The following is a 137,340-nucleotide window of genomic DNA, read 5'->3' as shown; positions in this document are numbered from 1 at the left end:
AAATTCCTGGTCAAAGGCGCTAGAAGACGAAATGGTGGCACAACTAAAGAATAAAACATGGGAAGTGGTCGAAAGACCGAAATTACGAAAAGTTATTGGGAATAGATTCGTGCTTCGAACTAAAGATGACGGGAAACAGAAAGTACGATTAGTAGCGAAGGGTTTTGCACAACGACCAGGTGAAGACTTTCATGATACGTTTTCTCCAGTCGCTCGTTCAACATCTATAAGACTACTTGCGGCACTGGCAGCAAAAATGGATTTGGAGATCCATCAGATGGATGTCATTACAGCATACCTAAATGGAGAGCTCGAAGAGAGTGTCTTCATGGAAATTCCCGATTATCTTATACCATTCCTGAACAAAGTTGTTTCATCAAAACCAGTGGGAAAAACTTCAACAATATTGTGTGGAAAAGTTAAAGAAACAGCGCAGCATTGGTTAAAGGCGATTAAATCAAGTAAGTCACCTGTATGTTTATTAAAGAAAGCTCTTTATGGACTCCGTCAGTCTGGGCTATCATGGTACATGAAATTGACAAAGAAACTACAGAATATGGGTCTAAGTGCAGTACAACAGGATCCTTGTGTATTCACTAAGCGTGAAGGTAACGACATTGTTTTGATGACAATATATGTAGATGATTTACTAATAGCGTCCAATAATAAGTTTCGTATAAAAGAAATAAAGGCTGCACTTGCGAATGATTTCGAAATGAAGGATTTGGGAATAGTAAGTAATTGTCTTGGCATCGAGTTTCATCAAAATTTAAGCGAGCATCAAGTTTTTCTTTCACAAGAGAAGTATGCAAAAAGCATCATTGAAAAGTTCAATATGAAAGACTGTAAACCAGTGAAGACTCCCATAGAATTGAACATTAAGTTAACGAAACCAACAAAAATTGATGAAGGTGTTATGAAGATGTATCCCTATCAAAGCTTGATAGGAGCATTAATGTACTTAGCTGTTACAACTCGACCTGATATTGCGTTTGCTGTAAACTTTCTTAGCCAGTTCAATTCAAATTATAACGTGGAACATTGGAAAGCAGCAAAACGAATTCTAAGATACCTTAAAGGTACAAGCAACTATGGTCTATTGTATGAGAAAAACAATGAAGAATTGTATGGTCTGGTTGACGCTGATTGGGGCGCTGACTTAAACGATAGACGTTCATATTCAGGGTATGCGTTCATTATATCAGGAGCAGCGATATGTTGGGAAGCTCGAAAGCAACGTACAGTAGCGCTTTCAAGCACTGAATCAGAATATATGGCCATATCTGAGGCCACAAAAGAAGCGTTATATCTAAAGGCAATCCTTGATGATGTTGGCATTACAAGTAAGACAATTGAAATCTTTAATGATAATCAAAGCGCTCAAAAATTAACGGAAAGCTTCAGGTATCATCCACGGACAAAGCACATTGATATTCGTTATCACTTTATTCGCAGCAAGGTTAACGACGGCACTGTTAAAATCAAATATATGCCAACAGAAGAAATGCCCGCAGACGTCCTTACCAAAGGACTCACTACAGAAAAGCATGTTAATTGCTTACGGAAATTAGGAATGAAATATTAAAGTCATATTTTATACATAATAAAAGCACTTTAAGAGGGGGTGTTGTTATGTAAAGTACTTTTTAAATATTAATTGCCTGGCAACTCTGGCCTGTCATTATTCTATATTCCTTTTGTAATTATTATTCATTATTCATTTTTAGTATAGTTAATAAAGCGAAGTAAAGAACATGTTAAAAATACATCGGACCGTGTTTCACTTTTGCTAAAAATATATAATAGGTTATGGGCCCAGCACGCTTCCACTGCGAAGTAAAAAGCACGTGCACATAAAAAGTAGATTTAATACGTGTATAAAAATGTCGGGAACGGTGATTCGAGTTGAACCGCTTAACGCGGAAAACTACGATACATGGAAATTACAAATGAAAGCTATTCTCATAAAAAACGATTTATGGTCATATGTCGAAGGTACTGCGTCGTGTCCAACGGGCGAAGGCGGCTGCAAAATGGATCAGCTTTGATCAGAAAGCGTGTGCTGATATAATGTTATCAGTAAGTGCATCAGAATTAAGATTAATTGCAGAATGCACAAATTCAAACGAAATGTGGATGAAACTACAAGCCACATATTCATCAAAAGGGCCTGCGCGCAAGGCGACGTTGCTGAAAAAGGTTGCACTTTCGCGCATGAAGGAGGGTGAAAAGGTTAGAGAGCACCTCAACGATTTTTTTGAAGCCGTGGCAAAATTAAAGGAAATTGACGTCACCATCGGGGATGAGCTTCTGGCCATACTGCTCCTATATAGCCTACCCGATTCTTTTAATACTTTCAGGTGCGCGTTAGAAACGCGCGACGAGCTGCCAAAGCCAGACATACTTCGAGTGAAAATATTAGAAGAAGCTGAATCGCAAAGGACAAAAGAAGACAGACATAGTGATGAAAACTCTCTATACATAAATCGAAATAAAAGCCGAAACGCAAAACAAAACAAACAATACAGTGATTCTAAACGAAACAAACAATGTTTTAATTGTGGCAAAATCGGACATTTTGCACGTGAATGTAAAAATAAAGCAAAAGCTGAAAATAACACGCAATTGAAAAATTCGGAAAAATCTGTAAACAATAATTTTAGCTATCATGTTGAAGATGCATTTATTAGCTCAATAAAAGAAAATTATTGGTGCCTAGATAGTGGATGTACTGCCCATTTAAGTCCAAACCGTGAATATTTTACAGACTTTCAAAAATCGAATAAAGTGCTTAACTTAGCAAACGACAACACAACAAATATAAACGGCGTCGGTAAAATGAAAATAACTGTAGACGTATACGGTCGTGATAATAACATTGATCTTAAAGAAGTTCTATATGTCGAGGACTTGCGTACAAGTCTACTTTCTGTATGAAAAATAGTAGACAGCGGATATGAAGTGCATTTTCGCCCTTCAGATGCAATCGTATTGGACAAATATCAGAAGGTTATAACTCGAGCGAAAAGATGTGGAAATCTTTTTATTGTTGAAAATAAAAATCATTTTGCACAAGTTGCTGAAGAAAAATGTGACATTGAAAAGTGGCACCAGAAAATGGGCCATATAAATGAAAACGATCTTAAAAAATTGGCTAGTAATAACCTAGTACACGGATTAAAATTAAATCCTAAACAAAAACTTCCGACTTGCGAAATTTGTATTAGTGAAAAACAAATACAAAAACCATTTCCTAAGAGTAAAGAAACTAGAACAAGTGACTTATTAGAGATCGTGCATAGTGATGTGTGCGGACCAATGAGAACAGCATCAAATTCGGATGCAAAATATTTCGTAACATTTATTGATGACAAATCACGCTATTGTCAAGTATATTTTATAAAACAAAAATCCGATGTATTAAATGTATTTAAGCAATACAAAAGAGCAGTAGAAACATTTACGGGTAAACGAATTAAGGCTTTACAATCAGACAATGGTAGAGAATACGTTAATTCTGAATTTAATTTATTCTTGAGGAAATTTGGTATACAAAGACGCTTAACTGCTCCATATACGCCGGAGCAAAATGGTATTGCTGAACGTAAAAACAGAATTCTAGTTGAAATGGCCCGTTGCATGATGAAACAAGCTGAAGTTCCGCCAAATTTTTGGGCAGAGGCCATAAATACAGCGTGCTATATTCGGAATAGGTGTCCTACAAAAGCATTGAACGGTGTAGTACCGCACAAGTTGTGGACTGGTAAAATGCCAACTATTGTACATTTTCAAGTATTTGGCTCTAAAGCATATGTCCTAAAAAAGGATAAGACTAGAGATAAATTCGATTCTAAGTCAGAACCTTACATGTTTTGTTGGATATTCAAACGAAGCAAAAGCCTATCGGCTATGGTCACCTACAAAACGAAATATAACAATAAGTCGTGATGTCGTGTTCGTAAACAAAAATATCTATCATAATAAATACGAAAACATTTATATTAACAATGAAAACGACTGCCAAACAAATGATTATATCGATATTGCGTTCGAAAATTGTGAAAATCAGAAACTGTCGGTCAATCCGAAAATTGTAGAAAATACAGATACGCGAGAAGAAAACTCCATTCGTAGGAGAGGTCGTCCGAGACTTATTCGCACAAATTCACGCGGTAGGCCTCGAAAAGAATATTACACGTCAAATCGGAATGGTGAAGAATCATCCAACGAAGACGAAAATACAAGTTCAGTAAGAAAAATTGCTGATAAAAACCATTCAGATGATGAACCTGACAACAACGTTTTTGAAGATTGTGAAATGGCGTTTCTCACTACATATCAAACTCCAGTAACGATTTTGGAGGCACTTGAAAGCGATGAAACAAATTCTTGGTCAAAAGCGCTAGAAGACGAAATGGTGGCACAACTAAAGAATAAAACATGGGAAGTTGTCGAAAGACCGAAATCACGAAAAGTTATTGGGAATAGATTCGTGCTTCGAACTAAAGATGACGGAAAACAGAAAGTACGATTAGTAGCGAAGGGTTTTGCACAACGACCAGGTGAAGACTTTCATGATACGTTTTCTCCAGTCGCTCGTTCAACATCTATAAGACTACTTGCGGCACTGGCAGCAAAAATGGATTTGGAGATCCATCAGATGGATGTCATTACAGCATATCTAAATGGAGAGCTCGAAGAGAGTGTCTTCATGGAAATTCCCGATTATCTTATACCATTCCTGAACAAAGTTGTTTCATCAAAACCAGTGGGAAAAACTTCAACAATATTGTGTGGAAAAGTTAAAGAAACAGCGCAGCATTGGTTAAAGGCGATTAAATCAAGTAAGTCACCTGTATGTTTATTAAAGAAAGCTCTTTATGGACTCCGTCAGTCTGGGCTATCATGGTACATGAAATTGACAAAGAAACTACAGAATATGGGTCTAAGTGCAGTACAACAGGATCCTTGTGTATTCACTAAGCGAGAAGGCAACGACATTGTTTTGATGACAATATATGTAGATGATTTACTAATAGCGTCCAATAATAAGTTTCGTATAAAAGAAATAAAGGCTGCACTTGCGAATGATTTCGAAATGAAGGATTTGGGAATAGTAAGTAATTGTCTTGGCATCGAGTTTCATCAAAATTTAAGCGATCATCAAGTTTTTCTTTCACAAGAGAAGTATGCAAAAAGCATCATTGAAAAGTTCAATATGAAAGACTGTAAACCAGTGAAGACTCCCATAGAATTGAACATTAAGTTAACGAAACCAACAAAAATTGATGAAGGTGTTATGAAGATGTATCCTTATCAAAGCTTGATAGGAGCATTAATGTACTTAGCTGTTACAACTCGACCTGATATTGCGTTTGCTGTAAACTTTCTTAGCCAGTTCAATTCAAATTATAACGTGGAACATTGGAAAGCAGCAAAACGAATTCTAAGATACCTTAAAGGTACAAGCAACTATGGTCTATTGTATGAGAAAAACAATGAAGAATTGTATGGTTTGGTTGACGCTGATTGGGGCGCTGACTTAAACGATAGACGTTCATATTCAGGGTATGCGTTCATTATATCAGGAGCAGCGATATGTTGGGAAGCTCGAAAGCAACGTACAGTAGCGCTTTCAAGCACTGAATCAGAATATATGGCCATATCTGAAAAAAGAAGCGTTATATCTAAAGGCAATCCTTGATGATGTTGGCATTACAAGTAAGACAATTGAAATCTTTAATGATAATCAAAGCGCTCAAAAATTAACGGAAAGCTTCAGGTATCATCCACGGACAAAGCACATTGATATTCGTTATCACTTTATTCGCAGCAAGGTTAACGACGGCACTGTTAAAATCAAATATATGCCAACAGAAGAAATGCCCGCAGACGTCCTTACCAAAGGACTCACTACAGAAAAGCATGTTAATTGCCTACGGAAATTAGGAATGAAATATTAAAGTCATATTTTATACATAATAAAAGCACTTTAAGAGGGGGTGTTGTTATGTAAAGTACTGTTTAAATATTAATTGCCTGGCAACTCTGCCCTGTCATTATTCTATATTCCTTTTGTAATTATTATTCATTTTTAGTATAGTTAATAAAGCGAAGTAAAGAACATGTTAAAAATACATCGGACCGTGTTTCACTTTTGCTAAAAATATATAATACCATCTTTTTCTTGTCTCCATATAGAACTTTAGTATGGTCTTGTAAATTATGACACATTATATTAATTAGTATAATAAATAATATTGCAATTGTTAATATTTTAGATCATTGTATTCGGATAACTTTTATTTTCATTGGTATAAGTGCTTGATATAATATCATAATTTATGTTACTATGTTTCCGGCTCCAATAGTGGGTGTGTAATATCAAATTGGCGTTAAGAAGTTACTGCAGCTATTAAAACCAACTAAAATCGGTTATGGCTTATACAGACAGTAAAAGCGATTGTGCTAGAGCTTTCAGCTGAAAATCAAACCTCCACTACAACTACTAACGATCCTTTACCAAATTTCATTTTTATAAATTTATTTATAAACATTTGTTTCATATTTATTTTATTGAATATTTGCAATTGTTCATTCAATTATATTAAACAGTCTGAGAATCGAGGACTGAATCCTTCAAATAATCGACATTTTAAATTACCAAAAAAAAACTTAAATAACCATTTGGAAGAACAAGTAACAACACAGTTACCTATACGATATGTGTTAGCAATTCATATGTAGATATGGGTCCATCACACTTTTTATACTGCTGGAAATATTAAATTTGTAAAACCGGTATTTATGAAAATCTCTATCAACCTCTTTTATAAGTTACGATGTGCAATCATCACGAATACAGTAAATAAAGAACTTAGGTGCGAACGAATTCATAACTTATAAGGTGGGTTTCCATATACGCAACAGTTCATAAGTTCATATCCAGTAAAATTTGTCAATCCATAAGTGTGCAGAGTAACCCAATGATGGAAAATGGAATGGTAGTCAGTTTTTGCATAATCACAGTCCTGTAATCGTGTAATTGTCCTGCTTCAGTACACGAATTCTGCCGCGTAGATCAAAACAACTTCATAAGTAACTAATATATCCGTTAAATAAACAGTTTCCGTTAAACAGATTTAAACACAGTCCGGATATTTAATTTTCTAAAAAATAATTGTTTATAAAGTGAAATTAGGTTTTTAAAATTTTACTGACATTATGTGCTCATAATCCAAAATGTGCAACATGTAAGCACATCCAAACACCTTCCAATCTATAATATTAATTGCACTTCTTAGTTAAAATAACAACAGTAAATTATACGATCTCCTTAAGTTGATAGCACCATTGTAAAAGTTGTATGAATTTTATGCAAATTACGCTTCCACCAAGTGTTCTTCACTATTGGTTCCAATAAACAAATAGTGACGAATGCCCAGAAGTCTTCTTCTAACACAGTTTTCTTCTTAAAAATTAACACAGGATACTTAGCACAAGCTAAATTGGCAAATCATCAACTAATTTCAATAACAGACGATTTTTAAATGAACACCCAAATCCATCTTCCAAGCAATATAAACTTGGAGTTCTTCTGAGTCAATACATTGTAGAAAAACGGACCTAAGTCTTCGCATCTTATTTTATTCCAAATCTGAAGTACTAGCAGTCTTTTAATTTTAATTTCATATTTCAATTGCTTCCATTTGTTGTGCTTCTAATATAACCGGAAATGAAAATGATTTCATATTCAAATCACCCAAAATCACATGGCGTGGAATTTGTGATTTGTGATTCATTGTGGTACATCATTGTTGCAGCATTAAAATCGTATTGCCTTTACCTTAAAAATAATGAGAGTATAAAAACAAAATAAAAAAAAAACATTTAATAATGTGAACCTCTACATGTGGCCAAAGTTGTGGGTACTTTCATATTGCACAGTCCTAACCCCATTATAATTCCTGGTCTGGAAATGATTTGCATACCAATCAGAATGTAGCGCCATTCGAAATAGCACTCGTAGAATTAAACAAACCTGAAACGCTCCGGGAGTAGTCTAAAATTTGAATAAAATTAGAGTCGAAAGTGATTTAAAAGCCTGACTTTATTAAATATAAATTTTACCTCTTCATTAGATAATAGATAGTGTTACGTTCCACACAGTTATGTAGCTATAGTATTGTTCACATTCATAATCATAGATTATAACACCAGTCTATTTGGAATTATATAACCGAATGATTATCCATAGTCATTACAAATAAAAAATCACAAGAAATTTCTAGAAGTGGGCGTCCATAAACACAATACATTAAGAGAAAGTGTTAGTCAGGTTGTGCAGGGGAATGTGTATTTCAATTCTGTAGTCGCAAGAACGCACATGGACAGGATTCGGAATGTATTCACAATGTATTACGAAATTTCATATTATTAGAGTAACGATGAGGTGCTCTTGCCCAAAATAAAATGAAAGCATGTCGCCATGTTAATCCTTTAAAACCTTCCCATGGGTTGTGTTTGTGTGCAAGGTACTTATCTGATAAAAAATAGATAAATAGATAAAATAATAAGTTGCTTATTGGAAATCCAATATATGTGTATATATAGGTATATATGACATTTGGTATATGGTATATGATATTATGTGTATATGGCATAAGTCATATATACCTTTATATCTTTTAAGTAAGTAACTTACATTTTAGTCTCTCACCAATTGGTTATATTGGATGTCAGGTAGTAGTGATATCAGAATTAGAGTTCTTAATGGATATGTGACAATGATAGACGTATTTATATATGTCAATGAAGACATTAATAAAATAAAAATAATATTAACAGAAACTAATAATTTAAAAATTTAATAAGACATAAGCAAAAAAAGAAAACAAAATAAAAGTAACCAAAAAAAAATATAGAAAATTAAAAAAACATAGAAAATTAAAAAAAAAATTGAAAACATTAAAAAAAAATTAAAAAAATGTGAAAAAAAAATGTTTAGTCCTTATCGGAGTGAGACATCGATTCAGAAGAATTGGAATCGATCTCTAATTTCTTTACATTTGCATCATATTGATACAATTTCACATGCATGATATTATTTTTTACAATTATTCTTTTACATTTTGAGTTTCCACAAGAGCACCTCCTTTTTACCAGAAACGATAATTTTTTTAATATGTTGGCAATCCTTATCATATTGTTCTTAGTGTAACGGCCATATCGACTGCGAGTAAAATAAAGAACGCACTTTCCATAATTGCCTGCATATGTTAAAAAAAATGAAATCTATTTAATAAAATTCTTCAATCCATTTTAATTAACAAGTTACCCTGCCAAGTTATCCCATTTGGACGTATATGACGTCTACGTAGTGCGTCCCTCAGATCCCATTCTCGCACTTTCGAGGAAATATTATAAAGCTTTATATAGTACTTTCTGCCTCTGCCCTTGCGATCCTTGTTCTTACTCTTATGGTAACGAATCGTATGAGCTTTCTTTGTTTTTCTATGCCTTTTTCTCTTTTGGTATTCATGCTCATCTTCTTTAAGGTCAGTATCGATTTCTTTGAAATTAATTTCTTTGCCTGATTTAGTTAAATATTTTTTTATCATGTGTAGACATGGTGTTTTGTTCATTCGTTTTTCAGACAGCAGTTCCCAAAAAATACCACTAGGACGTGGTAAGCGTTGAGGAACTCGTATTATCTGTGTACGGGTTACAATTATATCAACTCCAATATCATAGGGCTTAAAAAGGATTGGAGATATTTCTTCGATAACTTGCATGTCGGACACAACGGTGACGATAATTGTTTTTGATGTGACCATACCACACTCAAGCAGTAGTCCAATATTTAGGTCGGTATAACCGTTTCCACGTCCAATACAGTAACCCTCGCGAGATACGACAACTGATCCAATTATTACCATATCTAGTTCAATTTTATTTTCCAATGTAATATCCGTATGATATTTGGGAGAATATTCCAAACGCAACGCATCCTTTAATGTTAAGTTCTTTTTATCGGATGGCAACACGATTTTCTCAAGAATAGTGGTTTCCGATTTAGAGGGCAAATATAAATTTTTTTTAGCTTTTAACACTTCCACCTTAGCATGGCGTAAGCTCTTTTCTACTTCAACGTAAATATTCTTGGCCTTTTTGAATTCATAAGTAGAAGTTAAAATTTTAGACGCTTTTTTATTAGAATGGAAATCCGGTACTCTATTGTATATTCTAGTGATTTCCGGACCAAAACTGTTTTTCTCAAGTTTCTTCCACATTTTTAGGCGGTATTGCCGCTTACTAATTAGCAATTTTGCATCGCGTTTAATTTTCTTATATTTTTCTTTTGACATTTTTAAGGCGATTCTTGGAACAAATGAAATATATTCAAATTTCCTTAGTGGTTTTTTGTCAAAACTGCCTTTTTTAAGTTAAGTCTGTTACACTAACACTAACGGCAAAAGTTAAAATTTTGTAGTTAAATGCAAAAACAAACGATTATTTTCTAATGGGATATAATATATCCCCCGAAAACTCAATTACTTTTCTGAATGCAATCTTCGCTAATAAACTTTTAATTGAGTTTCTTAAACTATATATCTTAAAAATCATTGGCTACGTCATTAAGTTTTTGAAAGGTTTGAAATTTGATCTCACATTACGTTTACATTACCTTAATTGACCTAACTTATGTATGTGCAGCAATTTTATATAATATCCATACGAAAATAACCCTAGTGAAATTTGGTAATTGTAAGTGTGAACATAGATAGCGTGAGTAAATAAGAGCGCAAAACAGCATCAACGTACCAAAAATTTCACATCCAGCTAAACCAAATGGGAGATTTTTTAGGATTTTTTGCACTGCACACATTTAGCTATTTATCAACACGTATCGACACATCACTACATTATTGGCACAACTTAGAATTTCCCTCATTTAGAACACAACTTAGCCTAACTCGCAGACGACCTAAAAACTGTAAAAAGAGAATAATAAATAAATCATTTTACACACTCTCATTTGCACTGAAATGTTTTCAATTAGAGACAAATGTGTCGAAAACATAATCCGTAACCAAGAAAAAGAATCCCAAGAAGAGGAATTATTTCAAAATTTTAGACCGTAAGCGAGTTTGAGTATATTGAGGTAAAGTAAATTGAAATTTCCTAGAGATTTTTTTGCACTGCCCTACTCGAAATTCTGGTAAATACCAACATTCGCTGCCATACCCACATTATTTACTATTTCCCTCAATTTACCATCAATTTATTCGAACTCGCACACGGCCTGAAACTGAGTTATTGATTCAATAAAATTAGTGAAATTAAAGTTTAAACATTTTACAAATAAAATTTTTCAAATAACTTAAATTATTTAATTGGCCATAATAACCACTTTTGTATATCAAGCGCGGTTGGTGCTCCTTTAACTTGAGTTCTCTAACGGAGACACGATGTACTTATATACCTGTTTGCTTTAACTGCCATATTCAACACCTTTTTCGCTTCATGTCAATTTGCTTAATGAAATCAATGTCGTGTTTTGATTCGTACAAATTCGTACTGTTCGTGGTTGATTCGGATGCAATAGTTCTCGCCAACTCGCACAGGACCAAAAATCTTATGAAAAACTTTTGCTTTAAAAACTTCCATTGTTGATTCATCATTATACGATATCGTTCATGCTTGTGCACCATACAGACGGTTGACTTTTTGGTAAAAGTTCCTGTTTCACACACTACTATTTATCGTACGATTGGTTTCATCGAGAGAGACTTTGGAAACCAAAGATATCTTCTATAGCAGTTTCAATGAAGTGAGAGATATACCACAATTATCTGTCGTAAGGTAAAAATATATCCCCATTGCCGCCATTATCACTATCGAGAGCAAAGGATTCGTTTATTGGTTAGAGAGTTGAACGGTGAAGAATTCGACTGTCTCGTGTAATTTTAGCTTATTGGGCTTCAAATTTTTTATCCAACATATCAGTACCAATTATTACAAATTTTAACTTTACGAATGGACTTATTGCTCTGTGAAAATTCTTTTTCTATAGCGGAACATTAGATTTAAAATATTTTTAATGGTACCTAATCCAGTGTTTGATGCAGTGCTCACATATTGAAAAAGAATTTATTTCCTGATATCAATTAAAAAAAATAAGAAACTCATATTTCTGCGACTTACAGTTAACCTACTTTCGTAATTAACTTCGGAAGTATTCAGCTTTGATGTTTCTCATACAAAATCCACACAGTAATGTGATGTTCGCTAAACAAATTTGATATTAAAAATTGGTTTAAGTATTGCATAGAATTTCTGTTTGAGCGAAACAATGGTCACATCTTATAGATCAAACCAGCCAAAGAGACGTACAGACATAAAACTCAATAATAAAGATATAGAAAACTATTTTTAATGATAAGTGATGCAATTTATCGGTGGTTCGAAGAACTAAAGATTAGAGATATGGACAGCTTTATAAGGAAGAATTGAATTCCTTCTTTGCTATGCAAATATATGTATACGTACATACATTTTTTCCGACAGGCTGCCCTACTTAGCACTATCTAATCTCAGAGTAATTACTAACCGCACGTGGCGGTATGCAGATCTTAGATCAGTCATTGAATAATCATGAAGCTTATGAGGAATACACAAATTAGTCTGTGAGATGGGTGCGACTCTGCAGAAACCCCCCAGCTATCAAAGAGTAAAAGTGCCCAGATGTACTGCCTCGGAAAAGGCTCAACATAATAACAAATATTAATTACCAAATAGAAAAAGGTGTTCTTGAAAAATATTATATTTATTATAATTAATTACAAAATGTAAAATTGGAGAATATTATAATATTTTATTTACACTTACTATTATCAGACATCATTAACATTTATTTTGTATAGCACATTATGTATGAAACAATATACAAAATAGTTAAGAGAATAAAATATCAGGATTTAGTTAAAATTCTTTTACATATTGAATTAAGTATCTGTATATTAAAATAATATATATTTATTATAAATGAATAAAATCATTATATATCTATAAATATATTAAAGACAACAATAAATCAATAAAATTTAATAGTTTTTACTAAAAATTACGTGGCGCCAATTTTGTTTTAAAATTATAATCCATAAAACCATAACTTTATTTCCATATTTTCCTTTAATTTTTATATCAATAGAAGTAATATAAAAAGTTTCATAATAACTTAATTATTTATTAAGTGAAAAACAATAAATTGAAAGAAATGTTTGTCTTATTAGTTATCGCATTATTTATAAAATTTAAATTTGCAGTCCACATTATTGTGGATCATTGTGATGCAATAAGAAAATCCGATTACTTCATGCTGATTACTTTGTAAATTAGTATTTACAATAGCTGCGTTTAAGCAAACAATGATTTAGGTTATTTTTGCTGAAACGATACGGATCACGTATGAAAATAATTGACAACGCATGCTGTGTTTGCTTACTACATTTTTTTGTGATTTGTGTGAATAATTTTGGAGCTAAATGAATAAGTGAGCAAATTTTGAATATAAAAAATCTGAAAAATAGAAAAAAATAAAATAAAATCTGTTGAAATGTCTGAACTATTAAATGTAAGTTTTTATCACGTTTATTTATTTTTCAATCACGTTAAATACCAATTACCGAATTATCGAACTAGGGGAATAGCTAGATATACTTCTAATATATGTATTAAAATAAGTTTTCAGTTATTCTAGTATTAGTAGTAGTAGTTCAATAGCTTTGTTTTTGAAATCAATTGTGTGACTAATTGGTTAATGACTATATTCAATAATAAAAATAAAAAATTTAAAGGTCCATCCACACTAAAGCGAATTCTTGCGAACGAACGAACATTCGCAAAAGTTCGTGGTACCTGCAAAAATTCGTTCGTTCGCAACATTTTGAATATTAAACATCTTAAATAGGCTATATTTATTTCCATTATGTCGAAATTACACATTTTTGTTGAAGTTTAAACATACTGTTGTGTCGACGAGTGTTTTATTGAAATTTGAAAACATAATCAATACTTTCTTTATCATTTTTATAAAAAATTAAAAAAAAAATTAGTATGTGCATACAATAATTAGTAAACATATGTTGGTGAAATAAATCAACTATAATCTTTCATATACAGTCAAACTTCCGTAACTCGAAGTCCAATTTTGCAAAGAAAAGGTTCGACTTATGGAAACTTCGAGTTAGAGAGATTTTTTATATTTTTTATGAAAGAAACTAGAAATACATTTTAAGATATTTATTTATTTGCAATCAAATAAAACACAGAAGTTAAGGTAAATTAAAATAATCAGAAATTAGGGTTAGGGACTTTAATTTTTTTCTTATTTTCAGTCAAAAGATTTTTTACCTTATTCATACTCTTAATGTGATCATCAGTTGTAGTATCATTCGTTTGTACAAATTCAGAATTTTGAATGAGTCATTCATTCTTGGAACGCTGATGAACAATTATATCCACCGAACCCTCATCATCACTTTCCGTTGCGCTTAGAATTGGATCCAGTAATTTAGAGCTGTAGTGCTCAAAAATATTCATCTGTAGGAAAACTTGACGTACAAATTTCGTTGTCAGGCTTTAAACCACGCTGCCAGCGACAGGCATTTGCACAAAGAAGCAACATAAGAAAAGAAAAATTAAACATTTGATTTGGAAAAAAGGACTTTTCCTAACACCAAAACGGATTAATATTTAAAACAAAAATTCAACTTATAGAATGCACTTTGCCACATTTCTATTGGCACGTGACAATATTTTTATTCGAGTTATAGAGAAATTCAAGTTATAGAAGTTCGAGTTATGGAAGCAGGATTATATGTAAATTGCTCTCTAAACCCTGGGTGCACTGTTTTTATTCGAGTTATAGAAAATTCCAGTTATAGAAGTTCGAGTTAAGAAAGTTTAACTGTATTTTTTATTGAAAATTTTATTTATATGAATATTATGAGATATGTTTAAAAATGCAAATCACAAACATATTTACAACCGTGTGTGAGTTCGAGTAAATTGAGGTGAAGGAAATTGAAATATCTTAGGGATTTTATGCACTGCACTTATGTAAATATTTATTTATTTAGTGCACTTATTTATTATTTTTATTTAAAAGTTTTCAAAGTTATTTATTTATTTCTTAAACATCTTATAAAACTTTCATAATGATAACATATCTAATTTAACTAATTTTTATCTAATTTACCCTACTCAAAATTCTGGTAATCACCAACATTCGTTACCATACGGACATAATTTACTATTTCCCTCAATTTATCATCAATTTACTCGAACTCGCACACGGCCTACGTATATATATCATTAATATTTTTTGGTATTTAAAAGTTTACATCTTTCATATTTAAAAAAATCTATCAATAATAATAATATTTTGTTTTTTACTTATGAATTTTAATAAGTAAGTATTATATATATTAAAATATTTAAATCAATTACCTGAATTTTTGGTTATTCAATTATTTTTAATAAAACTTCAACTCTAGTTGATAAAAATGTGTGGATACCATTTCGTAACCGCTGTACTTAATTTGTGTGTGGAACTTATATATTTGCCGTGACTGCGGTTCTTGTTTGAGTTTTTGTTTTTGTTTGATTAGTTCTCTCGTGGAATTTGACAGCGTTGGTTGTGTTGTGGGTGATAGTCGAAGAGTCGAGGCGCTAAAATTAATTGTCAAAATTAGTAATAGTTAACAGAAGTGAGTAAATTAATGAAAGAAAGTTGCCAAGTTTTGTTTGATTGAAGTAAATTACGCAAAAAAGTGAAAGTTTCGATAATTAACTATAAACTGTGGACACTACTTTGAAACATAAAAATTCTTCCTATTTGTAATTTTGCTATTGTAACGGCTTAACAAAACTTTTTTGATTTGTTGTTGTTGTTTTTGTTGTTTTTGTTGTTTCTGTGTCAATTTCAATGTCTTTCATGAGTTCTTCTTTTCAAGTTTGTTTATAAACGCGTACGCCACTCGTACCGCCCGCCGCAGTTCTTTGCTTCCACATCGAGTGCCGTGTCTTGTGCATTGTGCATTGTGCGTGCTGTGTGTCAAATCTAAAAATCAAAACAAAAATTAAAAACAAAAAAAAATCAAAACGAATTTTTGACAATATTTTTGCTTGCGGGTTTTGTTGTACGTTCGTTGGTCAACCATGGATTCCGTTAGTGCGAATTTCGAAGAGCTGCGTCAGAACGAAATCACTGCTGTACCTCGCTATGGACTCAAATTAAAATTCGATCACGTTTGGCCGGAGAAGCGCAATCAGAACATTCGACCATCCATGAAACAAACTTGGCCACTTATGCCGCTGGTCTGGAGGTAAGTTTTGTTTGTGTCATTTTCGGTTAATCCAAAATGGGTTGAGGTTGTGTTCGGACACTGGAGATAAGAAACTTTTTAACCAAACGAGTTGATAAATTTGTTTGAAATTCTTAAAATTCCCTTGCCACAATGGATTTGGAATTTAACAACTTAATCCTTTTAAAATTGTTGTCCCTTAACATTGCTTTCTCCACTGACGTCATCACTTGTGTGTGGATGACTACAGTTCTGCATTAAAAATCAAATTTCAATTGAATTGGAATATAATTGTCCAATTTTTTCTACACCTAAATGATGTCAGTTTGAATTTAAGTACATTTTTCTTCTCCTACGGTTAGGTACTTTCAGGAAGAGGTAAATATGTATATATTCTTCATTCATTAGAAGAATCAGGAAGCAACCATTTTACTTTGTTCCAGCTATTCCCTAATAGATAGCTACAAAATCTCTAGCTGGGATACAAATTTTCATAAATCATTACTATTAATGATATCAGAAATATTAGAAGATTTGATATAGAAGATTTTCACTCAGGCATGGCATATCATATGTTTTATCATCAATATGATATATATCATATGATGAATATGGCATATGGTAGTTTAATTAATGAACAAATGAAGAAGTAAAATCGGTGCACCAACGCCATTTTTTCTGTTGTTATTGTAGTAGTATTGTTATTGTAGCCCGCAAGGATCTATAAAGCAGATCATATCAAAGGAATTATAAAGATGTTAGGGTTAGGATGTTAGCACTTCCAAAAAAAACTACACACTATTTCTGATCACGTATTTTGGTAAAACTGATTTTTTAATATCGTTTTTGTTACATTAAATGTTGGGAAAAACGAGCAACACTTGTGGCTTTGGGTCTTATACCTTGTGGTTTCACATCTATTATATATTACCTATATTATGTTAGATTAGCGTGTGGAGTTTTGTTAGAGGGTGTTAATGATATATGAAACTGCAACTGTTCCCAATGAAACAGTACTATTACTGTAGTAGATCTGTTGAACTGGCACAAATAAATGTTTTTTCACTTGTCTGAAAAAAGTCAGAATTCTAAGTGGAGTCGGACTTATGTGTTATCATGATCAGAAAGTTACAATAGTTAAAGAACACTAAATGTAGCCTGGTATTTCTATTACTAAAAACTAAAAGATCCACTAAAAAATAGTTTTCTTCTTATCAAAATTAAATGCGATACTGATATAGTCTTTGTAGCTAATCAACTTTAGTATTTTGAAAATAAAGTGACTTTTTTATAGCCATTTAATAGTTTACTTTTATCTTAATTATATAAACTCTTATAATTGGATCATTATTGTTGTTGTTGTAGAAGTCTGACTTGACATCCTAGTCGCATTGATTTTTTTAATTATGAAACTCGAAAAGAAGTGGTTAGTTTGACTTAAGTTGTCGATATGAATAAGTAGTTTCTAATAGTGAATATTATCGTTATTCGAACCCATTGTATATAGCTCACCTGCTGTTGTTGTGTCAATTTATTACTGGTTTTTAACGACAAATTTTAATATTGAACACCAGACAATATTAATATCCATGTTTCTAGACAGATACTATAAAGTACTGTACTACTTTGTAATTGAAATCATCTTATAACACGGAAAGACATAGCAAAAAAAGTTTATAACAAAAAAGTAAGCTTCATTTATAATTACGAATTATTTCCATCACTAGTTTTTACCATATATATATATAAACATAATATTATTGCTTTAAAGTATGTAGAGATAAAGTTCACTTAAATAAAAGCTAATCGAATTTGGCCAGGATTGAATTCGTTAAGTGTGCTGAAATCAAAAATATTAGACTTAAGATTAGGTTGAATTAATATGGGAACCACTCTAAGTGATTAACTCACGTAGAGTTAATAGTCAATCCATTGTGATACCACTACTTAACCTAAGACCTTAACTGTTAGTTAATTATTTCAGGGTCCTAATAAAGCACAGGATGTTCTTAATCTTAACGGTGGATATTACTGTTAGTGAAATTAAGACATAATTGACGAAGAAGTTTATTTTGCTTGTGGCTAAAATAGGAAAGTTGCATAAGATGTATTCCACTATGTTTTCTTTAGATATTCCATTAATATTATTATTATTATTGACATATTCAGATATAACATTTATAAGCTTAGTCTCAACACAATAGATTTCCAATTACTACGATCGCGTGCTATTGCTCTTAACTCACTAAATGATTTGCTCGTTTTTCTTTACTGATGGTTCTCCATGTTGTTCTCCATCTTGTCCTCAGCCGTCTGCGATTTCTTCTTCCCTGCGAATTCCACACGAGTGCAGCATGAACAATTTCGGTGTTGGCTTGCGGGGAGTATGCTCCAGCGAAATGTATTTCTGAATTATTTCCTTATCAATTGACTGTTGGTTAGTTTCTGTCATGAGGTGTTCAATGCTAATAGTTCGCGGCCACCATATTCTTAAAATCTGACGCAGACATCTATTTACAAACGTTTGCAACTTATGAGTGTTATCTGTAGTCACCAAGTAGCAAGTCTCAGATTCATACAGCAAAACAGATTTGACACAGGCGTTGAAAATTTGGATTTTTGTTTTAAGATGGATATTAGAAGATTTCCAAATATTTTTAAGATTGGCGAAAGCCTCCTTGGCTTAACGACTCCGTTTAGAAACATTAATTAAGGCTCCACCATCCGTTATGACGGTACCATACTACCAAGCAGTGACGACGCGTGCCCTATTTGGAAGGGTGTGCGGCTCTTCTTTAATGTTTTTTTTACATGTACCACTTAAATTAAAATATATGAGATGTTTTATTAATAATAACCATATTATATTAGGCAACAATATATTCGCAATATTATATTAACAATTCATTAACAAAATAACATATTAAACAAATTAAATTAATAATTTATATATAAATTTAATATTATATCAATATGGAAGAAACAAAACATTTCACATAATTCTCGTAACATCAAACCAACTTTTTTCAAACAAAAGAGTTTGTACTTAGAAACATACATGTTTGTGCAGTGATCAAACAAAATCGAAACCACTTGCAATGTGCGCACAAGTACCCCGCACCATAAGAACAGAAATTCGTGGGTGCTGCTGTTAAAAGGGGAGAGACGAAATGTGATAGAAATGTATGGTGAGATGAGCTGCAAACTTCAGCAGCTCATGCAACTACTTTGGCAAATCATAATGTTGGATTCGTATGCATGCAGTTGATATTCGAATAGAACAGAAAATTACTCTCATACAATTCTCACTATATAAATCTCTATCTCTGATATTACGAACGGGAGCACACGCACATTATTTTGTTCATATGCAACGTATGAATGTGCTGCCAACTTCTTTGCACACAAAGGGGAGAGACGAAATAAAATAGAAATGTTCTGTGATTTGAGCTGCAAATATATGAGCACACCTAACAAGTATAGCAGCAAAGAGTATATATACTCTATGATAGCAGCTAACAGAAGCAAATTGATTGAGTTTTCATAGACAATTATATTTAATTGTTTTTGCTAAAACTTTAAAAAATATATATGTATATGGAAATGTAATAATTAATAATAATTCTTGATGTGAAGATACCTAATAAATTTATATACCTATGTTCTTTGACATTTTGCAAATTATGTTAGGGTGTTCACCGCACACCTCCGCACCTTAGAGCAATCGTCACTGCTACCAAGGTATTCAAATTGAGTGATATCTTCAATGTTTATACCATTTATATCAAATTGAGTGTTATGATTAGAGTTGGTGCGCATGGATTTGGTCTTCCTTTAATATAGGGAGAATTATTTTAATTTGATAAGAACTTATCGGTCAGAATTTCTAATACTTGTTTACGATATAAGTATCTTGTTTTTTGTTGTTAACATTAGTTTTGCACTTTTATTTCAACAAGATTTGACAGCCACAGTAAGTTTGTTTGTAACCAGTGTCATTCTATCACCTTTACCAAAAGTGAAACTTAGCGGAAGAGTTTGCAATTTATGACTCTGTTGTAAATCTACACGCTTTTGATTCTAGGTATTTAATATCGATCAGTATATACCGTAACTAGCTACCGTGCAAAGGCACCTTGCATATATACTTTAGATATTTTTTTCCTTTTGTCCAATAATCTATTATGAATAGATTCCATTTTATTGTGTCTATACTTTTATATGGGTTGTTGCGGCGAGATTGTTTAACTTAGAGTTTTTATATTTAGGACGTGTGTGAGTTAGGCTAAGTTGATGCTAAACCAAATGGGAGATTTTTTGGGATTTTTTGCACTGCACACATTTAGCCATTTATCAACACGTATCGACACATCACTACATTATCGACACATTTTAGAATTTCCCTCATTTAGAACGCAACTTAGCCTAATTCGCACACGACCTTAGTAGGCTTAATTATTGGAAGTACAGTTTAGACATAGACGTCCTATAAACATATTTTTTTGATTATATGAAAGTAACTGATATTCAGGGATATCAGTCGGGTGAAGAATATCTCTGAAGCTAAATTCTTTTGTCAAAAAGGCACATCTATAATTGACAAATGTTCCCTGTGGATAACTTTTTGCGGTAATAATATTTATCAAATTTTTTTTTTTGTTATATATTTGTGTCAATTTAACTCTGTTTGACTGAATACCTCTTTTAGCGTTACTGTAATAACATTGAACAAAGAATAATTATTTATTTTTATTTATTGTCAGTTATATTTTTCTATAATTGCTAGTATTTACAATTAATTGATCTTCAATTACTTACATTTTTACGTTAATTAATATATAAATCTTTATTGTTTATATTTTTTCGTACAGTATCTGTTTTTCCAGTATATCCGTATCTAATAAATAGAAATAAGTTTCCACATTAAATACAAAATTTATAACTTAACTATAACTAAACTAGCTTAACTTGAGTTTGAGACTTAAATTAAGTTTCTTTATGGATTTATCTGGCAAATTGCTTGTTCTTAGTGTCATAACACATAAAATTTGTAAGTGACCTATAAATACAATACTTAAATCAATAAATAGATTAACTATACTAGCGAAAGTCCAAAAACCTAAAAAAAATGTTTATTCCCCTAACAACGCTATAAAATACAATAAAAAAAAAGCAGTACCAAAAATAAAGAAAGCCAATAAAGGACTCATAAAGACATAATATGTATTGAAATAAACAAGGACAAAAATAACTCATTCCAATGGGAAAGTGAACCTACCACACGCAAGAGTTGCTTAGCGTATTTCGTCAACCGTCAAGTCACCACCGAATCAGCACCGAAACACCACCCACAGCCACCCCAGCAAACGTACCAAAAATAGCAATAAAATGTATAGAGGAAACAAGTCGTAGTCGTCGTCGTCAGTCTGTCCGACGCTATGTAGTCCATGGAACTAACATTGCCAAGCAATGTGAAGCCTTTTTTCTGTACCGTCGGTCATGTGCGTGTGTCACTTGGAATACGCGCGCTTCTGAACCAGAATATTTGCCTTAGATTTGTGTAATGCTCTATGGCATCATAGCTTTTATATAAAATTTTTTTGTATATAAATTAATAATATATGTTAGTATATAAACGGGTACATATTAATTTACTTGTTACTCGTCTTGAAAAAAAATTTGCGTGTTTAACGTGCTCTGTACATATACAAAATTCCTGTTTTTATTTCGTTTTCCACTACAAATCAATTTTTTTACAGTGTATTCAAACTACACTAAACACACAAAAAAAAAAAACAAAAAAAATGAAATGAAATAAAATTTAATTATGCAGCGCACAACACTGTTTACTTTTTATGAAAACTTATGAAGTCAATTTTAAAATATTAACAGAGCGAAATTCAATTTAAGTAACATTCAAAAGTCATTTACCTCATGGGGAAAATCAATGAACCAATCCATTACTTTGTTGTGCAAGTACGCCCTCCGCCTTATATCCTTGATTTTCAGTTGCTTCACAGTTGCTTTACAGTTGCACTTGCGATTATTGCATTTTCCTTTATGCAACCTGCAGCTGCAACTGCAACTGCAGCTGCTCTAGCTTAAATATTTAAAAAGCATTTTTCAAAAATCAAAAACTTTTTCACCAGCCAAGCCCACAGAGGAGTCGCTTAGAAAAAAAGGATTTCCACCAACAACGAACGGTACACAGCAACTGAATACCGACTAAGAGGACACATTCCGCGCACAAACATACGTTCGTCGTCAGTAAAAAATGGTATCAAAAGCTGTTGCTCCAGTTCCACTCGCCTCTATCCCTTTCCATAAAACAGTGCAACAAATGCCTTACACTTCCCATTGAAAGTCTTTAATGTAAAAATTTTCGAGTTCAATAATTTTCTATAATTGCACAGGTTACCTTAAATGGCAAGCGCTTAAGGCCCTAGTATACTAAGGCGAAGGACAATACGTGTATACTCCTGCATGTATCGAATATGTACCTAATTGATTTTTATTTATATTGACATTTACCTATTATTAAATTATTTCGTATAAATAAATAAATTTTGAGTATTCGCACAATATTCCATAGTTAAAGGGCGCTATAATGCACAGTTTTTTATGCTGTTCAGTGTTTGAGAGTAGCGACATTCGGAGTTTTTTGATATAGCCACACGCAATATCTACCATAAGTGCATAGTGTGTACTGGATGCACACAGTTAACCACAATGAGGTTGAACTCAATCAATTGTGATCTCAGTCAATTTGCTTATACTCGTACTGATTTGTTATTCATAAAGAAGGTCCATAGGTTTATAGGTAATAATTTATTTGATTCGGGAAATTTAGAATGCCATATCCCTCCTTTCCATAGTAGTGTCAGTTTTTGAGTTCCACTAGATATATGACGACGATCCTAGGCATCCTAGGATTCTAGCATCTTCGTTTTTCAGCTAAACTAAGTTAATTTAGTTCATTCGATCAGTTAAAATTTTTTTTCTGTTTTGCATTAAATGGAGTCGTATGGTGTCAATGGTGGCATGAATATTGGCTACCAATGCTTCAAGAGTTGCTGGTTTGTCGGCATAAACCAATGACTTAACATAGTCCCATAAAATGTTATAGAGAAATGTTAAATCACTCGAACGAAACGGACAGTTAGCAGGACCACTTCTGAAAATAAATTGATTATTAAGCGTGGTGTATGGCAAATTGCGCTGTCGTGTTGGAACCAAATACCAAATGTCGTCGAAATGATTAAATTTTAGATAAAGAAATTCAGTCAGCATGGCTTGACTACGCACGCCATTTACTGTAACGGCAGCTCTAAGCTCTTTCCTCATTTTGAAATAAATACCATAAAGACCGATGATACCGCCAGCGTGTAAATCGCACCAAAATTTCAATTTCAATGGATGTATAATATCGGTGATTCGTTAAAGGTTTGAGGATTATCTTCACTCCATATACGCCAATTTTGCTTATTGATATGGACATTTAACCAGAAATGAGCTTCATCACTAAACACAATTCTTCGATAAAGCTGTTCATCTTTGGCCAGTTTCAAATGAGCGCAATCATCAAAAGTGCGACGTAAACAATGGTCTTTTTATTCCATTTTGGTACGAGCTGTATTTTATAGACGCATAAGCCAAGATCCTTACGTAAAATTTTCCATGTAATCGAAGAACAAAGGTCAACAAATTGAGAACGATGACGAATCGACATTTCGGCGTCTTCTGTAACACTTCGTACTATAGCCGCAATATTCTCTTCAGTACGCATATTTCTTTTCTTGTTAATGGTTTCAAATCGAGCAGAATAAAATTAGTTCGAAAACGATTAATAACTGTACGAATTACTTGCTCACTAGGTCGATTATGTTGACCGTAAAATAGACGAAGTGCTCTATGAACTTCGAGAACAGATTTATTTTTTTCAAAGTAAATTTCTATAATTTGGAAACGTTCTAGCGTTAAACAACACTAGATTCATGATGAATTTCCAAACCTTGCTGAATAGAAATGTCAACACAGTTTGACACTCTCAGCTGTCAAACCATAGTTATCGATACCGATAGTTCTCATGCAGCTATATAATACCCGATATAATATGACGGTCCCAGAAGAAGTAAATCGGTTAAGTATAAGCTTAGGTTAATTCTTATTATTCTCTTAGTTTTTGAACTAGAATATTAGGTGTACCGGTATGAAATGAGCGTTTTTTGGTGAAAATAAAACACTAATTATTAATAGGAAAGTAAAAAACATTTTATTCAAAGTATTGGCCATTGCTTTCTACACATTTTGACCACCTTTCTGGCAATTTGTGGATACAACGCCAAAAAAATTGTTCGTGTTTTAAAGCAAACCAATCAGACACCCAATTTTTGACCTCCTCGTAGGAATCAAAGTGCTGCTCAGCTAATGCGTGTCCCATCGATGAAAACAAATGGTAGTCGGAAGGAGCCAAGTCTGGTGAATACGGCGGGTGGGGTAGCAGCTTCCAGCCAAGTGTTTTGATTGCATCCTGAACCCGTTTTGCTTTGTGTGCAGGTGCATTGCCATGGAGCAGAATTACCTTGCCGTGTCTTCTGGCCCATTCTGGTCGTTTCTCGATCAATGCATGGTTCAAATTTATCATTTGTTGTTCATAGCGACCAGCATTGACGGTTTCACCAGATTTTAGGAGCTCGTGGTACACCACACCTTTCTGGTCCCACCAAACACACAGCATTGTTTTCTTGCCGAATCGATCTGGTTTTGCAGTCGATGTTGATGGTTGTCCCGGATTAACCCATGATTATTTCCGTTTAGGATTCTTAAAATAAATTTTTCATCGCCAGTAACAATCCGATGCAATACTGATTTTCTTTCGTGTCTTTGAAGCAAAATTTCACAAGTGTTTTTTCGGTTTTACATCTGTCTTTCATTCAATTCATGTAGCACCCATTTTCCACACTTTTGGATCTTTCCCATAGCTTTTAAACGGTCAGAAATTATTTGTTGTGCAACATTTAACATTTCTGCCATTTGCTTTTGACCCAAAGTGTCATCTCCATCCAATATGGTACTTTAGTATCCCAATTAACACAGTCGCGATAGATATTTCCGCGATAGCTTTCTCCAACCGTCTTCGTTAGAAATAATTTCCTGAGAAAAACTTTTGGAAAACGTTAGCTATCAATTTATATCGAACTCATGATGCTTTTCATTAATATTGAATTTGTGATACCGCTTGAATATTATAATGATATTTTATAATGATATTATAATCATTTTTTTTGTGAGGAAACTAATCGTATACTTAAAATATTTGTGACAAAATTTGAAAACTATCGCTTAGTCGTTCTACTTTTTCAATAGTTTCGATAGAAACAATCATAATAAAAATTTTCGTATACGACCAAATGACTAGAAAAGGCGAAGTCCCTTTGTTTAAAACCAAACTTTATTTCAGTTTTTGACTTAGATTAGTTTCTCACACGACTTTGATCTATTTTCTCACGACGGAAATTATTTTCTCCGTTTTTGGACATAAAACATAAATTATTCTCCTAGCTTAAGGTCTTGTATTTGGTTAAGAAGCTGCAAATGACGATTGAGAGATAAAGTCGCTTTGTATAAAACATAAACTATACTATTCGTTTTATGAATCAGTTTTGTCTAGAAAGAGATCAGATGTGTTTAGTTCGTTTCTGCTTATCCTTTAAGTTTTTCAACAAGGTTGTTAGCTTGAGAAAATGTTTCTATGAATAGTTACAATTTAATAAAAGTGGGTTTTGCTAAGGTTTTGCAAAACTATATGCAAACTAGTATTATACAAAACTCTTAAAAACTAACACTGACTTTGGAGCAGGAATCTTAACGGTGCTGCTATAAAATGGATGTTATTAAAATCCATCCATGTGGATGCCAATTGTCCATGAAAAACAATAAAAATCTAATTACATTAGATTTGTGGGAGATAATGACCAAAATTATGTTAGCTTAATGATGTCATGTCAGCGTAGAAATACTAGAATTAACGTCCGCATGACACTGGAGAAAGCGACATGGAAACGTAAGATTAGGTAAGCTAAAGCTGATCACGACTTGTGATGTCAAATGATGATGATGATGATTTGATTTTTCGGGTAAAAATGATGATATTGAATTCATAAAAGTGTTACAGTCACGCTAGGAGATTCATTGAGTACCAACAAATGTTATCGTTCACAAAAACTAGAATGAACTATAGAACTAGAGAAGTTGTGTGACCAGTAGAAGTAGAAGATCAAATGAGTTACATTTAACTGAATAGAGCTTTTCTTATCATAAAATTATGCTGTTAATTAATAGTTTCCAACATCTGTTGAAATGTTACAGTAATCTGTAAATATAATATTTTTTTTTTGCATTTAGACCTATTTTAGAAATGCTGGACTACTTTTTAATATACGTAAACTAGTTCTATGAAATTCGACATCTGCTTTAATCTATTAACATTTGTAAATATTTTTCTTATCAGTATAACTATATAGAATTTTTGTAGAGCTTACTACTGGTTTGATTTGGTATAAATGAAGAAACAAAAACTATTATATTTTAAAATCATTTAGAGGCTAAAAATGCATTCTCGGCAAATAAAATAAATACATTAAAAAGACATTACACTTGAAAAACTTAATGTGAACAAAACTTTGATAAGAAATTAGAACAGCAACTATGTAGTGACGTCCTCATGCAATATTAAGCACAGTTTAACAATATAATTTTTTAGAACTAGTGTAGATATCATATATGTATGTACGAATATACGTGCATATTTCTATATTATTATTGTTGTTATATCCACTCGGAGTCATAAGTGTACAAGCAGGCATTACAAAAAGCTTTGCTTCAAAATTTTTACCGAAGAAGAACTCAATATACTTTAGTGCTTGTTTTTTTATACAAGCACTTTTTTAAAAAGGTCAATTCCGAATGTATGTTGGTTGTAACATACAACCAAATGTTAAAATCAACCGGAAGTCTTCAGTGAAACACGAAGACCAAACAAGCGTCATCTCTATCAAAACAATACGAGTACTCACACATCTCGTCTAACAGTCTAACAACCGACTACTTGATAATTGAAAAAATTGAATTGATGGGTCATTCGCCGTACTGATTTCAGTCCCGATTTGGTACACAATGACTTCTGACGACCTTCTAGTTCCCGGAAGTATTTTTTCATTAGGCTCAAAATATAAATAGTGACCCTCGTACAATTGATTGCACAATATTTTCGCGGAGTTTCATTGCAGGTGTTCACAAAACAGCGGAGATATCGGTGCTTTTATTGTCAAGGATAGCAAAACAAGCGATCAAAAGTCTACAAGCGCTTAGTAATGCTGCAGTTCTTAGTATATATACATATAAAAGAAATATTTTTTTACTAAAATTGTCCACTGAAGGGAACTAAGTTTTTCGTTAGGAAATATCATGTTTAAAGCCTCCTATTTAAATTGTATATTGTACTAATGGTTAACCCGTGGTAAAAATTATAGGGTACTCCTTCTCTTAATGCATTTTGATGTACTTTACCGTTTTTTGTGAATAGCGATTAGACTATTTTTTGTTTATTTACTTTTTTATTTACTATTTTTATCTTTTTTTGTTTACTTTGTTTTTTTGTTTATAACATTTTTATCAAAATCTGGTAGAGCTATTTGTTATTTATCTATATGATTCAAATGGATTTATTTGATTAACAAAAAAGGTCAACGTTTTATTGCTTGCGGTAGGGTTGTATTCACCTTTGTGTGGTAGGTTCTGTTATGGTGAATTTCGTTATATGTTTTTAGTGACATTTTTAAACTTTTTGGTGAATTTGTGAATTTGCTTAAGCAAATTTTTCTTATTCTGTAGTGAAGATTATAACTATAAATTTATCTATTTTGATGCTAAATTTTTATTTTTACATATTTAAAATAATTTTAATATAAAAAACAAATAAAATTAAATTATATGTATATATATTTATATATTTTCATAAGTATTTCAATGCAATCGTTTGTTATCGTATATCGTCACCAGTTAATTTTAACAATTAATCTATCATATGTTTTTGGAATATTACGATTATATTTTGTTGTTTTGAAATATTTTATCAGTGATAATATTTTCGGCTGGTTAAAGTTTCTTCTCTCATACCCTATAACATTATTATTATGTTTTAGATAAGATTTTTGTGTAATTGCATTTTAGAGTACAAACAATATTAGACTTGTCAGTGACAGATAAGCAAAAATTTTCTAACATAAAAGTACATTCCATTAACGTGTAAATATCTTGGGGTTATTTTTTTCAATTTTACATATATTTTTATATGTAATTTTAGTAATGAATTATTTGATAATTTGTGAATAATTTTAAATTTGTTTTAAATTTATTTATAATGTGTATAAAATACAAACACTTTTTTTATTAGTACTTTTAATCGTTATCTTCTCTTTAAGCTAAAACTTATTCCTAACAGTTTAGTAGAAAAATTATAATAATTAAAAATGTGAAAAATCAACACTATCGATGTCAGAAAAAGTCTTCGTACAAAACATAAAAAGGGGAATTCCCGATGTTTTGACAGTAGAACTTTGGCTTGCTTTATGTTTTACTAAACCAGTTTATCATAATACACAATCAAAAGCATTAATTTTATAATTAAACGGTTAAAAATGAAGGAAAAAAAAGGAAAAGAAATTGATATCAGTGAGAAAAGTATTATTATTGATCTATGGAAAAAGGGAAAATGTGTCGTAAAATTGATCAAATCGTTAAGTGAGCACGTTCTTCTATCCAAAGAGTAGTGAACAACTACAACTCAACTGGATTATTGACCTCGATGCTGAGATCTGGGCATCATCCAAGCTGTCAACAAGAGAAACACGAAACATTTCTAATTCTTATCACGCAGCATTATTAATTAATTTTGTGTACGCAGAGTTTTTCTCATTAGTGTACGTATGTTATATGTATAAAACGCATGACCATATTTCGAGATAGAAAAAACACAACTGTGTTTTTTGACAACTATTCAACATTGCGATAGTTATGTGTTTGACACGTGTATTCAGTATCTAAATAAATACAAAAAAAATTTTAAAAATTAGGTAGAGAGTATAATCTATGGAGAGAATTTGTTAAGTCGCGATTGTGCAGTGGAATGATAAGAGAGTTTTGCAACATCTAATGTACTGGATCACTTGCAGTAGTCCAAAAGTTTTTGTATAAGCAACCCAACGGGTATTTAATCAATTTGAAGCAACTACCTACCTAGTTGGTGGTGTAAGATAGCTTTACATAAGCGGTAAAAGGTATTCTCGTGTGCATTGATTCCAGACCTAAAAGAGAAGTCGTAGCTTAAGATGGCGCAAATAAACATACCGATTTGATGGTGAGTAGGTAAGTAAGCTCAATTAGTCCGTAGCAGTTCATAACATAGCTTGTAAATTCTAATTCTGTTCTAAATTCATTTAGAAACGAATACAGCTACAAGATATTTTACGCATTTGACAAGAAAATCCAATGATGTACAGATAACATCTTAAAAATGCAGTCTATGTTATAGTGTTCTTCATAACTTGGTGGCATCATCGCACCATACTTTTTCAAATTCGAAGAATTCGAAGAATGGTGTTAAATATTGAGCAATGATGAATAATTTCTCGTTTCTTTAAATATATGTATACATGATTTAGCAACTATTTGCTTCCAATATGTTTCTAAGAAAATGGTATCATGTACTTATACTTCTTTAGCACCCATCGACTTATAGATGAAAGAGTATGATGACAATGTAATCTTCAGAAATGAATCTATTAGATTTCTTTTTATGGCGTGCACTAATTGTAAGATGCTGGAATACCTGAGCACAGTTATAAATGTTTAATTTTGCTTAAAATACATAGCATAATACGCTTTTAGTTGATAACTACGTTAATTATGTGCAATTTCATGCATTCTACAAAAAAATAGATCTCATAAAAAACACATAAAAAAAGTTGCACTCGTTTTTATCAATTCCTTTTTATTCTTTTTAGTGCATTTCATCAACATCGTTTACTTTTTATTTGTTATTCTATTGTTAGTTCAGTTAGTTGGCATTTTTTTCTATTTTGTTCTTCCGGTTTAGTAATGCTAGCTGACACTTTGGCTGTTGTTTTTTTTTATTATATATTTTTTAAACACAAAAGTATCTACAAGTAAGTAAGTAAGTTATATTAAAGTTGCTTTACGACTATATTATTGGTATCACGGGAATGTATTTTATTATTTTTATTTTATTCCTAAAACTTATTATCAATTGTATAATTTTGTCAAATGTTACTGCTGACTCAAACGTATTCTGTTATTTTATAAAAACTTCCTTTGAAACGCTGTTTTAAAACTTTTAAAGACATCAATCTACTGAAAATTCGATGTTTAGGTGATTTATCGTCTCGGGTATTATCATCGTTTGAATTTTGTGATTTAGCTCTGATATTATGTATTTCGAGTGTTGCAAACGAGTGGTGTACTCATCTCATTGAGAGACGAGTTCATCCAGCAACTGAGGAGTGATGAGGCGAAGTCACAAGAAAAGTGCATAACTGTCTTAAATAAGATGAAGCACGCCATAATGGGGCAACAAATATAACAGTGAGTCAGTGACGACACATGTCCTATCTGGAAGGGCGTGTAGCTCTTCTACAATGTTGTTTTTATATGTACCGCTTGAAATAGATGAGATGTTTTCTTAATAATAACTATATTACATTAGGAAAAAACTCAAAAATTGACACTTTCCATAAACACAATGTGGTTTGTCCAAAAAAAAAAATGCAAAGGTAACGTATCCAACATATGCAACCAAGTATATGTTGGTACAATAAAAAACAAATTAAAGACACTTGTAGCTGAACATAAACAAAACATAAGGTATAAAAATAATATTGAGTCCAAAACAGTACTGGCTTCACACTACATCACATCAAAGCATGAGCTAGACCTAGACAATGTAAACTCATATGTTACACTTATAACATAATCAACAAAAACGTCTTTTCTTGAAAATGCTATATATCCTGCAAACTCCTAGTGACACCAGATTCAAATATATAACTGACATACAACAGAAGCTCAGGTGTATAAAACACCTTCAACAAATCCTTAAGAAGATAGGTATATATATCATTCGTCTATATTTGTATTTTATATTTATTATCAAAGTATTGTATAAATATTTCCGCTATATATTTAATATTAATATATTGTATAATTGTATCTTTGTGATATATACTAAAATATTGTTACATTATATTAATATTATATAGTACCCCGACGATGACTATAGATTACAATCGAAATATCGGTTTAAATAAAATTTTTTAAAAAACAAAAACCATTTTTTAAAAAGACATGAGTCGTCATGTTGAGTAGCTTCCGCCAGCCAGCCCGATTAGTTGCTTCCTGTTGCCAGTTGGTAGTATCGAGCCCCCCCCCCCCAAATCGTTGGTCACTTGGTTTATCAACCGAAGACTCGGATGTCCTCTACTGCGTACCGATTTAATTATTAAAGCATTTAATTATTAGGCAACAATAAATTGATAATGCAATTTTTAGCAATTCATTAACAAGATAACATGAAATAAATTATTAATGTATATATACCGTCAATCCTGTTTTTTGCGGTGGATAGGGACCGCACAAAAAAAATTACATGAAAACAAGATCCTTCAAAACTTCACCTGTATATAAGTTTAATATTATATCAGTATAGAGTCAATTTGGAAATACAGTATACCCATCTGGAGTATAGCAGCGAAGTTAAATCCAGATATGCTTCAGTGGTTTCAATCAAAAATATTACGTATCTGCGCCGACGCCCCATGGTATATTCCGAATGACGTCTCATATCATGATCTTGGCATCTCTACAGTGTATGAATCAATACAGCAAATAAGCAGCAACTATCACTCACGACTAGTAGTTCACCCTAAATCCCTTGCAGCAGGATTAACGAGGGATTCTTATAACATTCGTAGACTAATACGCTTCGCAATTTCTGATTTGCCGAGTAGATTCCAAAATACAACATAATAATCGTAGTCTAATACAGCTTAGCTGCTTACTTCTACTTAATTGAAAGACAATACTATGCAGAAATTGCAATACTTCATAAGGCGATGATTACCACTGGGTAGTTCCGTACAAGCCCGTCAAATATTGTTATTGCCATAAGTAGTACTTATTATTCATGTACAGAAGGGATTGTATATAATAAAATGAAGTTAAAAAATAATATCAGTACAGAATAAACAACTTTTCACATTTTTCTCATAATATCAAACCAACTTTTTTTAAACAAAAGATTCAGTTCTTAAAACCATATATGTTTATGCAGTGATCAAACAAAATCGAACTCACTTGCAACGTATAAATGTGCGGCCAACTATTCCGCACATCTACCGAAAGAAATTCGCGGGTGTTGCTGCTAAAAGGGGAGAGAAGAAATGTAATAGAAATGTACTGTGATGTGAGCTGTAAATTTTAGCGCACATCTAACTGTTGCGGTAAATCAACATGTTGGATTCATATGGATGCAGTTTATATTTGAATAGAACATAAGCACATCATTTTGTTCATTCTACTGTTGCGATCATCACCTGACGACAGAAATTTGTGAATTCAATTGTTTAAAGGGGAAAGACGAAATGTTCTGCACTTTGACCTGCATTCGAACATCCGTTTTGAGGATAGGAACTAGTTCTAGTTTTCATTCCAGTAATCAAGGGAGAGAGGAGAAGAAATATACTTAGTACCCCTAGTGAGCTAAGCCAGAAAAAAAGGCATACATTAGGGGAATTTGCTTATAGAGAAGGGGTGGGGTTAGAGCAGATGAGCGGGGGGAAACTAAATTCTAAATATAAAGTATTGTTTTTAATAAAGACAAATTTTGAACAGTAGTAAATTATATCAACAACATTTTATTATTTATTAATTTGTGGATTTACGTATATAATCAATGTTATGCATTTACTTAATTAATTCATTTTTAAAATGATTATGTTTAAATGGATTTATTTTTTATTTGGATTTCCGGACATTTTCAATATCTAATGAAATTACTTAAATAAATAAACATTTTCATTTTTAAGCTTCTTGTAGAATTCGTTTTATCGATGTACATCGTAAATTTGTATTTGAAAAAACAAGTGCATGACAAATATTTGAATAAACTATAGAAAATAACGAGAAGAAGTCATTCTTTATTGACTTTTACTATTATTTTTATTTTTATGATTATTATTATTATTATACACTTTTATATTGCAACGTATTTTATTTGCAATTTACTTCAAATAAATTGCTTTCCAAATAGCTAATACAATATACCCAACTTTTGTTCAAGAAAAGCGAATTGAACTTTAGAAGTTAGAAAAGATAAATGTTCTTTTATCTTAAAAATTGTGGATTGCAAGTTATTTTTGCAATATTTTCAATTTTAAGTGCACTTAAAATTTTTATTCAGTTTACCAGAGAATAAAAAATTCTTCTTGAAATATGCATGAGTTACTTAAGACTCTTCGTTCTAGTCTGCTTTTCATCTACCACAGCATTTTGCAAACTTCAGCGAATTCTTATTTATGTTTTATGTTTTTAATAGTTTTTGTATTTTTAAGTTAAAAGAAGTGAAATATTTTTTATTTTGACTTGAAGTTCTTTAGTATCTACGTACTTACTTAAGTTCATTGAATTTTAAAACTTGCAGTTTTGGCTTCAGTTCTTAACTGCAAGATGCTAATGTGCTAATTTATATGCTAACTCAGCAAATTGTCGTCTGTGAAAAATTTAAAATTAGTAACGAAATAACGTAAACAATTTTATTTTTAGAAATTCTAATTTAAATTAGTAAGGAATGCAATAAAATTATGCTTGAAGTGCTTGGATACATACTACATACATTTGTATATAAAGTAGGCAGATATGTTGGAAGGAGATGGTAGACAATCTTCAAAATTTTTTTTTTTTTTTATTTAACTATATATCTTTATTGAATCGCTTTAAATTAAAGCCTAACAATAAGTTTTAGAATCTTAAAGACTAATAACATTACATTACAAATTATTTTATATAAACATACTATAATGATACATATAATGATATGTAAATTATTTCAAGGGGCCTCTGAATAAGTAGCCAGGGCTTATTTACCAGATATCACGGTGTGTAAGTTGAATTAATCAGGATGATCATTAGGAAAGTAGGATGGCGGGTTTATCGTTCCGTTTTAGTCTAGAGGAAGTAGTCATATTAGCAAGAGGTCTAGCTGGCGGATTTACATGGTTTTCAAGATTTTTAAGTGCAAGACTTTAATCTTCAAAATTTAAAACAAAGATAATGGCCATGTGCGAGTTCGAGTAAATTGATGGTAAATTGAGAGAAAATGTCGGTATGGCAGCGAATGTTAGTATTTACCAGAATTTCGAGCAGGGTAAATTAGATAAAAATTAGATAAATTAGATGTTACCAGTGTGAAGATTTTATAAGATGTTTAATAAATAAGTAAATAAATTTGACTTTTAACCAAAAATAATAAATAAGTGCAATAAATAAATAAATAAATATTTACATAAGTGCACTGCAAAAAATTCCTATGAAATTTCAATTCACTTAACCTAAATTTACTCTAACTCGCACACGGCCTACATTTTTTATAACCAGACGAACGCTTTACTATATGTGAACTTTCGACATTTATGTATAAAGTCAGTATTGTCAGTAAATTAACGGAAGACACCTTTAGTTAAGTTTAATACCTATTCTTTGAAATAAAGAAGATGCTTTTCTCGAACTAGTTAAGTCAATACAACAAACATGTCATTAATTTGTATGTTATAAACATATATATTTATATATACCATATATTGTATAGTACAAAACTCTTAAAGATACTTATTCTATGAAGACCGTATAATATATATATCCAGTATTACATTCCCCATATTATTTTAAAGAGTGATTTTTTGTTATATTTTATATATGTTATGTATATGTCTTGTAGAATGTAATTCACGTATTTTTCTGATACCTAGATGCAATGAAGCTTCTTGAAATTTTGATATGATTACATTAAAATCTACGGAGATTTCCTTATGCTAAGTTTGTTAGCATTTTTGTGAGTTCATTATTGTATTTAACATATGATATCATTTTTCATAAGAGGATTTTTCAGACTACAAATTAATAAAATACAATATAACTAAGTTTTAGTTGAGTTTCGAAATATCGAATTTTATAGAGCGCTGAGAATATGTCCTATGTCGTAGCTTTTGATTTGAACGTCAGTCTGTGAGTTTAGGATTAGACTAGATTGGAGTGGCGGCCTTGAAAACCAAAGCCCACTTGAGCTCAAATAATGGCACGTTGTGATACCACGGATTCAGTGAGTTTGCTCGGGACGGTTTTGTTGTAACGAATTTTTTCAGTTGAAGATTTAGCTATTGAGGTAACAGTGGTTGTAATAAAAGATACAGAAGTTTTTCACAATATTCGTTGCTCCCTTTTTAATATCGTGACAATGACTAAATTGTTATTATAACATTATATATACTTGTACTACTTAATATTTACTTGGTAAATATTTTTTATACTTATCGAGTTAATTGTACTGTTAGATCCAAAATAAAGCAGTTCAACTAACCTGTGAAGTTTTGTATGTATGTCTGACTTTTATAATTACAGATTAGCTACTTTAAAGAACTAAGATGAAGATAATTTGAATTTGAAACTGTGGAACCACTTTGACGGGCAATATCTTTATATTGCTTATACTAGTGGTTTCGGTCAGATATTTGACGAAGAGGCTCTAAATCAAATATGCGTGACTGTCAGAGCAGATGAACAACACTTTTCTCTTCCTTTTCTAATCAACAGTTATGTTAATAGTCATTGGAAAAAGTGCCTAAATGTTCTGTATGTCTGCTTAAAATATAGTGTCTCTTCAGTATGACGACTCTTTTAGATAGGGTATAGTAAGATTAATGAATTGCTTAGTTCTGATTGTATACGGTTAATGCCGTATTCAAGAAAAGGATCACTTCTATATGTGCCAGCATGACTTATCGTGAGTATATCCGTAAATTAATTATATGTTAATTATTAATTTTTTTTTTTAAGATATGTTTAAATGTTTGTTTTTATTATTCTTTCTAAGTTCTATTACTAGAAATAGGGATTTTTGTGGCAGTTAATTTTAGTTATTTATTTAATATCTGATTTTCGTGCATTTAAATAATCATATTTTTATTACAACATTTATACGTCTGATATTTCAATGTTTGGTCCTTCGACTCTGGCGTTATATGCTGACGATACTTGTATGCTATTCTTGGATATACTCGAATGCTCTTAACATAACCAACACACTTCAAGAGCATATAAATCTCATCCTGAAGTATTTACAGAAATGGAAAATAAAAATCAATCATGAAAAAACTAAGGCTCTGTTTATTACGCGTATGTGGAGACAGAACCCGTCGAGAGTGAGAGTGGGATATATGGTAATAAAGTGGAAGGATAGCATCACTTTGGACAAACGATTCACATGGCATGTGAAACATGTTCAACTGAAAAGAATTAGCTGTGCCAAAATTCTCCAATCGCTGATATATAACCAAATAATTCGTCCGTCACTTCTATATGGATGTGTAGCGTTTAGCAAAGCTCTCAAATACTATTATTCGTCAACTTGTGTTCTGCAGCTATGGTAGTGACATTAATTTATTTGATAGGAAAGTGTCAATATCGTACAAAAATGTTATTGATAGATAAGCCAAATGGTAAAATTAATATATAATATCTATAGTTTTTCTTAGACGTATGCTTAGGGTCGATATTTTGGACTTACTTCGAAGCAAAATAAGTTTTGAATACTTAATTTTTTTTTTCTTTCCACTGAAATTATTGATAGTGCATGGCTAGTTTTTTTAATTGTTTGGAAAAAGCAATAAAAATTTCATAGTGTGTAGTTATAGTTAATTTAAGTAATTAGTATAGTAAATATTTTATTTTTATAGTGTACAATTAAATAAACCATAATAAACTTTTACTATATTGTTTCCTTTGCTATGTGTTATTTATTTTAATTTTTTAAAATAATAGTATTTACATAGTCATTTGGAAAGCCCTTTTAATTTATCTGTGAGTTACATTTTTCCATTAAAAATTGTCGTAGTAATATTATAAGCTGCATTTGCATAAATTTTACTTTCAATAATTGAAAAGTAAACAAGAGCACAAAGAGTCTCTCTGCCTGAGTGTACTTTGGGCTGTGAATATTCAAATTATGGAACGATGATGTTAAAAATAATAATAATTTTCCTAATGTCAGCATAATACAAAAAGAAAATACTGTAATCAACAACGATGAAGCATTGCATTCAATGAATTTTCAGCAACAATTCCCTGTCTGTAAGATTATTGATGGCAGCCCTCACTTACAAGCTGCGAAAATGTACTTTGTGATATATGCTGAATATAAAATGGATGAAATACTGCGTGTTTGACAGGGGACTGAAATATGAGCAGTGGAACAATGTTGAACTTTCAATAAACGAATTTCCGTAACGTGTCAGGTGTCAAATTATTAAGAAATCCAATTAAGTAGTAAAATACCTAATTTGCTTTTTAGGATCGGTTAATGTATTTCAGAATGACAAAGGAACTTTGAATCAATACATAAAGAATTTTTTAAGAATGTGTGCCTTAAGTTACCTAATTTAAAATAATTTTATAATATTTCATATAGGTATTACTTATCTAAGCAGTTTTTTGCTTGTAAATTGTTTGTGAGAGTTTCTTTAAACTGCGGCAATGAATGTAATTTTTATTTTGTTAGATTTATTTTGTTTTACGAAATGATTAAAAAAATCATAATAAAGAAAAATTTGGTATTATATTTTAACACATTTTGGTTGGTTTAAGATGTAGAGACAGCCTTGTGCTCTTGTGCACAAATAATGACCCGTAATGATACCATAGATGAGATACTGTTGGTACATTAAACCTGAAAGATCATATTAGGGGTCGAAGTCTGAAGCATTTAGCATAAAAACAGTGACTATTTAAGGAGGCGCAACTCCTAGTTTAAAAAATACACTATGTCTTTAATTTTAAAGGATGTTAACTCTGTCAGTTCAGTAAGGAAAAGGGCTCAAATATTTTGAATCTTATCCTGACCAATGGTGGGCGCTGTTACCTCAGCAAAGCCGCAACTGTGACAAAAGTCGTTTATTATCTTAGAATGTTAGCACCAATACTACAGTACTGACTGAGTTGGTTCTGCGTTAGCAAAAACGTTACTGATTCTCATTAGACGAATCTTGTCAACCCAAGGTATTACAGAGATGGTTCGAGATGGTCCAGATATACAAATGAGTTTAACACATGAAAAGTAGCTTAAATGCCTATCAAAAATTTAATTGATATATTTATATTAGAATCCATATTACTCAGAACTTATTTTGCTGCATTGTATAATACTAATACTTCCGCCTAAAAGTCATTCCGAAGCTAAAGCATTTGAAGCGAAGCGCTAAGTTCTAATTTATTAGAAAATATATCATTGTCGATTCTGTCATTTAGTTTAAGTTACTGATAGTGTGAGATAAAATTTCAGATTCAAGATATAATTTCAGAGTTTATAGAAGTAGAACCGCTCAAACAATGTCGTTTAATGCAATATGAATATAATTTCCTAAGTAAAGGTTTGCTACGGTTATAGTCACTTCGTTCTAGTAACTTAAAAAATTGTTAGTTGAACGTGAAATACTCAGACATTTGCATCCGTCTTCTGTAAAAGTTGTGTAAATATTGGCACCCACATCCACTTTTAATTTCGTCACATCCTCGTATGCATTCCTGTCCGCAAAACTTGCCAAGAAAAGCTGACGCAAATTGAATTACATATGTACTCGCTCATTCGCGGACTATGCACTCTCTTATTTTATGCGTAATTTTTCTAATTCTTTAGTCCAGAGTAACCATACCATTTTTCATAGTTGAGAAAATACTATTTAGATCAATCGTTTCTAAAACTCCTGACTTCATCGTTTTCATCGTTCGCGGACTGCGCGCTTTCTAATTTTATGTATAATACTTCCAATTCTTTATTAGAGAGTGGCTAAACATGCTTTTTCAAATGCTCTGCCACATATTTATTTGAAACAAATTCATATCCTATAATATAATAATGTCTTCAATAAAATTTTTGTCATGTGATAATTCTTCAAGAATAAGTATGATAAAATTCCTTTTAAGAACTTTTTTTGTACATTATTACATATTATATATACAAATAACTACTAGATTGTTTGATTAATGTAAATATATATATAGTCATATAGCACATATAATTAATATACAAGAACATAATTGTTGAGATATTAAATATAAGCTATTAAATATGACTTTTGTATATAATAGCCGTAATTTTTTTTTTTCTAGAGTAGCAAAAAAATACTCGCAATTTACGAAAGAAAACATGTGAAGCAACAACAATGCTCTTAAAGTCTTTAGAGTTGGGTTTTACTCGCAAAAATATTACTTAAGTTTCAGTGCAATCAAATTTAAAAATCAGTCTATTGTGAATATTCACTGGATATACGTTGTAAAATTCTAATCATCCGTTAAAATCAGATGAGCATTTTATGTTGAGATTCTTCCGAGCTAGTCCACTGGGCACAGAGTCTCTCCCTTCTTTTTGTCTAATTTATGTATTTCTTCGTTGATTATTCTATGACTGATCTAAGATCTGCATACCACCCCTACGGCTAGTGACTGCTCTAAGATTAGATAGTGTTATGTAGGGCAGCCTAAAAATTTCTGTCAAAACTTTGATGTGGTGCTACCATATGGTATTTATGCATATTGAATATAATTTTAATAATTCGGGATATGTTTTTTAGTAACGTTTCAATCATCTCGTAAGAAGGGTATTTAAGATTCAGTAGACCTAACTTATTTGTTTATACTTTTTTTGTAGACGCATGTCAAAATCTAATTGATTGTAAATTATGAAACTCAATACTTTAATTGCTCCAAAGTGACACTGCTTGTCAACGACGAAGTAATTTAACCCCACATTTAATGTGGTTGACTTTAAAATATCAGTTTCCCCTTCAATTACATTCAATATCTCAGGCAATTTGACTATATGACAATGATTGATTATATGTGGTTGGAGAATTAATTAAGGTTGGGAAGGTGGCAGAAGTGAGAAAATTTATTTATTTTTCCAATTGCTATATATACTTCGCATTAATATATTCTATGTACTAATTAATTTTATAATTATAAAAGTTAATTTATAATTCTATAATTAGTCTTGTAAAAAATAGCAGAAGCTAACTTTATATATCTACCCTTGAACTATAATTAAAAGTTTAATAAATAATTATTATAACTTTGAAGTATAATTCTAAGCCGGACAATTTTATTATCTTATAACCTCTGGTTACTACACGTGTATTAATATTTGCAGTGTTTCCGTGAGAATCAACTGATATTGAAAAATATCAATTTTTTATATGATGTTAACTTATATACTGGAATTTAATTAAGATATAAAATATGTCTTTCTTTCAAGTTTCTCAGAATTTTTATATAATTTTTATATTTCACGCCATTGCAGTTGGTTTTGAAGATGTACTATTCTGAAACTTTTGTATTAAGTCTGTAAGATACTTGTATATATTGAAGCTCTTGTGCCTTTCAATTTAATACAAGTTGGGAAAATTCATCGATATACCTATAGGCATCTTCGTGTAAGTTGGTCCTTCTCAAATAAAAAAAATTGAAAAAGCTCATTGAGATGCACAATTAAGATATCAATTAAAAAGCATTTGTAAACATTTTCCTGACAAACACCAATATAATCACTATAATGCCATATTATCATTATAACAAATTATAATTTATTAATTAAACAAAAACAACCTCTTTTACTTCCAAAAATTTAAAAATTTATTTTTGTTAAAATGATTTTCTAAATATTTGCAACTGATAAAAATATTTTTGTTGATAATAGACAGGTATCAGGCAAATATATATCATCAGATCAAAACTAAACACTTGTATTAGGATACACTTTGCTTAGTTAGTTGTATTTCACTGAAGATAAATTTTTAGATTTCTAAATAATTTATCATTACCTTGAGACCACACATCAAGTGTAGTGGAAAAGTGGGTTTACCGATGTTGCAGATCCTTTCTCTCACAATTCCACTCCTTTGTTTTAGTTTTGTCGTCCGCTATCGTATTTATTTATGTTGTCGCTTTTATTAAAAAATAACTTCATTCACAATATCAGAGAGATACATCACTACCCATAAAACTGTTTTTTTTTTTTCTAAATATAGTCTTAATTAAGACTATTAAGACCTTAAAACAAGCATAAGTTGTCAATTCTACATTTTCAAGTTGTATTAGTTGTTATTGTGCTGCAGTAATTTAAAAGTTGCAATAAAGTTAAGAAGGTTTAATAAAATCCTTCCCAGCTTTTCAATTGTTTGATTTTATTGTAGAGATTAAATGCCTTTTTATTTGATACATTTGAGTGGTGATCAAAACCTAAATTTAGCTGACCGCTTTTTTTTACAATTCTTTTTTTCGTGGTTTTACCAATTGCCTCACCAATCCTTTCGTCAATGTTCGGAAATGGAAGCAATGGATTGCCACCACTTAATAGATAATCGTTATACTTATAGCTGTAGTCATAATCTATGTTTTTCCTTATGATAGTCTTTTTAATGGGTTTAGGGATAGCAATATACTTTTTCCCTTTTTGTGGAACCAACAGTTTAACACCATTTCGCTTGCAGTCTACACAGACCTCTTTAATTCCATATTTCTTAAGATTCTCTTCTTTGACACAATTAACAATTTTTTGACATTTTCGACCGATTTTTGGGAACATCATTCTAATACTAGCTTCGACAGAGGCATCTATTGCATTCTTCAATCTTTTTTTTCTGGCTTGTCTCTGTTTAGCCTGTTGCTTTTTCTTTTGTTTTATAGCATCTAGAGCTTGCATCTGCTCAGTGACGCTTTCATTGTCCATTTCGCTATTGCGCAAATCATATCCCTGAGTTCTGTGGTGGAAAATTTGTTTGATGTCTTGTCGTGTCTTTGCGTGTAAGCGAAGCATTGGATTATATATTCTAGACATGGGTTTTGAATTATAATTTACTGCGCTAACTTGTTTAGGCGCTCGAATATCACTTTTTTCACTATATGTTATGGAAGGGTTTTCCAAATGGAAACGTGGTGCAACATTCAGGTGGTGTGGTTTCACTAATTTTTTCTTGGCTGTTAGACTCCGTTTTTGAAAGTTCCTTGGTTTTTTGGTGTGCTTTGAAACATCGACTTCTGCAACTGGTTTTTCAGCTTTTAAATCGCTTTGGCTATGATCTATCTCAATGAATGTTGGAAGTGATTTTATATTCATGTCATTAGCCAATTTCATGTACTCGTGAAGTATGTGACATAAATGATATGCAATTTGTATATCATTTAATTCCTGACCCTGATTTGGACCGATAAAATTACGTATATGATTTTGAAAACGTTGATTTGGCGTCTCATGCATGCAAAGATGTTGTAACTTACAAAGTAAAGCATCCGTTTTTTCAACTTGGCCAACAGAACATTTCCCGTTTTCTTGAAATAGAATACAAAGTTTGCTGGCCACTTCGCAGCTTCCGGGTTCCTTTCGAAATATTTCTGCAAGTCTTTTAATAATTCGATCACGTTGTTTTGGCGTTACGGAAGTGGAATTTGTTACACCGCCGCTGAGCAAAATTCGCGTATATTGTTCTGCAACCAACCTGGGCGCATTACGATTAATGATTGCTACTGGTCGCTTCAATTGGCTTTTAAACTGCTCATTGCCACTATAACCGCCAAATGCTTCAACATACATGATATTTGAAATTTTGGGAAGACGGTAAATCGAAATGTTTTTTGTAAAAAATATAGTAGAAATTTAATTTGTTTTATATGTTTTGATTTTTGTTTTTTGAATTGTCTTGTACTTCATGGCATACTATTAGTCTATTCACACGGTACGAGTTTTGGCTGAACTGAATTGAGTTATTACCTTCAAACCGTTTTATGAAAATAGGTTTTCGAAGTCGATGTCTGTATGTCTTTTTTGCGCCCCTCTCGATTAGGTAACACTTTTAACACTTTGGTACAGCCTGTCCTTTAATATTATTTTTTTTTGCTATAAAATTATATATTTCTTTATTTGCATGTTCTTATATGCAGCTGTTTATTCTAGATTCTGTAATCGTGATTAAGTTTTGCTGTATGAATAAGCAATTAGCGACTAAAAACGTCAATCTTTTCATGCCTGCAGAGACAGAAAAATAAGTACCATAAATATGCACTGAATAAAAGTATAAATTTTAAAATTTTATTTTGTATATTATTGTAGATATAGTCACTATAGACATTTATAATTCTGAGTTGCTTTTGGACTATTTAAGGAGTCAGTAACATGTGCACATAACAAATGTAAAGCATTGAAATTTTCAAAAGTTAAAGTAGTGATTATATCCCCATTCAATGAGCTTCTTTTAGTTTTAACAGAAAAGCATGACCTCAGACCATACTTTTAATACTTCTTACGGTGTATAGTCTATAGCAGGTGGCAAAATGTTATTTTTAAATCTGTCATTTTTCATTATTGGCAAAGAGAGTGTTATGCTTAACGAAATCACAATCAGGTATATGCAGTTGCCTAAAACCAATTGAAAAAATGCAGCGCTCAGGCGGAAATTGGTGAGCAAATCTACACTGAAAACTGCTAGCGAGTTATAAGACGGGTTTTCCAGATTTTTTGTGTAAAAGGGTACTAAGAGAGTTTGAAACAAAAGCTCGCCCAGCGTGAGGTGCACATAAAAGAATTTCTTTAGCTTTCTTGCATAAGAATATCTCTAGCCTTCTTGCGTCAGGAGGTCTCTAGTCTTCTTACGTACGAAGGTCTCTGGCCATGTTAGTTCCCTTATATGCTAAAGGAGCATATGACCTTAGTGACGCATTTCCATTCCGTACGATTTTTGGCGATTACTTTTAGTTCATTCCACGATTTTTCTGATGCATAAGTCTCGGCATGATGTTTTTGGACGTCGTCTTCTTTGTTAGCCTTGCGGATTGCGCAGTCTAATGTCTGGCGACATATTTTGGTTGGATTCTTACGTAGCGTACAATCAATCCAGCGTCATTTACGATTTTTAATAAAGTTTGCCATTGATTCAATATTGTATTTCTGGTAGAGTTCTTTTTTTTTGTTATAATATTTGGCCACTAAACTCTTACGTTTCGTCTCAGGCAACTGTTTACAAAGCTTTTAGCAATAACTTAAGAGGGTTTAATAGATAATGAATATTATCTAGCGCAGTATGAAATGGGGAGAGAATCCTCAATCGAGTAAGTCCTTAGTATTTTGATTTAGTTATTCTTGATCAAACTGAATAAACTGAGTAAAGTATTAAAGGGATCTTTTGTAGTTTGAGTTTTATGTTTATAAAAGTATGTATTGCGTAGATTGATTGCATGAAGATGTAGTGTTAAAGAATTTGAATTCTTATTATTTTTAGTTTAGAAAATCAATAGTTAAGAGTATTCAAAATAAATCAAAATAAATTCTTATATTTTGCATTTTTTTATATCTGTTTTAGTTGTTGATTGTTGATTTTCCACATCGTATAAAACCGATACAAGCAAAATGCTGTTATATTTTCTTATTTCTGATATCAATGTACCAATCAAAATTGGCAGTCGTCCGTCCTGCGGGAGGAAATTGTGTGCTAATACAAATTCTCCCATTTTCCACTGAGTTGTGAAGAGTATAAGGTTGGGACGTAAAGTTTTGCAAATAATATCAAATACTCCTAAAGCCAACTAAAGCAATTATTTCTTTTCCTATTTCTCTAATTAAAATATTTTAACAAGCAAGTGAAATAAATTGATTAATTCCAACATATCTTTTTATGGATAAGAGTTATGTCGGAAAACTGTAGACACAAGCAGAAAATTGTTATTTAATTTAATATACATGCACATATTTATATTGACAATTTAATGGAGCAAATTGGAAATTAATGGAATTTTCAAACTATTTTAGAAGAACACATTTATTAATTCTGTTTTATTTAATTAAAAATGAGTTAAACTAGAAATGATACAAAATTCAATATAATATATTGTATCTTATTTTCATTTTATTTCTATAAATTTGAAATAAACTTTAGGCGTTTAAAACACATTGAAAATTTATGAAAGTGCAATTGTGTTAAGCCGCCAAATGGCATCACATTTTGAAGAGATCGAAAGCTTATCTATTAAAAAGTAACTCTTCTGCCACTTGAACTAAGGAAGAGTGGTTTGCTCTATCATTTCTGATAATGAATTCTGGAGTCTTAAATGTTCATTGCAAAGAAGCATAGCATGAATGTTCCTTTCACAGTTACTTGAGTCCTCTCTTCACATTGCCGGGACAACGTTTCGACGAATTTTAATCGTAAAATCATTCCTTTACTTAACTAATGTAGTTCTTTTGAGCTTTACGCATGCTTTTATGAAATTATTTAAAACATATCTCATAGTTGCACTTAAACACCTCCTATTAACGGATATGTAACACAAAATTATCAAAGAAAAATTGTGTAGGAAGTATAAAAAATTGAAAGAAACAAAAGAAAAAACACTAAAGAAATAAAAAAAATAGTATATTGTTTTGGAAAACGTTTGCATTAGCTAAAAGCTAAAACTAAATTTATTAATAGGCCTGTTCTTTTGTAAGCATACCGCACAAGAACAACATAAAATAAGTACTACTTTTGATGGCAACTCTGGAAGAACTGGAAGTTTTGTTAAGCAAAAGTTTCGAAATTCAATTTTTTTTTCACAATTATGTTGTAAATAAAATATTTTTACCCATAATTGCTAAGAATACCATGTTAACAGATGGACAGAGAAGAACACTTGTAGACAGACTAAACTCAAGATACTGAAACCGTTTATTAGAGAATCGATAAAAGTGTGGAAACTTCAAGTATCACCTCAAAAATATAACTCTTGTTAAGGAATACATTTGCAGACTATGTGTAGAAGAAAAAGAGACTGCGGTACATATATTGGGCCAATGTCCAGCACTGGCAAGCAGGAGGATGACTGTCTTGGGACACCATTGGGTTGGTGATGACTTGGCAGCCAACCTCAAATTAAATGAGTTGCTTGCAATAACAAGAGATGAAGTTATGCGAATGGAAGACATTTTAGCTTTAACTCAATAACGACATCGAGAATTCGAAGAACGACTAACTCGTTTTCTACTTCGCTAATCCTTCACTGCAGTGGGGCCACTTGTTAGACGGTGCGCTGTCCCAATGTCTAATAATATGATATAAAATATACTCATAATTGTAAAGAATTATTATTTATTTTCCTGTTTTGCTCATATAAGCCTATAAAATTTCCAGTTCTTTCAGAGTTGCTGTCAAAAGTGGTGCTTATTTTGTATTGTTCTTTCGCGAAATGCTTACAAAAGAAAAGGCCTAAAGTTAGATTAAATAAGCCAGTAGTGTTGTTGTTTTGCATGTTTTTTTTTAAAATAAGCGGTTGTTGTTTTGTGATATGCAAAAGAAAACGCCGCCTAATGTAGCTTTTATAGAATTAGAAATATCAATTAATTGATAACTCATCTTATTATGAGGTAAAACAGAGGTAGTGGCTATTATTTCAGAAAACAAAAGTCACGGTCATATTGCTCATTATCTGCTTAAAAAAATAGCAGACAAATGGCTTATAAGAAAGACTTACAGGCATGAATATATCGATTCTTCATCACGTGCTTATTAAAACTATATGCAAATATAGAAATTTGTTGAAAGGACGGTAATGAATACATTCCGAATAAATGAGTACTTGTATCTAAAAAAGAGTAAACACAAATGTATACGTATTAAAAATTGATATCTTTATATATACATTGTGACCGAAAAGTTTTCGGGAAATTTTAAATAAAACGCAAAATTCTTAACCTTCATCAATATTTATTTTATCTCCTTCAAAATATGCTCCATTAGAAGCGATACACAAATGCCAACGTTTCTTCCAATCATTCAAAACATTTTTTTATAGGCGCTTTCCGGTATGGCTTTGAGTTCCCTCTGCGAATTCTGTTTTACGTCTTCTATGGATTCAAAACGCGTTCCTCTGAGTGGTAATTTGAGGTTGGGAAACAGGAAAAAGTCACACGGTGCAAGATCAGGTGAATACGGTGGCTGTTCGATGGTATTTATTGAATGTTTGGCCTTAAAATCGTTGATAATGTTGAACAAATTGAGGTGAATCGGAACAAGCCGGGCGTTGACACGTCGCATACACAAATTGTCCACCAAAATCAAACGAGCCATCTCACGACCGATGCCTAGCTCTCGTGCTATCTCTCTAACACTCACATGAGGATTTTTGAACACGATTTCCTTTGCCTTTTCAATGTTTTCGTCGGTGGTAGAGGTCGAAGGTCGTCCAGAACGCGGCATGTCTTCGACGGTCGTACGACAGTCCTGAAAGGCTTTGTACCACTCATAAACTTGAGTTTTCGATAAAACTGATTCCCCATAAGCCTTTTGTAGCATTCGCAACGATTCTGCACACGAAATTTCGTTCGAAAAACAAAATTTGATGCAAACTCTTTGTTCAATATTTTTTTCCATTGTTTTTTTCGCAACGCACTACTGAGGTGAACTGGTTTCAACAGCTGCCGTAAACGAACTGTCCGACAGATCGCGCTCATTTTTGGCATAGTAATTAAGGACAGTGCTGCCAAACTACATAAACTTAAAATATCGAAAAATATACAGCGCGCGAATTTTAAATGAGAATTTCCGAAAACCTTTCGGTCACAATGTAATATAATATAATATTTGTTAAGCTTAACTGAGAAGAAGAACCAAGTTGCAATGGGTCGATTTTGTTGCGATTCGCAGATGGGAACTCAGTCCACGAGGTTGTTTTGCATTAAGCCATGTGGCTTGTATCCCACTTACTCAAATGGTTACAAACGTGCATGATTTTATCAATATTTTTAGCAATTGGTCTTCCAGTGCATGTTGCAACTTTGACATCGAAATTACAATGGCGCTCGATTGGCTGTTACAGTATCAGGACCATACACTATTCATATTTTTAACTGCCTGGCTTGCTTTTTCGCCTTTATTAAAGAAAATCTGTGGAATATGGCGTGTTTTTGTCAAACAAAACTGAATTAACCAATTACTAAACTGTCAAAAGTTTTTTGACAACGCGGGATACATATAACTAAAGCCATCTATTGGGAAAATAATGGATTTCCTTTTACTATATCTAATATATATATATAGTATAAAGCACTCTGTAGCAAATATAATGCTGTCAATCCATATTTTCTTTTTTAGTTTCCGTAATTCACATTTATTTACTAAAGTAGATGCATGTAGAGTTAGTAGTAGAGATGCATATACAACTAGTAGCGATGCATGTATGCGACAGCTCTCTGGAATAAAAATATGAAGTAATCTCCGTTTTCAAATATGGTTAAAAATGTTTAATTGATAACAAATAATAAATAAACGAAAAGTACGTGTCGACCTAATAATTGAAATAGACGAATGGGGAAGAAGTTGTATTAAAAGTATGAATATACAAAAAAACATGAACCTAATAATATATATATATATATATCAATCACATTTAATAATTTAATTTTATATATAATTTAATTTTTATCTAATATATAAAATAATGATTAAAATGAAATCATATCATGTATATATCATATATATATATAATATAAGTTGACATTTTGTTATGTTGTGGTTATCGGATACTTACACCCAATTTGTCCATATGTCATAATGGTGAAAGAAAATTTACAAGTCATAGCATCGCATAAAACAGCTGTCATTGCACTTGACTTACAAACAAAGTAACCTTGAACTATGCTCATTATATATGTATACCTAATACAAACGATGACCCACTCATATCACCCACATACCCTACATATAAGTAAGTCTCTTTTAACTTAATATGAAACATATTTTCTGCTGTGTTAATATGTTGCCTACTTGTAGGCATAAAAGCCTGTACGGATTCGGCATTATTGGTCGTATGTGAACGCAATCTATATCACTAATTTTCTTTTGGTTTTAGTTTCGGTACTACTTGTTCCGTTTTATATTCTTTTTATGTATTTTAACTTAATTTCCTCTTTGAGTTCGTAATGTATTTGTTGTGTACGCTTTTTATGACATCATTCTTCACTTATTAGTTCGTTTGGTGTTTGTTCGAATGTTGCTTCGCTACAAGGTTTTTAAACTTTTGACTAGGGCTTGCCTTAAAGGATTTCTACAACTACTAATGCGGTTATTTTGATTGTTCACATAGCAAATATTACAAATATTACCCAAAATTATTTATGTTAAAAAAATGTTTACATTGGCTTTAGTGTCCACACCAGCAAGTTTTTGATAAGTTTTGAATATAAAAATACTTTTTTCGTATATAAAAATTTGCTTTACAGCTTTTAGTTAAATTGGGAAAAATTTGTATAAGTCAGTGAAAAGTGTGAGTATATCTTCCCGAAACATTTTTAAGTGTGGACGCTGGTGCGTGACGATTATACCATCGATAACTCTTACATATACACTCACAATGTAAGAACACAATTAAAGAAAATAATACCTTTTACTTTTTTATTGATTATAGAGTATTTCATTATCATAACACTTCCCTTTTGAGTATTTTCGTTAGATCATACATTAACACCATACATTAAAGCAGTAGTTCCTTTCTCATCTTGTTTGCTTCTGCCTTGATTTTATTTCAAAAGGCCTTCTATACCATTTTGGATGGATCACGTTTTTTATTTTCTTTGTTTTAGATTTTATTCTAATGTTGGAGGCATTTGTTGTATTTATTATTATTAGACTCTTATTATATTTTGCATTCTCAAAAGTTGAATAGGAATATTCGCTCAGTAGTGCGATATGTCTTCTATCACCTATTACTAAACGTGTTTCATCGTCATTGAATTAAAAATTAGTATTAATGGCAGTAGCCTACAAACTCGTAAAGCAACATGTTGCCTTTCATCGGAGCTTTATCAACTGCTGAAAAAGCTACAAGCGCTTTTTCAACTACAAATCCAAAGCAACAATCTTACTTACTTATTTGGCCATAACACAGTATGTCTCCCCAGGCGCCTCTACTGTGTACGTGCCTTCTCCAGTTTCGTACATCTAATCCAATTAGTGCTCCCGTAACTTGATCACTTCACCAGAGATACGGTCTACCTCTACGTATTCTTCCGCCAACTACTGCTTCAAACATATTTTACGGTGAAGCATCTTCATCCATTCTCACGAAATGACCATGCCAGCGAAGCCGCTGGATGTTAATTCGCTGAATTATATCAATGTCTTGATAAAGCTCATACAGCTCGTGGTTCATTCGTATGCGGTAGTCGTCGCCAACTCGTAGGGGACCAAAGATCTTACGAAGAAATTTTCTCTCGAACGCTGCTTCATCATTCAGTGATCATTCTGTCCATGCTTTTACGCTATACAGAAGCAAAGGGAGAATGAGCGACATATAGAGCGTAACTTTCGTTTGCTGAGAGAGAGAGCTCTACATCTCAATTGCTTACTGAGCCCATTGTAGTACCTAATAGCATGGTGATTCCTAGTCTGACATCATTGGTGTTCGTTACGGCGGTGCCAAAGTAGATGAAATCCTTGAAAGATTCTAAATATACTTGCAATAATCACACATTATCACTCCTAACTAATTGTAAAAATAAAGAGTCGACAAACTGAATGTACTCTATTTTTCAGTAATTATTATATAGGAGTCGAGAAGCTATAAATGATTTGAATGTACTCTATTTTTTCAAAGAGATTTTTTAATTCGGAATGATTTTTTTCATTCTGACTGTTAGTTATCTATTTTATTAAATTTTTGTTTTCTTGTTCTTTTACAATCACATGTTGGAAACACTTTATTATTTTTAATGTGGTGGTTCCGAATGTAAATATAAATAAAACATATTAGTGTTTGAGATTTTGATGAAATTTTTATTTAAATATATTGTTTGGACTTTGTCTTCAGATATAAAATAAAAAATTATTCAAATATCATCCTGTTCGGAATACCAGGATATCCTACATTACTGGGTCCTCTCGAAGAAATTTTCGATGGTTTATTGGCATATAAATAGCTAGTTATTTTCAATCGTAACTTAACGGATATACGTTTCTAAATCGTCGAGGGACTAAGGATTGTTCGCAATATTACAACTCTTTACTTAACCCCATAAAAAAGATCAGTGGTGATAAGTTACATGATAGTGATGGCCAAATCAGTTCACCAAAACAGGAGAGTACATATATGGGATATTTTTTGCGCAATAAGGCAAAAACAAAATGCGTTGTGTAGCTTGTGATACTGTTTTGTTGAGACCCCATATACATATTTCACATTTGTGTATATAATTTCACACCAACAAAAAATTGGTGATTATGTGAATGCTGCTATCAAAGTTTATTTAAGATCTGTGTCACATCATCGTTATTTTCAAAACAGAGTTGACCTATCACAACTCTTAATGTGAATGCAATGCATTTAACATTTACTTGTAGATTTTCACTGCTCTTAATGTGAAAATTTTGGTTATTGACATATCTATCAATGTCTCTCGTCACTAAAGACAATTATCGACATTTCGTTAGAAGTTTTCACAACTTTAACATGTTAAGCGGTTGTTAAACGATCGATATTACGTTATGCTAAATGGTTTTGATGTCAGTTGTTTTTTACATCAGGACTATAAAAGACAGAAAGTTTTTTATGGTGGAGAAATATGGCTAGAAGCTATAGTGCTTATATGCTGTGACGTTTTAGTTAGACTGTAAATTTATATGACACAACTACACTTTAAGGCGATTTAGTATAAGTTAATATAGTAGTTTAATTGTCCAATTATTTTCGTAGGGGTGACTGTAATAGTACTGAATTCATATTTTATGTTTGTGCATAATAAGAATATTTCTTGAGCTCCTACTTAATTGTGCAAAGACTTTGCTACTAAATAACGAATAATTTTTCATGTGATCTGAAAAAGCCACCCAATGTTTTTAATCTATAAATATGTTATAGATACACATATATATTTCCCTACTAATAAATGTTCTAAACAATTTGTTCATAATTTTAATTTATTTTGTTTTTGTTTTCTTTAATGTGCTGTTCAACACAGATATGCGGCCTATTATTGGAAAGTATCGCGTGAAGGCCGTCGTGTCTATATGGATTATTATTACATGGAGAATGGTAAACAGATATATGGCGTACCATTGGGTGGCATTGGTGGTGGCACAATCGGTCGTGGTTATGGCGGTGAATTTTGTCGCTTTCAAATGCGTCCTGGCATTTATGAATACAATGTGGTGCAAGCAAATCAATTTATTGTGACTATTAAAGATGGCAAAGGATCTACAATATTTCAAAGTTTGTTATCAAGGTGCAGGTAAGTTAAGTATTTTGAATATGCAACAATTTATGTACTCCCGTATACTCTATTGTACTTAGTGTATTTCACATAACATCTACAATGTATAAGTAATATTGCATTCCTAAAACATACATGCAAAGGATATACGTTTAACACTTTGCAATAATATAATTACATACATAACTACTCGTATATATACCTATATAGCTTTTGCCTTGTGTATAATTTATTAGTCTTTTGTGTACTGCATACATGGCACCTCATAATACAAACTGAAGCCATTAACATATATCCTGCAAAGCTCTCGAATGAACAAATTTTAATTATTTGCGCTACTTTGCATGTTGTATCCTCAAAGTTATTTTCGCTACGTCTTCTCTTTCTCTTTTTATTTTGTCTTAGCACTTTTTACTCCTTCCTCAGAGTGTTTTATTTTGTATCCTATTCTATTTGTGCAGTGTATTTATGTTAATAAGCCTTTTGTTATTGTACACAATACCGCACCGTATGTATGGGCTTTCCTAGATGACTTCATTTATGTGATTACTATCGGGTAATTATAACGACGGCCTCATAAAATGGGTACCGTATGTAAAGGCACTTGGAAAATTGCGTGTTAATATCACGCTTATTGCTTATGGGCTGCTATCCATCATTGCTATAAAAATCAGTTTGAGTAATGACTTCAGATAATAAATGAAGTTACTAATCTGTTAACATACGAGTATATAAAAGTATGATTCTGCAATGAACATTTTAGGCACACCAACTTTATGGAATATTTACAATGGTTTCAAAACTTACCTTGTTAAAGAAGATTAGATTTTAATGATGACTTCGTTTAAATGATATATTATGAGATTAACAATGATATTTATACTTCGCATGTCTTCTTCTTATAAAAAATATTTTTATTTAATATGTGCATATATGTTAAGGGATAGTTTACAATTTGTTTACTTAAGAGAATTAAAATAAGAAAGATTATTTTTATTTCTTCTATATAATTTAAATTAAAAATGGTATATAAATTTTTAAATTATACTACAAAAGTTTATGGTGCGATGTATACATAATTTTCAACAACAGCAAATTAGATATTAAAAAATAGCTGAAACCGATTCTACAATTTATTTCGTTGTTGCGTCATTGTTCTTCTCTACTGAAATTCACTATGAAAGGTCTTTATCATATCGCTAAAAACTTCATTTCATATTCTATTCTGATTCATATAAACTCAGATACAAAGATATGTATCACTTTCTTTTTAACCCCCCTATGTCCAAATGTCATTAAACTTCAACTAAAGTATTACTAATTATTACTATATCATTGTTGTTTCGTATATTGTAATTTGACCTACCAACCTAAAGCTTGTTAATTTTGTGTTTTTGCTGTCATCAACATTAAATTCAATACAAAAAATATATTAAAATTATTATTTCTTTTTCTTCTTTTTTCAAAAATGAACATTTTTACACGCTTTATGAAACAAAAAATGAAAAAATATCTCAACTTTTACTCACCACCTATTCATACATATTTCTGCCCCTAAATGCTTCTTTTGGTCTTAATTGCGGTTATATGCCCATCCTTGTTTTTTACCCACTACGTTCCACATTCACAATCATCATCTTAATTTTTCAAACGATATCCTCATTTCGCCACAAATTTATATTTTAATTCAAACATCATCTATGCTAATACTACTGTCACCTTCATATAACACGAACAAAATACACATCACACATCGAATAACAGTTCTAATCCTCACATCACAACCACCTCATATTCTAAAACTAATATGGGCATTTGCAGTAGTCGCGCTAAACAGCCGCTTAGTTCATGGCATTTCAACATCGACGAATCAAAATGTTCATATACGGGCCTATATCCACGTTCGTGGACCGAATATGACCTTTCAGAATATGGCATACGTTTAATATGTCGTCAGATCTCACCAGTTATACCGCATGATTATAAAGAGTCAAGCTTACCGTGCGCAGTATTCGTATGGTCAGTTGAGAATGTCTGTGGTGAAGATCGCAAGGTCTCTATTACGTTCACTTTTAAAAATGGTACTGGAAATAAAAAACAAGACGCTGATGGTGGTGCTGATGCCATACTTATCTCAGAAGGCAATGCTAAAGGTGTGGCTATACGTCAAAAAATTGGCGATATGCCGTGTGCTTATAATTTGGCATGTCGAGTTTTACCTGAAATCAGTATTACGCGCTGTACTCAATTCGATCCATTGGGTAGCGGAGAACAACTCTGGTCAGAGTTGAAAGAGCACGGACATCTAAATGAGAAACATTTAGATGAGACATTAAAATGTAAGTCATTAAGTATACATTAAAAAATCTTTTGATTACAATGATGTTAAAATCAAATAATTATTTTTGCATAATATATAATATATATAAATGTTATGTTAGAATAAATTAAGTTCTTATTCAACATTTTCTCATTGCATGTAGCTAAGGAACTTGCTGTTGCTCTCTGTGCACAAGTAACTCTTAAACCGAATGCTAGTCATGATTTGGAATTTGTGTTGGCTTGGGATATGCCAAAAATTCATTTTCCAAAAAAACTTATTATGCATACTCGTTATTACACCAAATATTTTGATGATTCCGGTGAGGCTGGTCCTAAAATTTGCGATTATGCACTTAAATATTACTCCAGTTGGGAGAAATTAATTGATGCGTGGCAGCATCCGATACTAGAAGATGAGTAAGTGTGATCTAAACCTAAAAAATATTGAGCGATATACATGTATGTTTTTGTGCTATTTTAAGAGGATTACCAGAATGGTATAAATGTGCAATATTCAATCAGTTATATTTTATATCTGACGGCGGGACAATTTGGTTGCAGTGCAAGTCATCTTTGGGTCAGGAATTATCGTATGATGATCCCAGGTAAGCTTAGTGCTTTGCTGAATGCAAACACATTTATAAGTAATATTGAAGTAAAGCTTAACTCAAAAATTTTCCATAGGCTTGCTTATGGACGCTTTGGCTATTTAGAGGGTCATGAATATCGGATGTATAACACATACGATGTACATTTTTATGCATCAGCAGCTTTAGCGCATCTTTGGCCAAATTTACAGGTTGTATTATTAAGAATACATTTTTATTCTCTTTATTTTAATATATTTGTTGTATATTTCAGGTAAGCTTGCAATATGATTTTAAGGATGCCATTGCTGCTGATCTTTCTGACACACGTAAAATGCTGTACGATGGCAAAGTTTTACCACGGAAAGTTAAAAATTGTGTGCCACATGATTTGGGTGATCCGGATGAGGAACCATTTACGCTTATCAACTGTTATAACATACATGATGTCAACGAATGGAAGGACTTGAATACTAAATTTATATTACAAGTTTACAGAGACTACTATGTACTTAGCGAAATTGCACAATCTCAGGCTGATAATGCCAGTAAATTTAGTTCCATTGAATTTATAGATAAGGATAGCTTATACGAAATGTACGCACAAGATAATAAACGTAAAAATTCGGCTGAAGAAAAGCAACGTAAATATTTCTTCATATTGCATAAGATCTATAGTAGCTATAATAAAAGTTTCTATAATTTCAGAAAATCGTAAGTCCGCTTCAATGTATATCAACGAAACAAATGGCAAAGTTTATTTAATGGATGCACTAACCTACTTAAAAGCCATGTATCCTGCTTGTAAGGCTATACTTGAACGCACAATAGAATACGATAAAGATAATGATGGACTCATTGAAAACACAAAAATGCCAGATCAAACATATGATACATGGACCATGGAAGGCCCCAGTGCCTATTGTGCAGGGCTATGGTTAGCTTCACTGCAGACTATGTGTAGTATGGCGAATATATTAGATCAACCTAATGACTTTTTGCGTTTTCAAGAAATCTTAGATAAAGGCAAACGGTCTTTCGATGAGAAACTATGGAACGGCAGTTTTTATCGATTTGACACATCTGATCATCATAAGCATACCATCATGGCAGATCAATTATGCGGCCATTGGTATTTGAAAACATGTGGATTTGATTATGATGTACGTTCGTAATTATGAATATAATTTATTTTCTAGATTGATATTAATGGTTTTAAATCTAGGAATAATGGGATATTTTTACTAACTAAGCTATAAAATAAGTTAGTTTTGTTTTGTTTTGAAATATATTACTGTAGATTTGTAGTTTATAAAGATTGTAAAAATTTGCTATTTCTATAAATACTTTATACAGTTTAAGTAAAGATTTCAAAAGTTTTAGTTTCGTTCTTTAAAATGTGTTAAAAATATGAAAGTATTTTGTAATGCATCCCGTAAGGTTTGCGATGATTACTGATGATCACTCAGTGCAAATAAATTGCTTATTCTAATTATTGTTGTTATTATAAAATTATGGGACACCTCAACACTTTCCCAGCAATCAGTAAGCTGAGCACACAAAGAAATTGAATTTAAAGTTCAAAGAACATTAAAGTTGTTTTTGTTGTAGAACGCCTAGATCTGAAAAGCAGAAAACATGTTAGGACTTCAAAACGAACACATGGGCAGGAAGACGATGGGTAAAGTTAGAGTTAGAGTTGGAAAGGAGAAGGGGAAGGGGAAGGGAGGGTATAATTGAAATCAATCAGGGTCTAGCCGTAAAAACTTAGCTACCTCAAGGGGATGAGTTCAAAGGTCGATTGGACTAAGATTAGTGTGTGCAGAGGGACAAGAAAACATTAGAGTTGTCAGAGAAGTTAGTGAAAGTGTTTTCTTTCCAGTGCTTGGTTTTCACTAACTAATCTTAAAGTATGTGCCCTTTTTAGTTCCCTCATAAATAAGATTATTAATTTAATTTGTAATTAATAGAGTCTTTATAACCGATGTACTAGTAATAATGTTCATTTATTTTGTTTTAAATTTGTTTCACTCTATTAATTTTAATATATATTGTTCAATATTTTTATTTTTTAGATTTATCCAAAAGAAAATGTACGTTCAGCTTTGAAACGTATTTACCAAAATAACGTGCTGGGCTTCCATGGTGGTAATATTGGTGCTGCTAATGGTTTCATTGCCAATGAGGATGCCGAAAAGCCAGGCTACGTTGACACTACTACATTGCAGAGTGAAGAAGTTTGGCCCGGTGTTACATATGCTTTAGCTGCTACTATGATACAAGAGGTAGTCTAATATGTAACTCTTAAAGCTTTCTGAAAACAATAGCAGTTAATTAGTTTTTAACTAAGTTAATATTAATTTTTTAATATTAACTTTCTTTAATTTATATATTCACATCACTGAAATTTGAATTTACAAACTATGGTATATATTGCTTTTTTTTTGCAGGGTATGTTCGAAGAGGCTTTTCAAACAGCAGGCGGTCTATATAAGACTCTATCAGAACGTATTGGCATGAATTTTGAAACACCTGAAGCAATTTATGGTGAGAAACGGTATCGTTCAATTGGTTATATGCGACCATTAAGTATTTGGTCTATGCAAGTGGCATGGGAGAGACGCAAAGCTTTACGAGATTAAACACATAATATAATAAATCAATATATGTAATCAACTATACCTTCTTACAAATTTGTATTGTAGTTTTAAAATCCTTGTGCTGTTATAGTTATTTAATTGGTTTTTGTATTGATTTGACACAACTTTAGTATAAACTATAGTACAATATATTCCTAAATAAGTCGTTTAGGAAATGTTTAAAATTGCTATTTAACCAAAGAAAAAGTTTAATTAAGGCTAATTTAGGCTTTATTATTCTATATTATTTATTTTAAGAGGAGCATAATATTTGGCACAAATGCTTAAAGATTTACGCTTAATGTAAGAAATAAGTAAAAATATGAATTTATATTTAAATCATCTTATAAAAGCCAATACATTTTAATTTAGATGCAAAGTTGGTGATCTTAAATTTTGTTTACTATATTTATACCTATGTGTGGTTAGTGTATTTGACTTAAGTAGCTTTATTTAATCATAATAAATTTAATATAATTTTATGCGATTATTGCTTTAAGCTAAAATTTTGTATATTTTACGCAAAAAATTATTTTGATACCAATGAGCTTAAAAATGTGTCTGTTATTTATAAAAATGTTAATGTTATAAAGAAATGTTTTTAGGTGTTTTAGAACTTAAGTGGAACATATATAAGTAATCAATTGAAAACTCAAAAAATGTATGCATATATAAAAGTTTAGACACGGTGCAATAATTTTAAATTTGCTGTTGGTTTACGAGAATATTTTATTCCAACTTTTTATACTTTTATAAATATTTCGTGTTATTTTTATTCTTCAACCAAAATATTATACAAATGACACCTTTTTTTTTAATTATTTTCAAATAAATTTTAACAAATTAAATGTCCTGCTTGAATATTATATGTATATACGTATGTATATTTATTGCTATTAAAAGGGTTGTATTAAGTGTCCAGTTTAAGTGTTTAAAGGGTTGCTATTAAAAGGGTTGTATTAAGTGTCCAGTTTAAGTGTTTTCACTTAAACTTGTAAATTATTTCATATTTATAATTTGAGAAATAATTTATAAACAAAATTAAAAAAAATTAATTAAAATATGAACCTGTAATAGAAAAAGACTAATAGTACATTCACACTGTCTCATTTAGGCACTTGCTCATTTATATTAATGAGGAAGCGTTCACATTATAATGAGCTCATTTATGCAGCTGATAGAATTTTAATAAACTTCACTTAATAATATATATCATAAAAAAAATTAAATATGTAATTGAGAGATTAAATCATTTATATACATTTTGTTTATCAATTACATATTTAATTAATAAAAAGAAAGATTTTATTGAAAATTTACTTCATCAGTGCCTTTGTTTACAGCTCAGCTGTTGTTTGTTTACATTTTACATATGAAGTATATAACTAATATATCAACTTTTGGTAATTTCCCTTGTGGGAAATTTATTTTTAAGGGTTGCATTCGACAATTTCCGTCTTAAATGAGCTCATTTATTGATAATAAGTTTATTTATATGAGAGATTTTTGTAAGGTTAATCATCCTCATGGGTGATTATAATTAGTAAAACTGCTCAAATGAGATAGTATGAATGTGCTATAACCAACAATGAAATAAGATAACATTTTACTTTTTAAGAATTAATTCTTTGGCTGTTTCGGTTATTGCCTAATAAATACCACTGACGAGGCATTTAGATATATTTTACAGATTTAATTATTCACAAAACAATTCATTACAAAAACTAATACTAAAATCTCATAACAAAACTATAAAAGTAAATTTAGTTATGTGTGAATGTGGTTCGTCTTTGGTAAAAGTAGAACAACAAATTTATCGGGTCAGTTGTCTAAAATGTGACTCTGTGGCACAAATGTATTGACAAATAATTAAATTCAAAAAATTAATTTTGGATTTGTTTCTTTATATATTTTCTTTCTGGCTATAGGTTACTTTTTGTTCAAATTAAAATTAGACGTATATTTTTTAATATATTCTATATTTCGAATCTCCTTGAGAGTCAATATCAGGATCAGTATCTAACATAAATTAATATTAATTAAAGTTATCTAAACGTCATGCTGTTGATTCCGGTGTCTATATTGCACAATATTGAGTGCAATATGAGAGGTTTATTAACATTCTAATAATATAAATCTATATCTAAACATCATACTGTTGATTCCGCTGTCTATATTGCATTATATTAAGTGCAATATGAGACGTTTAAATATAGATTAATATTAATTTGTATTAGATCCTGATCCTGATGATGACGCTCAGGGCGAGTTGAAATATGATATATATTAAAATATATTAAACAAACGTTTAATTTTAATTTGAACAAAAAGCGACCTATAGCCAGATGGAAAATATATAAAACAACATTAAATTCAAAAAATATATTTAAATACTACTGATAATGAGTATTCGACAACTCGAAACAGCTATATTGTCAGCCAAAAATTCAAATCAGTTAAGGATAAAATTTCATACTTTTAATTCTTTACTGATTAACCTATTTTTTTTTTTTTGAAATTGCTTTATTGTGTTAAACTTTAGTGGGTTTAAATTTTTTTAAATTTTTTCACATAAGCCTGCACAAATTATAAATCAATAATTAAAAACTAGTGGACTTCAAAATATTCTTAAATATGTAACATATATATTTTATAGAGAAAATTAGGCCTTAAGACGCGTCTTGAGAATTGTTTCAGTATTTCGGTATTTATGCAATTTTTTACCACTTTATTCCTGTTTTAAAAAATTCCTGTTTTCTAGAGCTTTCTAAAATTTCCCAAATGTGTGATGTATGTCTTTCAAAACACATGAAATTTTTAAAAAGAAGATTGCATTCAACATTATCTAAATAGGTTCATTTATTCAGCCTATGCACTAAGATGATGTTAGGAAAGCAATCTATATAAGATGAGTATGAATGAAAAGTCAACTTAATATTTTGCTGAAATTATATCTCGACTAGGTTTTCATAGCTTGCAAACCGATTTTATATAACTGACAAAAAAATGTCGTTGGAATATGGTTTTCATTATTGATATAAACTGAAAATAGATATGTATAATAGGTGAAAATAGGTTATTTTTAAAATATTTGCGTTTAAAGTATTTAAATGAGTCTAGTTTTACTCATTTTTCTAGACAACCTCTTTGGATTAGAACAACATTAACAGCCATAAGTAGTTGTCAAAATATTATTATGGTATTTCTTACTTCTAGTAAAGCGTGTTTTAAGAAATTCAATATAATCTATTAATATTAGTACTACATAGTAAGTTATAATTAATTTATTTAGTTTATTTTAATTCTGCTTAAAATCGTTTTTATAATTGTTCTGTTTTATCTTTTAGTAAACTTATTTTTCAGTAAGTGATTTCATAATGGATTTAGGATACAATACAATTCTCTATATAGACGTGAGATATACATAACTAGACAATTAGTTTTTATATTAGTTTTGTACTTGATTTTGGGTTAACTTGAGTTTTTAAATGTTACCTATCTTCATGCACAAATATATACAAATATATGTATAGAAACTGACTATATAAACCATTCTTTCGTAATAGTAAAATCTATAAAATAATTGTGTATTTATCGATGTATTTACAAGATAAAGTTGCTAAATAAAAACTTAAGTAAATTAATAAAATTTTATTAATGAAACTACTGTATACTGTATATGCTGAGAAAAGTTAATATTTCTTGTCCGTATCCGACGAATGCCATTCGATGAAAGGATGTTTAACGTTTAAAATATGCTCATAATAATTGTGAAGATAATAAATTAAAGAACAACGTTTAACTGGATATTGTAATAATTGCATCATTCGCCTTATTTCGCTATGGTTACTGTATTGGACGCGATCCACTAGCGATTTGAGTAATAGGTCACTTATAAGTAGTACTATGTGATATGGTCATATCAAGAACAATCATCTTTACCACTGTGTCTAATATACAAGTTATCGAAAAGTTACTTGCAATATTGTTTACGATATATGATACAAAAGTATGATATGATTGCAAAAGGTACAAAGATAGGACGAGTTCCCTAGCGTTTCACAAATTCTGTCGATAACTTCTGGAAACTAATGTTAAACAGAAGAATAAAGAAAAACCATGTCTCTACACAAAAAAAAAACATTCAATAAAATTAAGTAAAAAATTAATACCAAATAGATCGATAGATCGATGAAGAAGATGAGCAAGAATACAAAAAGAGAAAAGGGCATAGAAAAGAAAAGAAAGCCAGTTGGATTTATTACCGTATGAGTAAGAATCAGAATCACTAGGATGAAGGTGGAAAATACTATATAGAGTTTTCTAATATTTCCTTAAAGGTACGAGAAAGAGATTTGAAGGATGCACTACGTAGACGTTATATACGTCCAAATGACATGTCTTGGCAGGGTAAGTTGTTAATCAAAATAGATTGAAGAATGTTATTAAATAGATTACATTTTTTTTACATACTACATATTCAGATAGTTCTGGAAAATGTGGTCTATATTTCACTTGTAGTCGATATGGCCGTTACAATAAGAACAATATGATAAGGATTGCCAACAAATTAAAAAAATTATCGTTTCTGGTAAAAAGGAGGTGCTCTTGTGGAAACTCAAAATGTAAAAGAATAATTGTAAAAAATAATATCATGCATGTGAAATTGTATCAATATGATGCAAATGTAAAGAAATTAGAGATCGATTCCAATTCTTCTGAATCGTGGTCTCACTCCGATAAGGACTAAACATTTTTTTTTCACATTTTAATTTTTTTTTTTAATTTTCTGTTTTTTTAATTTTCTATATTTTTTTTGGTTACTTTTATTTTGTTTTCTTTTTTTGCTTATGTCTTATTAAATTTTTAAATTATTAGTTTCTGTTAATATTATTTTTATTTTATTAATGTCTTCATTGACATATATGAATACGTCTATCATTGTAACATATCCATTAAAAATTCTAATTCTGATATCACTACTACTTGACATCCAATATAACCAATTGGTGAGAGACTAAAATGTAAGTTACTTACTTAAAAGATATAAAGGTATATATGACTTATGCCATATACACATAATATCATATATGCCAAATGTCATATATACCTATATATATACACATATATTGGATTTCCAATAAGCAACTTATTATTTTATCTATTTATCTATTTTTTATCAGATAAGTACCTTGCACACAAACACAACCCATGCGAAGGTTTTAAAGGATTAACATGGCGACATGCTTTCATTTTATTTTGGGCAAGAGCACCTCATCGTTACCCTAATTTTCAAATTTCGTAATACATTGTGAATACATTCCGAATCCTGTCCATGTGCGTTCTTGCGACTACAGAATTGAAATACACATTCCCCTGCACATCCTGACTAACACTTACTTTCTCTTAATGTATTGTGTTTATGGACGCCCACTTCTAGAAATTTCTTGTGATTTTTTATTTGTAATGACTATGGATAATCATTCGGTTATATAATTCCAAATAGACTGGTGTTATAATCTATGATTATGAATGTGAACAATACTATAGCTACATAACTGTGTGGAACGTAACACTACCTATTATCTAATGAAGAGGTAAAATTTATATTTAATAAAGTCAGGCTTTTAAATCACTTTCGACTCTAATTTTATTCCAATTTTAGACTATTCCCGGAGCGCTTCAGGTTTGTTTAATTCTACGAGTGCTATTTCGGCGCTACATTCTGATTGGTATGCAAATCGTTTCCAGACCAGGAATTATAATGGGGTTAGGACTGTGCAATATGAAAGTACCCACAACTTTGGCCACATGTAGAGGTTCACATTATTAAATGTTTTTTTTTATTTTGTTTTTATACTCTCATTATTTTTAAGGTAAAGGCAATACGATTTTAATGCTGCAACAATAATGTACCACATTGAATCACAAATCACAAATTCCACGCCATGTGATTTTGGGTGATCATATTCAATATGAAATCATTTCCATTTCCGGTTATATTAGGAGCACAACAAATGAAAGCAATTGAAATATGAAATTAAAATTAAAAGACTGCTGGTATTTCAGATTTGGAATAAAATAAGATGCGAAGACTTAGGTCCGTTTTTCTACAATGTATTGACTCAGAAGAACTCCAAGTTTATATTGCTTGGAAGATGGATTTGGGTGTTCATTTAAAAATCGTCTGTTATTGAAATTAGTTGATGATTTGCCAATTTAGCTTGTGCTAAGTATCCTGTGTTAATTTTTAAGAAGAAAACTGTGTTAGAAGAGGACTTCTAGGTATTCGTCAATACTTGGTGGAAGCGTAATTTGCATAAAATTCATATAACTTTTACAATGGGGCTATCAACTTAAGGAGATCGTATAATTTACTGCTGTTATTTTTACTAAGAAGTGCAATTAATATTATAGATTGAAAGGTGTTTGAATGTGGTTACATGTTGCACATTTTGGATTATGAGCACATAATGTCAGTAAAATTTTAAAAACCTAATTTCACTTTTTAAACAATTATTTTTTAGAAAATCAGATATCCGGACTGTGTTTAAATCTATTTAACGGAAACTGTTTATTTAACGGATATATTAGTTACTTATGAAGTTATTTTGATCTACGCAGCAGAATTCGTGTACTGAAGCAGGACAATTACACGATTACAGGACTGTGATTATGCAAAAACTGACTACCATTCCATTTGCCCATCATTGGGTAACTCTGTACACTTATGGATTGACAAATTTTACTGGATACGAACTTATGAACTGTTGCGTATATGGAAACCCACCTTATAAGTTATGAATTCGTTCGCACCTAAGTTCTTTATTTACCGTATTCGTGATGATTGCATATCGTAACTTATAAAAGAGGTTGATAGAGATTTTCATAAATACCGGTTTTACAAATTTAATATTTCCAGCAGTATACAAAGTGTGATGGACCCATATCTACATATGAATTGCTAACACATATCGTATAGGTAACTGTGTTGTTACTTGTTCTTCCAAATGGCTATTTAAGTTTTTTTTTGGTAATTTAAAATGTCGATTATTTGAAGGATTCAGTCCTCGATTCGAAGACTGTTTAATATAATTGAATGAACAATTGCAAATATTCAATAAAATAAATATGAAACAAATGTTTATAAATCAATTTAAAAAAAATGAAATTGGGTAAAGGATCCTTAGTAGTTGTAGTGGAGGTTTAATTTTCAGATGAAAGCTCTAGCACAATCGCTTTTACTGTCTGTATAAGCCATAACCGATTTTAGTTGGTTTTAATAGCTGCAGTAACTTCTAAACGCCGATTTGACATCCAGAGCTAAGGTTGTACTATTGGAGTCCAAAACATAGTAACATAAATTATGATATTATATCAAGCACTTATACCAATGAAAACAGAAGTTAACAGAAAATATTAACAATTGCTATATTATTTATTATATTAATTAATATAATATGTCATAATTTACAAGCCCGTACTAAAGGTCTATATGGAAATAAGAAAAAGATGGATATATATTTTTCTTCTAAATGTTTAGTCATGTTCTTTAAATAAATAAAATAAGCAAATTATATATCCACCTCATTCTAAAAACAGTAATATATGTAATATTATATAACAGAGTTAGCAATAATGATATTCACTATAAATAATACACTATATAATATTATAAAAATTTATTTATATACGAATATACTGCATGGATATATTTTTATTGCATCACGGACAACTTTTAAAACTAACCTAATATGTGCAAAATAACAGAATCTTGGATCTATTATTTATAGTTTAGTTTTTTTGTAGCTCCCAAAACATCTAAAGATTTTGGAGACTTCTTGTAAATCACTAAATCCTGCTTATATTGGCAATGGCAAGAGAAATATGATATCAACAGAAGATACCGGTATACTATAGTACTACTTAAAAAATATCTGCTATTAATATGAATAGGTAAGGATATGACGTCTATAGAAGAACCTAATATCGGGCTAAGCATGCTTTAAATATTCGAACTTAAGACTGGATCTACAAAATACTTGTTCTTTGCTACCATAAAGCCATAAGAGTTTTCTGTAATTACTCCACTTAATAGTTGCAGAAGGAAGATTCAGGGTCATTCTTATGACCATTGGTTTCTTTTAGTGATTAAAATGTAAAAAAAATTTAAAAAACAATTAAAAAGCATTTTATTGAATTTTATCAAAAATAAATATCGATGTTTTTGGTTCCGTTCCATGTGGTGATTTATTTTCGCGGAAGGTCAATATTCAATCAAACTTAAATACTTTATGATAAATAAATTATGTAAAATTGTGAATTTTACATGTAACGCAAATAAATAATTTATTATTAGTGGTTGCTGCTTTTCCAGAGGTTTGCTTCAACCCTTTTAATCCCGGAACAATTGCCATTTTCAGATTTCCGTATTAAACGATTTTTTATTAATTGAGATTTATTCTTGTCTACGTTTTCTGAGATCTTTTGGCACTTTTTCTTACTTAGCTCTGCATTATGAATTGGTTCTTCAATGTTGATGGATGGGATGTTTAAATTAGAACTGCAATCTTTTTCTATTCTGTAAGTCAACCCACCATTTTTTAAATGTGGTTTGATCACATTTGCATTCGTGTTCTTAGCTTCAGCAACTACCTCTTTGCAATCACTGATAACATTTGGAGTAACTACAGGTCGACGAGGTTGTTCCATGCCATCTTGACTTTTGGTTCCACCATTTTGACTTGTGGTTGCAATATTTTTTTTCGAACATTGACATCTACAAATTCCATGCTTCAAGTATGGATCTGGAGGGCTTTGTTCAATCTTAAGTTTTGTGGACTTATTAGTTTGTTGTGTTCCGCCACAAATTATATTGGCAAAACCCTTTTTCCCAATTTCAGCAGGTACTTTTTGAGTAAGCCGAGTGTCTGCAGGTGACCTTTGCTTGATATTATTTTTTGCATCATTTTTAGGAACATTTTTCAGGGGAATTGTGCTACGGACTGCTTTTGTTTGTAAGCACGAAAGTTTTTCATCCATTTTGACTGGGTTTATTTTAGTTTTTGGTGCAGGCTGATTTACTCTGTCATATCTCAAACGTTCTAATGCTTTAGGTGCATAAACCTTATAAGCTGTGTGCTTTGGCAAACAATCTGTGTGCTTTGGTATAGGTGCCTTAGCAGTGGACGTCTCAATATTTGTCTTTGTAGATTTCAAGAATTTATTTTTTTCTTCTAAATTATATTGAAATCGTTTCAGATCAGCGGTTACTTTTTCCCTACATCTTGAGCCTTAGGTGTGTTGTAAATTTTTAAAAGTTAATACTTATCGTATAATAATTAACAACAGTGAATCCTTACCTGAATCCGATTTGGGACCGCTCAGCGCATCCCAGATTGTAGATTTATAATTGGTTGCATTCATTCGCTGTTTGGAACAAGTTTTTTGTGTCGCTAGTATAGGATTTTTTCTAAGTTTTGCTTTAACAAGAAATGGCGTTATTTGAGAAATATATTGCAATATAATAAAAAATAAAAAAATTGCATAAAAGTAAAGCTTACCATTTTTGTCTTTTGTACTGCAGATTATGCGAGCCATCTGTGTTGTTATCTCCATATTCTTGAATCTCCTTTAAGAAATTGATATTTAATCAGGAAATAAATTTGAAACAACTTTGAAACAAAATATTTAGACAATAAATTTTTTTATAAAATATTTTTAAATGCTTTGGTCACTAAGTTTAAATTTAAATTTGAAGTGGCATTTGCCTAGAAACCTTTGACAGCTAATAATTACATGGCTGATATATCTCATAATTCCATAATATGAAAATTATTAACTTTAGTTTTACTAAAGATATTAATTGCTGCATTACATAATAGTATTTAAGAGGTTTCCGCCTAAAGAATTCGTTGTTGAAAGACGTCGTCAATGTGCAGCAAGAACTGTCAGGGCTGGATATAGCAACGTAGTTTTCAATTATATGTGGTGGTAGCACCGCACACTGTGGAAGAATTAAATTTAGACAACGAAAATTCCAATTTTTTAGCAATGAAAATATAAATATAAAATTTTTCTTGAATTTATTTCTTTGATTTTCTCTTGCACGTATTTTGGGAGTCATCAGCTTATAGTTACCGTCCCGAATTGGATCCTACACATGTTCAACTTTTTACATTTGCCTTACTTTTATTGAAATGCTTCGCCAGTGAGATAGAGACACCTTCCCTATAAAGTGTTCGGAAATTCTAGGTGCATATCATTAAATCATTGTCCTTTAGTCGTTTGAGTGGCTCGTCAACAATCCGTTTTCAAGTCAGATATGCATATACTTTAATGACGACTTATTTTATTGAACGTGTGCCAAATTCTGTGCATAACCAAAGTATAAAGTCCTGGGGTTAGCACTCGCGTACGTACTCTTAGTTCATCATCCATTGTAAACCAGGTAACTATCCAGGAGTGCCACGTAGAGGCTGTGCGACAACTTGGGTTAGGGACGATAAGGATTGCTCTGCATTTTCCAAGTTAAATGCAATCAGACTGTTCCAAATAAGAAAAAGCATTGCATTCGTTTTCGCAGCTGTTGTCTATCTTTAAAGTTAGCCCTAATTATAGCCCTACTCATACTTAACTGAACTCTATTCACAGCTGTATTGTAGCTTTTTTGGCTCCACCCATAAGTGTTTTACTTTGTCTTTTTCGGTCTAAACTAGTTTCAACATTTTCATCATTTATTTATCACTACTAATTCTATCAGCAGTAATAGTCATATTGGTTCTATCAGTGAAACTTTGACTTAAACCGATTTTTGGATACTCAGATTCACCATTTTATGTTTTATATAATGTAACACACAATTGTTTTTTTTTTAAATTAATTTATTTTAAAATATTAAAAAGTTTTAATAACTCTATGGTGATTATAATTTTTGGATATATTTTTATACTAAAATTACTTACAACTAGAACTCGATGATAAAATGTAAGTTACTTAATAATAAGCTCGTTTATATTAATAGATAAATTTAATTGTTAGTACTAAACTTTTTGATAGCAATGTAATTATAAAAAGTTTTCTTAAAATAACCTTATAATAATCATTTAAATTATTAAGTTTATAAAGTAATTATATGGGTGCTTATATTCTAAATAAATGCAACTATTTACAGATGATTAAGTTTTTGAAATATAAGCTAATTTTACATTACACAATATATAAGAGATTCAATTAGCAATAAAGAATATTTGAAAAAAGTGTTTGAACAAAGCATAGGCGTTGAGACTGGCCAGAAACGTTCTTTTCAAATTTTTGAGTTGTAAAATAAAATAAATGGGGAAGTCTTTTCTTTCATTTATATGACAGTTTTGACTTCTAATACACAACGTTAATATTGGCTTTGGAAAGCCAAGAAAGAAAGAAGTATATAAAAAGTAGCTTCCAGTTGCTTTTTCAACTCAAATATAAACTGAATGTAAAACGAACGATGCCTTTAAGACACAAATTATTACTTAAGAACTATAGAATACCTATAAACGAGAACTAAATACGTGTATGTATAAAAAAATTAAAGCCTCTTCTAAAACAAAAAAAAATAAATTTAACACTAGTAGACGTTTAATATAACTAAAAATTAATGAATGAGTCATTTCTTCATAAAATTTTTACTTGAATGGATGCTATATTATGACTCCTTACTTGCTGTTACAGAACATTCCAAACATTTGAAGAATGTTAGGATCGTACGCCAGCATTTTCAAGACGTATGCTAAATAGATAACTGAAGACCTGCTTTTCTTTAACGAAAACATTGAAAAGTTATGACTTACAAGAATTAAATGTCTTATTAAATAAATTATTATTTATTTACTTTAATAATTATTAATATTAAAATTTATATTGCAGTAACTATTTTAAAATAGGAAATTTTCGAAATAAATGGAATAAATCCGAATGATACATTAATTCATAAATAAAATCAAAAAAAAAATTATATAAAAATTATATAAAATTATATAAAAATAAAAAAATGACATAAAAATGAGTATATGAGTAAATAAATAAAGAATAAAAAAAAATGTGATAAGTACGTAACACTTAAAAAATATCAATCTAAAGTTTATTTAATTTAATTAATTTAATTAAAATTATAAAAAGAAATATAGGAGAAATGATTTCAATAATAAAAAAATAAAAATAAAAAAATAAAAAATAAATAAATGTATATATATAAATATATATATATAAAAACCATTATAAATAAAATACTAAAAATTTCTAAAAAAAGTAATTTCTAAAAATTTCGAACCAACGCTATTCCTGTGGTACCACAACGCGCCATTATTTTGAGCTCAAGTGGGCTTTCTTGGTATACAATGCTGGAAATATATGTGTCCCTTAATATTAATATTTTAAACGTTTTTATATTAGAATTACAAAATTTTTTTAAACAAATACATAGTAATAATATATTGGTTTTTAACTTGGCTTAAGGAATTAAAATTAAGCATCGAAAGAATTTTATATTATAAAATATTGAAATATATAGGTACGCATTGAAAATGAAATACTGGTCTACACACTTTTGAAAAGCTTCTAAGGTCTTCGATATGTATTTATATATACAAATATATGGGCCATATATTGTAAGATTTGTTTCAAATTTTTAAAAAACATTATATGTAAAGGAATGAATATGTGTGAGGACTATTTGAAACTTTTGTGAATATAAGTATTTTAATAAATATTTTAAGGTTTACAATTTTTGGTTTAAGTCTATTGTAGCATCGCTTTGGAAACCTTTAAAAAAGTTCCAATATATGTAGCTCGTTATATATCACATCTACTGTAAATATAAGAATCAAATGTTGTATACATAATTTGAAAAGTTAAATAATTTAAATTTTAATATAAATTAATTATGAATTTACAACATATAAATATCAAAAAATATGTGAAAAAATGTTACTTTATATTAATACATAATTTAAATGCAACCACTGGCTTAGATAATATAAAAATTATTTTACAGAACATATTTTTATAATTATTTAATAAAAATATATATTTTTTTGGAACGTTAAGTAAAACATTTTAAAACATGACATCATACTCGATTAATATCAAACTATTTTTATATGAATAACTTAAGGACTTAAATTAAATAAATTGCATATCGATAACTAAATTGCATGTCCGATAGCTAAATGACACATTATGGCAGTTCTTATTGAAGTACGCAATAAATTAATATAAATTAGATAAAAATAAATTTTAATAATTTAATGGCAGCTTTTTGATATAAGATTTGTATATAGTTGATCACATATATATTGGCAGCTTTGATAGGAGCGTATGTTTCTTAGTTATCGGAACTTGAAATCAGACACTCGCTAAGCAGCACATTATGCAGTGCATCCATATCTATCCAATCGCGTCTCTCATTTCGTATTGAAACGTTGCGTATGCAACCTTTGAAATTCTCACGCGAAAGCAATGAGCCACTGGGTGCAATATCTGAAAAGTAGAGGAAGTGAAAGTTTTAGTGGAAATAAATGAAATATAAAGTGTAAAGTTAAAGTCTGTTTTGGTGTAAGAGTAACTATTACATTTCATATGAAATTTCTGTCACCACATCAGATTAAGAGCTCTTCTCCACATTTCTGGATTTCTGGATTTTGTTAATAAAGCTTTAAAGGGCTTTGTGTAATCAATAGTGAAATTGGTACAATAGGACTTCTCTGGCAGTGCCGGCTGTTGGGCGATATTGGGTCAATAATTTTAATAACAATAATAATAATACTACTACTTAAAATAAAACATTTCTTGTTCATCGACCTAAATAGGCGATATTATGTTCCCCTTTCTTGATTACTATATTTTCGCACTAACGTTTTTAAATTCGCATGTATCAAATAACTATAACTATATTTCTGGATCTTTTTATATATGCTTATTTCTAGTTTCATTGAAACTAGAAGATCATAATCAAGACATTTATTTATTATATGACATGTTATACCTTCTATATGTTAGACTACCATTATTAATATATTGGGATATAATATTATATAGCTAAACTGATTGATGTAGCTTTTTCTTTAATGTAATGGATGAAGTAAATTGCTTAATATCTCTTAGGAAGTGTTTATAATCACTTTGTGAATGTGCTTCTAAAAACAATTTTTATAACATATGTATGTATATTTTTTAGGGGAAATGTAAAATCTTTTCTGTTTTTAAGACTGTAAATGTTCACCAACTTCAGTGTTGGTTATCAGTATGGCGTATCAAAGTCAATAAAGAAATATGTCCCTATATAACATAACGTTTGTTCTAAGACCAGAAAACTATCCCAATATTACAATTAATGGACAAAAAGTACCCATGAACCACTATGTAAAATACTTAGGAATATATCTAGATAGACATTTAATCTGGAATGAACACATAGAGGCTAAAAAGACAAATAAATATAAAACAAAGTTCATTGCATTGGCTTATGGGCATGTCATCTAAGCTACAACTTGAATACAAAATCTGTTATACAAGTCGATAATGAAACCTATATGGAGTTACGAAATTTTAATTTGGGGAACACTGATGCCATAAATATATGTTTTAACGTAAAAAACAGTATCTCTATTGATATTTATGCAATCATTTGTTATAATATAAAATGTAATAGTTTAAATATTTAAAAAACTTACGTACCTGGTATACCACCAATATAGAGAGGTGACTTCGTTTGTACTTTTCCATTAACATGACGTTGTGCTAAAGCCATTGCAGGGGGCATTTGATCAATTCGTAAGGCGATTTGTTCATAATCATAAAGTGCGGATATATTGTGCCATTTATTATCACAAAGCGCATATTTAGTGGGTAGTTGGGACTTAACCCGGAATGGCATGCCATCGCCCAGATCGCAAGAGAAAATGATCTATTAGATATTATATGTGATTAATAACTTTTAAACATGATAATAAAAATTGTGTTTTATTTACATTGCCATTGTTCATTTCTAGTGAAAGAGATGGAAAGCCGGTAAGCTCAGATATACTCAAGAGTATGCCAGAAAGTTCGGATGTGCGGAATTCCATTTCTAACTCCAAATATTTGCCAACATTAAAGTTTTTCTCTAAAATGATATAAATTATTAATAATGACTTATAAATTTCATCAATTCACAGATGCAATTTGCGGGCTGTCAAGTAAATCTCTAGAATTTTTTTGCAACATTTTTATAAAAAATTTTAACTTTAAACTTCTAAATAAAACATGTGATAATTTTTCACTTGACAATATTGATGATCAATAATGAGAAATAATATATATATTCAATAATATTTACTTTTATACATACAATTAATACATATATAATAATATAATAGATATAAGTTTAACTTACTATATACAGCATATGCATCTCCAGGAAAATATGAACCGCGTTCTACTTTTGGAAAACATTGACCTACATGCAAATGTTTCCCTGGTCTTGCCAAATCTTGTGTTGCATTATTAATCATCACTCTACGTAGGCAACCTTTGAATGTTTCCAATTTTGACATCAGTTCTGCAGGCAATTTAAGCACTGGTGCTTCAGGTAAGCCGCCCACGTATAATACATTGGAGGCAGCAATTTTCTTTGGTACTTTCATTTGAGCTGAAGTTTTTTGATCGGTACGTCCGATCTCCACTGACATAGTGACCTTACGATCGTGACAGTTTATGGTCACGTGATGCCATTCACCATCATTCAATTTGGCGGTCAATTGCAGTTCTTCACGACGTCTCCCGCGTACAATCAATAGTAACTGGCCGTCTTTCAGTAAGAGTGACACATAATGTTTTTGCTTCTCTTTTACACCAGGCGACAAAAATATAACACCATTTGGATAGAAGGAACGGAAGTCAAAGGATATATGAAAGTTTCTTTGCCAGAAGTTTCGCATCGGTACTTGTAGTTGTGCATAGCTATATGAATTATCACCAAATTTAAAAGCGTTTGGTTCGTAAGAATAACTGCCGACCTGTTCAATGAATATTTGAGGGAGGAAAATTGTATAGAATTAGATGGTAAAATTTCGTTTTCATTTCACGATATTTTAATAAATAAGACTTTATATTACATTACATAGGCAGGTAGAGTAAGTATTTTAAGATGCATTCTAGATTATAAAAAATACAATCGACTATCTAAAGAAAATGACTAAAACTAGACCTTTAACACTGCTGTTTAATCTTACAAGAAACGGAATTTCGTTCGACATTTTTTACTTCAAATAACAAAAAGATTTGGCATTTCTGTTTACAGGTTTTATATCTTCTGATTAAAATTGATTTTATAATACATAAGATAAAATCCAGTGAAAGGTCCCGTGATCATATTTTGCACAGAATTGGTAGAGTTAAGAGAAATTATTAATAAATATTTATTTAACCGATTAGAATATTTTTTGGTCATTTGATATCACAGAATTCTAAAAGCGCTGGCTATATACAATATTGACTGGATAGCAGATCTTAACTGGTATATATTATACTAAAAATAGTTTAATTTTTCGATATATAATTATTTATCTTTTACATAGAATAATATAAGAATATAATACATACAATAATGATAAATAATAAATTAAATTGAATAAAGATTATTGGATCTGGATTAAAATTAAACAAAAATCTGTCCCATGAGTCCATATCTCTTAGGAAAAAAATAACAAAATTTTTTCCCGAGATACAGGTCTTTTTATTTTATAAAAGAAGCTCATAAAAAAAATAACAGCCAAATCGGAGATCATGAGGTCATTTTTTGCCAAAATCCGTCCGGTTTGTAAAAGAATCCCGCATATATAGATTAGGTTGTCGGAAGAGTTATCCACAACAAAATAACAACAGTTACTAAGACAAATCTATTAAAGCACTAAAATGCAAAGATTAAATATGCCATAGAAAATGACACAGAAAAATGTGTGAAAGTATACAAAGAAAAACGTTATAAACAAAGGTCTATAAAAAAATTTATAGGGGATTAAGAAATTGATGTTAGAGAAAGATTCAATAGAAGAAAAAGGCATACATATGAGAAAAATATTGATATAAGAACGTTAAAAAGTATAGTCTATGAAAAATAAAAATATATGAAACAAAAATTATAGAGTAAAATAATGAGATATGGATGTGAAGTAAAGTTGATAAAGATTAATACAAACAGTATGACCGACCGTATGTGAAGAAAATGAAAGAAATCGACAAAGAGAGAATTCAAGCAATATAAAGATGTCGCGTAAGACTAACACATATTATTAATAAACTTATAGACATGAAATTGCCCGACAGCCGATACTGCGGTTAGAAGAGTCCTATTGTACCAATTTCACTATTGATTACACAAAGCCCTTTAAAGCTTTGTGAATAAAGTCCAGAACTAAATTTAGAGAAAAACTCTTAATCTGTTTTGGTGCCAGATTTTCCATATGAAATAAGTTACTACTGTGCGTTGTTAAAGCTGAACAGTCGCAAAGAATATGCATAGTAGTTTCCTCATCTTCGAGGCATAATCTGCATTCCGCATTAGCTGATAATCGTATTTTATGAATACACAAGTGCGTTCCACCAGTAAATTTTTGAGCAAATGAGAGCATCTCTGTAACATCCCTGTCGCAATTTGAAAATGCTACATGGACTTTACTTATACATTTTTTATCAAGTAAAATTGGTGTTAATGTGTGAATGAGCTGTTTTGGTTTGAATTTAAATTTTTGTATTCTTTATTTGCGCGGCACTAGTGTTCTCACCAGACTTTATACAAAGCTGATCTATGAAAATCTGTCTAAAGAGCATAATTTGGCACCTTATTTTTGTTACGCTCTCAGTTTGTACATTACTTGTATTTTACTAGAGTTTTACTATGAGTAGCTCGTGGAACACACCTAATTTAAACTAGAACGGAAGCTAATGATTTTAGTAACTGTTGAAAATAAATCGATTATAAAAAAGATATGTGAAGAAATTTTGAAACTAATTGCAATAGACAGAAATATAAGACTGAGAGAAAGAAAGTAATATTTATATTTTTTAAAGATTGCGTTATAAAAGCTTAGCTTAATAATTTGTTAAAAATTGATTGATAATAATTTATAATTGTTTATATATAGTAAACTATACAAATCGTAAGAAATGTTTAGATAATTAGTATAATTCATTAAATAACATATTAAAAGTCGATTAAATCTTATTGAAAACCACTATATTAAATCATATTGAAACGAGTTACTAAACTATATTCAATCATTTCATTTTATAATAAATAAAATCACCATTTCTTATAAAGTGCTACAATAATGCTTAATGTCACATTGATTAGGCACTTTTTTTCAAAAGTTAGAGCTGCAGTTTAATTTGTTATTGAAAATGTTATGTACAAATTATGTTATATGATCTAAAGATATTTGCTAAAAATTTATAAATTTTTATATGCTTATCAGAGGCTTATGTTTTTTTACTACGATTTTTGTTTTATGATACTTCAATCAGTCCTAATGATTCTTTTTCGTAATTTATGCAAACATAACACATTCCAATGATATGGATAGTTATACGGATACTAGATAGACGCGTACTAGATTTTTTTCACATTATTTTTTTTTTTTTAAATATATAATCAGAGCTAATAATAGAGCTATAGCCTAATATAACATCCGCTGACTTTTGAAGAAACAATAGTTACCCATATTTACATTTTATTTCCTTGATAAAGGATTTTATATGAACGCGATTTGTGTTAGTTTGAGCTTTTAGGGCTTAATCAAGCGTTTTATTAAAATCTTTTTTTGTTTAAGAAAGCCTTTTGAGTTGTTAGTGTTGGAAAAGTCCCCTTTGTTAGGCCAAAACATATTTTTATTCTTGTTAATTAAAACAAATAAAAAACGTTCTAAGATTTTTGTTCAAAAATTTTATTAATAACAAAATAAAAAATTACAAATTTTATGGCTTTTAATAATTATAAAAAATATAAAAATGAGCTTTTATTTTCTTAATGATTTAATGATTAAAAATGTTGAAATTAAGCAAAAATGAAAGCTTAAACAGACACAAAAAGCGTGTGAAATAGGCGATGATGAATGAGTGATATAGTAAATAAATTTGTTTATAAAAGTTTTCAAACAATAATAATATATTTATAGAAATTATGATAATAAAATGTAGATTAGTTGCTTTTGGCTTTAAAATTAATGAACTAATTTTTAAGTAGGTTATATTCGGAACACTATTATTATTATAACTAATTCATAATAAGAAAACATGTAAATATATACAAAATATGTAAAAATTATAGTTTTTTTTATATTTTTGAAATAATTTTGTAATTATTATGATTTTAATTTATATATATGAAAACTCTATGCCAATACCAGGTGTGTGATTTATGTTTCATATGAACAATTCTTAGATGAGCTTATTTATAAAATGTATTGAAATAAATGTTTAACTTAGTACTTTTACAGAGTTTTGTTTAAGGTAATGTGATGATAATTATTTTTTATTTTTGGTATTAATCCACAAGATGACCGACCCATAATATTTGTTAATTGTGCTTTGCTTTTTTATATTTTTTTTTTATTAGTATACAACAACAATAGCAGTAGCTTTTTGCAGTTTGAAATGAGAGCTTCGAGCTTTTTTTCTTAACAACTAAAATCCTACAAAATAAGAAAGAAAGAGAGAAAGAATTTTAAACTGATTTGTATTTACATGCAGCACGAAAGAATGCCATTATAACTAATTATTAAATGTTCGATATATATGAAGTGATACATAAATATGTAAATTTAAAGCTTAAGCGATTGGTGGCAACTTTGGCAAGTAAGTTCAACATAGTACATCAATTTAGAGAAAGATTGAAAACGCGACAAATGTCGGGATTGCTTAATAAGAAACAAAGCTGATCAAGCATCACTTAACTCTTTAGAGATGGAGTAACAGTACAAGAAATATAACTTCATTATATAGGTTATATGATTCGGACTATATCGACGACGTCTGCTTCTTGTCTAAAATTGGTTATAAAATAAACTACAACAAAAGTAAATTAATGCGTCCTAAAACTACCAACACTTCGCCGCTCGTTGTTGAAGTAGACAACAGCTCAAGAACAATCGACAACTTTGATAGTTTCTACTACCTCGGCAGCATCGTTACAAAGAATGGAGGGACCGACGACGATATTTTAACTCGCATTAGTAAAGCCAGTCATTCATTTTTCAAAATGAAGAAAATCTGGTCCCTGAACTTTATCTCGCATCGCACCAATTTGAAAATCTTTAACACTTGCATCAAATCAATCCTTCCATATGGATCTGAAACGTGGAAAGTCATAGAACGCATCCGAAAGAAACTGCCAGTATTTGTCAATAAATGTCTCCTTCGTATACTTAAAATTTTCTGGCCACTGTTAATCTCAAACACCCAATTTCTCACCATATACCAATAGAACTCAAAGTTTAAAGCCGGAGGTGGCATTGGATTGGAAACGTACTCCGGAAAAACAAAACCGCCATTGTGAAAATAATTTTGAGTGGAACCCTTAAGGCTCAGGTAAGCCTGGCCGCCCACAAGTCACCTGACTGTACTCTATCCACACTGAACATTGGTAGTTTGATTCATGGAACGAAATCCGGCAGACAACTCTTGAAAGACAATTATGGAACAGCTTCGTCTCCAATATTATAAAATTTATAAAACTTATATTCCCATAGTTTAAATTTAAAAATGAAAGAAATTCATAAGAAGATTTTCAAAGGGAATGTCTATCATAGATTAAAAACTTTTGATAAATGATAGTTTGATGCAGTATTCACTAATTTAAAAACAATAAGAATACAGAATTGTAGAATAAAAGCGGTAGATACTTGATGCAATGACTATGTTAATGAATTTCGCTTAATGATTTTAAAGTGGTGGAACATTAAAAATAATATCTGAATATATACTACTTGAACAAGTCACCTTCATCGCTTAAGCTTTAATTACATTCATAAAAGCGTCTTTCATTGAAATTTAACTTACCCTTAAACATCCTTCCGGCGCGGCCGTAAAGCTTTTTCCTATCATTGGTTCAGTCTTTAATAAAACATCTATAAAACCATTTGTACTTCCCATAACTGGACCGTTGCGACCAATTTGTACATTGGCAAAATTTTGTGCTTCATTAAAATTGATTGTCCGATTGTTGAAAACAACATCACGTATGGCGCCCTCAAGATTAATAAAAGTGGGTGCTAACGGTGTATAGGTTTCATAAGGTGGCGCACCGCCTATATATAAGCCACCAGCATCGCGTGGCATGCTAACTAAAGTAGGTGAACCGTTTAAATTTTTAACTTCCTGTATTCTATCGTCGACCATTAACTCAAATCTGCGTCCATTTTTAATTAAATTCACCACATGAAATTCTCCATCGTTTAATGTTGAATTAGATGCTAATTTAATGAAGCTACGTCCAGAATTAATCCAAGTATGCAGTTGTCCATTTACCAAACTTATAGAGTAGTTGCCTTTTATGTCTTTCTCATCATAATCGTCTTCAACTTCTGGCGGATAAGCAGACAGCAGTAGCAGGCAATCTGTTTGTAAGGTACGGAAAACAAAAGCAACATTTGCACGCTTTCGCAGAGTCTGTGACGACAATTCCATATAGCCATTGCCATTAAAACCGGCTCTGCAAATTCATATAAAGATTCATACTAAGGTTTGAAGTTGTTTTTCATCGAATGAACTTACTTTGTTATCATGTCTTTGCAAGACGGTTCAACACCAAAATAGGTTGAACTTTCCAATGGATCATAGGTTTCGCCATTAACTTGGACATCCATCATGCAACCAAGGAAAGGATTATCAGCACCTGGTGCTTTAGTGGTACCAGATGTAAAACCTTTGAAATAAATTTTTTCAGTAATTTCGTATAAAAGTATAGTCGTATTAATATCGATTATTGGACTCACCTGGTGGCACACCGCCCAAATAATAAACTGGTTTTGATAAATCAGGTAGCATATGACTTTTGATAGGAACATTTGGAGAGCCAGTAATGACGCGTTCAGTATTCACACGTAATATGCCGTTTTCTGTGCCACGCTTTGGTACAAATTCACGCGCTGCCTCAATTTTGATCCATTTGCCTGTATTATATTTGTTTGTGGTATTGATTTCCAATTTTGATTCATCGCCATAATCTATGCGGAACGTAATGCGACCACGACTGAGAGTGACTGATACAGAGCGATTCTAACAGCACGTTAATAAAAAAATTAACATTAAAATATTTATATAGAATAAAAAAAACTTACATTTTTATCATCTACCGCTAGGAATAACAATGCATTCTCATCAAGTGTTTTAAAAGTCATTTGCAGTGCGAACAGATTTTTACGATATGGGCGGGGACGAGTTTTCTTCACTTCAGCATAACCTATACCATTGAAGTGTCTTGCTATAGATGCAGCTGTAGATTCTTGCGCACCCAGCATAGCTCCACCACAATGACCTTCGCTACTAACAAAGTTCCATATACCTAATGGCTTATTATCGACTTCAACATTATGAACAACAACATTTAATCCAGGACTGATTTGCATTTCCTTCTTCTGTGCATTAGCAGGATATCCACCTAGGAATATACGCTCATTGCTACTTTCATAGAAACGCGTATGCTCTGCATCCGTATTGCCTATTACTGGATTTGATGGCATCAGACTACCGTAATTATTCATACGTCGTACAAGCAGACTTCCAACGTTAAGGGTACGATTTGCCTCAACATGATACCACGCATCATCATATTTAGAGTCGCGTGACTGTATTTCAAGTGGATGCGTGATTGTAGTTGTTGTACCACCCAAGTTCCAAACAAGACGCACATGTCGCTTATACAATTCCAAAGAAATAAAACGTCCATCAGCGCCCTGCACATATAGTAATGGTGAGTTACCATTTCGATTGGAGAGCGCAAAACTTATTTTAATTGTATTTGATGTGGTCAGTCCATAAGATGTTGATAGGTAAGAACGCACGCACTTTGTGCTCACGGATTCTAGTGAGACTTTAATCTATAATGCCATAAATATGAAATTAATTTATGAATAAACGAATTTGAATGAAAACATATTAGACGATAATCGAAAATAGTTAAAATAAGTTGCTTAGTATGGCGATAAAATTTTAAGAATATAGTGGATTAGCGCTAAATAGATTTTTAATTTTTCAACACCCTAGTACTTAAAAAGCGAGGAACTGAAAATTTTGTGATGATTAATTCCCGATCGAATATTAATTGGAGAATGATGGAATTATAATTAAATAAAGGTTATTAATTGGTTAAACTGAAGACTATTACTTTAATGATTGTGCAAGATGACTGTTAAATACTCATATTACAGGTATATTAAAATTCTTCCAATTGAATAATAAATCGATTTATATACTCACTCCTTCGGCGGCATGCTTTGCCTTAGCTATTTTATTTTTAAGCTCCTGCAATTGTTTAGCCATGGTGTTGTTCCAGACTTCAAACTTAACTTGTTCTTTTCTTGTTTGTTCTTCCACATAACCCAAAGAAATATTTGCCAATCTAATATTAGTTTTTGTCAGTGATATATTTTCCTCAGCCATGCCTAATTTGATCTCCCAGTCCGGTTCCAGAATAGCAAATTTTTCACGTAAACCACTTATACTTTCCAACATTTGTTTAGCCTTGCGTGCTTCACTGCGCATTTCGTCTGAAATCTTTTGGGCCGAGTCAATAGAATCTAAGGCTAAACGGGTGGCGGGTGTATGAGCAGATGAACGTATAATTGTTGACATATTGTTCGTACGTATACCAGCATCGATAATTCTAGTCTTGATTTGATCCACTTTGTGTTCATGCAGTCTAAGCTTTTCTTTCAATACTGAGTGAAAATATATAGTTAAGAGAGTGAAATATATTATAAATACAATTTTACTTTACCATTTGTTCTATGCATTTCTTGTAAAGCCTCCTTTTGCAAAACTTTTGACTTATTTAGAGATACTTTTGCGCGTTCGATAACCGAATTACCATCTCCTGGATAAAGCGTAAATTGTGCTGTATAAACGCCATTTTTAGCTTCAGCCGATGCTTGCCGTGCTGCGGTTATAGCGTCAGAAATATTTTTATGGGCCGAGCTGTATAATATGAAATAAGTTATTTGCTAAAATATAATGTCAAACCACTACTACTTAATTTTTAGTAATACCTTTCAATCTATTAATCTATTTATCGGTACTATCTTTTTTATTCGCTTATTTGCTTATTAAAATAAGAAATAAATTATTGGTGTTTGGTTTTACAGTGTATAGTACTTTTGTTCATGATAGACTTACTATAAGGAGATATACATACATCCATTAATAATATAACTCTTTGAAATATTTAGAAAGATTTAAACGTTTTTATTTTTATCTATCTTTGTCCTTTATTTATTTCTCACATATTTTATTTTGGAAATATATATTTCGGAACGGGTCCAAAATAATAAAAGTCATATTTTCATTACATTATTTTTTATACTTCAATAGGGCACGTGTTTAAGAGGCCAAAACTCCACCAAATATATCGAAAACTATGTTTATATATATATATATTCAATATTAATTATATATGACTGCTCAATAAGATGAATATTTTTTCAAATAATTGAAATTATCTAATACCTCATTCCCTCCGAAGCACGTTTATAGCTATAGATCTGCCTTCAGTATATTTTTATATATACTAACTGTAATTTTAAGCTATAAAAAAACTATTATCCATAAAGTTTTTAAAATTTTGATCGTGCATCTAAGTTTCTCAAAAAAGTTTGTTCGCGATTTTTAAATATTAAATATTAAGTTAAATAAATTATTGTCTTAATTATATATCGCATCGTCAAATATCTAAGTCTCACGTGAGTAAATGTATTCGGTTAGCATCAAAATGACTTATTTCTGCACATCGAATCGAAATTAATTACTCACCTCGCCAGTAATGCAATACGAGCTCCATTTCTTGTTGGTTGGAATTGTCTAGCATATTCATTGGATCGTTCCATTAAACGGTTTGCATGCTTTTGTGCTTTTGGCAGCCAATGCTTTTTAACTTCTCTCGTCATATCTTCCTGCTCAAATTGCGTTGAGTTGAGTATGGCACCCAAACGTACAATGGTATCGATTTCCCCACTTAATTCATTCTGTCGCCCTAAATTAATTTCTAACATCACATCCGTTTCTGGTATTAGGTTCTGATTTAGTTGTTTTCCTATAGCCTCTTTCAGTTCACGTATTTTCCCATAATCCTCTATCAGGTAGCTCTTTAAGTTTCTAATGTGTTCCTCGACGTCCTCAATCTCACTCTGCATTTCAAGTGTGCGATCAGCATGTAAACGCATATCGGATATGCGAAAATTGGTTTGATTCAAATCCCTCCATAACATTTCAACGCGAGCTTGTTGATCAAAAGCATCATCAGAGGCATTGCCGAAGAAATAGTAAAAATGCCAACCACAATTGCCTGTCTCACGAATGTTATGTATCGAGGCATTGTGTTCACGTATTGTATCGAGATAGAAGCGTGCCTGCTCTAAAGCTGCCGGCAAGCTAAGGTGATGATCGCTTTTACCATATTTCTTCAAATTTAAAATCGTTTCCACGATTTCAGCTCGCAATGAACTACCACTGAGAAACAAATCCGTTGCCGCATTCCGTAAGGACATAACGGCATTTTCACGTTTTGTAGCAGTTGACAAAGCTTTCCGGAATTGAAACTTCATATTTTCAGCATGCGAGTCTAATTTAACAAGATCATCTACGTTGAAATTGATAAGCATTTGTCGTGCATTTTTATAGTCATAAAAGTGTATGTTTAGTATATTGAAATTGTTCTCATATTGCTCAACTTGAAGGTATGGCGGTGGTATGCCCGTGAGATCCATATTATGTATGCCGCCTCGTAATTTATTATTAATTGAATTCATATAATCTAGTAGAATCAGTGTACAATTATCACACACTATGGAAATAATTAAAAATAAAATATATTAAAATATTAATATTATTAATAATACTAACGGCGACTGATTACGCTTACTTTTACATCCCCGATCCTCCAAATAGTGCCGTTCAGCTAAGCACTTATCGCATTTCAGCCCAGTAACGCCCGGTCTGCAGCTGCACTGACCTGTGGTAGCATCACAATCAGCGGCACTAATGCCATTGATGTTGCAGTTGCAGGGCGTGCAACTGTCATTTCCGAAATAACCAGGACGACATCGATCACAAAGCTTACCGGTGTACCCTGGTTTGCAGGTACAGCTGACTTCGCCTTGCCAAACATTGCAGCCGAGAGCATAATTTCGATTAGTTTCTGGACATGGACAGGGTTGACAGCCATACACCAAGTTGGGGTCACCATAATAACCTTCAGCACATTTTTCACAATGGTCTCCACCAGTATTTTCGCGACATGTCTATAATGTACAAATTGATATACGATTATTTCCATGCACTTAACAGGGTAATCAGTTAGTAAAATAATATCACTAAAGGTCTCTAAATGAATGTGTAGGTGCGAATGTCTACCCGTAAAAAGGAATTTAATTTGCTGAAGGTTTTTAGTAGTTTCAATTACAAATAACTTTTCTCACTCAATAGATTTTTAAAACAATAGTAGAACATAATCACTTACTAAGCAAACACCGGTTTCTCGATCACAAATGGAGCTGCGACCATTGCAATGACACGGCGCAGCACGTCCAATGAGGTCTTCAATGAAAACTGTTTCTACTTCGGTAATATTACGCCAACGATAGAAACCTTGACCAGGATCCTGACAAGAAAGTCCATCAAAACGTTTTGGACACTTACATTTTTCCACACTTTTAGCAAACATATTTGTAGATCCATAAACAAAAATAGCTGAGTCCATGTGAACATTTTGTAATCTGAAAATAAAAGATTAAGTAACATCGTTTAATCTTAGTTATACTTTGGAAATCGTATTACTTACACAATTTGTGAGAAATCTGCAAATGTATTGGCACGTAGGAAAATATGCTTTATATTTTGTAAAGCAGCCATAATTGTTGCACGATCTACCGATTGACTATTATGATGATACTTCCAGAAGGACTCGTGCAGTGGCACCTTGTATGTTACATTCAAGGAGTATTCATCATAGTTCTCGAATTCATAATAATCCAAAACAAGTTTTGTATGTGCATGCAATTGCACGAGTGGAAAGCGTGATAGTATCTTACGTTCCAAAGGAGTGTTAGCATCTTCAGTTAAAAGAGTAAAATACAAACTACCACCATAACTACTTGTGCGATCCCCATAGAATTTAGGAGGCAGTTGAAAGTATAATGGATAGTAAAACTTTTCATACGCTCCGATTGAGACGTTGCCAGTGGAGCGCGGTATTAAATTTAAATCATTCATTACACTTATTTCTGCATCTTCTTGATAACTTTTTGCGCCCTCCATTTGCACTACGACAATGTACTCATAATCATTATTAGGTACATGATCTGCATTTCCATACTGTACGCTTAAGTTGCGTGATTCTGCCATGCGTATGTGGCCCCAAGACCATTCACTTTGCGCACATTCAGCGGAGCGACCAAAGCAGAAGCAGCGTGTGCAGCCCTCCGGTTTTAGAGCAGATAAACCGAAAGTAGATTGCATACAGGTATCACATTTAAGACCAACCACCAATGATTTGCAAGGACATTGTCCATTTGCATCACAAGCTATGAGCCCATCAGAACGGATAAATGAACCATCAGCATCGCAATTACAGCGTCTACATTCCGGATATCCGAAGTAACCAATTGCACAGTTATCACAACGTCTGCCTGCATAACCCTCGCGACATTGACACTGGCCAGAATTTGACTCACATACCTGTCCTATTGAGCCAATTCGATCACAGGCGCAATCACGACAACCCAAACGTGGCTGCCAACCCCAAGTGCCGCTAACGCACTGAGCACAACCTAATCCACGACTATTTGGTGGACATATGCATCGCCCATTAATGGGATCACATACCTGACCTTCACCAGCACAAGGAATACAACGTTGACATCCATCAACAGAAAAGCCAAAGAAGCCATCAGTACATTCATTGCAATGTTGACCACCAACACCAATCTTACAATCACATTGACCGGTCCAAGGATTACATTCATGTCCACGTGAGCCTGCGGAGTCACAATGGCAGTCGTGGCATCCTACACCTTCTGTAAGATTCCAATGACCAGACTTGCATTTATCACAGCGACGACCAGTAACATTGGGTAGACAAGCACACTGACCACTGCGTTTGTCACAAATTGTGGATATGGCACCGATTTGACTGCATTTGCAATCTGTAAATAACAAAATAAAAATTATAGAGTTACTTGGAAAACAATATATACAATGTGTATACATATATCTAAAAGTAGTTCCTCTGCATAATATTAGATTAGACAGATTTAGGAAGATTTGTTATAAATTATAGTTATAGCTATGTATATAATTTATTATGACTGATTTCATATGATTGCAAAAGTATAAGGAGGTTTAAAATACTATTATCTATTATGACCAGAGGTGGATCTTAGTTATATATAACAGAGTATGTTAGTTATGTGATGAGTACTACTCTACTCTATTCTACTCTACATAGAACAAGTGAGAAACTTTCCAAAGAAGTCATAAGCTTGTTGCTTTGTTCAATCTTAGGTAAAAATCGAACTCAATTACATCTTTCGATGATTGGAGGCAACAAAATTTGTTTTTGGATCGAGTTGCTTTACCTACATCTTCTCATTCGAATTCTAGTATTTTTTTGTCAGTGTAGCTAGATTGCGTACATAGTTTGCAATATGCATTAAAAATCTGGTTTATGGTCTACAGCTTCAATTTGGAAATGAGCATAATTTTCTATGCCTGTTATAAAATTTTATTAAATGCCTTTCACTAGATTGGTTTCGGTTAAATTAAGTTTTTGTTGCCATGTTTTTGACATCTTAATAAATTGAAATATTATATTTAAATTATTTAACCCAAAAACAAGCAATGAAAGTCCACTGCACTTCAGAGTACACGACTTGCAGAATCACGCTTTTGCGTTTTGGCTGCAATGTCGTATTTTTTTTTCAGAGTTTTATGATACGTTTAGGAGTGGATGTGTCTTGCCACTTGTTATAAGAAATAAGTATGGACAGTAACAGTAATACAAATACAGGGTACGTATTTGTAAAAGTATTAAGAAGTATTGCACTATTCTCCATACTGTTATGAGACACATTATTACTTTTAACATACATATGTACAGAGCATATTTATGGAATTTAAATATATAAGCTGCCAACACTGTGTCTAGTGGCAACCGTTTTGATATTGGATATTTATACGTAAGTAACACATCACTTAATAAGTCAGATGGCGCTGCCATTGTCAAATCCATATGACGTTTATGAAGTACCAACCTTCAAAAGACTATGTGTAAAATTTCATGACATATCGATTAGTCAGAAGAAAAGTGACAGCCATTTAAGTGAAGCTACTTTTGTTATTTTCAAAACAATAGATTCAAAACAATTTCGTGTGTTGATTTAACATTGCTTCTTGGATAAAAAAAAATACTGTACAAGCTTAGCAATGCCTTCAAAAGTGTTATTCGGACTCTGCTCCATCGAAAATAACCATTTGTTATTGGTTTGCTGAATTTAAACGTTGTCGTACAGACATCGACGATGGTTAACGTTCTGGTCGTTCAATTGAGGTGGTTACTCCAGAAAACATCAAAAAAGTCCAGAAATTGGTTATATCTGATCGAAACTGCGTGAAATAGCTGAGACTGTAAAGATATCAGAAGGCAGTGTGTTTACAATTATGCATTTAACTATTAGAAACCTCTCTTCAATGTGAGTGCCGCATTCTTCATTTCAAATGAAGAAGTAATTGCTGAAACTGAAGCCTATTTTGAGGTAAAAGACAAATCCTTCTACAACCATGGCATCGAGAAGTTAGAGAAGCGTTGGAATGATTGTATTGCCTTCGAAGGAGAATATATTGATGAGTAAAATCGATTTTTGGGAGAAAAAATTTGTTTTTCTTAGTTAGTCACACGACTTACTGAGTGATGTGTTATATTCAATACAAATCCATTTAGATTTGTTCGCGATGTTTTGTCTAGCAGTCTGACTCATTTCTGCCTCAGTGGCTTTATTAATAAGCAAAACTGATGTTGGAAATATTGAATAGCGATCCATTAGCTACCGTCAAACCCTAAAAAAAAATCTATTTCGTGTAGTTTATGGGTTAGTGGCATTATTAAGTCATAGTTGCTTAAAAACTGTGAAAATGGAAGTGTCAGCGTCAAAAGAATACAATATCACGTTACGGTAAGCGTTTTGCTTTTGTTTTCAAAAGAACGTAAATGTGGTTTAAAAGATTTTTAGTTTCAGAAAGAATTTGACGGACTTATTAAAGAGATGTAATTTGATGACAACATTATCTCCAGAAACGGACTTGTTGTCCGGTTACCAAAAATGTGTGATCTGGCATTATTAAGGTATGTATCTCATTCTTAGAGGTACCTAAAATCGTTGGCTTATATTAATAAGTCTGCATCAATTTCAGTTTGGTTATCAACATGATTTCAATATGCAAAAGATACTATCACAAATGATTGAAAATATAGGTAACAATTGGACCTATAAGATAACATATACATTCACGTACTACTAAAGAAATATCGATTAGTTTCATTTATTTGCACAAGTTTTATCTTCTGCTCAAAAAGTACCCGAATTGTAAATAAAACACAAATTTAAATTTTATTCCAAATTTATTTTATCTCCTCCAAAATATGCTTCTTCTGAAGCGATACACATATGCCAACGCTTAACCCAATCTTCCATACACTCTTCGTAGGCCCGTGCAGGTATGGCTTTTAGTTACTTCGGCGAATTCTCTTTTATAGATTCAATCGACTCAAAACGCTTACCACGAAGGGGCAATTTGAGTTTCGGGAATACGAAAAAGTCGTACGGATCCAGATCTGGCGAATATGGTGCCTGAGTGATGACACTGGTGCCGTGTTTGGTCAAAAAATTGCGTAAAACAAGAATTTTCCATAGTAAAAATCGCTAAATACACTTGAGGTAGTCTCACATTAATAGCTGTTGTAAACAAACTAATTGACAGATGGCGCTCAAATTTGTACCATATGTCAAGAAGGGTGTACCAACATAACAAAAAAATTTTTGAAAAAGGTCTATTACTTAGTAGTTAACAAAATCCGGGTAGAAGGTGAGTAGAATGTAAATTTAAAATTCTGTGCTTCTTAAAACACTTTATATATAACATATATTACAGATATATTGATATTTACATTTTTAATATCATCATTTTAAAAAAATATGGATTGTGCCTAAGTTACGTGATATCAATGAGAAACTAACGGGGCAATTTCTGTTACTGGTTTTAACTTTAACCCGCTAATCAGTGTCCCGTGAACACCCTATGTAAATTACCTGCGCATATTACAATCGTTTTTAATAAAAACCTGAGAGGCGTAAAGATTGAACGGACTGAAGTTTGTGGAACTGAGGATGTTATTTGAGTTGCTCTTCGTGGTTATCTGTGCGGTACATAATCGTGTACTTATAGAGCTAACAATCTTAACGTTATACCGATTATTGTAAGAATATTGTTTAATATTAATATATAGCATTAGGCAGGTGTGTTGCTTTCTGTTTGGCTGAGGTATTCTTGTTATGCAAAAGATATATTAAGGTTGCTGTGTTATACTGCACTGAAAGCGTATAACCTTATTTTATTTATCTACAATACTAATATTTTTATTCAGTCAGTGTAGCATAATATTTTCAAAATATGATGATCTTTTTTATTGTAAAATATATTACTTTTAATCTCACGACAAATGCTTAATTTATATCTTCATTGACAGAAGTAGCGGTGTAATGGTTGTTCTTCCTTGAATAACTTGAGTCTGTAGATATTGTAATGGTCAAGACTAGCATATAAGAATTGTATTAGATTGTTTTATTTGCTATGCGATAGTGACTATTAATTTAACAAACATCAAATTATTTGACAAATAAACTAAAGTATTTATTTGGTAAAGTTTTTTTTTGGTCCGAGAACTATCTTTGAGCATGAACTTGAAGCTTGCTTTGTAAATTGGTTAGCTGCTTACATTATGCAATAGATCATAGCTCAAAATTTGGGTGACAATACCGAATTATAAATGGGTTGATACCATCATGTATCATTAGGAGAGTTTGTAAATTTAATTGGAATGTATAAACAGAATATGTCTTTTTTCTTCAATCAGTGAAATAACAATTTGAATTAGTAACTTGTGGCGAAAGTAGAAGAATGCCATATTGTTCCTTTTTCGGATTGATAACCTGGCATACTTTCAATGTATAGAAAACGAGAGCTTGTGGTTATTGTGGTTACTTTAAGTTACTTTAAGTTTTAATAGCTTGCGAATAAAACGCCGAGTTAAGAGACTTTATAAGAGACCTTTCAAGTAAAAATTGTTTCAAGAAGTGAGTATATAAACTATTTTAAAAAAAAAATATTGCATTATATCCGTTCAAGTACGCGTAAAAGTGAACACGTGTGTGGGTGCAAAAAATTAAGTTAAAGATTTCAAAGTACTGACCGTGTCCACAATTTTGTTAAACTGCAGAAAAGAGAATGTGCGGCTGCAACACACCAAAGCGTCTAATAAAATGCTTGGAAGTAATAAATAAACTTTTTTCGTTTTAGCTGTACTGCAATTTGCATTAACAAAGCATACTTCCTTTAGCTACATCATCAGCGTTTATGTTGTGATCTCACAAGTTGAAATCAGGCCATTGTTGCCTCCTCCTCGTGGCATTTTATTTTTCGGTTGCTGTCTAAGTGCATTTTTCATAAGCGGAAACCCAAAATTGTGCATATTTATTAACACCAAAAAAAATCATTTTACACTAAACAACAAAACTAACAACAAAATCCGGACTTGTTATTATAAGTGGAGGAAAAAAAATCGGCGACATTATAAACTAAAAAGAGTGGGTCGAAAGTTGGCCTACGTACGCCTACGTGTGAACAAAGTTTTTCCTGTGCATATGTTAACCTCAATGAAGAAATAAAAAATATATCATAAAAAATTAAATATCATAAAATTAAAAAAATTTGTTGAAAAAAAGGAAAATTTCATTCATGAAAATATGTGAAACCAACGCAGTTCAATTTTAATGTTAGTCATTTTTTTAATGTCTAATTTGTTGATTGAGCAGCTGATACGATCATGTACGTGGACTTGTTTACCGATCAATAACGAATTTTGTTATCAGCTAAATTTAAGAACACATAACATATCACATGAAAAGATGTGGTGAGTATAGCAGTTTTTTATCCACCTTTTAACCTAATACATATTGTAAAAATCTGCATATATTGTGATTACTGTATATTATACTGTATATTGTATATTGGATTTATGAGAACAAAAACTGATTACTGGGATCCATTTCAGTACATGGATCTTCTATTTATTCAAATATTTAGTGTATGAAAATGAGTGATAAATCCATACCATGGGGAGGTATGCAGATCTGAGGTCAATTATTGCTTACTCTAATGAAGTGATAAACAATAATCTAGTCAAGGTGTAGAGAGGGGTTTTGAAAATACCTCGAGTTGAAAAAGAGTATAAGTGCTTAAGTGCACTACCTCAAAACAGCTTCAACATAATAATAAGATTGTGTAGCTTAAAGACTAAATAGATAAAGACCAAGTTGTAATGCATTTCTGGTAATCATAGAAGTCTATCAAATATTAAAAAATATAAAGAACGGGGGTAGGATTTAAAAAAACCAGAATATGTTCCTGAAACTTTTTCTTTGTTGTATGGGTTTTTGGTCAAACATGTTACTTAATTGAGTGATGAAGATAATTGTTTAAGAGTATTATTGGAAACTTATCTGCATGTATTGGATCTTTATTTAACTTTGTGATATTATTTGATTATTCAGTTGTGTTAACAACAAATAGAAAATATGTACAGACTACTTTAACTTCATTTTCAACGTTTGAGTTTTTAAATGTAACACCCAAATATACCTTTAGGTGTGACATATATTTAATTTAGAATTAGAGATATAAGGGTCACTATTTATATTTTGAGTCTTGGTAACACTGATTGTTGTTAGGTGTCATCTAATATTTCAATAAGAAAGTTTGACATTAATACATTTAAGCTATCTTAGACTTTTTGTCAAAAGAGCGTAACGAGTATTTGTGTTATTTACAGTGATTATGATACAGTGAATTGAGAGTTCACGAAAAAATCGAATTAACGCGGGAAAATTTTCGTGCGATTATTTACTACGACTTTCGACTGTCGATTTGGGTTATGGGTATCAAGACAAGAGTGCACCGATCAAATTACTTCCAAATTTGTCGATGAAGCTCCATTATTTGCCACTGTGAAACAATGCTAGTACACAGTACAATGATTTTAATCAGTCAGTAACCGCAGTTCACTCACCGACGAAATTCTTGAAGATCGCCCAGAATCAGTTGTTGTGCCAGAAAACATTAATGCTATGCAAAAACTGATCTTGTTGAATGCAAGATCGTCGGCTAACATACTGTGAGATTGAGGTTGAGGTAAAACCCTAGGCATTAGTTCCACCAGCATCCGATTATATAAAATATTGCACGATCAGGTAGTCATGCAATTGTAAAAGGTTTGTTTTCGTTCAATCGTTGGATACCCCATCATTTAACAAATTCTCAAAAAGAAGCTCGTGTTGATTGGTGCACACAAATACATAAACACTCAAGAAATAGAATGACGGTGCTTCAAAAGATGTATATGAGTATTAGTTTGTAACAGGTGACAAATCATAGATACGAGTATATGCGTATGACCCGAAACGTAAACAGCAGTCGATTGAATACTTGTATAGGTGTTTCAAGATGAATCAAATCCAACAAAAGCACTTCGAAACTTATTTTCGCTTATTTTTTTTGGAAAAAATTGGTCATGTGGCAATTATACGGATACCATTACAGGAACGGAAAATGGTCAATGGTATTTAACCATTTGTTGCAACCAACCGAAAGTCTTTAGTGAAATACGAAAAACAAACAAGGGCCGTCGGATCATTCTCCATCTCCATCAGGATAATGCACACATCTTGTCTAACAACCGACATTCGACTATTTAAACATTCCAAAAATGACAAATCGAATTAATGGGTCATCCGCCGTACTCCGTACAATCTGGGTACTGATGTGGAACCCAATCACTTCTGACAACCTTCTTGATCCCAAACGTCAAGAATAAATTCAGTGGACAACGGCGAAGGAAGCAGAAGCCCTTGTTGGATTTCAATGAACAACAAATGTTTTGGAGGTGTTTGAAGAAGGTTGGAAAAAATGCCTTGACAAATGGCTTGAACGCATGCAAAAGTGTAATCATCATAAAGGAGAATACTTCGAGAAACAATAGGCTCAAAATATAAATAGTGAACCTCGTATATTTCTAGGCTTAGTTTTAGGTACTTGTTTGTATTAAATAAAAAATCCATATCTTGTGTTTTTAGAAATCCTAAGTAGTTAATAAAGCAAGTGCTCAATGAGTATATGAATATTGTCTCCAAAAATAGAGCTGTAAGGTAACATACTAAAGTGTGAGAGACTGTCGGTAGAATAAATAATATTTGAAATTGTTGAACTATGCTGAGAAGTCAAAGACTATATTAGTTTTGTGAATAAACATTAATTCGTGAAGAAGGTAAAAAATTGGAGTTCCAAAATAAAGTTTCTGTTTGTAAACAATTTCTGCAACGGTTAATTGATCAATATAATTTTTCGATCAAACATTCATATGTTATACTCAATGTAAAAAATTGGAGTTCCAAAATGAAGTTTCTGTTTGTAAAAAATTTCGTCAACGATTGATATAATTTTTCGATGTTAATCATAAAGTTATATATGGATTAAAAAAAAAAATTTCATATTACAAAATTTGTAATACTGAAGAAAATGTGTTTATCATACTCTTTAAAAAAGGATTGCACATCTATTAAGAATGACATCACATCATTATAGAATGACCAACTACATTTAAAGCAGCTTTTGCCATGTTGTGGATTGCGATAGCGAAAAGTGACAGTGTTAGATTATATATATGAACAAATAAAATGATATACTATAAAGCTAATTCACCAAACGAAACAATCAGAAACATTAAATCCGCAACAATAACTTAAAGTTTTTGTCCTGAAAGTCCTTTTTTTGTACATCATATACATACATATGTAATACAAATAAAAATATAGCTGGCTTCACTGGCTATCACAATTCTTTAAATAACCTCGCAATATGTCTAAATATGTTAAACACTTTCTAGCTCGTGGTGAAGCTACCTAACTATTCACCACAAGCATTTAAAAGATTTTGCCATTTCTCATACTTAAAACACCGACTGTAGCTCATTGCAATTATGAAGTTGACGCTGCACGTTGTCAACAACTCACAGACATGTAATTTTCTCTTTAACCATTAAAATTTAGCAAATCTAGAAGCAATTCATGAATGAAAGGTTGTAGGAAACTTGGAGTTGACACTAACAAAAAATGCGTGTGCGTTTGGCAGTAGTACATTGAATGGGTGGGTAGTAATAATACCTATGAAGACGGTATGTAACGTTAGGACATTTGTGAGCAGAACTGGTTAAAATCACAAAAAATTCTTGAAAGAAAAATAAAAAAATACGAAGTGCATAAACTTAGATAGATCTTAGATATTTTAGCGAAGAATTAATATATCCACAAAACTGAGACGTGCAATATAGACAACGGAGTCAAAAGCATAACGTTTAGGTTAAGATTTCATTAATATTAATTTATGTTAGATCCTGACGATGATTCTTAAGGAGAGTCGAAATATAGAACACATTAAAAAATAGTAAACAAACGTTTAATTTGAACAAAAAGTGACCTATAACCGGATAGAAAATATATAAAAAATTTTATTACTGAAAAGTTATAGATTATTAAAAATTGACAAAACGTATTTTGGACGATAAAGTTTTGTGGTTATAAAAATTTTATAAGACAACCAAATATTGTAAACATATTGATATTCAGATGTCTGAGTTGGTGAATCAGCACCTTTACTCTATTTTATCTGTGGACAATTTTAAGTCACACTAAATACGGGGCTTTACGGGGCTTTATAATATGATGGATCTGATATCTTTGTACCTGCCTGTGTTTATCAAATTTCGCTGTATTTTTAGGATGCTGAGAGTTGGATTATTGTGACTGTCAATTGTATTGAATAGTTTCAGAGCACGATCTTTAATGTATTTTTCAACTGAATCCACTCTCAGATCTCTGTGGATATCAGCTCCTCTTACATACCATGGGGCGTTAACCAGTTTTCTTAAGGCAATATTTTGCCCTCTTTGTAGAATTTTTAAAGTTGAGCTTGGCGCTTGGCAAAACGCTATACTGCCATAGAGTAGTCCTGGTTTAATAATTTGCTTAAATATGCTAACTCTATTCTTTATGTTGAGGTTTTTGCTGCTGATGAGCGGGTGAAGGGAGTGTAATATTCGGGCAGCTTGAGCTCGTTTGGACTTGAAATGTGCTTTCCAGGAGTGCTTGTTATCAAAGGTTATGCCTAGGTATTTGAAAGTATCGGCCCATTCTATTTCTTGTTCTTCTACCTTTAATTTTCTGGGAGCTTGGCGGCGCTTTCTGGTAATAAAAATTGCCCGAGTCTTTTCTGCGTTCAGTTTTATTTTCCACTTTTTAAAATACTGAACAAGCACGTCAATGTGACTCTGTATGGTATTGGAGACATTGCAGGCTATTTTGTCTGAGTACACAATACAAGTGTCATCAGCATAGAGCGATAGCATAGAAGGCTCGAGTTTCGGTATGTCTGCAGTGAACAGGCTATAGAGCAGTGGAGATAACGGTGACCCCTGTGGTACTCCAGCCTGTATCGATTTTACTGAAGAGGTGGAATTGTTTACTTTGACTTGGAACGACCTTTCATTTAAGAAACTGCCTATGAGCTTGATGACAGATGGTGGAAAGTTCTGAGCAGCCATTTTCACAATTAGGCCCGAGTGCCAGACTTTGTCAAAGGCTTTAGCGACATCAAAAGAGATAAGACCAGTCGACATCCTACTTCTAAGTGCAGATTGTATATGTTGTGCTATTTTGGCCAATTGTAGTTCCGTTGAGAATTGTAAACATATTTATCGTATTATATCTTGAGAGTTCTATAGAAATGCAAAGTGAAAAATGCACAATCCAAGTAATCTCCCGTATATCCAAACAAATTTCTCTGCAAAAAAAAAATTTGATTTGCATATAACGAAGATGTACGTAATATTTAGATTGTTTTTTGGGTTGAGATTTCGCAATTTTATATTATTCTTAAATACACTAGTTCACAGAAAGTATTGAACACAAAGAACATAGGTTCTAGGAAATAAACACGATGTAGATAACATAGGTTGGTACATGCTATACAAACAAAGAGCTGCAACTATGGAGAAAGTATAGTGAGAAAGATTATTATTAAACTTTAACTGCAGTGTCACTTATTTTATTATTCTTATTATGGGTAAGCTTTACATGCACTGCGACCTGAAAGATCTTTTGTGTAGCCATTCGCTCAACTAGTCCAATTCCAAACTTTTGAAGTGTCAATTAAATTGATATCAGTTGACTTTATACTGATTGCTAAAGGTTTCACAGGATGTCCGAGAACAAAACAATTGTCTAGCATCCCTTTTTAACATCTAAATAAATAAACAAGTGAAAGTTGGAACACTTTTGAAGTATTATGCCAATTGTGTAGTTAAATGTGATTAAAATGTTTGAAACGGTACAGTACAAACTTTGATTTCGAACACATGTTAGTTAGTTAGTTAGTTAGTTGTGGTGGAGGGAGGACTGAATTCTCCTCAATTAGCTAAGAAAACCGCTTTGGATTCACAAATCCTCATAATAATGTGTAGTAAATAGAATTTCAAGAAGATGGCCAGAATCAGCCAGAGGTGTTTGTATAGGCAAGAGCGTGTTGAAGAAGTGGGCCCCCAGAAACTTAAGCCTAGTTCTGGTCAAGTCTGGATATAGACACAACAGATGTTCTGGTGTTTTTCTTCGATAGCTGGTAGACACGCATTGAAGAAGCTGTCACAGGTCGGGTCAAGCCTATCTCCATGTCATCCGAATACCTGTTACATATAAAAAAGTCCCAAATGAAACTACAAGCTTTTTAATTAAATTAGTTTATAAGCTGACGTTCTTCATTATGTTTATAAAGCAAGGTCTTCATGTACAATAGTACTATAAAACTAATGTGGATTTATGGATTATAATTATTTAGTTATATCAACGCACAAAAAGGTCAGTCTAAAAAGTTTAGAGTCTTTACTGGTGTTTTGAGGCATACAAGTAATAAAAACGTTAACAAAGGTCTTTTTATGTAAATTGTTATAATTAAAATCAAAGATGTAGGGTAAATGTATATTAAAAAAATTAAACAATACGTTGATCCTTTACCCAGGACTCTAGCATTTAATGTCACAACTTGGTTTTTTAATAAAATAAAATTTGAAATATGTAGTAAAAAGTATTTCAGATATAATAATTTATAGTTAGGCTCTAATGTTAGAGAAGATTCAACAAATAATAAACCATGTAAAAAAAAATTACATACATAGAAAACTTCTCTAAAGCACAGCATTGGGAGTGGAAAATTTTCTTGAATCTAAAATTATTTTAATGTGTTTTAGAAGAACGTAATCTCTTTTGGCCAGACACCTCTGTTGAACGAAAGCACTTATTGTATAGTGAACATAAATCCCAAAGGCTTCTTTAGCGTAAAGTATAGTATAGGGTAGGTTAGGTTAGATTGGAGTGGCAGCCTTGTATACCAAGAAAGCCCACTTGAACTCAAAGTAATGGCCCGTTGTGGTACCATAGGAATATCGTTGGTTTGCACATAGACAAGGTTATCAGTACACGTCTAACTCTGAAAAAGGCAACGACTCCCTCATTTAGGAGAAGTAAAACCAACCCGACAATTCTATAAATCTGACCAGGTTCCTAACATTGCAGGATGACAGTTCAGTCAGATCGGTCAGAAAAGGGGCCCCTAAGATTTTTGATCTTCTCCTTGCTAAAGATGGTCTGCTCGTCTTCAGAGCCACAACCGCTTCAAAGGTCATTATAAGGAATACCTAGTCTCATAGCATACCTCCCTAATAAGCAGTGATCCGTCAGCAACGATACCGTAGTGCTGAGCAGATTCCGTTTTAGTTGGAGTAGACCTACAGCTCGGCCTACAAATCTGACAACTGGGCTCATTGGCCCATTATTGCTTGGCAATGTTTAGATATTTTTGTTTAATTGCCAGTTTAACTATTGCAAGTTAGTATAGTACATAGGTATGTGTTGCAAAATGTAGTGTGTGTAGAAGGTCGTTATGGTCGATTGTTAATAAGTATCTTTCAGTAAGTCATTCATTATGTATTTCTTAATTTTATCTTAAGGTAGACATTTCACCTCGGCGGCTGGTTGCACTTCAGCACTTCAATTTTTATGAATGAATTGTCATTTGGTGCGCTTCAATGGATGCGTTTAGTTTTGAAAACTGAGGCAAGCAAATCGCAGGCGTTGGCAGTTAAAAAAGTTGAATAAAAAAGTTTTTATTGTTTATTATTTACTTTTATTGCTGTAGCTACTCTTTAATTGATCAAAACTATGGTATAATCGAATATATGATGTCATTTAAGACTTTAGCTCTGGCTAAGAGCAGCTGCGTGGAAAGTTCAATGATTTGCAAATTTAGTTGCATGAGGTAAGTTCGTTTGGCGAGCGTGGGTTTGTTTATTGACGTTTTATAGTTTGTTTTATTAATGAACACAAGTTTCAGAAGATTTCTTCTTTAACTTGTATTGTGTAAATATATAATTTTATTTGATTTCTGTAGATTCCATGCTTTATTCTTTTTGGCTTTTATTGGCAGTTCTGCCGATGACTGACTGAGTGTTCATTGAGCGTTCACGGCGCACGTAAGCGACTGGGCAATATTGGCTGCCGGGTCGATGCGTTGAGTTTCTCTTTTATTTGCTTACTAATTGCTTGATTTGTTCGAAGTGATATTGTTGCTTTTAATTAGAAAACGAAGTGATTTGTGTATAGAAAAACGTAAATCATTAGGAAAATTATTTTTTTATTTAGAAAAAAAAATTCAACAAATTATCTAACAGTGTTCGGTGATTATTTTTAGCAATGGAAAACAGCATGAGATTCATTAGGAAGTAAACATTTTCCAAAAATCGAGCGAAGATCGAGCAGAAAGTATTGAGATATGTAGGTCAAAATAAATAGGCACACTAACTATAAGTACAACTGAATCTTAAAAGTTGTAAAGAAAATTAAATTTACAGCTTATTAAGATATTGACGCTTTCAATTGTTTAGAATAGAAAGAATTGGTGTAGAATTGGGACCGTCGTCTTCAATTTTAATTGAAGTATCGTTATTGAACTTATATTCAGATCATTTATTCAGATTTCTGAATGCAATTCATTAAAGTCTCCATTTTGGGAATTGGCAGTACGAACAATAACACATACAATAACTTATTTATTTATATAAAACTTAAAAACAGACAGACGGGAGAATTTGCTATTAGTGCATATCAAATGCATTAAAATTTTTTGGTTCTAATTTCTGTACAATTCGAATTTGTAAGAGTTCTGATTTGTAAATCTTTACTGTATTCTAAAAAAATAAAATATAAATATATAAGAATGTGTGATATTTGTGATGTGTTTTGAGTTCTATTAGTTGTCTAGATCTTGTCATTAAGTTTGAAATACATTGTTCAAATATGGTACTATATTTGTTACGCATAACTGGTAACTGGTTACAACTTGACGTGGATCTGTTTTAAGAATACCAATATTGGAGCATTTTTCGCATAACCGTGATTTTTTTTATTTTCCACATCAATCACATTATTTTTTACTAATTCACATCAACAAAATATGAAACTACATGCCTGGAAAATTTCTCGCACAACACAGGTAAAACCGCATCTGTTGTGTGAAATCATTCTATAGAAGTTTTATAACTTCCATATTGTACTTCGTTATTCCCAAAAAAGTATAGGCCTATCACACCTTTTGACGAAATGTCCAAATGTTAGAGGATACAATGACTTTTTGTAAATGCAATGCTCTTTCGATAGTTGCTTGTAGTTTTTTACTACCACAAATTATCTAACAATTAAATATTGTTAGATAATTTCTAACAATTAAATATTGTTAGATAATTTCATTACTAATGAAAATTCATCATTTAAGTTTTGCAAATTTAACGCACTCAACGGTTGTTAAACACAGGACTTCGAATTGGAACTGAACCGAAATCAGAAAGAAACTGATATTTTTGTCGAAACGAAAACCGGAAAACCGGAGTCTAACCGAAAATATTTCGGTTCAAAGCCCTGATTAAACGACTCAAACTTTAAGCTAAGCATGTGATGGCTGTCGCAGCATCAGGACCAAGAATCAGTTCTCCATTGAGGAAGATAATGATGCTTTGTTACATCATTATTAAATGATGTAATTAAGATAAAAGCTACTTTTTTCGCTCTTAGCATAGGCATATATTTTCTTGTTATGATTATAATTCCTCTTACAACTAGAAATGAATCTAGTTCATTCAGTTCTATAAAAAAAAATATTACAGTAACTCACAGTAATAACTCACAGTAATTAAAATTAATGCCCAAATATTTTTTACACCACACCACAAAAATTTGCAGATGCAGCTAATCTTTTTAATAAGAAGAGCACATATAATACATCCAAGCCTGTTGAACTATAGACTATAATATTTACTCATAGTTATAATTAAGCATTTAACTATCATTCTTCATCCATGCCTTGTCCATGACCGTGCACTTCAATAAAAACTTCATTAGCAGCTACAAGTGACGTCTTATCATTTTCGCAAGTAATCACATGTTCGACTTTATGGAACATATAAACAATTTCGAAATATTGTACAAAAGTTGTTATTATGATTTTATTATGATTTTTTTTATTTACTGTTGTTTGATGAATGACTTTATAAAAGTAGCAAATTGTCTGAGCAGAGATGTGAGATTTTAATAAAGTTGTTAGCTTTATTGATGAAAACCAATTTTCTCATCAAGTTGATAATTTGAGGTTATGCTTGATTACGGGTCCATAATTGACAATGACTTAACATAATTCCATATGAGAAACAGTAAAATTGCGGAAGCAAGAGTTGTTAATAGACATTCTAATAAAGAGATATGGGAGCAAATCATAGGATTAGAGTATAATAGTTGCCACAGCGAAGCTAATTCTGTGCAAGAATCTAAGGAATTTTTAAATAAATGATTTTCTCCAAAACAGTGTTTTTGAGTTTGTCAGTAAAGAAAACTTACATGTTCATATCTTAGGATTAATTACTTTCATTAAAGTAAACTATGTTACATAAAAGTATATAAATGAATTCAAATTAGTGATAGTATTTCTAAATAAAGTTTTGAAACTTTTATTAAGACTATCTAGATCGTTATCACTTGCTATGATTTTCAGTTTACTCATTTGAGTATATCAAACTGTCGTGAATAAATAGCACACTACGATGTTCAGATACCCCTAAGTTTCTCGGATGGATCATTTGGAGTGAATACTTTATATGCATGAAAATGTTCGAATTTTTTCATACACGTTTTGTTAGGTCAGGTTAGTTTTTATCGGAGATTCCATTTAGAGTTATAGGCGCATTGTGCTACCATATTCTTACAAACCTAAGGGTTAAAATCATTTAGAACCTTTGGCAAAGTTTATGTTGAGAGGGAGGTTCTGAGATTTGCCAAGATCTTCAAAAAAGAAAGCTCCTAAAGAATTAAAGCGGCGCTGCTCATATGCCGGGCAGAAGCAAAGCAGGTGAGAGGTACTTTCATCCTCCTCGCTATAACTGTCGCAGATATGGTTGAAAGGAAGATTTAGTCTTCTAACATAGTCCCCTAAAATACAATGACCCGTAAGTAACTGTAAGACATCTCGATGAGAGTTTGATTTCCCTTTATTGGTGCGTGGCCAAATCGCATACAGATGTCTGTATATCGTTGAGTCTTTTCATCTTTTATTAAAAAGTTCGGCACAGGAAGAACTCAGTGCCAGTTTTCGTTTTGTTATACACAAATATATCAAATATTAAAGATTGGAATGCAATACAATGTTCGACGATTTTTGAGAAACTTGCTGTGCTGGAACCAAATGATCTCGAATAACATTTGAAGCTTTAATATTTAAGGTATCACTAATTTCGTAATGCAGAATACACATCGCCAGAGACTATATAGATATTAGATACACATTTATAAGAATCGATAATTATCCCTCCCCTTTATCACCCTAACTGATGCGTTATTTATTTCTAGCCGAGTTAGATTAATATAGTTCGTACAATTTTAGGTTATAAGACTTCAGCATTTAATTCGGATCATTGGTTGTAAGAATCTTTTCCGTATACATTTTTTTTAAGTTTTGATATGTAGTATTTTAAGGGTTCAAGTCGCACATTGCGGCTGTTGATATTGTAAAAAAAAGTACATTTTACCTAACTACTTTAATTTTATTAAATAAATCTTATGAAGCACGATTTATAATGATCATTGCGCCATCAAATTCGCTTTTTCGTTTTTTTTTATTAATAATTAATTGTTTAAATTTAATAATTTGTTTATTACATATTATATTGCTTAAAATGAATTGATTAAATGATTGATTGATCTGTCTGTCAATAATTTTACTGACTCATCAGACGGTAATAGTTTTTTAATTGGCTGATCGTTGGCAATGTTTTGAATGATGCTCTACAAATCAAGTGATTAATTGATTGGTGGTACTTAAATGTCGAACCTTTTGTATTGATTGGAATATGCATTTTTCGGATTTTTTATTTTGCGTTTATACAAACATAACTTTGACCTATTTTCAAAAAAGTGTTTAAAAATTAATTGGCTTAAAAGAAAAACTTATTCCCATATTTTTTATAATACACAGTGCGAAAATCTATTAAATTGTTCTTAATGTACCCTTACTTATTAAAAATTTATGAAGCATATATGTATATGATGACAAATAAATAGATTACTGGATTACTACATACTTTAACAATAAATTTCATTTAGTTTCTTATTGAAAAATGTTATATATGTAAAAATCAAATCAACCAAGGGCTTCTTAATAAGAGATCGAAAATATGTGTCTTATATCTCTTACAAAATCATGAATTATCGCGATAACAAACAATACATCTTCATTATCAAGCGTACATTGGAAATATAATGTTAGTTATACTATATATAACGAAATAAATTCCTTAAATTTTACTGACATAAACAGTTCCACATTATCAGATCCGTATATTATGTTAGTGATGCGGCCTAAATGCTATTTATGAGGTGGGAAATTGTCTTTATGTACTAGCACTATATCTCCAAAATGAGCACTTGCCACAGATGAGCGCCATTTGCTATGCTCTTCCAATGTGCACTCCATTTCTTTTCAGTATATTTGTAAAATGTAAAACTAACTTGTTGCCGTCGTTGTCTAAGTGAGAGAAGTCAGACGTAGTAAAATTGGGCTCATTGGGCTCTGTGAGAAACTCTTTTTATTTTGTAGGCATTATTTGACTGCAGAATCTTTATGTATTGACACAGAGAAGATGTGACTGTGAAAATAATTACATGGTACGAGTATATATTTCAATGTACTTAGCATGTACATTGTTGCTTGGCATGTACTTTAAATTATGATTTGTTACCAGCAGTTTCAGAGCACCTTTTCATATATCATTAATCTCAATCTTAATACCTCGGTTTAAAACACTAATGCAAAGTGATTATTAACCGTCACACTTAAAGGCCGTCTAAGTCATCACAAACGGTGCTGCTTCACTTCTTGTCGTCGATCGAGTGTTGTATTTTAATATGATATCGTCAATTTGACGCGATTCATTTCAAATCTTGTTATTTAAGGGCCTTGTAAGAGCTTCACTCCGAGCTTATTTTTGAGTATTCATTGCATGGAGATTTTGATTATTACTGCGGTTTAGATTTCATGTAATTCGTAAATTAACACTCTCATTATCACATGCTTTGATTCGTGACACAAAAAATCTATTCACATTTAGGTGTTGGGATTAATAATGCGATTAATAACTACTATCGGATTTTTGCACAATAGTGGTGTTGTCATACTATTACTTAAACGGTGAAGCTTTAGCACTTTTCTGAAAAATAGAAAATAATTTCTAAAGCAATACTAGTTTGAAGTTAGAAGTAGTTTAATTGTATGACCTGGTATATTAAAATATCCATAAGTCAAAAAAAAAACAGTAAAAATGTCTGAATATATTAAAGCAAAAACGAAGACAAATCATAAAAGAAGAATTTGCCCATTTCCCTAGAAGAAAAGATTTGATTTAATTTGAAAATTTCTGTAGAAAACTAATTAAAACTATTTTCAATATATAAGAAAATACGATAAGTAAAAGTGGTGACGTGAAAAATATAAGCCTATATTTGTACTATATGACATTGCCACCATTATACTATATTATACTATATTATACCAATTGAGCCTTTATTCTAATTTTATGTTTATAATTAAATGATTTCATATAAATAATAAAATAAGTTATTAAAATTAGCAGCATAAAATTTTTTCGTATGATTTGCAACTTAGTTTATTAATGATAACCAGAAAAACTGAAATTTAATAGAGGAAAAAAATTATTATGATAGTTTATGTTATATTTGATCAGCGAAAGCATAAATTATACTTGTAATTAAAGTGGCAGGAACAGCAACCTCCAGTCGCAGTAAAATCACAGGCAACAACAGCAGTTGGGATAATAAGAGTTTAGAGTCTGAAGGCTTTGTGGCTTAAGTGCATTGGCAACGTGTTTCGAGCTACTGATTTTCTTATTAATTTTAATTTTTTCTTTAACCACTGCCTCTCGATTGGATGGCAATTCATGCCACACGATGAAATACGCCTTCATTGCACTTCGTGACAATAGGTATAAAAAAATATTTTAACAATTTTTAAATAAATAAATTATGACAGCAGGAGCAACTCACAGACAACGTAGCGCACTTACGGCAACAATACAGAATTCGAAGAGAAGATTTTGGAGAACGAACTAGTAGTTTCGATTTCTTTCATATCTCACTTTCACAGTTGAAGGACAAGGAGAGTTAGATTAATTTGCCACATAGACCAGTGTTTCCCATTGTAGAGCGTATATCCCCACAGGTATACGCAGGAGAAAAATTTGATTGTTGAGGAGAGGCACTTAAAATAATTCAAATAATGTCAATCGTAAATATGGACCACAAGTGACCGTAATATCCTACCACTGCTGCAGTAAAATAAAAAAATATGTGAAAGTAAAAAGAAATGAAAGATCGTTTGGTAAAAAGTGAAGCTTTTTGTTATGATTACTGCTATTAAGTTTCTATAAAACCATAGAAGCGGGTGTCCCACAGGGTAGTGTAATAGGCCCTGTCCTTTATCTACTTCGTACAGCCGACATCCTAACCTCAACTAATGCAAATGAAATGATTGCTACCTTCGCAGACGATACTGTACTACTTGCGTCAGACTCCAACATTGACATCGCTAGAGGTAAACTCCAAAAGAATCTAAACATGGTTTCTGAGTAGTTCTTGTACTGGGATATAAAAATGAATAGAGACAAAACCACATAAGTGACGTATACTAACAAAAAATTTGTGAATAAGCGGTTGCTTCTATATGATGTACTAATACCAACAAGTACCAAAGCCAATTATCTTGGAATAACAATAGACCAGAAACTTACTTGGAAACATCACATTATCCAAAAAAGAAATGAAATGAAACAAAAGCTTAGACAACTATATTGGATGTTAGGACCTAAGTCAACACTTTCTTTAAAAAACAAAACACTGGTATATAAAATGGTAATTATGCCATTAATGCGGTATGGTTTCGAACTTTGGGGTACTGCCTCCAAATCCAATATTCACATTATTCAAAGGCAACAATCGAAAATATTAAAAACAATCGTTAATACTGATTGGTATATACGAAACAATGAAATCCATAAAGACTTAGGTGTTGAGCCCATAACCGAGGTGATAAAAGCGGTTAGTGCAAAGCACATAACTCGACCACTGACACATGAAAACTCAGAACTCCAGACATTACCGACGAAAGAATCAGCTCACACCAGAAGACTAAAACGCACATTCCCAACAGACTTAATAAATATTATATTCTTATGTAATTGTTTCTTCACGTTTCTTAACTTACTCACTGAAAAAATTGTATCTGTTAAATATTGATTTAATATTCCGTATTTTGCTTTATATACTAAAATTCTCACAATTACTTATTGCCATTTAGCAAGGCAGATGTAATTATCAATATATATGCTAAAAAAAAGTTACTTATCTAGAAGCTTAGCGCTATGAGTAGCGCTATTAAGTTCTTATCTAGAAGAATAAGAACAAAAAATTCTATTGATCGCTAGGAGTGGGATGAAACTCGATTAATCTGCTTAGGCAACATAATAATAATTAAAATGCTTGAGTGGGGCATGACACAAATAGGTTGGGATGTACTGATATAGACCCTCTTCTCTCACCAATATACAATTATTGTTAGTTAGGTACTAAATATAAAAACAACACAAAATAAAAACTAAAAATTAAATATTTATACGTACTAAAGTCAAACAATTATTAATTTAAAAATTTGTTATAAGTTCCAATACCAATACTTCCTAGGTTATAGGAAGTGGTTCTAAAATTGTCGATATGTTACCCTGATAATTCTCTAAAAATTTAATAAAATTTATTATATTTAATAACAATATATATTACATACACTAGGCATTTGATTTTATTGATATATTTTTGTAAGTTAAAAAATACATAAGTCGAGTGCTTAGAACCTAACAGCTAAAATATCAATCTATTAAAATTACAGACCAAGCTAAGTTTATAGACCATGGTAAAAGAGTATTTTGCTAAAAAGAGTAAACATTATTGATAGAGTGATTTACTAGCAAAAGTAAATTAAACATTAACTATGGAAAAGTACTATATATAGAGAAATCCGTAGAAAACATAAGTTCTAAACTGTTTATTAAAGAAAGTCTAGGAGATACTAAAACAGAGACTAATATGAGGCTTAACGCAACTGTCACAGACAGAAGCAAACAAATAAGAATAAATTCAAATAATAAAAACCTAAAAACATGTTGTTATAGACTCACTAAAAGTGGACCAGGACAAAAACCACTCCTATTTTGAACTACTCTTAGTCCTTTATATATTTAATTTGAATATCAGGGCATGAGAGATACGAAGATAATAAAAGGTTTCAGTTCCAATTCACATGACTTCGAGGCAGTTCCTTCATAGTTCTCTACCTACTCTAAAAGTAAACAAAAGTTTCAAAAGCAAAATTTGCAACCGAAAAAAAAATATGCTGACTTTTGTAAGATCTGAAAGGGTATATGGTGCTGTGGGCAAAAAAATTTATTAATTAAAATGGAAAATATTTTTATTCTAACAGAAAATTTATAAAAATTTAAATACATTTTTTCAAATATTTATAAATAAATAGGTGTAGAATAAATACGTGAATAAATATCACTAAGAAATAAATTAGAATTTATATAAATTCTGTCATTTGGATCAGAAAACTGCAGATTGCTGATGTGGCTTGACTTAAAAGCAATTATCTAGGATCTGGGATTTAATTCTGAAATACTCAGTTAAAATTAAATAAAATTATGTTGTTAGATTTTTTAATAGTTTAGAGTAAGGTGATTTATATTGTGGGATGCACAAGATACATTTTTGGTTATATGGCTCCTATAACCCAAACTATTATTACTAAACTATTATAATAATTAGCATAATGACGAATCTGGTTATAATACCAGATTTGTTAGGAAAATATTAACAACTTGAACAATATTTGATTATTTTAATACAATATTATTACTACTTGTGTCATATGTAGTAGTCTCGTTTGCTAACTATGACCACCAGGTGAACGTAGCACACATATAACTTCCAGGCTGTAACATGGTCAATGGCTGTTCAATGAAGTTAACTAAGTTTTTAAAGTTTTTCAAAGCCTATAATTTATTAATTTTTTTTTTAAATGAAACTATTATTTTCATATTTTCCTTTTCTGTTTCTATTTGAATTTTTATAACTTAGAAGCAGTTTGCAATTTCGCAAAATGACTGATTGACCAACAGCCTTCGGTAATAGTTGTCGTCATCGTATAATAGTGGTGATGGTGGTAATATTCATTAAAATTGTTATTAAATTTTTTTTTTTTTTCAATTTTTTTAATTTTTTCAATTTTTTCAATTTTTTCACAAAATTTATGCAAACAGGTTAATTAACTCAAATTAAGGTTTCATAAAGCCTTGAACAGGAGAAAAACTATAAAAACAAAGCCAGAAAGGCAACGACGGCAACAATATCAGTCAAGAATCGCGCTCTGAAAAGTTGCTGTATGAGTTGCGCATGCGCTGTCGCTGTCTATTCATGGTGGTCAAGTAATTCATTTTTTGTAACCAGATTTATGCAATGAAGATATAAAAAAATCTAGTAAAATACATATTTTATAGACAAAAACGAATAATAGTGCAAATCGGGACTTGTGAAATTAATTTATTGCATTACCAGACCGTATAGCATATAGGCTGAAAAGAAAATATAGGTTATAAATGGGCGTTGACAGCGCCAAGATGATTGTCACCAAGGAATATTAAATATTCTTTAAGTATTGGTTTTATTCTTTTTTCTATATGATTAATAAAACTTTAAAGTGATTAGCTGAATGACGTATACTTCCTGCATAAGTAACATCAACACCAAACGAAATTAATTTGACGCAGAAATATATTTTACACCTATAAAGATTGAAAAGTATTTATGTTAGACAACTGATTTGTGACAAATCTTCAAGCTGTGTTATTTTCATATGTACGCTTTACTAAGATCACTCTTTAATAATCGTTATAACATATTTATCATAAAATGTAGATATCTCACATTGTATGAAGAACTTGATGCGTCATATATTGTTTGTAGTAGAATAACAAAAAAATAAGTATTCTATAGAGCACCAGCCAAAGCAAAGCCAAAGCCCACGGGCCTCATGCATCCGCGGTTAATATTTTTGGGGCTCCCGACGTGTTACTAATCTACCACAATTAGGCAGCTTTTCCTTGTTATATTTTAGTAACATCACATTATTTTATTTTTATGTTAATTTACTAAAATGACAAATGATTTTATATATATTTCTTCTTGATTCTTCTTCTTCTTCTTGAGTTAGTGCTATTACGCACTTTTACTCTATAATGGCTAGGGGGCTTATCTCTACCCCACACTAGGCTTTAACTAGGCTAAAAAAAATCATATCATTTATTTGTCTTTTAGTTGATGACGGACCTTAAATCAGTATATCTTCCTGAGAGTCCAGAAGTGGACTTGAGGATTGTTAGGGCGGGGTTAATTAGCGTATCAACTTTAGTGAATAATTTTAGAGCTCTGTCTCTGATATATTTTTTCACTGAGTCAATTTCTTTGTACATAATTTTAACATTACATTAAAATAAAATATTTTTTGTATGTCATCAATTAATATTAATAATAGTGATATTGATATTACTTTATCTTTTAGATAAAGTAATTTTTATTTTTCTCTGGAAAAATTATAAAAGTATGTATTTATTTCTGCGGCCCACCGACCTATTTAGTGATTTGTATTGGCCCCCGATTTTATCTGGTCTGGACAGCCCTGCTATAGAGATCAATTGTAATCGCTGAGATCAAGTTCAAGTCATTGACAAAATGCTCTGTCATTATTAATGAGAAATTTATGATAATTAATTATATGTACATTAGACCATTGTAGTCGTTATTGTCTCCGTGCATACACACTTTTGATAAATGATTGTTGCATTAAAACCTAAACATGTGCTGCTGATCTATTGATAGGTTGAAGTTAATACATAAATCAAACACAATTACTTGCTTAAAATCAAGTATTTTTAACGGATTAGTAGTTCTAGTTGTATGTTCAGTTAGCAAATATTAATTGAATAATATTCAAATTCAATAATACATATATTGAACACTTCCTTAATGTAGATCAATAGTGTTGCAAAATGGTTTTATGTTAAACATAAAAATTGAAACCAGATGCCTAAAATATATACGATAAATCTATTAAGAAATTTAACCACTTGAAATCCATGTTTTATTCAGTCGGCTGTTAGTATTTCGTTTTAATTCAGTTTTCATAATGATTTCATTTGATTGACTTTATCAGTCAAAGCATTGAAATTCAAATAAAATTAAAAGTAAAATTAAAATTTTAACGTGCAATTATTTAATTTACTTATTACTATTTAAACTAAATATGTATAACATTTTCTTAAAAGGAAATCAAAAAAATCAACCCAAGAAACTGGGTTATTCGGAGAAGACCATGTGCAAGACTGGTTCGGTGTGCGTGAACATGCATGATAATGCTGAGAAGAGATCAACTAAAGGAATAACTTAACAAATACATGTTAAGAAGCCGAGAAAGTCGTAGGTCACATATGTTGTTTATTTGTATAAGACTGTGAAGAAAGTTCGCAGAGCGAATTCTAAAAGCCTGTACAGATTTCTCAGACTTTTAAGCTCCTATGGTTTGAAAATGTATTAAATAGCTGATAATTAGTCTATCAAATAACGCCATCTTTTTATTGTGTAATGTTTACTGCATTCTCATGCAGAAACTGTATTACCGAGTAGTATTTAGAAATTATTTACGGGTAACAAAATGGTGTTATAGGTTCACTTTCGCCTCCATAATTAGTAGAATAACAATTTTTATTTAGAATAATAAAATGTTTAGTAGAATAACAAATTTGTTTATTAAAGAACCAGCACAAACACAAAAATGACGTCAACCTATAGATTCAACGCAGAATCAGTCTTGCCAACAGATGTTACCTCCCGGTAAGTAGGCAATTGCGAAATAAAGCTCTCTGTCGACAAACAAAAATCACGCTTTACAAGTCTCTTATCATGCCTGTCCTGCTGTATTGTGCAGAAGCCTGGACAATTACCAATAGTGATGAGAAAGCGTTAGGAGCATTAGACAGAAAAATTCCTCCGAAGATCTATGGTTCCTTACGCGTTGGAGACGAGTATCGAATTAGATGGAACGATAAGCTGTATGAGCCATACCGCGACATTGACATAGTTAAATGCATAAAAAATTCAGCAGTTTTACTCGCTTGGTCATGCCGTGCGAATGAAAGAAAGTGCTTCGGATAGAAAGGTGTTTGATTCGGTACCCGCAGTTAGAAAACGCAATAGAGGACGTCCGTTTTTTCGGTGGAAAGACCAGGTGGCCAATGATTTAGAGGCGCTCGGTTACCAACTGGAGATAGCAAGCAACTAATTGGGCTGGCTGGCGGAGGCTCTTCGAAGCTGCCAAGGAATGACAGTTATCTTAAATACGTCACTCAATCTCAACAAATTTGCTTGATCAATTCCATAGAATCGATAATTCTTTGTAAACATAATCCTTTTAAATACTTAACGACATAAATTCTTAAAAGAAGCTAGAAGGTATGAATATATATCAAATTAAGTACTATCATAGATTGCTTTCAGGACATGTTTAACGTAACTTATTTTTAAGTCCTTTTGACAAAATGTAAATCATGTGAAAGGCTTTAGTTGGTACAAGGTTTGAATTGATTTTAACATAATTTATAATCTAAAAATACAACACAATATAGCTAAAGATATTTTAATATATTGGGCTTATTTAAAGTTTATCATTCGAAACTTAAACCATTTAAAATGATTTTCCATTCTCTGGTGTATTTTCAGAGTTTATTAGATAAACAATTTTTCTATAGTTAATAACTTTAAAACAGTTCTATTCTAAATAGTTCAGGTCTATCTATTTATACACTTCAGTCAGAAAGTTGATATTAAAGCATTAAAATTTTAGTTATAAATAAGCATTTTAATTTGGACAACATATTAATCATATACGCAGTAGACAAAAAACCCGATTGACTACAGAATATTTCAAAATAAGCCGTCTTCTCGAAAAATAGACACAACTTAGCCTTAAGAGATTTAAAGTAATGAAATCACTTATTTAAGTAACTATGTACTTTACTTTTAAGTAACTTTATAAACTTAATCTACATAATATCAAAACTGAATTTTTTAGACGTCGAGTAGCGCATATATGATTGGGAACTATAATATAATGCAATGTGTGGGTTTACGAATTTTAGGAACAAATCGTAAGCAGGGACCGAAAATAACAGTTATGATGAGTACTTGGCAATACTCGAAACAGCGTTGTATGGTCAACCAAATTTCAATTAATTAAAAAAATTTTTGTCCTTGTCTTTTCTTCGCTAGTCAAATCCATCTAATTTCTAAATAGTTTCTTGATATCATAAAGATGCGCCACTATCGGTAAAAAATTACCATTACTATTATCATGTGCTTTTTATTTTTCTACACACAAATAACTCTAACTGCCTCTTATTTTAAAACGCACAAATAACTGTTATTTTTGCTTTAAAAACACAAAACTCAAGAATAACTTTTATTTTTGTCTTAAAAATATAAAAATCAAGAATAACTTTTATTTTTGTAAACAAAATATAACTCATACGGCGTGTCTGATTATATTATATTATTGTTAGCGGATGTGGCACTGCGACCATCGGATCTATTGTGCCCCCTTCTGGGTTATCAATAAAAATAAAAGTAGTATAGAACCTAATTTAAAGAGTTTTATTGCCTATACCGTAAGAATATAATTCTCAGGAGCGTATTTCGTATGTGCATTAGTGCAAGGCATTCTAACAGCACATGTGATCCGTCTCCTCATTCTTTTCACAGAATCTACAGTTTGCATACCTAGTCTCGTAAGGTATTTTAGTGCCCTGTTAGGATTCCAGTGATGATTCTAAGTTGTTCTTTTGATAGGTCCGTACAATCTTGGTATCTCTTATTGTTATAGGTACCAATAAGTGATTTGGATTGTGTTAATAGTGTTATATTATCCTATTAATCCTTTTTGTTCTGGTTCTCATTTATTTTTATGAAAGAAAGGAGCGTATTATGTCCTAGTCCACATAAAGATTCCGGCCCCATCATCAGTGTGGCTGCTCCTCTCCTGGCTAGTTTGTCCACGTATTTATTTCCACGTACACCAGTATATCCCGGTACCAAAAGAAGCATGTCTGATATATTTAGAAACGAAAATATGAAATGCATTTTGCATGTAAGGTGATTGTTTTTGTAATTTTTTACACAAAATTCATAACAATAAATAATAAATGTGTTTATTTTAACAATTGTTGTATACATATAATTATGATAGACACAATAATTTTTAATTTTGAAAGTAATAAAGAAAAAAGAATAAGCTGACGTTTATAGGTTTCTGTTTAGCTCGAAATCCAGAGCTAATGTATAGGGTTTCCTTAAAATGCTCTATATGAAATCGAAATGCTTAGAAGATTGCTGCACATCAGTTCAAGTCTAAAAACATAATTCATACGTGACCTCTGTCCATAGCCCATATTATTATTGTACGTGATATTTAAATGAAAAACCTTTTCTGTTATATGAAATACTCAATTGTGTTCAGTCTTCTTTCAGTTCACTTCGCACTTATGACAAATATATTATCGATTACTGCTTGTATGGGAAGGCGAAATTTTTATATTAGTTTTTTCGTATATGAAGTGCAACGGATGTGTTCATTTAGATTTTGGCTCGACTGTTAGATTGTGAATATTTGAATTAAGCACGTTTTAGAGATATATTAATTCGAAAAATAAGCGCAATGTACCCTTTGTGGAGCTTAAATTAGATTTAACAATAAGGTTAATTGGAGTTTCGGTCTCAAAGTACGTAGTCACAGTTTGGAGTATTCGCTCGATTTGACTTGATGGCGACACGCCAGTAACAGATTTCACTGTTTGCTTAACACTTAAGAAATAAACGACGTTGCGTTTCTAATGCCAAGCTAAGTGCAGTCGTGCAAATTGCACATTAGTGCCTTTCTTGCACTCCAAATGACACTGTGTAGTGTTCGACAATAAAGCAGAAAGTTAAATTTGCAACGAAAAATAAAATACTTTTAATTAAAAACATTTAAACCTTAATTTTGTGCACTTTACGTGTTAACACTTTGTTGTCAAAACACTTAAAAATGTGTTAATTGTGTTAATAGAACGTGTAAGTGCACTGAATTTATGTGATTGCACAATCCACGAAACTGAATGCTTTTTGGCACAATGTTTGTTGTATATTTTCAAGCAATTTAATTGAATAAACTAATTAATTAATTAATTATAAATACGTATTACTTGAAGACTGCTGAGCACTGGAGAAAAAGACACAGTTTTGACTTATTTATTAGATTTCAATGAAATAAATAAAATAATGTTTTATTCAAAAAAATTTATTATTATATTAGTATTTAGTTAAATTAGAAATTATATTATTCAATGGAGTTAGTAAGAATTTATCAAACTTATAAAATTGGTGCCGAGTTTAATTCAAAGTAGTCATCCCTATTACTACTAAATAATAGGCTATGAATGCATCCCGACATAAAAGATTTATTGTGCGTCTAAAGGCCTAACTAAGATTCCACTTCCAAGGTAGTTAAGTCTACGTCTTGCCGCCGCTAGGCAGTTGCTTACAATATGCTTTCATGCTTCCTTCTCCTCATGACAGAGTCGACAGGAATCATTTTTTACCGAACCTATAATCTTCATGTGGTAATGCACCCCGACATAAAAGATTTATTGTGCGTCTAAAGGCCTAACTAAGATCCCGCTTCCAAGGTAGTTAAGTCTACGTGTTGCCGCCGCTAGACAGTTGCTTACAATATGCTTTCATGTTTCTTTCTCCTCATGACAGAGTCGACAGAAATCACTTTTTACCGAACCTATAATCTTCATGTGGTAATTGAGTCTACAGTGTCCTATAAGAAGTTCAGTGTAGATTTTAATATCCTTTTTGCTAGTGTTCAAGTAGATTTTGTTTCTCTCGTTCACATAATATGTTGTTTGTGAAGCTATGAAGCTATCACCCCACAGAAGTGCTCAAGACCAATGAAAGTGGTACATGCATCCTTTTTTGATAGGGAAGCTATTTCATTGCCCTTCATGTCCCGGTACCCACATAAGAGTAACATACTACCTCAATGCTAGAGTATTGAGAAGTTTAAATCATACCCACACCAACTTTGATTGGAGTAAACAGTTTGCTAAAGATTTTAAAACTGCTAGGCTGTCCTTAAGAATGCATATTTTGGAACCTTGGGTGCTCCTGTGTAGGCACTCTCTCACACATAGCTTTAAGGCATAACTTCCATTGCGATTGCTTTGCAGAATTTCGAATCTATAAACCTTGCTCCTGCAGTGCATTCTAATTGAATTAGGCATATTAAGTAATATTATAAGTTAAGTTTTATGTTAGAAAGAGTTGTGACTACAATGAGTGCCAGATTCGGAACAATACAGCATAAAAATACATATATTCTTATGTCAACAATATCTGTATCGTTTTTAGAAAGAATAAAAGGAATTTTTGATAATGTTTTCTCATTACAAATGAAACAGAGGTCTGCTGGTATGATTTTTATTTAAGAAGCTACGGAATAATGTGAACTCAACTCTTGTTAGCATTAATTTCATGGAATGCATCAAGTGTTTTGCGGGTACATTACCTTTCAACCAGTTAAGTAATGAAGTCACTTTTAATAGCACTCTTTTGCATCTACTAGATGTGATTGTATGCAAAAATTCGTGAAAATAAGATCAGGTTCACCAAAAAAATATTATGTTCCATTACAGCTTACAGTTATGTTACATAGTCCTACAACTCTCTAAAATCCATAGCTAAAAGAAGTATATTAAAGAACGAATATTGTCATAATATTTAGTTTTTCGCCAAATTTAGCTTCCTTGTCTACTGAAAATGAACCATATGAAGATATCCTATTTACTGATGAATGGAACTTTGCAGATCTTGCGAATAACCAAGAGATATCCTAGAGATAGGGTGCTAGGTATATAGATAGGAAGTTGAGGAAATCCATGTTCAAAAATAAAATCATTCCGACAACTAAATATCTTTTTTATTATTCATTCGAATTTAGGTTACAAATAAACGGTGACATGAGGCCCTTAATTATAAATTTTGTTATTGCTGAATTGCAAAAATTATTCTAGTATGAGTAAAGTAAGTCTAGTTATTGTTTGGGCACCAATATCAAAATAACTAAGGACATATTTAATTCCGATCAAAAATCTACTAATTAAGAAAATATAGGTGAATGTGTGTTTTAAAGGTAGAATCCTGACATTGACATGGTAATAAAATTTTGTTCTGCATGCAATTAAAATATTTAAACTTTTGTTTTTATAATATCATATCTTTAATATGGCATATTTATGAATATACATAAAGGCAACTATTTTCGTATAAAAGTGTTTAAATGCAATTAACCTCTTTTGTTTAGTAAAACAAAGACAGACTTACAGATAGACTTACGGACAGGCTGCCAACCATATATGGGCGAACATGTCTTGCCACAAGCGCTTTGGAATTAACACTAAACGACGGACTAGCATTCAGTAAACGGTATTAGCGCAACGGCACGCAATCGGACTGCTCATTTAGCTCTTTGGCTAAAACAACAAACTCCTTACAACACTGACATTTAAACCAGCTGTGATTGATTTAAACGGCGACTCAAAATGACACATTAATTTGCATTTTAAATAAGAAAAACGCAATCAACGTTATGAATGCGATAAATGCAAAAAAACATGAATAATATGAATAGTATAGTAATTTGCGAAATGAGTTGTAATCGTTTAAATATATTAAATAATTGAAATTGAAATATTGTGCATTGATTAAAGTATTAACGAATATAAAAAAAGTAATGGAGCTGTGAATCTGTCTACCATAATTTAAGCTTCAATAAAGCTGAGTAGTAGTTTACGTATTGAATATAAAATCTTTACAAGATAAGGGTCACTGTTTATATTATGAGCATTGGCAACCCTAGATAATGCTAGATTCAAGAAGATATTTCCACTGGGTATGACATTTTTGATCAATATTTTATCTAGAACACTTTTTTTACTATAAGAACTTATTATTATATAAGATCTTTATTATAAGAGTTGTGCTGTTTGGAATGACTTCAAAAATGTGTTTCAACAAAAAATGATCATATGCAGTGCAAATGTCTGTGCAATGATTATTATCCAGTCAAAAAATACAACAAAGAAGTCGGGTCAATTCTTGACAACCATAAAAGGTTTTTTTAATAAATTTTATCGCAAACATAGTTCGCCCAAGGACCAGATTCATTCAAAGTCATCCATAAATAGTGGTTATTTCAAAAAACATTCATATTGTGCATTGGGAACTTTAGGTACTATATACAATATTGCGTAATCGATCATAAAACTGTGAAAATAATTTGTTTTTATTGAATATAACATAATTTAACAATAGCTATATAGTTTTTAACAAAAACTATCGATTGGAGTGAAAAAATGCTTAAGAAATACAAAGACGGCGCATCATAAGACGTGAATAAGATTTAAACAGTTGACAAATCGATGTAGACTGTATTGGTGATTCATGAAGAACTCTGAGATTAACTTAGTTTGACTCTATGGGCGATATTACTATTTAACACTTGACATTACCAGTTTAAAAATTATAGAACAATTTCAAAATCCTGATAAAATGCAGATGGAATTCCTGCAGAATGCTTTAAAGCAAATCCAGATGTGACAGCAGGACTATTGCAGCCGCTATTTTTACATATCGGGATGTTGTGGCGTATTACAATCAATTGTACAGCAAATACGGCTTCGTAAATTCAGATGTTTGAGTCATACACTGCAGAAAAACACAGACGATGTAACACCAACCGTACTCTGCAGGAACCCTTAAGGAAGAAGAACACAAGGTAGACCAAGCAATACTTGGCGTAGAACCATAGAACGCGAAACGAATAAGTCAGTAAGTAAACTAAGATATATTGCAAGAGATCAACAAAATTAAAGAAACTTTATGAAAAACTTATTTGAATAGGCTAAGTTCGTAAAATCTGAAATTGTAATAAACATGTTAATAATAATAATAATAAAAAGTAGCATCTTTTTTATTTCGTATAGTTTCATACGAAAGGTAAATACATAATTATCGAAGAAGTTTAGTCTGTTTCCAATTAGAGACGAGCATCTGCTAAAGAAGTATTTAACTGTTTCCTCTTGTTTCTTATATTCACATCCTTTGCAATATTCATGTGAGGATAATCTCAGTTTAACAGCATGTGCACTAAAGACCCAGGAATTAGTTACTTAAACTATAATCTTATAGTTGTCCTCTCTTGATATGTGTCTATCAAGCTGCAGTCACACTTATCTAGTTGTCAAATAAACACGGAGACTTGTTCCGCTGAAGACCATATGTTTTCGTAAACTCATTATTTTTCGAATATAATTACAAATTACGTCGCCCTGACTTCCTTGGATTAGCAGAAATGCCAGACTTATTGAATCTGGAAGATCAAATTGTTTAAATAGAATAGCGTATAGAGTTACAATGGAAATGATAGTAAGTGAAGCTAAGGCTCCTCTTTCCCTGGAACTATGAAGATATCACAATAAATAGCTGATATCTGAATCATGTTGTTGTTAATCCCTTTAACTCCTATAGGGGCATAGTGCCTCTCTTAAAACATATTTCCAACTAAATTTCTGTATAAGACGATATTTAAGATAGATAATCTAAAAATAAGCTTAACAAAGTAAACTCAGATGGAAAAGCAAAAACTGTATTAAGCAAATATTATCTGAACCCCTTCGTAATTTATTCTTGTGTTTGGAAACATCAAAGTAAATTACAAAGAAATAATATTTCATTGCAAAAGAAAAGATACAAATCTGCTTTTTATCTTCAAAAACATGTATATATCAATCCAAAAATACGCAGACTGAATTATGATTATAGAAATCTTTTCATAGAAGTGAGTCATGACATAGAAAATTAAATAATCGTCGCGTACAGGTTCGCGCACAATAGGCGTTGTTTGATCTTCTCTATTTATTTCTTTTAAACAATTTTTGTTTTCACTTTTTGAAAATTGCAATTTTCACATAAATTTGTAGAAAAAATTAAAATTTTTTTTTGAAAAATATGATGTCTTCTAAAAATAATCACATAAAATATAATTTTTAGCTAACAGCAAATTTTAAGCACTCAAAGACTGACTTTGTATACAGGCAAAGCAATAACATATACTAAAAGATCCAATATAAAATTAATTTAGGAGATGAAAGAGCTTACAACATTGACTCGTAAAACTGACGAATTGACTGACAGACTTCTATGAACAGACAATTGATTTTGGTGCTAATATGTTATGAGCCATTAAAGCTATTTTACTTTTCTGTAATTATGCAGACAACTCCGATAGAGTGGCGATTTATTGAAGTATCTAAGGTGTTACTTGAAAGGATAAACATTATGGACTCTTTAAAATATTCAATGATGTGTGAATAAGCATACACCTTTAGCGGAAGATTTTTATTCAAGAGGTCTGTTGAAATGTTTATAGGTTTTGAGACCATAATTACATTTCATATGTTGAAAAATTATTATTTATGTATAGTATATTATTAGAGGCAGTTAAATTAATATATTTGGTATGGACACTTTGTTTCAAAGTGTATGTATATGGTTATTAAATATTTACCTTTAAAAGTACTTTAAAAATTAATAATGCTAACTGCACTTTTAACCTACAAAATATTTTAAATGAGGATTGACAGTTTGCAACTTAGTTTTAAACTTTACAACACTAATTTCTTACAAGTAAAAAAAACTGTTCCTTCGTTATTAAAACTGCTTTAAAGTGTTTAGTCACTCGAACTATGTAATTATGTAACTACATAACACGTCATCATTTCAGAGGTTATAAATAACAGCTCGTGTCGAATCTTAACCATCTCAAGAAGTACTTCTCTCTTCCTGGTAGCAAACAGTTGTTTGTAAAATATCGTCAGTCAACTACTACGTAGTCAATCAATATTACGTGCGATCTTCCTCGGTTTACTATTTTCCAGGGTTGTGTTTTTATATTTTTTATGTGTATTGTTCTTATTAATGCCTTATACGTATTCTCTCTATATTTATCGAAAGTTTTATGTTTCTTACGATATCTATTATGTTAACATTACATCGAATATGTCATTTAGCGTGTTCACATACTGGAATAAATAACTTCCCTAAATTCGTTTTCGAAGAGTTTTTAATCAGATAAATATTACAGATAAATATTATAAGAAATCAACGCAAAGAAAACAAAAATTATGAGCAGTGACTACTGCTCAACACAATGTCTGGTACTTAAGTTGGGCGCAAAAAACGTAGAGTGCGTGCAAAACTGTCTATGTATGGAGTGTACTCACAACTAGAAGTGACGCTGATGAGAATGTAGCTAAGCGCGTTAACAAAGCTAACTCTAGCTTTGGTGTGCTAAAGAATATATGGACACTGAGTCAAATATCTCGAAAAACGAAACTTCGCATCTTCGAATCAAATATAAAATCTCTGATCATTTATGGCTGAGAAATATGGAAATATTCCAATCGCATTGAGTCAAAAATACAGACCTTCATTAATAAGTACTTGCACAGAATACATGGTATAAGATGGCCTGAAAGAATAAGAAATGAAGATCGGTGAAGCCAACAACAAGAAACCGTTTCAGTTCGGATTGGTCGACGCAATGGATTGGCCGTATACTTCGAAGCCCTGCAAACAGCACTCAGATGGAACATCCAAGGTTCTAGAACGCCTGGACAACCAGCACAAGCATGGCGCAGAACTATAGATAGCGAACTTCATAATGCAAATTATAACTGTTTTAGCTATGTAGTATTCTTTACATTATTCTTGCACTTATTGGTGTTGTTAATATTTATGAAGTTTATGTATAGCTTTGTAACAAGCAGTAAAGATGGTATTGCATCTTTGAGCTGTGTATATCTTTCTCATTGTAAATTTGACGAACGGGCTTTTATAAGAATATCGTCAAATTATGGAAGTACCTGCGATGACTTACTGAATAATGTTCCCCTAATTTCTATACAGGCTCGTATTATTTGTGGATCAAACTCGTTTACGTTTATGCTTTAATTACGTATAGCTCTTTTTTTTTTGTTTTTAAAAACATTTATTGGATATGAATAGTACAATCCTAACTATTTGTTAATTTATTACTATTGTTGAATTGTACTTAGCAGATATTAAGTAACACGTTTACTGAACCAGAGTTCAGGTCCCATAATATCTCTTATTTGAAAAGCAAAATACATTTTAAAAAACTAATAATATAATTGTAACAAAAAAAAAAATAATAATAAATATTAACAATAATAATAATATATTAATAGTAATTAATAATATCCATATATGTACAGAAAATTGTAATTAAATTTGGTAACCATATACCATACAATAATATAAAAAACATACATCAACTAACTCCTTAAAAATAATACGAGTATTGAATAGGGAAAGTATTAATCATGCTGTCCTCTACTATAAATTATTGTCATATATCCAAGTGCTGTCAAAGGTTTTTCAGCAAATGTGAAAAATTACTCTTGGCAATATTTTAACAGAAGACAGGCACTTTTACGGACTTACAAGAAAGCAAGAAAGTCCTCTTACCTGTAGAACGATGGACGGACATAGGTGTACGCACAGATGGCGTAAAATACATGCTGTGGCACGGGTACGTACAAGTGTCAATTGTCAAAATTATGTTAAAAGCTTTTATTTTTCACAACAAATCACCAGATACGCAGGCGAATGCAGAGACAGACATACTTTCAGAAATCTAATCAAAAACAAGTAAATTGCCAGTTTTGTTAAGTGTGAATTTGAATTATGTTTCTATATGTATCTACGGCACAATTAGGTATTTAATGGGCGCAGCTCAGAATATTTAAGTGGGGTCAGACTATGATTAAGAATATTAGTTGAACTACTCACATATTTCTGAGTTCATATCTTGATAATGAACTGTGCAGTATATAATTCTCTGTTTCAGGTTTTACTGGGTTTTTAAAGATTATTTTAAGCTTAACTCTGTTTTATTTTTTTCATTGTACTTGAGGAGTACAATAAGTCAGTTAACTGAAGTAACTACTTTACGATACATCAAGAGACATTACTGTATATTACGAAGGTAATATAGATTAGTTCACAGCTATTTATAATTTATCATTTAATTTAATTAGTATTTTGGGGTGACCAAAGAACTTCATTCTTCATATCAATATCCTTTATTTGTGTAGAAAGATATTATTTTCTAGTTCTAGGCTTTAAAGATGCTTATGTGAAGATAGCATTTTTAACAATAACATAATGTAAATTTTGAACAAACTTTATTAATGTATGCAAAAGCTTTCTATAAAGGATATTGTGTCTGCTCATGGAGCTTATAGCTACTGCTAACTTTGTACTGATAGCTTCATTTCATAATAGTCTAAATATAACCTTGGTAAAAATATTTTATAATATAATAAAATATTTCCTATAAAAACATGTATGTTAAGCAATAGTTTTTAGTAATTTATTCACTGAAATAACTTAAGAAAATATAGAAGGTGAAAACTAAACATTTCAAATCTACAATATGCGTGGGAAAAGTAAAGCAGCATACATTACTTAAGATCTAGATATGGATAAATATGCAGATCGAAGAAGCGTACAACCCTCACATCACTTCCGCTGCTCTTACTCAGGAAGTTAAGTGTCATATATAGAATATTGATCTACAAATAATTTGTACGAATATGCTGCGTTTGGTAAAGAGGAAGATGCTACTGCAAATCAGTTACAGGAGTATATATGTAAGAAAGACTTTGTTTTTCTGATATTTACAAAAAATTTTATTCATAATTTTCTATAATCCATTGAAAATACATAATGGTTAGAGTTAAGAGATTATAAGCTACAATAGACGAACATAGCAACCCATTTTTGGACATATAAACACTTAAAAGACTTTACTAAAATAATTGAGATCTTGAGATACGAAGAAACTATTCGATTTATTTTATTGAGTTTATCCAAAACTCATATACTTCAGGGGGTCTCCAATATCTTCTGCACAATTTTAAAAATTTCTCGGTATATTTGATATTGTATATCAATCGATTCATTCAATTGAGTTTATCCAACACTCATATGCTTAATGGAGTCTCCAATGTCTTCTGCACAATTTTAGAAATGTCTCGGTATAAGATGTTCCTTTTCAAAAAGTGCTACACTGCGTCTCTGACTAAAATGTGCAATTGCATAGAAGTAAATATTTTATTGTGAGCATTTAGCAAATATTGAGTAAGTTGACTTATGCTAATTACAAACTTGTTAAGATTTTTTATGGTATGATATCAGGCTAATTACGGTGTAACTTTGTCGTGCATTTGTTTTAAGATAGATTCAACAAGATAGAGCGTCAAACGAAGCAGTTCAAGCAATTAGAGAGAACACAACATATGTTAACATAAAAACTGTGTACGACAGTAGCCCATAGTATTAAATACAAGAAATGAAATAAAATATTATATATATGTCATGATTATTTTCATAGTGTTCCATTAAAATATTTTTTCAAATTATTTCAGATAAGACTTTTGATATTTTCATAGTTTATTTTCACTTCACCTTATGAAAATATATTATGTCGCACGTTATATTTTAGGTATACTTGAGATACTTTTCTAAAATATAATAGATAGAGATATTTTAAATATTTTGCATATTTTTTACTTTGGTCAGTCACATATAAGAAAATGGTATACTGAAAACATTTTTAAATTTGAATTCAAATTTTCTTAGTTAATGAGAGATTAATATAACGACAATCAACATAAGGATTGGCACTCAAGCGGTATTACTGGTCTAAAAATGATTGCCACTCAAGCGGTATTACTAGTCTTAAAATCTGTCATACTTTATTCAAGTATGATGGCAGTAATCCAACATTAATTTTCGTTAATGAACTGGGAAGAGTAACCACGTCATTTTAAAATGGGTCCCGCGATATGAAAGACCCGAAGGCAGCGAATGAGTTATTTGTTTCGCCAACCGGTGAGTTCAACAGCAATTAAATGAACCTGAGTCATTTCATACTTTAGCAAAAAAGCACGTATTAGTTACTGGGAAGACTTCCAATTCAAAAACTACTATAAGAACTGTTAAAGCAAAAGACAAGCTAAGAGAATCATCAACTTAACTAAAGCAATCTCTAATATACTCTTTACACTGAGAAGATAAGATATTAACATGCTCTCCGCATTTCTGACAGCGCACTGCAGACTGAAATAGTAACTCAACAACATAGATCTTTAAGAGACTAGTACTTATCGATTTTAGGAACAGAATTCTGAAAACGTCTAAGCTAAATTTTCTGTAACTATCTTACACTGAGCAGCGACAGACTTCATCGAGTGGATTTACTTGTTGCTATCCACTCAATACAAAGCCGTTAAGGCTGCTTACGTTTATTGAATGACTATTGATCAATTTAATCAACTGGGTTTAGCACAATAGACTATCTTAGTTGTGGTGTGAAGTGTTCCCCACTTAATTAATAATAATAATCATTTATGATGATATGGTTCCACGAGTTGTTAGTGAAACTCAATTCAACATTAAGGTTACATGTAGAATTCATAACTGGAGCTTCAAGTCGGTAATTGCTCTACATCTTTCAAGAAAAGACTGAGCACGAAAAGACTATTGTATTGTCACATTTTAATCTATTTTCATTATTTTCATTTTAACGGGTTAGTTTTTTTGAGACATTTGAACAACAAAATTATACTTGTCTTCCACCTTTATATGAAAAGGTTGAATATATTTAAATATATTTAAATGACTTTACAGTTTTCCAAGTGCCTGATAATTTTGACATTTTTGAGGTTAACCAATTTGGTATAGATAAATACCGTTATTTCTAATATTGATATTTAAAAGTCATAACTTTACACATAGGTTAACTTAAAAATTTAATCAAAAAAAAAAATAAATTATTAAGAATATAAATTTGTACCAAACCCTAAATACATGATTTTCGAATCACAACGCTTTGAACTTTAACTGCAATTTATCAACGCACTTAAATACATTTTTGTTAAATTTAGTTTAAAATTTTTTAATTCAATACTTCAATTATTTTGTTAGAGATACGAACGCCTTTAAGATTGTAGTTAACAACTAAGTATAAGTTTTCTTTATTATCAACGCAATCCACCCACGGTACCGGCTACTGCCTTTCAGCAGTTTCGAACTAATCATGAATGTTTGGTCTAAGGCAATCAATAATGGGAAAAACATTAACATATTTTGGATATCAATCAAAATCTTAAGGTAATGGACAAATTTATTCATTAGGCATAAAAATTGTACATAGGAATTTATTTATGTATTACTCAAACATATCTTTATTTTGTATTGAAATAAACATATTAGGAATGTATGAGTAATGTATGACAATAAATAAAAATAGTTATTTAAATGTAATTTGATTAATGTATCCGAAATAGTCCATATTTTTTAATATAATGCAATGTAATGTTTATAATCCCAATTCTTAATCCCAATACATTGAAACTATCATTACGCAGTTGATATAACGAACCAAAAATCAATAAGTCTAAAATGATGGACATGGAAATCAACCGGCTACCTAATAACCACTTAAATGTATCAACGATTAAATACGGCGATTTAGTTAATAAATTCGATTAGTAAGGATCCCTCACACAAGAGTGACTATTTATATTTTAAGTCTAATAATGGAAAAATACTAACTTGTCGCTAAAAATTGCTTTATTGTTTCTGGAAGTATTCTCCTTTCCGAATAATACACTTTTGCATGCGTTCGAGCCATTTGTCGAAGCCGTCTTTCAAATCTTCTTAAGACACCTTCAAACATTTGTTGTTTTGGCTTCTGCTTCCTCCACCGTTAGACAACAAAAAACGTTGTCCACTCAATTTACAAGAAGGTCGTCAGAAGTCATTGGATGCCACATCAGCACCCAGACTGTACGGTGAACGGCGGATGATCATTCAATTCGATTTTTTTAAATGTTCAAATAATCAGTTGTTAGACTGTTAGACGAGATGTCTGAACACTCACATTGTCTTGATGGAGATGGAAAATGATCCGACTGCGCTTGTTTGCTTTCCGTGTTTCACTGAAGATTTCCGGTTGGTTGTAACAAATGGTTGTATACCATTTAGAATTGATCATTTTATGTTCCTGTAATGGTTTTACGTGTAGTTGTCACATGTCCAGTTTTTCCGACTGCTGTTTATGTTTCAGCTCATATGCATATATCCATAATTCGTCTCTTGTTACAATCTAATACTCGTATACGTATTTTGAAGCACCGCACCGCTATTGTATTTTTGAAGCATTTGTGTGCACGGTGCAACAATCCATACGAACATCTTTTTGAGATTTTGTCAAATGATGGGGAGTGGGATCCAACGATCTATCGAGAACGAATCTTTCAACATTGCACGGTTAAATGATCGTCCAATATTTTATATACTCGTATGCTGGTGGAACTAATGGCTAGGGTTCGCAAACACTCAATTCATTATATCATAAACATTGTACCTAACATATATAACACAAATACTCGTAACGCTCTTTTGACAAAAAGCCTAAGATAGGTTTTGTTTAATAATGTTAAACTTTGGTATGGAATTGTCAGATGACACTTAACAACAATCAGTGTTGCCAAGGCTTAATATATAAAAAGTGATCCTCGTGTTGGATACAGGTCAAAATTTCGCAGAAATTAAACGTCGAATTGCAACGCAAAATTGCTACATTATATGTTTACACTTACATTGATTAAATCTTATTAGCATATTTTTGTATAAATGCTGTATGGATTTTGTTTGCATTGATGAATGTATAACAAAAGGCATTTATTGTCCTATATATGTGGTTTAAACTGAGATAATGTAGGTATACTGTAGTTCTAAATGCAAATAAAGAAAAATAATGAATTATCGGTTGCTTTATTATTAAATTCAATGCAGACAAAAGAGATAATTGCCAACTATACAAACAGAATCGATTGAAGATACAAGTATCTATAAAAAAGTGTGGTAACAATTACTGTTCAGATCTGTTAAAATTGACACTTCAATAACCAACATTTTGTGGTCCATAAAGCAGAAGAGTAAATAATCTATAAAAACGTGATATCAATTCTCTGCAATTCCCTTTAAACCAGTTCACGGTCTAAAACCAAAACAGATGAAATGCATTTAACAGAAAATTTGACATTTATTGTGTGTCAGCTGTCAACTGTCACCTTAGTGGGGCTTAGAAAGTTGTTGCTGCAACACAAATGCAACATACAGGAACCAGTAAAGGGTTTGCAATACCTACAACAGCCGTTAAGCGGTTAATCCAATATTTCAAACAAAGTTTTCATTCTGTCTTTCTTTCACTTCATATGTTGTTTTTCGGTTTGGTTTTGTTTTTGCTTTAGTTCGTTAATAAAATAATAAAAAAGACTAGGCAAAATACAAAAACAATTTCTGAAAATTCGGCTTAAAGAGTTTGTCATTATGGATTACTGTCATTTGTATTGATTCTGTTGTTTTGCTTGGTGCCTAGTACTGAGTGCCGAGCTCCGAGTTTTCGAGTTTTCGAGTTTTAGAGAAGTTGTTGACCACAGTTTGACACTGTTGTATTACTCATTGTAGTCATTCGTTGTAATACTGACAGCTCTGTTTGTTATTGTTTGTTTTTGTCTGCAATTAGCAACAATTGTTAACAGTTTCCAGTAATTTAATAATTATTCGTATTTGTTGCATATTATGCTGCACGTCTATTTGCCGGATGACAGAGTTGCCTAGTCAGTATTTTTTTAATAACTGTAGTTTGAAGTAAAAGTTGTTTTGGAACAACGCGTGCAGATATTTCAGTTCCACATTCGAAAAAAAAAACCTGAATAATTGAATGCACTCATAAAATAAGAATATAGGATGTAGGGTACGTGCGTTTGACAAAACAGAGGAGTTAAGACAATACAAGAAAAGTACACAAAAATTATTTAAAGTAAGAAAAGAAAACCACTACATTCATTCTCAGAAGATTAAGAGATAAATATATAGAATAAAAACTCAATAGACAATAATAAGATATATAAAATTTAGATACATGATAAAAGGAGGATTTCTATTGAGCTTGAAATATACCGAAATCGGTAAAAGCTTAACAAAAACAAAATATTTCTATTATTCTATTATTAAATTAAGACAAAACCAAGATTTTTTTATATTTCTGTTTCTAAAAATCGGAATATGTTAAAAATGCTACTTCGAGCCAAGCGCCCTCTTTCTATAAATTCATGCATGCTCTACAAAAGAGGATTTCTATTGAGTTTGAAATGTACCGAAATCGGTAAAAGCTTAACAAAAACAAAATATTTCTGTTATTCTCTTATTATATTAAGACAAAACTAAGATTTTTTTATATTTCTGTTTCCAAAAATCGGAATATGTTAAAAATGCTATTTCGAGCCAAGCGCCCTCTTTCTATAAATTCATGCATGCTCTACAAGTCTCCTAACAAGACTGTCACTCTCAACTAAGTGAATAATTACTAACAGTGAAAAGAAGGCATTATAAGCAAAAATTCTTCGGAAGAGCGTGTTGACGAATATTAAATAAGACACATTAGTGAAGTATATGAGGGATAATAATTTTCAAGAGATAATAATTTTTTTCCTGTTGGAACCCATAGGATAGCTAAGGTTAGATTAGGTTAACCTATCTGACTGTAAGCCACGCATATATGGTACATATTGGTCCCTATCGAAAGGAGTTAAACCCCTCTGTAGATTTAATAAGGAATATTTGTACGAATCTAAGAAGCGTTTGATGCTTTATTTTAAACACAAAGGTGACAAATCTGTCTGGTTTAAGTCAAAGTGGTTTATCAATAAACGTCAATACATTTACTTGATAAGGTCCCGACTCCTTTATCTGCAGAAAATTTATATACTCCTTGTATATTGTATGTAACTATGTAACTGAGATTGTATGTAACTATGATTGTATGTAACTTTCAAATGTTATATCATGAAACCCACTTAAGTATCAAAATATAATTTCTGCTATCATCAATATTATTATTAAACGAAGAAGATTCTTTAAAGCTTCAAAGTAGTGGACTGTAAAACGGTGCTGTCACAAACCTTGGAATCGAGTTGATGCAAAGACAATACGAAAATGCAGAAAAAAAAATTTAAATTTTTTAAAGGAAAGAAAATTTTTCATTTGCTTGCTTTACTAGCTTGGGCACATTGTGAGAGTGGATTAAAATGGTTTGATTAGAACAATTGTTAATTCGATAGACGCTGTTTGAGAACGTGACCTGGGACGTCCATATATTCGACGGAAGAAGTTAGTGACATACGATATGATGACGCTTGGTTCTGTCAACTGAACACACTGACCCGCTAAATGGGTAGTTGGAATTTTTTATTTAGAAATAACTGATCTGCAAGGTTTCACTTTTGGTCTTTGATTAATTATCTATTATAAAAATATGAAAATAAAGACGAATGTTTATATATTTGTTTTACCAGTCATTATCGGTTTTGTAAAGAACTGTCCGCTGTATATATGTGTAAATTAAAATTTAATAATGTCACGTAATTTTTTTTTTTAAATAGATTGTGTTTATTCATAAGATAAGTATCATCAAAGACGTTGTTGGAAAATAATGTACGCGATTTGATTGAAATGATTTTTACGAATGTAATAGGCATAAAATGGACGCTTGATAAAATTTATTCCGTAGTTTAGTTTAAGGATATGGTATTCTGTGATTTTTTTCTATTTTCCAAATTTAAAAATATATTTAATAGATGATTAGTGATATAATTTTAAATTAGAGATGAAGCTTAAGACCACAGATAAAAAGACGTTCGAACAGTGCTTTTTAAAGTAGGAACTCCGATGATATAATATATCAAAGTGGAAAGGCAACAATAAATATTACAGATATATTTATTGAATTAAATTGAAAATATTTGTTACTTTTTTCTCGTGTATAAATCTAAGTTAAAATGTGTTTTGGCTACAGTAACCCATATGCTACCACATTTTTTAAGCAATATTGTTGCATAATTAAAATAGTAATTAGCTAATAGAGCTGGTTCCCAACACAGAGCAAACGAAAATTATTAATATTTACAGCCAACTCTATCCTACTCTATAAGCAAAATATATACCGATTCGCTGAAAGTAGAACGTAAGACATTAGTATCAGTACAACGAACGACAGCTCTAAGGGTTACATCAACATACCGTACGGTATTTGAGGCAGCGGTGCTGGTCATCAGTGGTACATTATCTATAGATCTAGCAGCTAAAGAAAAAATTAATAAGGTGGCAAATAAAGCAGCACCAAAATGACAAATTCAACAACTGTGGCAACAAAGATGGAATGCAAAAACGAAAGGTAGACGAACAAGAAGATGATTGATCCCAGATGTAGCGAAACTGGCGAAGTAAACTATTACCTAACACAATTCCTTTCTGGTCATGAATATTTTTAAAAATACCTTTTTTGCATTGGCAAAGCAAATAATTTAAAACGCAAATACGGAAATGCGGGCGAAGACAATGTTGAATACACCATCTTCAGATGCAATAGATAAAACACCAAAAGAACATCACTTGAAACAGTAGTCGCTGAAATTAATGTCGAAGATATCACAACGAAGATGATGCTATCTGAACTGAATCACCATAGACGGTCTCGTTACGATCATACTCAAACGAAAAAAATATGATCTAGAAAATTTCTAATTTTAAAAAAAAGAAAAGCAAATAAACCTTAGCGAGGCCTGGACATAGGCTAACGAAGAAAAACAAAATTTTTTAATAAAAAACAAACACAGGGACCCTATTCTGAAGTATTTCCGATAAAGTTTCAGGATAGAAACGGTTTGATATATGGGGGAGATTGTTCTTAGTCCGTGCGAACTGGGCATACGACACAGTGCATTGTGACGACACAGTGACAAAGCGTTAGGCATTTTTAAACCTCCCCTCTGAAAAAAAAAATAAATAAAATAGAGCTGGTTTGTAAGTTTCTATCATCGCAGTTACTTGACAAATCGTTTACTTCTAACAGAAAACGTTTTCAGTTGTTATGTTATTGATATTTTATTAAGATTCTTCAGTGAATTTTTCAAATATCAAACTTGTAATGTAAAATAATCACAGCTGGATATGCTGGTACAATTTTAATATTCAAAAATATTGTCTTGGGTTTGTTTATCTTAGATAAAATATCGTTTATAAATCAAATTATGTCCGCGAATCTCATAGTTGTCTGTTTTCAAAGGCTTAGTGCATTTTTCCCACATTCACTATTTTGCCGCAAAATTTTATTTACGAGGAGACGTGCAACTGAATGAACCCACAAACAACCGCAAAACCTAAAAACCGATAGCCGAAAGTCAAAAAACTGAAAATACTGAAAAAACTGAAAAAATTGAAAAAACTTGGTACAACCGTTTAACGAAAAACACTTGCGGCAATAGGCTTGTTTAAATATTTTATAGCCACGTTTACAACTAAAATATGAGAAGAGCAAAACCAACAACAACAACAACCGCAGCAACAACAATAACAATAACAAAAACCAAAGGCAGTAAAAAACATGTCGCTAATAAAGATAAAATGTTGGTGATATTGTTTTTCAATCAAAAATCGCGGGCCAGGCGAGTACGAAAAGTTAGGAGTTGCCGTTGCATCGTTAAAGTTGCACACCAAACAGGAATTAATTGCATTCACATAGCCGCGGATTAATATACTCCAGGTATGTATGCATGAATGTCTGCATGTATGTAGAGACGGATGTATGTACGTATGTAAGCAGGTAGTTAGATATATTTACTTACTTATCTCGTAGTGCTATCAAGATGATTTAGTTCACTTGGCTTATTTTATATATGGTACACAGAAAAAAAAATTCACAGAGAAAAAAATCCAAGAAATATAGAAAAAGTTTCCAGACATCATAGACTTACCTGAAACGAGAGAAGGAAAAAAAAATATATTAATCGAATTGCAAAGCGAAATTAGAAAATAAATTATGAAAATCATTATTTTTATATTTTGTTATGAATTTAATGCACTTTTAAACATTCAGTCGAGTATCAATTGCGATTAGATACATTTGCGTCATCATTTCTCTTTATTAAATCGAAAGCTTGAAATTGAATTTTAACGCTTCACACCGCGCGCATGCTCCTTGGCATTCGCAGTTTCCAATGAAACCGAAATCGATGTGTTGTTATTTTTTTCCAATCATTTTCATTTTAAGTTTTCCCATTTCCCATTTTCAACTTACAACTTCAACTTCTCACTAAAAAAATATGACGGTGCTATTTTATTTTTTTCCTAATGCGCCCAAATATACATTAAACCTATGAAAGAGCACACCTACTTGGCTATCGCCAGGTTTACGGTTCATTATGGTCTCTGAGGTGACACGATGTGCGCAAGCCCGTCGCTATTCATACGTTATACACACCCACTAAGTAAAGGAAATGAGTTTCAGCAACTTTTTCTGCTCATTGCATATGGATTGGTTTTCTGGTGGGCTGTCAGGGGGAGGCGCCAGAAGTAAAGCGAAAAATTTTTTGCGAACAGTGTATCTACAAATATGCTTGAATTTAAGGTCAGCAAAGAGAGAAAAATCGGAAAGCATGTGCTACTACCACAAAAGTAAAAGTAATGGAATCGCTTAATTAAGCACAAAAAAGGCGGAAAAAACATATATCAAAGCGTATATGACAACCAAATGGTCGCTAGAGGATTTTTATTAAAAATTAGTTTCAGCATTAATATGTAATTTTACATCGCAGACACATGTGGCATATGTAATATTATTGCACATATACAGGGTGTTTTCCATCAAAGTGCACTAATTTCGGTTGGTCAACCTTTGATTAAAGATATGATCAAAAAATTTATATAAAAGAGGGAAGATCATCTCTATTTTCAATATTGACAGAAAGTTTGCGTGGTGCTAAAGAAAAGAAACCGTAGTCTACAAACCAGAATTTTACGAATTTATAAGTTTCTATGAATGTAATAAATAGGTAATGTTTTCCATGAATCTCTCTCGTAAACTCATAATCGTAATGTAAATATGGATTAAACAGTTATAAGGTTAGTTATTATTATGGTGAAAAGGGGTAGTGCACAGCGACCAAATAGCTCTATTGTGCCCCGTAGTTGGATTGGAGTGTTTTTCCAAGTCCGAGTTCTTTAATGGAAGACAGTATTGAACCTATATTTACTAGTCTTGAATTTGATTCATGAAATACCCTCCCAGGTGTTTCTTCCGCTTGTGCATTAGTGATTGACACTTCCCAAGCACATGGTATGCAGTTTCTCTCTCTTCTCTACAAAAGAGAGAGTTACAAAAATTATAAAATGGTGATATATGAAAATACATTTGCTCTGAACAAGCTTAAAGAACTAATCGAATAAATCCTAACACAAACTTTTTGGGTAATTTGGTAGAGTACGCGCAAATCTAAATACAATTCTAGTGCTTGATTACGTTATGTATCCATGTAATTCTGTCCAACCGGCCGCAGCATAGAGATCCTATGATATCAATTTAAGTCAAAATATGTTATGGAAATAAACAACGAAACTCAAAGAATGACTTTGAGTAATCTTAAGCTTTTAATTTGCATTTCGTTGTTATAATCCACCAGTTCCACTAGACTGTTTTGCAATATTATTATGCAGATCCATACGCTTCACTTTTTTTCATCCAAATTTCATAGACAGTGCAAGTCTATAAATCGGTATTACAGATTCTCAGAGTTGCCAGATACGCAAGATTTGATGTAGATATTATTTCAGCAATATATGTATTTTCACAGTGATACATGATCACAGTGTTACCCTTGTTTTGGGATACACTATTGAGCACGCATCTTAACATTTCAATTTCTAATTAAATGGGATAAGAAGATATAGCCTCATATGCACTGATAACGGTTTTACTCCTATCCTCGGTAAATGTTAGGCTTGGCTCCAAAAAAATTATTTGTAGTAAATTTAGGGTCTGGTGACTGCAAAAATTATAGTATAGTGGATATTCGTTTTTAGTATATTCCCACTCTCCCAATAGATACAAGTATATGTGTTCTAGGAATAGATCTTTTGCCGAAAATAAGCAAATAACTAGTATCATATATAAGTTTGCTTCTATGTATGGGTTTTCGCAACTAAAAATTAATAAGAAAGTGTTATTCTTATTATTTGTTTCAAAGACAGATTTTTAAAGCGGAAAATCGATATAGAGATGTCTGACTTATTCGTTAATCTATGTCGATCTATTCGTTCATCCATATTTTCATCTGTCATTCACATCGGTATAAATTTTAAAAATTCAATATATAGGATATATCAAATGAATCTGTTATATAATAGAAGAGAATTTTTTTTTTAAATTTGTTTTTTAATAGTTTTTTTAATAGAAACTATTGTTTTAATGCAGACGTATTATGTACAGTAGTGAATCACAATAAAATTTTTATAATTTATTAATGAATTGAATTTTTGGCTGACTGTTTCAAGTATTTCCGTATACCCATCAACAGTGGTATTTTGGAAATAATTCTTGTACTTAATTATTTGTAAATAATTTTTTTTTTATCCTGAGACTGCAAGTACGAAGTATTGAACTTGTGCCCTGCACAAATTTGAGGGTTAGAATCAGTGTTAATTATTCAAAAGACCCAAAGCCGTACTTGACTTCTATATTTAAAATTTGAGCTTTATTAATTTATTGTTAAGGTTTTATTAACAAATTCACTTTCTGTGTTATATTAGAATGGAATCATAAGCTAACTATTAGCTGTACCAGCTACAGACTAAACTAGTCTAGATTGTACCAACTATAGACCAAATTAGTCTTATATTAAAAAGAAATCATAAACCAGCTATAGACTGTTCCAGCTTTATACTAAACCAGTCAAGACTGTACCAGCTATAGACTCAACTAATCACGACTGTACCAGCTACCAGCTATAGACTAAACTAGTCTTACATTAGAATGAAATCTAGAATAGAAGAAAAAGACTAGTGCCCAACTGAAACTCTTACAGTCAGTGGACTTTCTATTTTTAACTTATTATAACTGTTTAAAATATAGGTAAAATAAATATATATTACTTAAGGATTTTTAATGCTGATTATGGTACAAATATCAAAAGGCGATGATATGCTTAATGTGGATTGGGCAAACGGTATTGGCGAAAGGAAGTGTTGCCAGTTAATTTTGCAATGAAAAAAGGAATTAAAAAAATATGTATAAGATATGAAATGCAATAAGATCTGTTTAGTTATTAAGATCAACATATATATATATGATTTATTCTATCCTTTTTTAAAAATAAGATTACAGATTTCATTTTAAAAGAGTTTCAAAAAGAAAATCCCAGTAATGTAACTAGTAAATAGGATTCAATGATATCAAAAGTCAGGATTCTCTGAAGCCAGTAATTGTTGTATAAGCAATTAATGTTAAACGATCTTTATAATATATAGTATATCTTTATTATATATAAATTTACTACAATTTAATTGTTAGTGTGAATATTTCAAAACTTTTTCATAACTTTTAACGACTCCAAATTATATGTACGCGAAAAGTCAGCTATGTGTGTAGGTTCCGGTGTAACTATCTGCGGATGTAAGCTTATGCACCACCTACGAGTGGCACAGACATCATTAAAAACCCACATTTTGTTTTGTACTTAATATGAGCAATACATTTTTCTGAATTTTCGCAGTTTTTCTTATTTTCATGATTACTTATTTATATATTCATGTGTTTTTAATGTTACCAGGATTATGTGGCAACGTTGTCAAGCCGTTAACTCACTGCAACCTGTTTGACGCGTGCCAACACGTTTCCCTGCCTCAGTTTGCATGTACATATTTCATGATATTTTTGCATTTGGTCACAGATATATATTTTAATATTTTTAATAAACAAATTAGGTTTTAGTGAAAGAAATATGCATTATGCCACGAAATATTGAAAGACGAAAGATAATATATATGCTAATCTCTCACAAGTATGGAGAGCTGTTAGTGTTGCGTGTATTCGCAAAATAAATGTAGTTTTATTTACCAGATATTATATGTGGAGCTCATAGTTACGAGCACGTAGAAATGCTTCCATTTTCTTTATTGAATTACTATTTTTGCATTTAGAAAACACAAATTATACCAGCATTACTTTTATTCTATTTAAATGGTTGTCGACCAAAAACAAAATTTTTATGTCCTTCATACAGCAGGTGT

At 31.4% G+C, this 137,340-nt stretch overlaps 4 protein-coding genes and 2 long non-coding RNA genes across 8 annotated transcripts; 2 read left to right on the top strand and 4 right to left on the bottom strand.

Annotated features, from left to right (window-relative positions):
* Nucleotides 1–6,592: 6,592 nt before the first annotated feature.
* LOC119687025 lies at nt 6,593–8,850 on the bottom strand. Its single transcript, XR_005253081.1, has 5 exons — nt 8,705–8,850; nt 8,131–8,542; nt 7,905–8,062; nt 7,222–7,846; nt 6,593–7,169 (listed from the first exon to the last, which is right to left on the bottom strand). It is a non-coding gene; the product is annotated as an uncharacterized LOC119687025 (long non-coding RNA).
* A 153-nt stretch (nt 8,851–9,003) lies between these two features.
* On the bottom strand, nt 9,004–10,565 carry LOC119689479 (methenyltetrahydrofolate synthase domain-containing protein-like). The gene is made up of 2 exons (XM_038104313.1): nt 9,338–10,565; nt 9,004–9,269 (listed from the first exon to the last, which is right to left on the bottom strand). The coding sequence occupies exons 1-2, from the start codon at nt 10,365–10,367 to the stop codon at nt 9,004–9,006; spliced, it is 1,296 nt and encodes a 431-aa protein (XP_037960241.1). The 5' UTR covers nt 10,368–10,565.
* A 5,092-nt stretch (nt 10,566–15,657) lies between these two features.
* Nucleotides 15,658–58,574, top strand: LOC119687474 (non-lysosomal glucosylceramidase). 3 transcript variants are annotated; one of them, XM_038101801.1, is made up of 11 exons: nt 15,658–15,773; nt 16,020–16,391; nt 52,738–53,007; nt 54,754–55,328; nt 55,473–55,728; nt 55,794–55,916; nt 55,996–56,110; nt 56,173–56,542; nt 56,607–57,061; nt 57,974–58,183; nt 58,349–58,574. In XM_038101801.1, exons 2-11 carry the CDS (start codon nt 16,225–16,227, stop codon nt 58,538–58,540), a joined length of 2,733 nt encoding a protein of 910 aa, XP_037957729.1. In that variant the 5' UTR covers nt 15,658–15,773; nt 16,020–16,224; the 3' UTR covers nt 58,541–58,574. The 3 variants fall into 3 exon arrangements, with proteins under 3 accessions (XP_037957729.1, XP_037957730.1, XP_037957731.1); XM_038101802.1 differs by having other exon boundaries at nt 15,658–15,819; XM_038101803.1 differs by having other exon boundaries at nt 15,660–15,773; nt 54,811–55,328.
* Nucleotides 58,575–63,528: 4,954 nt separating this feature from the next.
* LOC119661963 lies at nt 63,529–65,006 on the top strand. The gene is made up of 4 exons (XR_005250647.1): nt 63,529–63,561; nt 63,721–64,134; nt 64,203–64,356; nt 64,414–65,006. It is a non-coding gene; the product is annotated as an uncharacterized LOC119661963 (long non-coding RNA).
* A 1,724-nt stretch (nt 65,007–66,730) lies between these two features.
* Nucleotides 66,731–68,205, bottom strand: LOC119689351. Its single transcript, XM_038104168.1, has 3 exons — nt 68,101–68,205; nt 67,900–68,019; nt 66,731–67,830 (listed from the first exon to the last, which is right to left on the bottom strand). The coding sequence occupies exons 1-3, from the start codon at nt 68,153–68,155 to the stop codon at nt 66,893–66,895; spliced, it is 1,113 nt and encodes a 370-aa protein (XP_037960096.1). The 5' UTR covers nt 68,156–68,205; the 3' UTR covers nt 66,731–66,892.
* Nucleotides 68,206–71,762: 3,557 nt separating this feature from the next.
* On the bottom strand, nt 71,763–122,662 carry LOC119688565 (laminin subunit alpha-1). Its single transcript, XM_038103238.1, has 15 exons — nt 122,611–122,662; nt 85,602–86,964; nt 85,281–85,536; nt 84,684–85,062; nt 83,576–84,605; nt 82,548–82,744; nt 82,028–82,488; nt 80,890–81,648; nt 80,545–80,827; nt 80,324–80,474; nt 79,610–80,261; nt 73,950–74,571; nt 73,546–73,679; nt 73,253–73,481; nt 71,763–72,055 (listed from the first exon to the last, which is right to left on the bottom strand). The coding sequence occupies exons 1-15, from the start codon at nt 122,660–122,662 to the stop codon at nt 71,901–71,903; spliced, it is 6,723 nt and encodes a 2,240-aa protein (XP_037959166.1). The 3' UTR covers nt 71,763–71,900.
* Between the last annotated feature and the right edge of the window lie 14,678 nt (nt 122,663–137,340).

This window comes from Teleopsis dalmanni, chromosome X (assembly GCF_002237135.1).
Source record: "Teleopsis dalmanni isolate 2A chromosome X, ASM223713v2, whole genome shotgun sequence".
Classification (NCBI taxonomy): Eukaryota; Metazoa; Arthropoda; class Insecta; order Diptera; family Diopsidae; genus Teleopsis; species Teleopsis dalmanni.
The sequence above is the reverse complement of the archived record's forward strand: the minus strand, read 5'-3'. Positions and strand labels throughout refer to the sequence as shown.

Excerpts from the sequence above, each read along its gene's own strand:
- LOC119689351 (XM_038104168.1), bottom strand. The coding sequence starts at position 68,155 with ATGGAGATAACAACACAGATGGCTCGCATAATCTGCAGTACAAAAGAC. Across the intron at positions 68,020-68,100 it reads CAGTACAAAAGACAAAAATG|CAAAACTTAGAAAAAATCCT; the intron begins GTAAGCTTTACT and ends TTCTTGTTAAAG. Across the intron at positions 67,831-67,899 it reads CGGTCCCAAATCGGATTCAG|GCTCAAGATGTAGGGAAAAA; the intron begins GTAAGGATTCAC and ends AACACACCTAAG.
- LOC119688565 (XM_038103238.1), bottom strand. The coding sequence starts at position 122,662 with ATGTATTTTACGCCATCTGTGCGTACACCTATGTCCGTCCATCGTTCT. Across the intron at positions 80,828-80,889 it reads TAGCGGTAGATGATAAAAAT|AATCGCTCTGTATCAGTCAC; the intron begins GTAAGTTTTTTT and ends ACGTGCTGTTAG. Across the intron at positions 80,475-80,544 it reads TTTGGGCGGTGTGCCACCAG|GTTTTACATCTGGTACCACT; the intron begins GTGAGTCCAATA and ends TTTATTTCAAAG.
- LOC119687474 (XM_038101801.1), top strand. The coding sequence starts at position 16,225 with ATGGATTCCGTTAGTGCGAATTTCGAAGAGCTGCGTCAGAACGAAATC. Across the intron at positions 56,111-56,172 it reads ATCTTTGGCCAAATTTACAG|GTAAGCTTGCAATATGATTT; the intron begins GTTGTATTATTA and ends TGTATATTTCAG. Across the intron at positions 58,184-58,348 it reads CTGCTACTATGATACAAGAG|GGTATGTTCGAAGAGGCTTT; the intron begins GTAGTCTAATAT and ends TTTTTTTTGCAG.
- LOC119689479 (XM_038104313.1), bottom strand. The coding sequence starts at position 10,367 with ATGTCAAAAGAAAAATATAAGAAAATTAAACGCGATGCAAAATTGCTA. Across the intron at positions 9,270-9,337 it reads AAATGGGATAACTTGGCAGG|GCAATTATGGAAAGTGCGTT; the intron begins GTAACTTGTTAA and ends TAACATATGCAG.